Source organism: Crocodylus siamensis, chromosome 4, assembly GCF_052110815.1.
Source record: "Crocodylus siamensis isolate JL-2025a chromosome 4, ASM5211081v1, whole genome shotgun sequence".
NCBI classification, from domain to species: Eukaryota; Metazoa; Chordata; order Crocodylia; family Crocodylidae; genus Crocodylus; species Crocodylus siamensis.
The window spans coordinates 25,947,368-26,069,263 of NC_143398.1; the positions used below are offsets into that span (position 1 = coordinate 25,947,368).

General features: G+C 44.6%; 3 protein-coding genes and 1 non-coding gene across 6 annotated transcripts; 2 read left to right on the forward strand and 2 right to left on the reverse strand.

Moving 5' to 3' along the window:
- Positions 1-22,656: 22,656 nt before the first annotated feature.
- On the reverse strand, positions 22,657-24,150 carry CCDC71L (coiled-coil domain containing 71 like). The gene has a single exon (XM_090046301.1). It carries the CDS (start codon positions 24,069-24,071, stop codon positions 23,466-23,468), a length of 606 nt encoding a protein of 201 aa, XP_089902427.1. The 5' UTR covers positions 24,072-24,150; the 3' UTR covers positions 22,657-23,465.
- A 13,187-nt stretch (positions 24,151-37,337) lies between these two features.
- Positions 37,338-100,710, reverse strand: LOC149865573 (uncharacterized). Of its 2 annotated transcripts, XM_090042026.1 has the most exons (5): positions 99,240-100,710; positions 96,713-96,794; positions 84,370-84,456; positions 80,257-81,033; positions 37,338-38,849 (listed from the first exon to the last, which is right to left on the reverse strand). In XM_090042026.1, the coding sequence occupies exons 4-5, from the start codon at positions 80,682-80,684 to the stop codon at positions 38,756-38,758; spliced, it is 522 nt and encodes a 173-aa protein (XP_089898152.1). In that variant the 5' UTR covers positions 80,685-81,033; positions 84,370-84,456; positions 96,713-96,794; positions 99,240-100,710; the 3' UTR covers positions 37,338-38,755. The 2 variants fall into 2 exon arrangements, with proteins under 2 accessions (XP_089898152.1, XP_089898151.1); XM_090042025.1 differs by lacking the exon at positions 37,338-38,849 and having other exon boundaries at positions 79,614-81,033.
- On the forward strand, positions 54,319-54,391 carry TRNAR-CCU (transfer RNA arginine (anticodon CCU)). Its single transcript has one exon. It is a non-coding gene; the product is annotated as a tRNA-Arg (tRNA).
- PIK3CG (phosphatidylinositol-4,5-bisphosphate 3-kinase catalytic subunit gamma) lies at positions 80,257-120,251 on the forward strand. Of its 2 annotated transcripts, none has more exons than XM_090042024.1 (11): positions 80,257-80,399; positions 91,686-93,701; positions 96,031-96,096; positions 96,213-96,438; positions 102,604-102,707; positions 106,201-106,347; positions 106,940-107,030; positions 111,925-112,055; positions 112,487-112,598; positions 113,445-113,602; positions 118,078-120,251. In XM_090042024.1, exons 2-11 carry the CDS (start codon positions 91,698-91,700, stop codon positions 118,357-118,359), a joined length of 3,321 nt encoding a protein of 1,106 aa, XP_089898150.1. In that variant the 5' UTR covers positions 80,257-80,399; positions 91,686-91,697; the 3' UTR covers positions 118,360-120,251. The 2 variants fall into 2 exon arrangements, with proteins under 2 accessions (XP_089898150.1, XP_089898149.1); XM_090042023.1 differs by lacking the exon at positions 80,257-80,399 and adding an exon at positions 88,771-90,426.
- Positions 120,252-121,896: the final 1,645 nt, after the last annotated feature.

Below are 121,896 nucleotides of genomic sequence, written 5' to 3' on the forward strand. Positions count from 1 at the left end.
AAAAGTGAAGCTATGTCTTTTTATTTTTGTAACCAAGAGTCAGGCACTTAATACTGATTTTAAGTAAACAGGCTTAGGGTTAATGCTACTAATAAACACTTTTTACACTGTATGTTAGGAATCCATTGTCACAGATATGACCCCTTCCTCTATGATTAACTGCAATGTTTCCAACAACATTCAGGGTGTCATCTCAACAGATCTCAAAAGTTAAGCAGGGATAAATCTAGTTAAAACTCTCATCAGGTACACAGTACTATCTCTCTCATCAAGTCTATAGTACTTCCTTTCAAGTACTTTCTATTCTTCTCTCCAAGCATGGGCTGGATCCAGCCCATGAAGCTCTGCATTTGGCCTACAGGTCTTGGACCAGACTATGCACTGCAAGTATCATACAGAGCTGGTCTGGCACATGGGATGGGTTTGGGCCTCCTGCCACCTTAAGAGCAAACAATCTATACCTAGAGCAGCCTGCAGGTGTGGCCAGGGTGGATTACAAGTCAGCTGACCCTGGAGGAGGGCTGGCTAAACAGGCTAAGCCCAGACCTGAGTGGAGCCAGAACTAATGTCTTGGAGGCTGTTGGGGGAACATTATTGGAGCAAGAGAGCTGAAGGTCACTAATGTCAGCACTGAGAGTACAGCTTGCAGCAGTCTGGAGGTTTGGGAAGGAACTAAAGGGTGCAGGAGGTTCCTGGGGAGTCATGGAAGGGTTAGGAGCCCAGAAATTGGGGCTGAAAGTGTGGGACCTAGTGAGGGTTCCAGGAGCCTAGAAAGGGGATAGGTGTATTGAGGAGCCCAGAGCAAGGCCAAGAGTATGGAATGAACATCTAAGAGTGTTTATACCTGCAAGACATGGGGCTCTGTGTAGGGGTGGAATGGAGCCACACAATTAGCCCTTGAGATAGAGACCATACACTCCTTGTGGTCATGTGAGAGATCAGATTGGTAAGCCCTGGGGCAAACTCCTTTAAATAAAAACAATTACAACAGGACGTGGCAGGTGAGAGAACGGGTGACTGCCCAATGAGAACAGCAAGATAAGTGCTCCTGGGAATCCAGGGGCTTCACTGCCACCCTGGAGAGCAACTCTGCCACACCCAGCACTGAGGACTTTGCAAGCAACACAGGAGGTCAGTCCAGGTCACGACCTCTCATGATGCCTGCACCAGACTGGCCCTGTACGCTGGCTCCGAGGCGAGTCCAGATTGGGCCGTGCCAGAACCACCACACAGGGGCCAATCCAGCATGATGCCTGATGCAGCAGGCACTGTGCCGGCCCTATGCATGACACACAGAGTGAGCCCTGGAGTGGGGCTGGTGTATCCTGTGCATAGGGCTGAACAGGCCATACATGCTGCATGTGGCATCCCACCAGACCAGTGCACTGACCAACCCAGTGAACTTCATCTGGCCCACAGGGCTGGATGAATTTAACACCCCAGTCTAAAATATTTTTGTGGCATTACTCTCTTGCCTTGGCCCCTAAATCTAATGATACATCTGAAAGTAGGATTATTGTAACCAGTTCCAACTAATAACCCTCAAAGCATCTCCAGGGCATCACTAAAAAGTTTTTTGCCATATACACCACATAACTACTGCTACTTATTGCATGAAATTGTGTTTTCCAAATGTGTTCAGATAAAGCCACATTCCCCCACCCCAATCTCTTTGAAAAGCATTCATCTAGGATAGTTGAGAAAAGTGCTGAGAAAGTAAAGGACATGTTCCTGGGAATAAAAACGTAAGCAGGGACTTGAGGTGGGACTCATGGCCTTATGCATACTGCTTTTTATATGAGGCTGGTATCAAGAGCATGGATCCATGCTGGAGGGTATATTCTTCTCTCCAACCCAGGAGTGAACCACTTCCTTAGTAAGATGCAAGTTGATACTGCACTTCTTGGAGTTAACTTACCATGCTGATGATGGATAACATTACAATGTCAATTATTCGTGGTCCTTAAAAGTCTTATGACTTTTTGTAGGAGTTGGGCTTCCACCAAGTACTCATGCCACGTTACAATTTTGGATTTAATACATCCTTCTTAACATATTTTCCCCTCCTTTTCCAGCTGGAGGAGATAGCTGTTAAATGTTCTGGAAAAAGAAATTATATTATTTTTCACCCCACAAGTGACTTTACTGCACTGCTAAATGGACTATGTATCTGTCTGCTGAACTTCTGAATAGCTTTAATATTTCTCAGTTTACAAGATTACACTTTAAAAAAATCAGATGGAAAATAATTTCTGATTCATAAAGTTATGAGTGTTAAAACAAACATTTTTCTTAAAAATCTATCTTCTTTAAAAAAAATAAAAATCAATCTTCAAATGGTTGTCAGATATAGAAGACCATGGTATCAATTTACTATTTTTTATTATTTTTTAATGTTGATTTTTCATTTGTTATTTTACTGAACTTTTTAAAATTACAATCTTTATATAAGGGTCTTATTATTTTAATAGGAAGGAAAGTTTCCTATATACATTATTTTAAATGTCTGTATAAGTAAAGGGAAGATTTTTCATAGTGTTAAATCTATCTCATAAAAATGTATAAGAGAGCTATAATTATCTAATAAATACTAAACAGCATTTTTGTAAGAGTACCTAAAAATAAAAAGAGCTAAAGTAAAGAAGTCACAGAAATAGTAGAGAAATCATCATACTAAATGAAATTAAAAATAGAAAAACCAGAGTATCATTCAATGCCAGAAAAAAAGAGCAACTCATCATGGAGATGAACATTCAAACAATTAGTTGATTGAAGTTTGGAAATACTGTCACACCAGCAGAAATAAGACACCCCATGCAGCCCAGCATAAATACTGATTTGAAGCTCTACTCACATCCTGTTTGCCTTATTCACCTCTGAGGCTCAGGAAGGCCTAGGTAAGTCAATTCAGCTCTTGTCTTAGACATGGTAAACTACTGTGTGTCATGAGTCCCAGGGCTACTGCTGAAGTCCAAAGCTGCATGCTCCTTCTTCAGACTGAGAAATCAAGTTGAACCCCAAACTTCTCCTAGTAAGCAAACAAACAAGCAAGCAAACAAAACCAACCCAGGATTTTTCTCACACTTTTCTAAGTCCCTTCACAGCTCTCCAGTCAGGCTTTTGCAATTAATACAAATATAGACTTGGGTCTCAATTTGGGGATAGACCTAGGCCAGTTCCCAGCTGTAGTGAGGCAGTGTCAGCTGGATTACTGCCAATCGCATAGGGCAGGCCACAGCTGAGTCCTTTCCTCCTCTGAGGAGCCAGCATAACAACTCCCCGCTCCCCACCCCGCAATCCATCACACAGGGCAAAGAAATAGCCTGAAATGCAGCAAATGGACTTAACAACTGGGTGAAAGTAAATGAGTAGCGCAAGCTTCAGTACTGACTCTCCCACCATAATGGCAAATTCACACAGACCACAATTTTCAACCATGGTTGCCTGAGCTTCAACAGCAACTACATCTGTATGTACTGAACACCCAAGACTCCCATTGACTAACTTCATACACCAAAGCTCAAAATCATGGTTTGGAGCATTAGCAAAATTCACAGGTATTACCAGACGGGTTGAAACGTGAATGCTTCTGCTATGAAAATACTTGAGAGCAGAAAAATGGACATTCCAGCGGCCAAGTCCTTACCACCGGTGGCTGACAAACCATGGCGGAGATGGTGATGTCTTAACTTACTATAACTTATTTTCATATTATTTTTTAAAATATTTTTGTCCTGATTTCTGTGTGTTTGTGTAGTGTATCTAAAAGTGATTGCATAGTAGCTCAAAATAGTCTTACTCTTGTATATTATGTGTCGTGGGATGTGTGGGGAGGGGGGTGGCTGTGGAAGGATGTGGGTGCAGGGTATGTGGTTGGGGTGGGAAGGGGGAGTCCCTGGCCCCCTAGTCTGGTGGGGCTTGCACCTGAATTCCCAGTCTTGCAGGCAGGGAGGGCTGGAAACAGCTACTGGGCCACCAGCAAAAGCCTGTGCCAGGCAGAGGCTTCTTGTTTCTAGAGCCCCTGGGCTCGGGGCTGGGGCAGGTCAAGTCAGGTTGGGGGTGGTGGCTGCTTATCAACCAGAGTCAAACCTCCTGCAGGGGTGGGCTGGCTTGCAGAGGAGCAGCCCAGGGCCAAGGCTTACAGAGGGGCCCTGGGGGCCAGATGGAATTGCTTGGTGGACCAAATCTGACCCACGGGCTGTATTTTGTCTGCCCCTGAGTTAACTTCTCCCCCACCTCCCCCTTCAGGATGCACATGTTTAACATAGAAGCAGTAAACATTTATCATAAGAAAACATAATAGGAGCACTGAAAATGTGCTAGAGCAAAAGAACATTTTCTCAATGGTTTGTAACCTATAAACTATCCTAAACTTTCCCATGTGACACATCATAACCTGTAGTGCTCTGAGTGCAAAAGACTGGGGGATTTGGGCTCTAAGCAGAGGTGTAGTGATCTCATTGCGCACCCAGGGCAGGGAGGCCACAGGGGTATGCCTACTATCATAGACTGCTCAGATGGCAGTAGCCCCATGGCATGCCAACTACAGGCAAAGGAATCGCACGCTTGGCACCACACGGTATCTGCCATACTACTGCATGACAACATTGAAGTCCGCACGCCCATGCCACACCCCTTGCCCACACTGGCACTGCACAGGGCTGTGACAAACAGGACAGGAAACTGGGAGCCTAACCCAGGAGACATGATGCCATAACTCATGAGGTCACTTGCAGCTCACCTTTGCAGCAAGTTGTGGGATACTTACCTACTCATGTTGGGGATAGTGGGAGGAAGTGGTCTCAGCCTGTGAACTGATTTCTTGGCAGTTCCCCTAATGATATGGTGGGGTTGTGCTGTTCTGTGCAGCTGGTACAGATCTGCTCTTCCTAGTTACCAGGACCAACAGCTGCTGCTTTTTATAGAAACATTGTGTCTTTTTCATGCTTCTGCACAAGCTCTCCTGCCAACAGCTCTGGCAGGTCTCAGAGGCTGTTTTAGGGGCCAGAAAAAATGGAGACAGAAGTTGCTAACTAAGAGCAGTTCAGCAATAGCTATGGGATAGGACAACATAGGCGCTGAAGCATGGTCCAAACAGATGTACTTTTCAATGCCAGATGACTCCTCCTGAGCAGAGCGCCATTTCTAAACCAGGAGCACAAACACACACTGGTGGGGCTACAATATAATGGAAACAAGGAGGGGCAAGGAGTGGGCCCCCTTTCAGAAAGACACATAGACATGGACCTGTATGGACAGACCTTGCCCTGGCACTGAGCAGCAGAACACCCAGCAGAGAGAGCCCAACAACAGTCCAGAAATGCTATTGCTCTGTAGAAACTTGGCAACTCCCAGATTGCAACAGATCTTTGAAAACTCACGTGAGCTTGGAAAAATCTACAGTTGGCACAGCATTCATTGAGGTTTGCAAGGCAATTAATATCATACCATCTCACAGGCATGTCAAAATTGGATATTCTCATGAAATAACTATGGGGCTTAAACAGATGGGCTACCCAAACTGCATTGGCAGAGTGGATGGACACACATGCCAATTCCATACCCACAATTTCAAATGAATTAATAAATATATTGACAAAAGAATAACACTGCATCATTACACAGGTCCTTGTGGACCACAGTGGCAGTCATAGACACTTATTTTATCTCCAGTAAAATCATGCAGCATTTTCCTCAAGTCTGGCCCATTTCAATGTCACAAACCCACCCCAAAAGCAGGAATCATTCTGGAATTCAGTGCACCTCATGCGGAGATATTTGTCCCCAATTTAATTTAGCTAACCTCACATTTAAATCTCTTTCAAATCTAATGATCAGCTATATTGTTTGTACTACTGTTACATACTATGTTGCTCTATATGTACTATCTTTGCAATTTTGCAACAAAACTTAATCAAAAGGTTATAGTCACCCCTCCAGTTAGTGGCTATTTACATGGCAGAAGAACTGTGATACACAGGCCTTAGGAACAGGCTGAAGGGCAGCAGCCGATCTTGGGCTGGGGCAAATGGGGGTGCAGCCAGACCTCCCCGTGGTGTAGTTAGCTCTGATCTCACCGCCTGGTCAGCGTGGGCCCCTGCCTGAGCTCCACGCCAGCAGTGACTTCTACGAGCTCACCAGCTGATCTGCGTCTGCTCCAACCGGAGCCACTTCTTTTGCATGGCTCCAGAGCCCGGGGAGCAAGTGTTGCTGCCCCTTTTATATCCCCTCTTTTCCCTTCCTCTGAATTCAGCTGGGGCGAAGGAGGAAGTGGGAGGGGGGACAGCAGCAGTGTTCACGCCCTGGAGCTGCCTGAAATCAGTCACTCCAACCAAATTAGCTCCTGTTACGTGTTCTTGCAGAACACACAACACCGGCAGAGTCTCCCTATACCTGATGAATGGTGTTTGTGCCCCAAAGCTTGCAAAGAACTTTTTTCCAGCTATTTAGTTGGTCTAATAAAAGATATCACCATCTAAAGAACCAAAGAACCTTGCCTGCCATCACTCCAACCAGGGCTCACACTGATCAGGCAATGAGCACAGAGCTCATTGCCATCATAGACAACAGCACCACATCCACGGCCTTGATTCACCCTCACAGAAGGCAAAACTAGTATGCATCAAGGGCTAATTACATTACAAAGCCAAAAGTAATTGCCACTTCCTGACACATGACAAAAAGGGCTATTGTTGGGATGGGCACCCAAAATACAGGGCCAGGGTATTGATCTGCCTGAAAAGAGAAACATCAGCCTCACAGTAAGAAGTATATTCCAAGGAAATGGACAATTACCTGTGCAAATTCCAGATGTTTCAGGAAGGGAAAAATTTTATGGAAAGTTCTGATACTCTCTAGAAAATTAATAGGACGGTGAAGCTGGTGTGTGGTGGGGGAAGGCATTGAGATGTTCATTTGGAAGAAGTTATCTTTGGATTTTCCCTTGCTTGGGGGAAATCCTGGTCCCCAGCTAGTAGGGCTGGCAGAGACATCAGGAAAGTTGGTTTCTGGAAATACTGACCATACTTTAAAGGACTGTGTGGTAGTCAGGAAAGAGGGGGAGACTCCATCTTTTTTTGTCTGTTTGTTCCACCTCCAGGCTCAATGGTCAGCTTGTTCTTATGCAATTTTTTTCTTCTTTGTAATAAATCCTTTTGCTGTTTTGCTACTTTACTGACCTTTCTGGGGTGGTGTGATCACAGAGCAAGTATTCCAGGTACGTCTCTTCTACAGAGGAGCATAATTTTTGCACAGCTTAATGGGAGACCCCCTGGAGTTGCTAAAGAGGTGGACCACCTGGAGCTGTCCCCTATTGTAGCTGCAGAATCTGATATAAGGGTAGGTTGAGCTGAGGCTTAGGAGACAATGAGTCAGCTGGGGCAAGCCTTAGTATTTCTCAAGACAAGCAGCAGGACATCAGGGAGATGCTCTGGGCTCCAAGGATACCCCACACCTGGGTCTGTAATAGTAACTTTCACACTCAGTGGAAACTTGGCAACCCCTGGGTTGCAACAGATCTTTTGGAAACTCCAGGCAATAACTCTTAATGTACAGTAACAGTAGGAAAACTGCTAACCTTACACTCATCAGTAGGGTGTCTGAGTGAATTTTGACCTTGAAAGAGCCTGCATAATCCCTGTGGCCGATTTGATATCGCTTTTTGCTTATTTGTGTAAGCGCTTAGGACTGGGATTTACACAGTCCGATGTAGTAGTTCGGTTCAGGTTTCAGAACCCAAGTCCAGAGCCAGGACAAACTCAGTCCAGATGCCAAAGCCATGGTCGGGGCAGTGAGTCAGTGGTAGTCAAGACAAAACAAAGTTGTTGAGGTCAAGGTGTAAGAAACAAGTAGTCCCAAGGCACTGAGCCCTGGATCAGAAACAAACCAGACACGAACAGCTGAAAGTCACAGTCAGTGGCTAGCTTGTCAGAAGCTGAACAAAGTTACCTGGAGCATTGGAACAGGGAGCAAGAGCAGGGGCCAGACTCAAGGCAAACTGTAGGGATCAGGGGGTCTACAAGCACACCAGGAGACTGGTGCAGGCAGCTCACTGAAGTCTGCTTGCTTGTTTTGAAGCTGTGTTTGGGTCAGCTTCCTGCTAGCAGTCAATGACTGGGTGATAAAGGCATGAGTCATCCCCAGCTGAAGTAGGACTTGTCACTCTAGCAAGTTGAGAAAAGTTTTAACTACATACTCAGTGAATGGAAAATAGTGGTGGAATGTACCTTTGATCAACTCAAGGCAAGACAGTACTACCTGCTGACTCATTTGGGTTGCAGTCTTTAATACTATACATGAAATTATCACACATCATATGCTTCATATTGTTTGTGAAGTGAAGGGAGTGTACCTTGGGTTGGGTACCCACCAATCATAAAAACATCCTAATTTATGGACAACTGACAGATAAATATCTGTGTCTCAGGTTCTGTTGCAGCCAAGTCAGCAGTGAATGTCATTTGTGCTCGCCTATTCAAGCTGCGTAGCATATGGGTTGCCTGAATAATGAACTTACATAGCATATTTGGTGTATTGAGACCATTCCTTTGTATCCACATGTTATTTTTATACCTACATAAAAAAATAAACATTCATTTCTATTCATTTTGATTGGAATTCATTGAGCTAAAGTGCCTATACCATCTGTTTTAACTAGATGGAAATATGTACAAATAGCATGAAATGCTGCCCCCCTCCTACAGACTGTAAATCATTAGTGTATTTGTTCTCTTTACAGCACATGAGACTGGGTACAGCCTGAAGCTGATGCTGCTGACAGTATGCTGGTCCTTGGCAGATTAGATGGCTCCCTCAGGAATATTTCACGGTGCAGGATTAGATAGAAGTGATTGCAAAGGAGGCAGGGTGCCTGAGGACTGGACTTTCTGACTCAGGACCCTGACCAATCTCAAACATGTCTGTGACACAACATATCTCAATACCAGCAAAAGGGTATTGAAAACTGCTCCTTGTCCTCCTTCCTATGATTCTCTGCAGTCTCTATCCTCTCCTTTTATCACTTTTCCTCAGCCTCCTTGTCCTCAGTCTTTCACTGCTTCCCCATCTGCTTTTTCATCCCCTTGAAGCACTCCTTATGCATCCATGTTATCAAATCATCCTTCCTCTTCTGTCATTTTGTCCTGAAATTCAGAGACCTGTCATGGACCAGACTTTCAGTTGCCAGACCATCTCTTGGCAATTCAAGAATGTCTAATTTGTGCCCGACAGATAGATAAGGGAGGAAAAAATGCAACTTTCACTTCAGATCATTTTATTCTCAGTCTGTCCAGCTGCACCTGAAGAGCAACAACTCTCATTTCAGAAGAATGTCATTTCCTTAGTTTTCTCATCCTGCCACCCAACTTCTGCTGACTGAGAAGAGTTTAAAGATGCTAGGGGCTGGTTAGGAACTGCCTAGAATTGTTACTGAATGAAAAATAATATGCAGTTGGTTAAATACAAATTATGAGCAAAAATCAGGTCAGCATGAACCAAGAGCTTCAGTAGTGTCAGGGTGTTTAAATATGATGGTAGTTTGAGAGGGTAGCAAGTACTTTTAAGCACTCTTTTAGTGTTTATAAACAGAGGTGCACCAACACATTGGTCTGATATCAGATCAGTACCGATATAAAGAAAATTGGCTGCATCGGAAATCAGCCCAATGCCACTCATAAATGCGTATGCGTGCACACAGCCATAGGCAGTGAGAAGCACAGCCCGGCAGCTTGGACAGCTGCATGCAGCTGGTAAGTTTGGTGTGGTGGAAGGGGAGGGGAGGGAGAGAGGGAAGAGGTATGGGGGGGGAGGCAGATCAATGCCCCCCATGGTGAGGGAGGGGGGAGGGGTAGACACTGCCCAGCCAGGGTGGGGCAGGGCATGGGGTGGAGCCCTATTTTGTTTGTTGTCATAGTACAAAGATAAAATTTGGATTTTTTTGTTTTGTTCATTATTATTCACTGAGGAGGGTTTGATGCCAGGTGCCCCACACTGGATACTGCTGGTTTTATATAGGTGTAGCAAACCCGGAGGGCTTGTACATCTGGCATTGCATAGCCCTTGCATATTCACTACACTAATCCAGAGGCAGCAACATTCAATAAAGGCAACTTTCATTGTCTCAAAGTGGGATGAATACCTTGCTATGTGGCACAAAGGGCAGTGCATGCCCTTGAAAATATACACCTTGCTAATGGGAACACCAAAGGTAAGTGCGTGGCTAGCTTTGAATAAAAACAAAGCCTACAGAAGAGCAAAGCTTTCAGAAGTCTTTTCCATAAGAATTACACTTGCAACGGTGATGCCCTTTTAGCCAATAAAATCCAACCAACCAAAAATCCAAATCTAAATGAAGTGGGGGCGGGGGAATCTGTCTAAAACTTACAAGCCCCACCCCAAACAGAGGCTTTTTGGGGCATAGGACTAAAAGGGGTCTCTCAAACCATACATCCCATCCCATGCAAGTGTTTTTCCAAAAATTCTTAAAATCATCTACTCCTTGCCCTACCCCACCACACCTCAGGTACTAAGCAGCTACAAATGCAAAACCAAAGCACACCTTTCAAAACATCTACTGCCTTGAAAGGTGAGACATGGCAGATGCCATGCAATCTACTAGAAATTTTGCTATGACTATCACTGTTACAGGGAAGGTGTTAGAGCAGTGGTTTTCATCCTTTTTACATTTGTGGACCCCTAAAAATTTTGAATGGATGTGCAGAGCCCTTTGAATTGTAAGGGTGAGTACTCACATATTTTTGATGGATCATAGTCACCTTTTGTGGATCCCTAGGGATCTGTGCACCACAGGTTGAATACCACTGTGTTAGGTAATAGGCAGCAGAATAATACCAATGACAGAGAGAGAGAGAGAGAGAGAGTTAAAAGGGCCAGTTGAATGTGTGGCACATACAAAAAAAATCCCAAATCCTCAGGCTACCTCTGTGTATGATGTTGAATAGGAATACTTTATAGCAAAGGCAGCAAAACAGTTGGTTTGAAGGCTCAGAAAGAAATAGTGGGGTTTGGCTATGGGGTAGAGCTGATGAAGGGTATGCCTACTCCGCAACCCAGAGGGATGACTAGCTTGTGTGGACATACCAGAGCTATCTAGCAATAGCAATGTAACTGCCACAGTACAGTATTCAGCTGGGCTTGAGTATTTACCTACGGCCCAAAGCGGGTTTTGCAGCCCATATTAAACCCCACCCTGGTATAGCAATGATCTGATGTATGAACTGCACTCACACTTTCATACTTCAATATGAACATACTTAAAAATACTTGAAGCACATAATTGCCTTCTGTCTTTGAGGACTAGCCACCAGTACTTATGTCTTCTGAAAATGATCATCATCGCTACTGGGAAATAAACCACTTCTTTATGAAGGGCAACCTACAACAGATTGCTCTGTGTTGTACCATGCGTTCATTTCCTTTATACTGCTTTTTGCTGGGGTTCACTTTGTGATACAGCTCTCTTGAAAATACAACTGCACAAGGCCTGCTTAAACTCTATGATGAGTCAAAACAGACTGCTAGGATCGTCAGTGCTGTATATCCACTAGTAGGGTTGGCCAGTCTCAGTTACACAAGATTGTCTAAATTTAAAACATAGTCTACCTCCACCAACAGTACCTGCTTCCTTGCCTGGATCCTCATCTCTTGGGGCTCCTGCTGCCCAGACACCTCTCCCCAGACAGATTCCACTCAGCTGTCTCCAGCCTCAGACTCCTGTTCACCTGCAGTCTCTGGCTTTCCACCAAGCCAACACTTCTCTAACTCAGAGTTGCAAATTCTTATGATTTTATTGGTGAACACTTGGTCTTTGCTCTCTTTCCTACCACACATGGAGGGAGAGGATTAGAACAGAATTTCAGGTTTCATTAAAGAATGAAACAAACATCTAGGCCGCTTGGTTGCAGACAAGATTGAAAACATGAAACCCAATGGCTTGAAAAATAGAAAGCAAGTCAGAAGAACATAAAATGTACTACAGAAATAAAGCAAATCTCATTATTTGGCAGGGGGAGAGTGGGAGCAGGGAGAGGGAAGTGAGATGATTTGTGAGCACTTGAACCTCTTGATCCCCCTGACCGAAAGATTTTATTTGCCTGTGCTCCCAGTATTAAGGGGCTCTCCTAAAGGCTGGATGAATCAACCCCTGCTTAGACAGGTAGATAACTATCATTCTGACTTGGTAGCATTTCATACTCTGTTCAGCCAGAAGAAAAACCTATGCAACATGCAAGGTAGTGGAGAACCAAGCTTTCAGGCTCCATGTTAATCTGCCTCGATGCAAGGGAGAAGTGGCTTGAGGAGTGAATTCTGAAAGCCTTCCCAGATGGCATGGTGATCACACCACGAAGAACACACTTAGGGATTGTCTTAATACGCACATATTTGTTTATGCTGCTGCTACTTTTACCAACTCATTTTGCCACCAGCTCTTTTAGGCAAGCAGCCTTCTGGTATGTGCAAAACCAAGAACAAGGCATGGGGTTTTTTTTAAAAGCCACATGAATAAGTCTGGAAGACAGGGATATTCCTAGTTTTCAACAGTAATACAATAACAAGTCAGTCTAGAATGAAAACTAAAGCATGAGAATTTAAGTAGTCCAATTTTCACTTGGTTTAAAATGAACAGTGCAATTTTCAAAATGTCACAATTATTTTTGAAAAATGAAGTTACCAGAACATTTAGCTTACTGCAAAAGAAGTTACTTTCCAGTAACTGGAGCTTTAGAGAGATGTTGTCAAGCACATACTCTCTGCGGGTGCACAAGCCTACCAGATAAGGTGTCATGAGGGACCTAATCATAAGGTTTCACCCAAACAGCTTGCTGAATTCCACTTCAGGCAGCCAATCCAGCTTTCCAACATTCTTTACCAAGCTTCATTCTACAAGCAGAGTTTTCCTTGTATTTGCTCAATGTGTAAAGGGCTCTGTCATTTTACCTACCTAGGAATCAACTTGTCAGAAAGTCTCCATGGCTATTTGTCTCTTTAGTGGAGAGCTCTGAAAGCATAGTGACAGCATGACAGAGATTAACCAGTGGGATCTTGGGCTGTGTTAACTTTGTTACAAGATCATTAAGATGGAACAACTCTGCATGATCCGAGCACATTCCACTGGAATGTGGACAACCTCCATGGCATCCCTGTGCAATGTTTCCACAGTGACCATCTGCAGAGCAGCCGCTTGGGGTTCTAGAGATGCCTTTCACCAAACACCAGGCCATTCTGGAAGACTCCCAGGCAGGTGCTGCATTTGGTAAGGCAGTCAGTCCTTCAGTTATTTTTCACCTAGGAAGCTCCAAAAGTAATTTCCAGAGATTGGACACTACAGTGGAGTCACAGCCATAGTGAGGATGTGCATATGGACAATGACTTGAAGAAAGAGAAGTAACTTGTTAACTGAAGGTGTTGGAGATATGCTAACTCCACACACTCCTGCTTCAGAGTAGCATGCAGGACATGATTCTGCACTTGAGAGGAAACCAAGCAGGAAGTCCACACTCCTTTCTACCCACAGATGTATGACACAAGGAGGGGCAGGGCTTCTATGCACTGTACGGATACTGCCAAGGTAAAAAGTCTCTAACTGTGTATAGCGCTTGTATATCCCCAGTGAGGGTGAGACTCTGGACAATCACTCAAAGGACCCTTTCTGGGAGACAAAACAAAAGTTGATATTTGTTTGTCATTTTCACAAAAAAAACTTATTAAAAACAAAAAAAGGCAGGTTTTTGCATAGTAGCTTGCTTTAAAAAGCCAATTTCTATTAAAAAAATTCTAAATATTTCAACCAGTTCTACTAAAATTCTGACACTTGAGTGCCTTCATGCAGTCTGCAATGGTGTGTGACCAAGGATGAGTGCTTTTTTAATAAGGAATTTCAGTAATTTGCTTTTTTATTGGTGCCAGGAGTAGGGCACCTGGCAAGCTTTAGTCACCAGCTGTCTCTGATTACCAGAGTACAACTGGCCACTGGTGACCTAGCTACTCCCAGCTGGTCCTGGTTGCCTGCATGGGTATGGCTACTTGGATATAAGCAGTTAACCTCATAATATTCCATAGGCTATTTGACAAGACAGATACTTCTCTATCTATCTTCTAGTCCAGACTCCTGACTTTAGTTTGGGACTTGTCTTTGGACTATACAGGCCCAGCTGTCTACTCTGGGCACACTATTTAATTACTCCATCTTGGTGACCACCCATCTTGGTCCCTTGCATATTTCTGTCTCCTGATCTCATGACTCCCTAGTGTCAAGTTCTAACTGCGCACATCTGATTATCCCCTGGTATCTGGGAGAAGAAAACCTAGAGGTGAAGAGGAAGGTAGTAAGTGTCAGAAAAGCTAAGCTAGCTCAGGAGAATGCAAGTATCAGGAAGTTCTTTAAGATATCCAAGTCTGTGGTCAGTAGGATAAAACTTCACTGGTACAATTTTCTGCAAAGCAGAGCCCGAGTTTCTGGGCATTTGGAAATAATGTGTGTACATCTTCATATGAAAGATCACTTATTTCCTGATAATAAATGAGCAACTAAAAAGAATCATTCAAAAATTAACGTTTTTAAAAAAGGAAAGAGAGAAGCTAATCTCTGCAGCAAAACTTGCTGAACCTCGGGCTTTTATCAAATTTAAAAATAAAATAGATGTCAAAGAGAATGCTGGGGATTAAGACAGTGCAAGTAAAAAGTGATGGAATTGTTTAGAAATATTAACTACCATTATCACCATAACACACAATTTTTCTTCCTCCTGCCATTTTTCTTGGAAGTGTCTAAAAGAGTGATACAGTGCTAATTTTAGAGGACTAGTCAAGCATATTAAAAAAAAAAAAAGGCAAAACCCACAAGCTCCAAATGGGAGCAACAACCACAATTTATAGCATTCAGGACTGAAAAAAGCAGAACTTTCTTGTCTCTGAGATGGTAGTCCTGTTCACAATACTTTTTCTTTGGTTCCAATCCCCAAATGTGTTTTTCTACTCTTCTTTCCCGGACAAACCTATAAAGAAGGCATCCTTCAATTAAATGTTGTTTTTGGATAACTTAACTTCCAAATTACATGGAAGGGAGGAAGAAAGGATAAACTGAAATAAGTACTTGCATTTTATAAGAAAGTACAAACAAGTGGTCATATTCTTACTTACAAGCCCTTTCCACCCCTCTGGTAACATACCATAGAGTGACTGAAAGGTAGAATAAAAGTGACACAAGTAAATAAAAACCTTATTTACCAATTAACCATGAACTATTATCAGGAATGGAAGAAAACAAACCTCCCACACATCTTCAGAGAAGTTGCTGTAGATAGTAAAGTAGCCCCCAGAAATTAGAACTAGAATGTAAGCCAGCTGGTTGTTACCAACCACTAAGCCTTGCAGAGACTTAGATGAATGAGAGGGGGCAAGGGCCTAGATAGTCAAAGAAGGTGAGTTAGTTTTATGGGTGATGGTAGTAAAGGCAGGAGTGTGGATCAGTGTCAGCATATGGAATAGGCTTTTGAAAAGTAAGGTTGTAAATTAGGAAAAGCTTGAGCACACATTAAGAATTATTTTTGTTAAAACATTAGAATTCTTAAAAGGCCAGGTGTCCTATTTCAACTAGGATATAAAGAATACAAAAACTTACGGAGTTTTATCCTAACAAAAGTAAAACACTACTAAAATATTGATACATCTCTCAAAATTCTTTCCTTGTGCTCCCATTCTATGGTGGTGAAGTTATCCCATTTAGTCATTCCTCAGATTTGGATCAGAGGACCTGACCCACACTTTGGACTAGGAGAATGAAATGTTTCAGCAAATACATTGGCATCTTTACTCACCCATTTTCACACTTGTAATGATCACTGGTCTCTGCAGAGCCTTTGTCTGGAAGTAACAAACTAACTTAACAGAGGGACCATCTCCCAATTTCAAAAACACTTCTTAGTTTCCTTAGTAAGGGAGCATCTTTAAATTATAACTTTTATCACTACAACACCCACATCAAGGGTGCTCAAATACAATGCTGAGCTATATCTATCCATTCACTATCTATGCCAACACTAAGCACTTGGTGTTTCACTTGTGTAACAGCTTTTGCTGCTGTTTCCTTCCTTCCCTACATCTACTCCTTTTGACTTTTCAATATAAAGGCTTGATAGTTGATAATAGCCACTTATGTTTGTGGACTGGTAAGTTCTTTGTTTGAGTGAAATCTATTGTCATAAGATCACCCAGTCTTTGTTCTAGCTGGGACTGCTACCTCCATCAACCTCTCATGGAAAAACAAAGAAAGTCAAAGGCACCTTGTGGAGAGAAAATGTTTGCTGGCATAGGTATTTCTCAATTGTATCCCCTTTGAGATTCCTAGAGAGGCTTCAATGACATTAGACAATTTCTATAAGAACTGTGAAACCCTTATTTGCAGAACTACAGTCTAGTGATCTCCTGCTGTAGGGAGGTATTTGGCCTTTAAAGGCGGCTTCTTGCCCAATTAAGTGTTATAATCGGGTAAAAGGACATATACATTATTCGATTTTTTCATTCATAAAAAGTGTCCACCTGCTTGAAAGAAGCATGTGATATACAATCCTTCTTGCCACTATCCACCACTAAAATTAAGACAACAAACACTTTAAATACTAGTAATAGTCAGTGAACACATGTCTACATGACCCAATAAATAAGACCACTGAATCACAGGAGAGAGGTGGTAGCTGGATTCAGAGAAGGCTGAGAATGCAGTAGAAAAGTCCCTTGGGCTTAGGTAGACCTGCTGCCAGCTGTACACAATGTATTAAAATACAGAAACTGAAGCAGTTGTACAGCTCAGGCAACTCATCTCTTCTAATAGACCACTGACTTAGCAATACCTTGCCTCCAATTTCCCAGCTGAACAGAGGGCAGGAGAGGGCAGCCTGCATTCCTGAAGCTGCACTAAGCAAAGAAAAAGAGATTTATTTTAAAAGAAAAGCTTGCTTTCCATCTTTGAAAATATCAAAATTTGGCTTTCATTAATTTTTCTGACTTGGGAATAGAACTGGGATCTTTTTCAAACCTCACTGGACTGCACAGGAAAATATTTGAGTCTTTAACAAAGCTTGATCTTCCAAGTATTTGGCAGGTGTTATGTGTTAAATCACAGCTAAAATCTCATTCCCTTCAGGTTTGTGTGATATCGTAAGATTCTACTCATTCCTTGGAATTCTCCTACAAAGAACAAACAAACTTGATATGTAGACATCTATTTTAAGCATTTGGTTTTACATTATAGAGAACTACTATATTCACCATAGTTAAGGATGAGATGAGCTCCAAAATCCTCATACATATTTATTACCTTTTAAATTTGTGAGCCTCAGGAGAGTATGGTAGTGCAAATTAGAGCCATCGGTTAGCTAGGACACCAGGCAATGGAGGATTCTGAGGTAGGTATCAATCTATCACTCTCTCCCACTGAAGCTGTTCTCTTTTGCATAAAATAATTACATATTCATTGTAGCAGGACTTGGAACACAGGTGTCCCCTAACTACCAGGCTATAGAGAAATTCTCTCTGATGTAATGAATATTTTATTAATTATTCACACAAAACAGAATAACTTTAATAGGCAACACCCACTCCAGCATTCTTTATAGACATGAGGTCACAATCCTGACATGCAAGAGAATCCCGTTCAAGTCCCTGCTCCAATAGGGATTTCAAGCTGGGTCTCCTACATCCCAAGATGGTCCTGACCACTGGCCTTTTGGGGATTCCAGTAAATGGCTCCTGAGTTTTGTGACTGGTGCCTAAAGTTCTTCGTAAAGTCCAGCTGTTCATATCCAAATTTATTTTATTAAAAACCCAAAATTAAATTGTCTGTCAAAATATAGAGAGAAAGAAAATTTGTTCTATTTTGGGTCATGCACAAATACTCCTTCTGTTTCAATTAAATAGCCAAACTGAAGAATGGCTGAGTGCATCCTGAGATACAATGCCCCCAAAATTCTATCAGAAAAAAAAATTGATTGTTTGTAAAGTAAAACTTAAGCTCAAATAGTGGCATTGATTGACCCAATCAATTGCGTGGCATTGATATTACCCAATTGGGTTTGGCCTCAGCTAGAGAACTGACCCATCAGAGAAGTGATATTTTAACTGGTAACACCCGTTTCAGTTCACTATAAAAACTGATGGGTACTTGTGTGATTGTACAGTGAACACAATATGAGAAGAGTTCCAGATCCTGAGATGGGGAGAGCATGACATTGGCAGAACTAGAACGCTAGATTTCAAGAACGCAGATTTCAACCAACTCGACTTAATAGGCATGGTGCTGTGGAAAGAAACTGAAGGATAAAGGTGCCCAGGAGGGTTGGAAGTTTCTAAAGGATGCAGTATTGCAAGCCCAACAAGAAACTGTTCCAACAGGGTGAAAGCACAAAAACAGTAAGAGACCCATGTGGCTGCACAAGGAGTTTCTAGGATGTTTCGAATGAAAAAGGAAAACATACAGGAAATGGAAAAATGGGTTGGTCACCAAGGAAGTATACCAGAAAATACCAAGAACCTGCAGGGATGACATCAGGAAGGCAAAGATAAAGAATGAGCTGTACCTCACAAGGAAGGCTAAAGTCAACAAAAAGAAATTCTATAAGTACGTTGAAAAAGGAGAACCTGGGAAACTACAGACCATTTAGCCTTACCTCAGTACCTGGGAAGTTACTGAAGCATAACCTAAGGAAGTCCATTTGCAAGCACCTGAAGGAGGAAAGATTGATCACAAGCTTGAATTTATTATGAACAAATTGTGTCAAACTCAGTCTTCTTTGACAAAGTAACTACTTGGGTGAATGAAGGGAAGGCAGCGGATACAATATATCTGGACTTCAGGGGCTCTGGACAAGGTCCTGCAGGACTGTCATAAAGAAATTGGTAAACTGGGCTAGACAAAATGACTGTAAGGTGGCTCAGTAGCCACAAGCAAAAGGTAATTGTATCCTATAAATGGATCCATGTTAGAACAGCAAGAGGTTTAGAGTGGAGTCCCACAAGGGGCTGTTCTGGACCTAGTGCTTTTCAGTGTTTATTATTTGGATGCTCGCATAGAAAGTTTCTTGAGGAAGGTTACAGACGACACAAAACTAGGTAGGATTATGAACACATTGGAGGACAGGAGCATAATTCAGAAGGACTGTGACAGATTGGAAGCTAATAAAATTAATGTCAATGCTGACAAATGCAAGGTGCTGCACCTCAGGAAAATAAATGAAAACACAAATACCAAATGGTATCACCCGTCCAGGTGTCTCCCACTACAGGGGGACGGGGAGTCCTGGTAGATCACAGACTTAACCTAAGTCTGCAGTGATGCTGCACAAAAGGCAGTTCGGGGATACATCAATAGAAGCATTAGGCATAAAACATTTAATAGTGATAGTGCCTCTCTACTCAGCACTGGTTAGGCCTCATCTAGAGTATTGTGTGCATTTTGGGGCTCCACATTTTTTTTTTTAAACTACATGGAGAAGTTAGGAAGGGTCCAGAGGCAGCAAACAAAAATGATAAAGGGCTTACAAGGCAAAATCATGAGAAGAGGTTGAAGGAAATAAACGTTCAGACAGGACCTGGAAACAGCAGTCTTCAAATGCTTGAAGACCTGTCATAAAGCAGAGGGAGAACACGTTTTATTTCTTGCTGCAGATAGTAGGATATGGACTAATGGCTTGAAGTTGGAGGAAAATAGTTTTAGATTGGATATCAGGAAGACATCCTTCAGTTAGAAGAGTGAGGTAGTGGACAAGACTGCCTAGGCAAACTGCAGGCTCTCCATCACTGGAGGAGTTCAAGAGGTTGGACAGCCACTGGTCAGGGATGATCTAAGCATAGCTAGGCCTATGTTCTACTATAGGTATTTCCCATGCTTGTAGGCTTTGCTGGTTGCCACATGGGGTGGGGAAGGAATGTTTTCCCTCTCCTGCTGCTGTGTCAGGAAGATTGTTTTAGCTTCCTCAGAAGTATTGGGTATTGGCTACAGCCAAGGCTGGAGACTTTGACTGGGGTGTGCTACTGCTCCTGTTGGGACTTAAAACCAGAGGTTCCTGGCTGGAGGGTCTTGCCTCACCATGCTTGGAGGCAAGAAGGAGTTTTACCCAAGATCAGATTGGCATGGACTATAGTGAATTTTGCCTTCTTAGATCTCATGATCAAATTTTAACAACCAGCAAGTCATTGGCCATCACAGTACCCCCTACTTTACCTATGGCCAGTTAGAGTGTTATGCCTCATGGTTGTGTCACGGTTGACAGTATAGTGTTGCTAAGAGATTAAACTAGAGGTAGGCACTGCAACCTCTGGCACATAAAGAGGTATTTGCTTGGTACATGCCCCTCAGGGCACATGCTTGGTACTTGCCTCTCAGGGCAGATGGCAGGAAAGGGGCTGGGACTTCACTACCACAATGAGCAAGCCCCTTGTGGCTCCTGCACACCAACATCTTACAAGTTGAGATTTCTCTCAACTCCAGGAATCAAAGCCAAATCCTCTGCTTGCAAGACTACTCTGCACTTCATCCTGTGCACAGCTGGGGCTTTGCCCATTTGCTGGAACCGCAGTAGGATTCTTTTCAAAAGCGTGAGCAGGGTACAAAGTATTAAGGAGGGGCAGTACCTTAGGAGCATACCCTAATACTGGGTGTGCACAAGATCTTCTATCAGCCCATTTAGTGACTTGTCCAAGCAACAAAACCCAACATGGAGTGTGTGGAATAAGACTTGTAAAGGAAATAACCAATTACTGTCACAAAAGTGACACTGGAGATGAGACCACAAATCCTCACCATGATAGACTGATCTACAAGCAGTGAGCATAGCAGTACACTTAGTAGCCTGGGCTTGTGTTAGGAACAGGTACGTAAGGCTAAGATCCAAAGAGCGGAAAGCAGGACGTAGGAGAGGTAGGATGATTATATATTGAGCTGAACTTGGTATTTTATACCTCAAAAGATACTGTTTCAAGCTATAATCGCCTGAAGAATAAAAACAGGCTACTCCACACTTGTACAAGTCTGCTTTGCTAAAAACAAAACAAGCCCCACACACGCATACCCCCATCCCCATAAATTTGCTTCTTGTTTACCTCCTGGACCATCGCAGCTATTACACTCCCAACTCTGCTACAGAGACATGAATACAAAAAAGTCATAGTACAGAAGCTTAGTGCCCTTCTCCACAGTATTAAGGCATTGGATGAAGGAAAAAAAACCCACTGTGAGTAAAGAGATTACAGTTCAAGATAATGGGTGAAACTCTAATCCTATTGAAGTCTCAAGTTTTCTACCTCTCTTGTATATTGATATGCTATTTTATGAGGCAACTTTACTAAGAGGAGTCAAGATTTGAAAGTCTGATTTGGGCATTGTTCTTATGCTATAATAAACTAATAAAGATATTTAAATCAGTACATGAGCTACACATCTTAAAGCAGGACTGGTTGAGGGGAAGAGGCCAGACAAGGCCCACAAACCAGCCCCACACAGCCAGGCTGGCCCTGTGCTGGATTTGGCATGCAGAGCTGGGTCCAATGCAGGGCTGGACTGGCCTTGTGGCCACAGACAGCACGCACCCCAGAGTGACCTCATGTGCAGCCCCATGTACAGCCCACAGGCTCTGCTGGCCCAGCCTGCAGGGTGTATTTTTGACATCACTTTCCTTGAAAAGGGAAGAGGGCACAGGTTTCAGAGAGGAATTATATTAAACCATTTGCATCTTAATCCTTCAAAACCAAATTAGGAAAGCATGAAACAATTAATGACATTCTACTACTGTGATCAGCAAGCAGTAAGATTACATTATGTAAACAAGCCTAGTAGTTCTAGGATGTTCAAAGTTTTAGTTTTGAGAAGTATGAGTGTTCCTGTTCCTCTTGTTTAGAGTGATGTGAATCACAGCAACTAAAAAAAATATTAAAGTATTCAGAGAAAGGAAACATATCTACTTTAAGATTAGCACTGTAATAGACAAATTGATCCTTTACATATCAACTCCAATAGGCTTCCAAGGATCTCTCTCAAGAGTGAGCAGTGACACAAGTCTTCCTAGGAAAGACTAAAATGGGTATTTGAAGAATCACTGAATCATACACTTGTTTACCGTATGTGAGGTCATTTACTCTACCAGGATCAAAGCCTTATTCTCAGAGCCAGGGGGACATCATTTAACTGTTACAAAGCCAATGCCTTCTTCCTCTTTTACAGTTAAGGCTCCATATTCCTTTTCCTATGTCAACTTTATAGACCTCACTTGCTTTAGAGGATAAATTCCATAGAAAGGAATTACTTGGAATCCTGTAAAGTTACTACATGCATCTAGGACTATATATTAAATAATAATAAAAAGCTTCATCTCAATGTTTAAGCTGCTAACTTAGAAGAATACCTGCCTCCTCCCAAAACAAACCAACCACAAAAAAAAATAGCCACTTGCACTTTAGGATGACCAAACACAGAGCTCCAGGCAAAACAAGCTTGTAGGCATAGACTAAGCATCTGAGATCACACAATGTTTTACCCTGGGAGAGGAGAGAGAAAAAGAAAAGGAACTGTATCAGTATGAGTTCTAGCAGAAGACAGATAAATGACACCCCTTATTGTTTTATTTAACTATGAAGACACCAGGTGATAAATCAAGCTTCATTGCTGTTTATTTTAAATATTGTACTTCAATCACGTAGCATTTAGGTGTTAGCCACTCTAGCCACCTGCTTCTATAAGCAGCCAAAGTGGCTAGCAGGTCACATTAACCATTTGTTACATGTTCAACAGTTTTCCCCAACTTTGGATGGTTCTTTGCATTTGCTTGTCTTTTTGTTTTTGCTTTTAATGAGAACAGTCTAGAAATCAAGCCTTTTGTCCCTCTACGATCACAGCAAAGGTATCAGAAGGTCCTCAGCAAGCCCATCTCTTTGCAGGCTGTTTCTCTGGGCCCCAGGAGGACCACTGCGTCTCCAACTTCCCTCAAATCAAGCCTGGGTCTGTCCAAAAAGAGAGCCACACACTTTAAGCCGCCTTGGCCGCTCTGTAAAAAGCAAATCCCAGGGTCAGCTATAAAAGAGTAGAAAGGATTGTGGATACAAAACGCATAACAAGTCCATGGCGCCCAGCCAGGCCTCAAAGCTGGGCGAGAAGGTTAAAAAAAAGAAAGGAAGAAAGAAAGAGGTTTTGCACCATCCCCACTACCCCTGGTCCTGCTTCCTGAGGCAACAAACATCCTTGGTCAAAAGCTTCAGCCAGAGGAGCTGGGTCCAGCCGCCCTGAGCACATCCCAGTCCAGCCAGGTGGGCGCTGCCAGTGGCTCCTCGGGTAAGTCCCCGCCAGGCCGCCGCCCCGGGCTCGGGGTGGGGGTGGGGGGGGTGTCTCTAAAGTGCAGCAGGACGCGGCGCAGGCGGGGCCGTGTGAACAGGTGCGCGGAGCTCGTCCCGTCCGGTCCCGGAGCTCAGCACCGCGCCATGGGCAGGCGGCGGAGCCGCACCACGGGCGACAGGTCCACGCGCAGGATGCGCTGCGCCTGTCTCCGCGCCGCCGCCAGGCTCCGCCGGCCCCACACGCTGCCCCGCACGCGGATGCTGCAGGGGAGGGCGGGCGGGCGTGGTGTGGCCGCCGCCCAGATCTCCTCCAGCGAGCGGCCCCCGAAGGCCCCCGCCGCCGCCTCCTCCTCCGCGGCGCGCGGCCTCCTGCGCGGCGGGGCCCGGGCGAGGCGGCGGCGGGCGCGGGGCGGCGGCGGCGCAGGCACCTCGGCGCGGCACGAGGCGTAGCCGTACACGTCCTTGCTGCGCAGGATGACCGGCGAGAACTCGTGCTTGAGGCTGCACAGGAAGTCCCACAGCTCTGAGTCCGAGCGCATGAACTCCGTGGACTTGGGCATGAAGAGCTTGATGGCGTCGCCCAGCGCCTTGATGCCGGCGAACGACACCTGCGAGCGCGAGTACACAACTTTCTCCGCGGCGCCCGACACCCCCGGGGCCGCCGCCGCCGCCTCTCCTCTGCTGCCTTGCGGCTTCCCCCCGGCCGCCGCCGCCGCCGCCTTCCTCCTGCGGGACATGGGGGCGGCCGCTGCGCCTCCTTGCTGCGGAGCGCACTCCAGATCCTGCCGCCGCGGCCAAGATGGAGCTTTAAAATCCCAGGCGGAGGCTGCGCTCGGCTCCGCCCTCCCTCGGCGCCCGCTCGTTGGCCCGTTTGAAACACGTCACCGTCCAGGCCCCGCCCACCGCGGCCGTTTGGAGCCTAGTGGCTTACCCCCGCGTGGGGGCCTGAGGGGAGAGGGGGAAGGGAAGGGAGCGGCCCCCTGCTGGGGGCTCCTGCTCCACCATCGGCCGCCCCCAGCCCATTGTGGTGCCCACGTGTTACCTCATGGCAGCCCTTTGTCCCCAGTGGGAAACTGCCTGGCTAGCACCTGGGTTGCCCTTGACCTGAAGATCATGGTCCCCCCTTTGCTAATCTGTGTGTAAAGATATTCCCCTCCCTCAGAGCTTCACTTGTCCTTGACCTGAAGATAATGGCGCCCCCTCTGCTAACCTGTGTCCAAAGATATTCTCCCTCAGAGCTTCAAGGCCAACTCTGAACTCCCACAAAAGGAGCAGATTCAATATTTGTTGTTTGTCCACTTTTGCCCCCCTTCTGGTGTTGCTTTTTGACCTCCCTGATGCCTGGGGTTCAAACTACGCATTGATGCTAAGGGCAGTCTGCCAAAAACAGTAATTAAAGGGTTAATTGGAAAGAGTAATCCATCGGAGACCCCCCTCCCCCCCAGGTTACAGGTTTCAAATCTTACAGGGGGACTCTTGTCCCTTATGGAGGGGCTCAGCCCCCCAAGTTACCCCCTCATTTGCACCCTGCTTGCAGCCAGAGTCCCCAGCACAAAGCTTGCGGGCAGCCAGTTGCCTGCGTGGTTTCCCAACGCTGTGTGTTACTGCAGAAAATTAAAAAGTGAATGCTGAGATGAACAGGACGACGAAAGCATGGCCCAGGCAGTCAGAAGGAGCCAAGGCTGCCAGGAAGAGAGTCCAGTCACTGCCCCAGCCCCGCTGTGCACTTGGGGGCTGCAGAACCAGCTGCTCATGCCATGTACCTGGGCCAGGTGGGACTGAGGGACCCACCGTGAGGCGGACAAAACCCCTTGGCAGGCCTGATCTGACCTGCAAGCCATATTTTGCCCACCCCTGTGCTAGAGGGACCAGAACTGATACTACTGTGGACTCCTTTTGTGAAAAAAAAAGTTACATGTTTGCCCGCGATAACAGGAGAGTGAACTCAAAGATTTGGAAGATTCTTTTAAGTCTTATGATGGCATCTGCTTAAATTTGTATCTCAAAAAAGCAGATTGGCTACAAAGTCCAAAAATAAAGACCAAGACACTCCTCCAGCTTGTCAAGTCTCACATGAGCCACTCTCCAGAGCCATCAGTTGTCATGGTTCACTGCACCACTCATAATGCATGGTGCCTCTGACATTTTCCAGCACTACAATACTGTTTCTCAGCTATCAAGAAATTCCATGCATCTCTGAGGCAAAGAATTTCAGTAATTTAGAGATTGCTCTTACTAAAATTGAGTAAATAAAAATTTAAAAATTGTTTGGAAAAAAGCAAGGAAATTGTTATGTCCAACATTTACAGAAGTCCTATACCAGGGAACTGACAATTTAAATCATGGAGGTTTTTGTTTCAAATATGAGATATAAGTATCTCAATAACATATACAAGGAAAAATCACTCTTAATAAGATGACACTTTGGTCCCTCCTCCCTTCTAGGTAGATGCACCTTACACCAGCAAAAGGGAAAAAAAGTATGGTTTTGATATAGTTTATGTTCATTCCCCAGATGCAATACCAGCAAAAAAACTTAGCTTTCCAAATACGTGAGCCATCTTCATCAGAGGGCTGTTTCCTTTTTTTGTTTACTTCTCTATTATGTCAGGTAAGACAGTCTCCCTCCTACCTCTTTTTCACTTTCATGCTTGTCTTAAAGCTCCATGACCTAAGAGGGGATGAACCTCCTCAAGTAAAGCACTACAGAGGTAGCCGTAAAGTAATGTCTTGATTACCTCCGAGACCTAGTTTATGAGGCAGAAGTAAGGACTATGTTGTGGTGGTAACACACACCATTGCAGAGAGACAGGCCATTTAGTGCTGAATGAGAGTTTCCACATAGGAATTGAATGAAGTCTAACATCCATTTTAAACAAGTGCACTTGTAAGGGCTTATGTATACAGGGAGACTCAGAAATGTTAATCCAAGTTAGCTAAAGGTGCAAATTTAAAGTGGAATAGTAACTTTACATTAAAGCTCTTTGTAGACACTCATTCAATATAAAAGTGGCCCTAATTCAATTTAGCTTAGTTCACTTTGGAAGTGAAGTAAAATAAATCATATTAAGGTCACTTTGATTCTGAATAACAGTGACCACACAGACTTTAATGCAGTTTAACAAATCCACATGAAAAGTTAATTCAGATTTATTTTCCTGAAAGCCTAGGCACATAAAGAGGTTACTGTGAGGTAACTGCCAGGTTTATTTCTGCTTTTTATCTAATGACTGTCTAAAGATGAATAAATGACCCTGAAAGTAGGGACCAGAATCCAGTACTCTTCTCTTCTGGTGTGCCCTGATCATGAGGCTACAGACCTAGGGTGCCCATACATACATGTGCTCTGACACATTCTAATTAGATTAATCGAGTCTGCTATGCATTCTAATTAGAATGCTCTAGTATTGCTGCAGCATCACATGTGTAAACCCCTGTGCATTGGCAATGCATAGGGGGTGCAAGTGGGTACATGTGCACCCCCTGAGTGTAGCGGTACACCCCCTGTGAAAAGGCACTGCTGACAGTGTTGGCCGTGCCTGCAGGAGGTTGCTGCTCGCCACCCCCCTCTTTGCCCCTGACACTGCCGGTGGCATTTGCAGGCAGTCTGCGATCACCGCTGGCCTCGCTGCTGGTGGTGTCTGCGGGTGGTCACTGACCACTGGTCAGTGCTCACCACCCCCTGCCACCGACAGCACTGCGGTTACCTGCAGCAGCTCCCCACTTGCCTTCGCTACACTCCTACCACTGATAGCACCGCCACCACTTCCAGGAGCTTGCCATGCCTCCCAGCCTCTGGTGGCACACAGTGTTCATGCCCCTGTGGGTTTAAAAATAGCTGCTGGGGCACTTTAACTAAAGCTCATCAAATAAGCTTTAGTTAAAGCATCCTGCAACCATTTTTAAACATGTGGGGGTTTAATACACTGATGGTGTAAAGTTTTAATTAAAGCAGCTCTTCAGGAACCGCTCTAATTAAAACATGCCCCTGCCCCCAGCCCCAAGCACATTTAAGGCAACCTTAGGCTCCTTTTTGCTCACTTTCTCACTCTCACCCCTTCAGTCTTTTACTCTTGACTATCCAGTAGTCCAGCTTCAACAGGAATGGTAGAAAATAATCCAGCATGGATTATTAAAAAATCTAGTAACTTAAGGCAGACTCCTGGGATGTAGGAGTTATAGGTTTGAATCCTCTCAGGCTGAGAGCATAGAATCATGTCCTGGGTGGGTGGTCTGACCACCCACAAACAGCCCACAATTGGTTAACATGCCACCTGCGGGTCCTGGCAACCACCTCTCCCATTACCCTGTGGCAGAGAAAGGCCCAGGCATCTGAACACCACCAGTGCAGCCTATGCAGTGGGGGGACCATGCACCATTGGTGCAGCCCATATAGTGAGGAGCAGGGGGCTATGCACCACCAGGCAGCCTGTGAACTGGGGGCCAGGGAGTGGGGGGCTATGTGTTCCCAGAGTAGTCTGCACAGCAAAGGGTATTCCTGGAGGAGCTGACCCTACAGCCTGCAACTTGCACAGTGTTTAGTCCCCCGATATGCCAAAGCTGGACAACTGTGAAGTAAGCTATTATGCAGGAGATGGGCACTATCACCTGTCAGTTAGAAGCTTCACCTCAGACAAAGGATCGGCAGTCCAGAACCCTAGGTGATCAGAGGAATCCCATGCACTGCCCTAGTTAGGTGTCTAAATTCTAGAAGGGGCAAGAGGTCAGTCATTCCCCTACGTTCAGTTTTCCCAACACCTACTCTTTGACACATTCAGGCTTTCTGAATTGTCTTTTGGAGGTGCCTAACTCTCCTCGTTCTCTGTATGGACACAGATGGCTAACTCTGAATCACCTAGAGGAACACCTAAAGACTTGTCTAAATCAGATGTGGACAATTATTTGAGCCCAAGGGCCACATTGGGAGTTTTGGTGAACTGTCACAGGCCAGGTCAGCACCCCCTTTCCTCACCCGCTGCAAAAATTCACCAAAACTCCCTATGTGGGATGGGGCCCCAAGCAGCAGTGTTTAGGAGTGGGAAAGGCTGGGATCACAGGGTGGGATCACAGGACAGGTTGACAGTGTGGGGCTCTGCCACACCCTGGCCCCATGCTGCCACTGTCCCATGATCCTGACCCCAGACACAGCTCCCCACCCACACACCCTGCCTGCATGACTAGTCCCAGCTAGACTCCATGGAGATTGGCCCCGGATGCAGCATATGGCCAGGCAGGGAGCTGCATCCAGGGCTGGGACTGGGATCTTGGGCCAGTGATAACATGGGGCTGGGGCAGAGCTAGAAGCCACTGCCAGGCCTTGCTGCAGGTCCACAGCACCCACGAGGAGGAGAGGAGGGCTGCAAACCCCACAAAGGAGGCTCTGGAGGCCAAGGAGGCAGGGGCAGGGGACAGCCACATGTCATCACTGAGCCTGTCAAGTGGGGAGAACTTAGGTTTTTAATTTTCCCTCCCCTTGCCCAACCCCTCTCTCAGCCCGTGGTGTGCAGCCTGCAAGCAGGGAAGGGAAGGGGATGGACCCAGCAGCAACTCCACATTGCTTAGGATGGCAGTGGTGTTAGTCCTGCCATGTTCTTGGAAGCAGTGGCCAGGGCCAAGGTAGGCAAGCAGTGCTGGGGTACCCTCATCCAGTGTCAGCCCACAGTTCACCCTGGGATGCCCACACAGCAGCCCCCAACCCCACCAGCTTAGCACGAGTCTTGGCAGCGTGGAGCAGAATGGTACAGAGGCAGTGTCAGGGCTGGATTTGGAGGCTGGTCTTCATGCAGACTGGCCAGGAGCACATGAGCAGAGCAGGATCAGCCACATGCACCATGGCCCAGGCTGCCCCCACACCTGGGCTGGCAGGGCCAAAGGACTCACCATTGGCTGGGAAAAATTGTTCCGTGGGCTGGATCTGGCCCACCAGCCATATTTTGCCCATCCCTGGTCTAAATTGTGGCAGCCATAGGACCATGCCAAGATGTGTCCTAGCACATAGACGATCTAAGCCCACCCCTCCTGCACCCTCAGACATGTTCCAAACCCAGAATTTCACCAGTGAGGCTACTCCAGGCTTATCCCCAGAGACTGATCCAAGCACCCTGGAGACAAAGGGCTCAAACTCAGCCTCAGAGGAACACTGAGGTGCCTCACCAATGAATTCCTATGTTTGAAGTGTGCCTGCAGATGCAAATAGGCAGAGTGGAAAGGGGTGCACTTAGAACCTTTCTTTCCAGGATGTACTGCCGCCAAGAAACAGACAAGCTTTAGGTCCCTCCACTGACCAGACAGGGATCCTAGCATCTCACTTCCTCTATTTGGATCACTCCATGCGGTCCATGGCAACTGATTATTAAGTGTTTCAATGCCTAAGGGTGTGTACAGAAGTCCTCCATGCATGTTTTACAATGCTGAAATTTAGGGAGCTTTTTATAGCATTATACATTTACAGCACTCTTAAACATGACAGAAGTGCAGTGTTTGGTGATGGGGTGTGGGGGGAGGAGGAGAGGGGCTCTGAGCCTCCCTGCACTTTTCAGGCTAGGGAGCAGGGGGTGCTCCACAACCTCTTGGGGCTTCTCCACTGGTCAGAAATTTGACCAGTGTACAGAAGTTATTTAAAGCAGTGTAGATTACTAAAGTGCTGTAAAATACAGCACTTCAAATTCAATACCTCATTCAGCAAGGGTTAATTTAAAGCACTGTGCCCATTTTTAAGTGCTATAAAACCATGCATTTCTGTTAAGTCATGGTAATGAAGTGCTTTAAATGGCAAAAAAACAACTTCTGTACACACCCTAAGTGGCAGAACCTATGTAACCAGTCATACCCAAGGCTCTGAACTGCAGATCAAATTAAACCACCTCCTGTGTCAGAACTCTTACACTAGCAGAATACCCATGTGGAGAATGTATTATCTGTACTAGTCCTAACAGTCTTCCATCAACAATCACACAATGTTTCTATCCTTCCAGCTCTGACTGTTTTGGTCAAATTTAACTCTGCTTTCAAATTAAATGGCAGTTCCCCTCCTTGATCTTTAAAAACTTTGGTGTATTTTGGTTTGGAAATGCCTCTTCCCATTAGCTCACCTTTGTCAGAACATTTGTGATTTCACAGGTATGACTCCACAGATAATTATAGCCAAAACTTCAACTGAGCCTCAGGTTGCTGCATGATCCAGGAAATAAGTCCTCGATTTGTTGAGCTGACAGGCTAAAGGAAATGCAGAAGCATGTGTACCACAGGGAAGAATTCCAGTGCTGAGCAAAGGGGAAGGAACTGCAGTAATCCTATCAAAAAGCAGAAGAATGCTTGCCAAGTCCTACCAACATCTAGCAGGATGCACATCAGAACTGAGCTGGGAGGAAACGTTCACTGATGACATCAATGGTAAACCCCTCCTCAATGCAGAACCCACCATCAGCCAGGCTGGCCTAGAATCAGCAAAGGATAACAATTGTAGCAAAACCCCCAGTTTTTCTTTTCTTTTCTTTTTTTTTTTAAATACATTCCCTCCCTTCCCCAACTATTTCTGACTTTTTCTCTCCCTCTCTATTCCCTATAGATAAGTATGAGTAAGCTAAGACATAGGATAAGCTTTGGCATTTTTGTAGCAAGTTTTTTTTCTTATTTCTCTCCTTCTTTGATCCACTGTTTTATGTTGTATAATAATTATGTTTATATTGATTTTTACTGTGTGCTTACTGTTTTACTGATTTTTACTTTTTTTTAATTGATACTATAATTTAGGCCTACATGTGTAAGTTAGTATAAGTAATATCAAGTTTCCATTTTGAATGTCAAGCCTCCATTTTGTGTCATCTGCCCGGGTGTAACCTATGACTCATGTCTAACCAGTCTCATGTAAATTGGTTCCTGAATGAATGGGGATGAATGAGGGTGCTGGAGATACAATGGTAGCAGGCCTCTACTGAATAATCAACACAATGATTGGACCATCAGCTCAACAACCGGACCATTGCCTTCCATTGACTCACCCAGGAACCAGGGAAAAACAAAGACCCTAAAGAAATCAGCCAACCCACTATTGCAACACAGACACCTGGAACTGCACGTCCTCTCATAGAGTGCACATGCTCAGTACACCCCTTGCCTGGGCATGCCCCTGCCACTAGTGTGATAGAAGGTCTGCCCCTATAACAAGGGGTAGTGAAGGCAGACCCAGTGGGACGCCCTCTCCATCTGGACCAGCACCATGCCATACCATCTATCCACCCAGAGGCCCTGCCGGCAACCCCCTCTGGACAACACCTTGCTGGAGAAGACCCCGACTGGCCATTGAGAATCAACTCACAGCCCAGGATACATAGCTATCACCTACCTTCCTTCCCCAAGCAAAGGACCTGGACTCTGTCCCTACACACCTTGACTCCAATCCCTCCACCAAGCCTTTTTCTCTCCTGTTACCATTGTGTGGATGTGTATGTGAGTGCTTGTGTGTAAGAATCAATAACTTGGTGGGGCTATGTAGTGTGTTGTCTATTTAATAAACCTGTTATTTTGAAACCCCAAGTTGGATTTTTGTCTTATTAACCTCACAACCCTCCTTGATTTCCTGGCTATCTCCCAGCCTCTCAGTTTCCAGCCCCAGTCTCCCAGCTTTCTGCCTCTCTGTTTCCTCGCTGTCTCCTCCTTGCCACTGGGCTTTTTCCCTTGCTTCCACCCCAGCACCAGGTCACCCCGAGTAACCCCAGGTCACATTAAACCTAAGTAACCCCAAGCCCCAGTGACCTCAAGTAACCCTGGGGCCACTTGGCTTTAAGTAACCCCAGCTCCCCTCCAGTCTGCTGGTTCTAATCCTGGCTCTGGCAACTTTCACTCTCTCATCTTAACCCCCGTCCATGTCCCTCCTTCTAGAAATCTTTGACCCTTGTTTCCCCCTCCCATAATCACAAAGCACCCTAGGTATGCCGAGTACCCCAAGCACATGCATACATACTACACCACCCAAGTCAGGAACTCACCTGTGTAGGTGTGTGTGTGAACTGGCGTGTATGTGTGTATATATATATATATATGTCATCGTGTGTATGGTATATGAACTAGTAATATGTGTATTGGAAGTGCAGGTATTGACAATTGATTTTTGTCTAACTTTCGGTGTGTATAGTGTGTAGGTGCTTGAATTGGTGATAGGTGTACATGGGCTTTGACTGGTAATCTTGGATGTGTATGTGCCTGAGTTGGTAGTGTGTGTGTGTATGCACCGTGTGTGTGAGTCTAGTGATTTTTGTGTGTGTATATGTGCAATTGTGTCATACCCTCCCATCTAACAGCATAAATTTTAGATCCTGAGAGTTGACCTGGCCCTACAGAACAATACAATCAGGAAAGTGTACTTTACTGTCCTCATTAATGCGTGTTTTGCCTTCATTTTCTTTATGACCCCTTTCCAGACATGCAAGAAGGGAACACAAGAATTTTGTTTTACGGCAGCCCTGTTCCTTTAAAACCATAATATTTTTTAAAAATTTAAAAAACCTAGAAAACATACTTTATTATCCAAAAATTATTCCCAGACACATGCTTAAGCAGAATTAATTTCTGGTAATAGTTGACAAATAACAGCTGATGAGATAAGCATTTCCAAATACATACTTAACAGAGGCTTTACCCATTCAGAGTAAAAGTTTTAACATAATTTGAAAAACAAAAAAGATAGGTCTTACTTTCAGAGTGGGCGTTTCAGTACATGTTTAAGCAGCCTGCCTTATTTCTGAACTGCTTGGAGCATGCAATCTGGACTGTAAAATTATTAGATCCTGCTTCATTTGGGATCTCAGCTTCTGAATGTGATTCTAACATATCTACACAGGAAAGAACAAACCATTCCATAATAGGGTTCAGACACTACTTACATAAGCTCTGTCTGTTCTTAATATGAAGAGGCATAAGTGTCATCTGAATTTCATCCATTCATCTAAACAGGGTGCAACATTTAAGAGATTTATTAAAATTACTCAGCAGCTTTGTTAATGTCATTGTTCCTGGTTGAAAATGCATGCTAACCTAGTATTTGTCAGTTTAAGGTACCTACTACTAGAATAAAGATACAAGTTTTGAATATGCAAATATGCATGAAATAGTCCTTCAGTTATTCAGTTAATTATGTTAAAAAGCAATGTTCAATTAAAAAGTGTTGGGTTATTATGGAGTTTTATGACATTTTGTTATTTCATTTTATGAATTGTCTATAAAATGTACTTCTTGAGCAGAAAAGAGTTGTTAATTTTAACGGACTAATAAATATTTCTCAATTATTGTAGTCCATAAAGATAAATGATGCTAAACTAGAGGAGTAAGACCCAGTAGACTACTAATTAAAATGACATTGAATTCTACAAAGGAAAAAATTAAGAAGATTTAAAAATGAAATTCCAGCAGATTTAACTAAATTTTCCACAAATTTTATTGCCTCTGGGAATCATCCTTTCTAGAGATATTATAGATGAAAAATTCCTGGGTGTTTTGCAAAAGCATGTGATAATGTTGCATCAAAAGGTGGTAGTGGTGGCCATCATGCAGGTCTAGCCTACTTAAAAATCACAAATCCAGGTACAGATAACTACTCTTTTTTCATGGTAACTGGAAAGAGCAAAGGGGTTGCTTGTTAAACGTGTGCCTAGCTTCACTTAGCATTTGAAGCACTTCAAAGTGCAGATTCACCTTGAAACACTCCAGAACTGGAGGATTTCAGTTGCAGACACCCATATAGTCCCCTCCATGTCCCACAGTTGGAGCATCTTAGAAATTATGGTGGCTGCCTGAAGCCACCAGGCGTCCACCCCATGGTATCAGCAGTAGCCTTTCACTGCTGTAGCAATGGCGGCCAGGTGTAGAGCACTGCAATGCAGTGCTGGCTGCTATACTCCTCTCCCCTGCTCTCCAGTAAGGTTTGGCCCAGGGTATAAACCTTGATAGTTATACTTCTGTACACACCCTCCACCAGACCCAGGAGACCAGACATGGAGAGGTGCACAGGGATTTGGGAGCTGGAGAGCTGGAGCCCCTGTTTTGGCAAGGGAGTTGCAGGGCCTCTGGTCTCCTGGTTCTATGGAGTGGGGAAAGGACAGAAAGGCACTCACTAACACAGGGGCCCCTATGTGAAGGGGAGAGTGGAGCAGTATGGGATGCTTGAGGCCCCAGCTGTCCCCTGTTGCGCCCTGCGAAAATCCATATGTAATCTGAAGTGTTGCATTTTAAAGCACTTCTAAACAGTACCTGTTTTCTTCAGCGTCATTTTTGGAACACTTAGTATTTTTTGAATACCTCTGTGACAGGGTCAGACACAGGCATGGGCAAACCAGGCAGCCACCCAAGCCTGGGACAGAAAGGGGGCCCGAAAATGATATTTTTAAAATTATTATTATCATTATCTCTGGCAAAGGGGGGCCTAATACTAAAAGTTCACCTGGGGCTGCCAGGAATCTAGGTATGGTGCTGCTCAGTAAGTGTGTACATTTCTGTGGCTCATCCTTTTGAAGCACTTTAAAGGCTGTTGAAGCGCTTCAAACTTTGTGCCTGTTCACACTATGAGGTACCTAGAGACAACAGAAGTTATCACATGAGGCTATATGGTAACTCTTAATGCAGGGTTAGCCACATGGGGTAAGAGGTTTCTCTGGAGCTTACTACAGATCCAGGAGCTAACTGATGACTTGGCAAATAGTGTTTGTGTGAGAGGTAGGTTGTGAAGGTACATTATGAATCTCTATAAAGACTGCTGTGTCCCCAGAAAGCTGCATCAACATAGTGAAGCTCTGCCTAGGTATGGAGCTCTAATGTAAGGTAGGATTGGAGACTGAGGGCAAGATTCACAGAGGAGCTGAGACACATAAAATTGGACTTAAGAAGAATTTTGCCACCAAGTTCCAATCAAATGAGTCACAAAACCTATTTACCCTGTGAGGTGCCAAAAACTTCCTAAGGACCTACATTTTCCCAGAAAAAATGACTTAGGCCAGGACTGTCCAACTTTTACTGCCCTAGTGGCTATATGGGCCACACCAAGCAAGCTGCACAGATACTTCTTCCATAGCCGCAGCTGCACCATGCAGACACACGAGCAGGATCCCCAAGTCCAATTGCAATACACACCTGCATGCTCCCCACTATACCATGGGTGTTGACTTGACACATGGCAGATCAAAGCTCGGGATCTCAATATCAGGCTGTTAGGTGGGAGGGCGTGACACAAAATTATACACACACACACAAACTCCACATACAACACTATGGGTTCACACACACATACCCAAACATGCATACACGCACTTCTGTGGCTGTGTTTTGACATTAGGGGGTGCTTGGGGTTACTTGGGGTCACTGTGCCCCAGAGTTACTCAGGGTCATGGTGCCCCAGCATTACTGGGGGTCACTTGCAGCCCAGGCGAAAGTGAGGGAAAAAGCAGGGGCCAGAGACAGCAGAGCGAGTGGTGGAGCCAGGGAAGAAAGCCGTGGCAGCAGCAAGGAGAAGCAGCGGAGACTGGAGGTAAGGGGCAGTGGGACAGGAGCCGGGAGGCAGCCAGGAGCTGGGAGGAATGGGAAGAAGTGTTGAAGGTAAGGGGCGGTGAGGTAGAGCAGAGGCCGGCGGAGAAAGCCAGGGCAGAGGTGAAGCAGAGGTCGGGGGAGAAAGCCGGGAGTGGGAAAGATGGAGGAAAAAGCCAGGAAAGTGGCAGAGACAAGGGAAGAAAGCTAGGACAAAAAGCCAGGGCAGAGGTGAAGCAGAGGGCGGTGGAGGGCAGAGGAGCCGGGGAAGGCAAAAAGCTGGGCGATGGAGTGGTGGAGAAAAGCCGGGAGTCAGAGAGAGAGCAGGGAAAAAGCAGTGATGCAGAGCTATGAGGTAGCCAGGAGACAGTGGCAAAAGATGGGGCCAGGGGAGAAAGCTGGGAGACAGTGGGGGCCGAGGGAGACAGAACAGTGTCAGAGCAAAAGCTGAAGGAAGCCAGGAGGTAACAGGTGAAAGACGGGGCCAGGGGAGACGAAAGCTGGGAGACAGCAGGCAAAACACAGGGCCGGAGGCAGCAGAAAAGTGACAGGGTGGCAGAACCAATGAGCTGGGGGAATAAAGCCAGGTGGCAATGAGGAAAAAGGCAGTGGCTGGGCACAGGAGCCGGGGAAGGGAAAAATCAGGAACTTGAGGTCCAGAGGTCAGGAGGCAGAGTGGGGCCGAAGCCAGGAACTAGAGGTGGTGGAACAGACAAGCTGAGGGAATAAGCTGGGAGGAAGCTGGAGCAGAAGCCAGGAGAGAGAGAAATCCAGGAGGTGGAGATGGGGGGTGGGAGGTAGAGGAGAACGGAGCCGAGGTGAGGGGCGGTGGAACAAGCCGGGGGAAAGAGCAGGGATCAGAGGGCCAGCCGAGGGAGACAGAAGGCAGAGATGGAGGCAGAAATGGAGGTAGCCGGGAAGTGAGGACAGCTAGGGGAGATGGCTGGGGAGGAGAGACAGAAACAGAGGTAGCTGGGAAGTCAGGATACAGCTGGGGGAGATGGCTGGAGGATGGAGGCAAAAACAGAGGTGGAGGAGACAGCTGGGGGATATGGAGCTGGGAGAGATCAGGAAAGCAGTGAGATCAAAGGGGCAGAAGCTGGGAGGCGGAGAGGCAGTGGAGCAGAAGTGAGGGGTGGTGAAAGCCAGGGTTTGTAGGAGAACAGAGCCAGGGTTTGAGTAAGGATGGAGGTCAGAGAGATGGGGGTTTTGGAGGTGGCAGAGAGGGAGCTGAGATGACAGAGAGAGAGAAAGAGAGACAGAATGAAGGTCAGAAGGGACAGACAGCAGAGACAGGAGCAGGGCCAGGAGGTCAGTAAGACAAAACCCAACTCAGGGTTCCAAAATAACAGTTTTATTAAAGAGGCAACACACTACATAGCCCCATAAAGTTATTGGTACACACACACACACACACACACACACACACACACACACACACACACACACACACACACACACACACACACACACACACACACACACACACACACACACAATGGTAGCAGGAGAGGAAAGGTTTAATGGAGGGATTTGAGGTCCAGGTGTGCAGAGACAGAGCTCAGGTCCCTTGTGTGGGGGAAGAAGGTGGGTGATAGCTACCTATCCCAGGTTGAGAGTTGACCCTCGATGGCCAGTCAGGATCTTCTCCAGGAAGGTGTTGTCCAGAGGGGGTCACTGGCAGGGCCTCTGGGTGGATAGGTGGCATGGTGTAGTGCTGGTCCGGATGGAGAGGGACTCTCAAGGAGATCACACTCTACCACCCCTTTTATAGGGGTGGGCTAGCTGTGACTCCAATAGGCCGGACATATCCAGGCAAGGGCCAGTCCTGTTCAGATGAGGACATGCAGTTCCAGGTGTCCTCATTGTCCAGTGTAATACAATGGTAGAGTTTATGGTTTCTATTATGTTCTTTGTTTCTATGTTGCTGGTTTTGTGGAGGGTCTTTTTCTTTCAAATATTGGGTCCTGGGAGTAGGTCTGTGATTTCAGGGAGAGTCAATGCAAGGCGATGGTCTGGTCATTAAGTTGATAGTCCAGTTATTGAGTAGGAGATATTTTTAGGCCTGCTACCATTATGTCTCAAGCACCCTCATTCACTCTCATTTACCCAGAAACCAATTTACATAGGAGGGGCAGGTATGAGTCACAGTTACAACACAGTTACAATAGGGTATGCCTGGGCAGGGTACACAAAATGGAGACTTGACATTGCAAGATGGAAACCTAACATTACAAGATGGAGGCTTGCCATTACTTTGGTTAACTTATAGGAACAAGCCTAAATCATACAATATAAATATAAAACAGTAAAAATCTATACAAACATAATAGGAATATAATATAAAACAGTAAAAATCAATACAAAAATAACAGAACACTATTTATGATGTAAAAATGGACTACAAGAACTTAGCTTATCTATGACTACTTATAACTACTTATAAGAGATAGAGAGGGCAGAGAGAAAGTCAGAAATGGTTGGGGAAGGGAAGGGAATGTATTTTTAAATTTAAAAAAAAAGAAAAACTGGAGGTTTTGCTACATGGCTACACAATTCCCCCTTCCCACGCAGCCCCAATCCCTTCCCACCCCTTGGAGCAGCACCAGACTCACCATCAGTTCTCTAGGATGCTGCACTGCCCTGCCCCCATAAAGCACAGTTGCAGGGGGGAGGAGAAACCTAGAGATTCCAGCTGCTACTGCAGCCTGAGGGATGGAGGGAGCAGCAGCCAGATGAGAGACTGGGGTCACACATTAACTCTTCATGGCTTGCGGGCAGCCTTGATTTAGGCAAGTAATGTTCAGTTCCTGTGTATCCCCAGAGATGTTTGTTCCACTTAAGCCAAACCCCAGCCTCTCATGGACGTGACCTTTCAGGCTGGCCTGGGCATTGAATTCAGCATGCTGCATCACTTTTGTTCCAATGTATGGTCAGTAGTGGTGCTCTTTTGCATAGCTTCCTTGTGGTTAGAGCAGGCCTGAGAGCAGGCACTGGTGAAGAGCCTGAAGAAGAAAGCCACATGGGAAAAAATTTCAGCTCTGGAGAGTGTGAGCTAACTTGAGTGGACAGAGCATTGGCAGGGCGTGCCATGGCCATACTATAGATAAGTCTACAGGTTCCCCATGCCTAAGTCCCTTAATAACTTTGTGAGTCTTGCCCTCACTTTGACTACTAACACCTCTTCTTGGTTTCTCTTTGCCTTCATACTCTTCAGAAATCTGCCCTTACAATTTTCAGCTGTATTGTTTATTTCTTATTCATTGATGTATGGCTTTATATTTACATACTGAAATTACATTTTGTTTCAAGTCCAGAAAGTGTGAATAATGGTTTATATTTATTTTCTGAATTAATTATTCTAGTACCTTATAGTTCTGTAACAGTTAGTTGATACTATCTCTTATTTCCTCACTTAAAATGGGTGTCATGCTCAGCATGACTTACATGATTAAACCATATATATATCATAACTGGTCATTGGTTTGTTGCATTGATAAAAACTATTGCATTTACAAATATCACCTGAAAGTAATCGCATAGGAAATTATTATGATTCTGTTTCCTGAATGACTGGGATTGTAAACTGAATATTTTATGACCTGAGAGACAGAAACTAAATAGCAGTAAATCAGGTTGATTGTCTTTATTTTAATATAGCAGTATCAATTTATGACAGATGAGGTTTTGGTCTTATATGTGAAGTGCATGTATTTGATGATGTTATATCTCCTAAAGTCACAATAACATTTTGCGCAGATTCATCCTCGATGTACCTCTATTGGCCCACTGTTTCCAGATAGTCAACTACCTCATTCAAAAGTCTTTTAAAATTGTTTTTTTAAATAAGGAAATTAAGTAATTTAGCCTATTTCACATAAACAGATGTATAATATCCAGCTAGCAACTGTATTGAACTTATTCCAAAATATAAAGAGATGCCTCCATGCTTGCATAATAAAGACAAGAATTACCAAACAGCTAACAAATCATCCAAATATGATTCTTCCAACTATAAGAGAATTTTCCCTACATGACAACATTTCATTCATTTAATTTAAATTGACTTCATAAAATCTATGTCCATCCCTATGTGGTTGCTCTTATTCTGGTCTGTGTGTAGAATATTTTGGTTTATTTTATACCTTTTTTCAATTTAATTTAAAACATCACAACTATAAAGAAATGAGAGTACTTACCCAGATTTGCCATGGTTTAATTAAACAGATTAAGCTTTCCCCCTAACCATTGCTATTTTCATGAATCTAATCTTAAAACCAGGAGCCTAAAATTAGATTTCCATATTCATCATCTTCAAGAGGAAGCACTGGGTGCTCAGAATTTGCCATTTATGGCTTGGTTTTTCAGATGGCTTTTCAGATTCTCCAATACCTATGCAGCCAGTTGTTCTAAAATATTCAGTCTTCAAAAATTAAGCAAGGAAAGTAACTAAAGATTTGAAAGGTTCAATCTTAGACCCTGTTTTTACATTTTCTATTTAGCTAATTTTTTAATTTCTGGTTATTCTTCTGAATGGCTTGAGTGGGTTATAACAGTTGAACAATGCATTTTATTCTTGAAATTACTAATTATGAGCTCTAAAAACAGTTCACTTTTTCTTCCCTCCCCCCTTCTTGCTCGTCTCTTTTTCTTTCTCTGTCCATCTTCCTCTTGATCCATCTTCTTCCCAATTGCCCCTCCTTGACTGAGAGTTGAATCACCATGAGTTCTCCTATTGCTTCCTGCTACAGTGAGTCAGTGTTTCCAGATGTAGCACTTCCTTTCAATGACTAATGTTTCAATAATCACACACTTTGTGTAGTGTATGTCATTGTAAAAGTATGAGGCTCCTATGGAAAATATGTTGCAGCCAAGCTACCCAGTACCTACTTATCCTCTTTTGCACTCTCCTGGCACACCTTTGATGTTAAAGAAAATCCAAAAGAGAAAGTAAATATCGGGAAGTGGGTCTGTTGGGTCTTACTGCAGCCTAGTTAGCCATTCAGCCTCTTTGCAGGGCTCCTCCATCCCCATCCCCTGCCCTTACCACACCAGATGCTACATGGTGTACAACTTCCTACACAGTCCTATGAGCTCCTGTTGGTTGTCCAATGCCTGTGTCGTGGACAGTCCTCAATAATTGGGTTTAGGTCCTCATGGGTTCCCAATGCTCAATTCTTAGTTTTACTTCCCCTTCTGACCTTGAGGTAAATTCCTTGTCAGATCGCTCTCATGGCTGTCACCCATGGCCATTATTCAGTTAAGTGACTTAATCCCAGCATTATTCCTCATTAACTTCAAAGTACAAACAGCAAACTACAGCCAACCTGTCACACTCCCCCCATACAGATAAGGTGCCCTCTTCCCCACAGCAGTCCATTTGAACTCTGTCCTATTTTGACAGGGCATGACCAACCGATGCCCTGTCAGAGTCATACTGTATCCCAGACTGCTTACAAAGTTTAATAATTCAGTTACAAAATTAAAAGAATAAACACTAGCAGAAAGGCAAAGAAATTAAGACGGGAATAATAAGAGAAATAGAGAAAGCAGAAAGGTTGAAATTTGAAAATTCATGTAAACTTTTGTCTTTAATAGGAAATTGAACCATTGCTGAAAGTGGCTTCTAGATATTGCATGCAATCAGATGGAATTTGAGAATAGATGTAGAATCACTGAAGCAGAGCAATAGCAAAAGTCTGATCCAAACTGCAAAAATTTCGTAGCAGAAAGCTGGCTTGCTTCCAATAGTTAGAATGTGTGAAATGAAAAGACTGAGAGGTGGCTGAGCATAGAAAGCTGGAAGGACTGAAAAGATAAACACAGAGACAATCTGGCTGTAGGGTTTCTTGTGCCATAAACTTACCTAAATGTTTCCCTCTCAAGATTGATTTACAATAGTGATTCTCAACCAGGGTGCCATGGCATTTAAGGGTGTCAAGGGGTGCCATACAATATTGGTTGGGTGTGCAAACACCTACACATGATTTCCAAGATAAACCCTTGTATTTCAACAAGAAATCTATAGTTTTAATTTTTTTTCTGATCTGTTGTGGTCTTTGAGTCCTTTGCAACAGAAAAAGTTCTCTATTATTTTTCCAGTCCCAAAACAAGTGACAACTAAGAGCTGGCATCTTCCAAATGGTGCCTTGAGCCTAAAAGATCGAGAACCACTGATCTACAAGATATATTTTAAGATGACATGGATTGTTCTGTGTTTAAATACACAACTTTGTCAGCCGTGTATTACTTATGGCATATTTTTAGGTAAACTTAATTGACTGTTGTTTATTCAGTGTAGCTCCTGTATAGCCACAGATAGCACTTAATACAATTGTCAATGCAAACTAGTCCTGTAGTGCTTTCTTGCAATGGTTTTTAGGGCTTATCTTCCCATGTACCTACTCTCCATTTGCAAGTAAAGACTATGCCTGAAAGTCATCAACCTCTTCATATTTGCCTGCACAATATGTACATCCTCAATTTCTCCTACTTCCAGCAATATCTCCAATGACTCATTCTGATATTTAGCATTTGATTATTTACCATGTGAGAGGGTCATGTTTGCCCTCTCTGCCTGATTCAATCTCAGGATTTTAGCCTAGGTACAGTCAATGTTCCCTCTAAGGTGTAGCAACCCGTGAGTGTGCTGCTTCAGTCCATGAGCACACTGCTGCAGTCCTGCCTCCCCCTTTTTGGCATGTCAGGGAGAGGTGGGGCCAACTTATTAACTACAGTTGATAAGTTATCTTATCAACTGTAAGATAAGCAGGATTCTGGTCTCATTTTTTCACATTGATACAGAGTTCTTGAATTCCATACACCCTGGTGTTAAATCTGCAGAAATTAACAACTGATTCTGCTGCCACTATGCTCAACCAATTATTTAAAAACCTTGAAATATGCACTCCTGGAAATACTACGAAACTGAATTATTTGGGAGAAAAGAGTCTTGAAATACTAAAATAGATATATATATATAGTTTCAGCACTGGTTCAATATATACTAAACTATATATACAAATTAACATTTTTATATTTCAAGGTTTACACACACACGTGTATATGCGTATGTGTATATATATTAAAATGTACTTCATCTTCTCATTCTTCAGTGTCTTCATTACAAATATCCATATAAGAGTCTAATATAAAAAATAATCATCAAACACTGAATACAATTATATATCCTTGTAAAGAAAGAACCTGACTTTTTCCACTTTAAATTACATCTACACAGTAAATTTTCACCATGTGGACTGATGCTGCCAAATAGCTGCATTGACAGAACAGTCTGTTGCCACAAACCCATCTGAATGCAGAAGGATATAATGTGAAACAGCTCACTGTGGAGCAGCTCACAAGCAGTTGGTGTGTGGAGGGGGATGGGGAGTGGAGCAGTTCCCTGGAGCCAGTGGTGCTTGCGCAGTGCCTGCCTCTGCCCCAGCCCCCATCCCCATCCCTGCCTCGCCTCAGGGAGGAGCTGCTGCCTGCCCTGTACCGCTTTCCCTCCCCGTGGGGATGCTGGCACAGTGAGAAGTGGAGCACAGTCGAGCAGTAACTTACCACTGGTAAGTGTCCTGCGCCAGCCCCAGTGCCTCTGCCATGCGCCGGGTTTCCCGGAAGCCACAGCACAGCTCCTCTTGGGGTGAGTGCGCGGCATTAATAAGTTAGTGCACAGCAAGATGTTTTATTATTGTCACAGAGTCACAGAGGTGCCCCGTGACTCTGCGGCTGATTGGCAGAGCTGCCAATCACCCAGGGAGCTCAGGTGCCTGGTTGCCAGGCCAACCAAGTGAGGCACATGACCGGAAGAGGGCAGGGCCTGGCCTTTATAACCAGCTTAGGCCAGAGCCTGAGACACAGTTCCCTTTTGGCTGCCGCAGGAGCAGGGGCTCTGCCATGGAGCTGAGCGGCCGGGGTTAGTGGCTACTACTTCATCGTGCTAACCGGCTGCAATGATGCAGGGAACAGGATCGCCCTAACTGGAGGTAGGATTGAGAGCCCTGGTGGGGCTTGGAGTCATTAGGCGTGTGGAGCCTTTGCTTATGTTATAGCCAGATGGCTTGAGTGTTTAGTTATAGTTTACATCTGGAGGACCGGGGAGGCTGTAGGGGAGCGAGGAGGCCTCAAGGGGAGCTTCCCCCACAGCTTGGGGGTTCCCAGTGCCCAGTTGGGCATAGTGCCAGGGGCACTATTGTCGGTGTGATAGGGCACCATATTGCGCCGGCGAGGCGCGGGGTGCGGGGTTACAGACCCCGGCCCATAAGGGCGGTGTTTAGCCCCAGAGCGGGGCAGAGACAGAGCGCGAGGCGCAGAGTCAGCCTCGAGAGGGCAAGGCCCCTGGAGCGGGGCAGAGACAGAGCGCGAGAGACGCAGAGTCAGCCCCGGGAGGGTGAGGCCCAAGGCGGGGCAGAGACAGTGCGCGAGGCACGTGGAGTCAGCCCAGAGGGGCAAGGCCCCAGCGGGGCAAGGCCCAGCAAGGTGACCTAGCCAGGCCGGGTTAGCGGCCCAAGGGCATCGAGCCTAGGGGGCGAGAGCGTGCCGGCCCAAGGGCGGCGAGAGCGTGCCGGCCCAAGGGCGGCGAGAGCGTGCCGGCCCAAGGGCGGCGAGAGCGTGCCGGCCCAAGGGCGGCGAGAGCGTGCCGGCCCAAGGGCGGCGAGAGCGTGCCGGCCCAAGGGCGGCGAGAGCGTGCCGGCCCAAGGGCGGCGAGGCTAGGGCGGCGAGAGCGCTCCAAACGGAAGGCCGAGCCGGCGGTGAGCCAGGCGCCGGCTAGAACCCGGCCCAGGGGGCGCCGGTAGTGAGCGGCGCTGGCGGGCCGACCCAGGAGGTGCCAGCAGGTAGCTGGCTGCTAGCAGGACAGGCCCAAGGCGTGGGAACGGGCCAGAGATTGGGGCCCGACCCAAGGAGGCGCCAGGTGGGCGAAGAGCTCGGTGCCCGAGAGTGAGAGCAAGGGCACCCGAGGGGCGAGGGACCATACAAGCGTCCCCCAGAACAGCTGCGAGGCTTGGGGCGTGCTAAGGGGGAGGCTTGGAGGCACGCATTGCCCTTAAGGCAGGACGCTTATCGAATCCCCGTCTGGGAATAGGGACGACTAACAAGACCGTCCATTAGGGAAACTGGCAGCCTCCACATCATATATCTTAACATCAAAGTCGTGGCGGGCGAGATTCTGAGGGTGCTACGTCACCCTAACGTGACGGTAGGCGGCGCTAGGGAGCTCACGGCCGCCCCTAGTTGCTGCTCCCTCACAATTATGAACAGCTGTGCATGCGTGCAGCTTAGAGGGAACCTTGGGTACAGTCCAGGTGAGTGGCCTGTCTACCAGCTTCTTTTCTGTTCTGGGGTAGAGTCAAATGAACATTTATTATTTATATAATGATGAAGAGCTCCACTAGGAGAGACTGAGTCTTAACCCATTGGTTAAGCACTCACCTAGTATGCAGGAGACCCCACATTCAAGTAGTTGGCCTGATACAGACCCTAAACCAGGGTCTCCCTGTGATAGGGAGCCAGAGGCTCCTGTGACTTTGCTGAGAGAGTGTAGCCAGCCAAATGTACTGTGTGGGGATTCTAGCACAAGAGCACAGTCAAAGGGGAAGTCTGTGTGTGTCTGGGGAGCCATGTGACTGGAAGGGGAGTGGCTTAGAGGCATATAAACCCAGGGCCTGAGGCAGGGCAAGTGGTTTGAACCTGTACACTGCAGAGAGTGGAGCTCTGGGAGGAGAGGGGCCTGACTGGCCAAGGAGGAAGGACTCCAGACAGCAGAGAAGCTTCAAGGAAGCTCCTGCACCACTGGGCAATGGAGATAATTATTCTGGGCCTTGTGCTGTAGCTTGTTACCATAGTGGGATGTTGCCCCAGGGTTGGGGGAACATTTTGGGAGTGAATGCTTGTGTTTTTCATTGGTACTGAAGTTGAACCAAAGCTTGTGGCTGTAGGAGAGGAGGAGACCATTCAGAAGAGTGTCTGGAGCACCCCAGGTCCCAAACTCTGCAAAGGCAGGAGGCAAGTAGCATAAGGGGGCTAAGGCCAAGAGGGCCAGGGCCCAATCACAAGTCCTGAGAAACTTGGAGGCCACAAGCGATGCCTGAGGTGAGTGCTGCTATTAGCCAGGGACTGCAGCATGTGGCAGAAGAGACTGAGGGGTCCAGAAGCCTAGAGTCCTTAAATTGTGGACCTTGGGTAGAGGAGCCCAGCCAAAGTAAAGTGGGCCTCAGCACAGACAAGATCTGAAGCAAAATCCCCCTGCCCTGGCAGTCAAGACAACAGAGCCTTTAAAGCATGGCAGGAAGGACCCTGAGAGGCCAGAGGGGGTAAGCAAAGTGGGACCCAGGTGGCTGCTAGAGGGTGACTTGGCTACTCCAGGGCTGAACTTGCTACACTCCCACATCCCAGTTAAATGGCCCAATCACTAGGCTATCAGCTACTCTGAGATAGCTTATGCACTTGTTTTTGGGGGGTTATGTTGGGTTTGTTTGTTGGTTGTTTTTTTGTTTTTGGGTGGAGGGGGTTAAGGAAAAAAATCCTACACGCAATTCAAAAGATTTTGGTTTCATATGACTATGTATCACTGTGCAACAAGAACATTTTTTAATTCTCCAGAACTCTCAGAGGAAAGGAAGATTGTTTGTCACCCAGCTTTAGTTGACACCATGATCTTGGCTGACCTTTGATCTAAGACCAGAACACATAATGATTTTATAGCGGGATTTAAAATGCCAAGCTAATCAAATGATACTCCTTAGAGACAAACAGCTTGTGAACTCACCACTCTAGAGACAAGTACAGGGAGAAAATCAAAGGGGTTTAGGCAGCCTTTTAAAAAAGCCCAGGACAAAAAAAATAGGCCCAAGTGTACCTTTATGGAACCTCAGTTTATGAAGCGGACTGTATTATTAGCAATGTGCTAAGCTCAAGGTCCACAATGCCAAAAAGACCTTAGATTGTCAGAAACAAGGACAAGACAAGACAGATGGTGATACTGGTGAGCTGCAGTACTCTGAACCAGCACCCGGTGGTTCATTTCTTCCTTCCACTCATAAAGTTTTGAATTCTTGCATTTATTTAGATCTAAAACATTCTCCTTGTGATCACACATATTGTGCAGAACACAATGCACGTGATGTATTTAACACTACAGTCCAAACAGGCTAGTAGTCATCACCACCTTGCCTTCAGCTAACTAAAGGTTTATTCTTCTACCATCCTGGCACTGATAAGCATGTTGTTTGAGGTATAGAATGGAGATGGAAGTGAAGGGTTTGCCTTTGGGAATCAGGAAGGAGAAGAGCAAATTGATTTTATACCATATTTTCTTGCAGATACCATGCAGCTTTTCCCCAGAAACAGCTGCTGGAAATTGGAGTGCATGTTATGTGCGAGAAATAGGGTGAAAGCATAAGGGAAATCCATAGCAATCTACAGAACAATGAGCAGGCTTGGCTCCCTACCTGCTGCTACTCAGTCAGCTACTAAAAGAAAAGATCTTTTTTCTTCAATCTGGTTTGTATTGCAGTCTTTACAATAATGCAAGTTATATATTATATTCTGGTGTGTGTTGTATACTAGAAAATAATGTAATTGTGCTCTCAAGCTCTTCATCTTAGGTACTGTCATTGGCCATGTCCTAGGAACACACCTTCTCTATCATTTGCTGTTATAATTGCTCATAAATCTTTGCCGTGACTCTTAATAAGTTGTGATTGGCTATTATCCTTTACCCAGAGGGTAAAGAAGTTCAGGACCACCCAATACATCCACGCAGAAGCATGAGGTATAACTTCTATAATGGACTTGGATATGTGAATTTGCCAGGAGCTGGAGTTACAAAGGAGCAACATTGGATGTCTGCTAGGATTTAAATAGGGAGGTGAGATCTGGTCAGAATAACCCCAGAGAACTAGAAAGCTAAATGGTACCAACAGATTTATCAAAGACATGAGGCAGTGCAGTGAAGAACAGCAGTCCTGCCTGAAACAGCATAGTTAATTCAAAACATGACCTAAAGCAGAGCTCATAATCTTGCACAACATGACTCTGAGCAGGGCGGTCTAGTGATTAGGCTGGAAGAAGAAGGAACAGGAGAAGCACAGGCACAGAAGCACAGCCAGATTGGGTTAGCAGGCTTCTACTTCCTGAGGACCTGTTTGAGAATGGGCATAGGTGCAGCTGGGAGAGACTGATCCTCAGCCAGAAAAATGCCACTTACCATATTTAATATTTATATTATGGGACATGGAAGTTGCAGAGTAAGTGGAAGGAATTTTCAGGTTATGATCAATATAATTGTTAAGGAGAATGTTACATACGATGGGATGGATTTTGTTTCAGTTGAAGGTGGGAGCCATGATACATCCACAGGCTGCCCCTCTGCGAAAACCAAATCATTCCACATGGGACAAAATGTAAACATGAAATTAATGATTCACTTCCACTGATTTTGCTTTCATAGTTAAAAAAAAAAAATCAGGTTTAGCAAATAAGAGTACATATCTCAGTATATATCACACACAACTCTGTCATACTAGGAGATGAGTTATACTGTAGCACATATTAAAATATTGATCCAAGACCAAATGGATTGGAAGTCCTGCTTGCTGTGTGACATGAAAAAGTCATTTGTGGACTGCTGGACCTGTCACTATGCAACATGCTGTTCAGGAAGCAGAGGTAAAAAATCATTTCTGCTGACAGGAAGCCTCTGCACCTCCATTCAGCAATCTTATTGTTCACGCAGATTTCCCTCCACTCCTTTCAGGGAATACTGGAGAATTTTCCATTCAAGAGAACCTCAAGGTGGTCATTAAGAATCCTGGGTAAAGCAAATTCCCTACAGCTGCCTTACTAGCTCACCAGCTCCATTTTTTCTGTACATCTATTCAGTAATCAGGTAACAAAAAATCTCCCTGTATGGCCAGATCCCATTTCTATGGTAGGAAGGGAAATTTGATCTTTCTCCCAATCTAGAATATGGAGCAGGTTTTTAACTTCCAAGACTTCCCAGCCTCAAATGATGCTGAAAACATTGGTCCTTCCTTCCCTCCCATTTTTATGTTCTTGTGGCAAGTTATTTAGAAGAAATTGCAGATTCATTCATTGGAATCTAACAGGCCACACCCACTCTGAGCACTTCTTCTGTGGCCTCAAACTTATGACCTCTGGGTTGTCAACTGTGTACCTTACACCTGCACCACCCTAACCCCCTGGAAACACTGGTAAAAAAAGGTCTCAGGTCTGATTACACTATGTGACTCAAGGAGGTAGCTTCTGTATAGATCAGACAAAAAGATAAAGCAGCATATTGTGCTGTCTTCATCCTGCCCAATATTCATTTCACCACCATCCTACAACCACTGAGTGAAATCAACCTTCTTTTGTCAAGTAAGGTAAGGATGGGATACGCTTTCATGAACCCTGACAATAGAGGGACAGCAGGTTCCTTCAAAAATAACAGTGGGGATGGACATTCCATTGCTATCAGTGTCATTAGGAGGGAATACATTCACTGCTCCTCTAAACGGGTAAATGCCTGATCCTAGCTGTCTGGCATGATGAACTTTCCTTGTGCATCCTACATTGAGGCTGTGGTCTACCAAGCCCTGCAGGATGATGAAGTGGTATCCTTTGTAACTAGGTATTTTCACATGCTATTTTTGGTGGGAAAACTGGATAGATCTCTGCTCTCAAAATATCCTTCTCCTTTGGCAGAAAATTTATCCTGATAATTGGTCCTTTCAGGCAGAAGCAAAAACAGCTCTTCCACTGGTCCTGGATCCATGACTTGGCACGGCAAAAATGCTCACAACCACGGCATGGGCACAGGTGAATGCATGGGCAGGCTCCCAGCAAACCCAAACAGAGTGGGAATTTGCTCCTTCTTCTACAGACAACATCAGGCCCTAGTTTCATCCGTGTTTTCACTCTCATCTGGGGAAGGCAGGATATACAGCACTGCTTCCCTTAGCTCAGGACTACAACCTGGCTGCCTATAAACTACATTTCCCAGAAATCCCTCAGTCCTGAGGCTTTGCATGGACTTCCAGAACAATCTGTTCTTTGAAGTCTGGGACTCAAAGTACCCTCAGCAAACCTGGATACTAACTGCTGGCCAAGACCACTTCTCCTTTCAGTGAACAGGTCCTGTGTTACAGAAGCAGATTCCCAGTGCAATGACACCTGGGAGCGTGCTAGTGCTGATTACAAGAGATTCCATCAACAGGTTTTTAAAAGGCCAGTACACACCGTGCTTTAGTACTTCCTTTTGGAAGTACTAGAGTGCAGTGTAGTAACCACCTGGACTGTGCCTTACGGGCAGCGCACACTTAAATTTCCCTGTTACATCACTGTAGTGGCACGCTATAAGTGGGAAGTGCACCACTATGGTGATTTAGCTACCAATCACGTGTAGGCCTGTGTGATTGCTACATCACCCAAGGATGACATGTAGACACACCCATTGTTACCTATTAAGCTCTTACCAAAATCTAGAATGTTTTAAATTGAGATCTCATGAATTTATTTGCATAAATATTTACCTCTAGTTTTCTGATTTGAATGCAAAACATCTGATTTAATCTACAAATGGTAGTTTTCTTTTCTGTGATAGGAAGCAATATGGCCCTTTCTCCCTAATGTTTAATTCTGTATAATTTGGCAAGGGGTTCTAATGCTATGATTTTTTTGAAGGGAAAATTTAAACTGCCTTCTTTACTTTGAAAATTGTTTGCAAATGGCATTACAATGAGTTAGAGGCCTCATTATATTATTATTTTAAGATAATTCCATTTAACACTTTCAAAGTCCTTTTCACCTGCATTGATAGGCATTGATAGAAGGTTTGAGCTGAATATTGTATTTCTAATTCCCATCTAATATGTCTGCTATGAATCTATGTTTCACAACCTCCTGGCTTCTGGGGATATAATGTAATAGTGCTTGAAGTTGTTCATTTGTTAATAACTTGACTAGCATCTTTTCATCTGAGTTAGATAGCAAAAATTAGCCTGTATACTGTAAAGTGCTTTTCAGTTTTAGCAATTATCATTATTACATCAGCTTGAATAGATGCTGTTTTTTCTTCTCATCAACCTCAGATTAAGTCCAGCAGTTTTTCTTTTACATGTTTTGTAAACTTCTATTGGGAAGCAATCAGGGTCCTGGGTTTTACCATTTTTGATGTCACATGCAGATGCTACTACCATTCATGAAAGACTGTAAAACACCTGATCCAGATGGCATCGCCATTGAAATCTATAAAGTTAGCAACAAGTTCTTGATTAAGCAATTTCAACAATTTTTTTGTTACATTTGGAGTTACAGGAGCTGTCCCATGGAACATTAAAGGGGTGAAATACATCTGCAGTCATTCCAGAGGGATCTCTGTTGGCCCAGCTGGCAAGATCCTCTTTCAAATTTTCCTCAACCAATTGTTCCACCTAGAAAAGAAGCTTCCCAATCATAATGCAGGTTCAGGGCAAACCATAACCATAAGGCATCAGACTCAGTTTGGCAAATCTGGGAAAAGTGCCAAAAGCACAATTTCAGCCTCTAGAGATTTTTTTCCCCCCTCAGTTTGTCAAATGTATTTCGAACAGTGAGCTGACACAAACTTTAGAAACTAATGGAAAAGCTTGGCTGTCCAAGAATATTCTGGTCAGTCTTGAAGCAGCTCCATGATGGTATGTGTGGCAGGATGTAAGCTGGTAGTGTCCAATACAACCTGATTCCCTTGATAAGTGGTGTGAAAATACAGATGCATCTACCTTTACTTGTGCTCTTTTATGCAGCAGTGTTAAGGAAGGTGACCTTTGATCTTCATGTAGGCATTGGTGTTTGCTTCCAGATTCCCTGGTGTTGTTTGACTTCTCCAGACTGCATGCTGGGAATAAGGTTGCAAAACAGATTATACAAGGACTCTTGTATACTGATGACTTTGTACTGGGAGTCCAGCCCAGGAAAGATCATCAGATGTTGGTAGACTATTTTGCTGACTCTGTAATCAACTCTGGACCAACCATCAGTCTGAGAGAAACCAAGTCTATATGTCAACAAACCCGTGAAATAGAGTAGCCTTTCTGTCTCTCTGCCATTGGAACTGAAATGCCAAGTGTCCATGAGATGACTTATCATCATTCAAAACATTTCAAGGGTACCAGTATTGACAGTGTGGCAGACTTACCTGCTTGAGCCCTGGCATATCCCAAGCTTGAGAATTTTCAATGCTGATTGGTGGAGCCCATCCACCACTCGGGGAAGAGTGGGGAGGAACCGGTGCCACCCCTTTCCTGCAGAGCAGGGGTGAGGAGCCCCAGATTGAGTTTGGACCTGCAAAGTGCAGGTCTGCTGGACTTCAAGGGGTAGAGCCCTTTGGGGGTATACAAGAAGCGGCATGAGCCACACAGGGTGGCAATGGCAAGGGACGATGGAGAGGGAAGAGCCTCCACCAGGATCCCTTCTTCACCGCAGTGGTGCACAGACCGGTAAATGGGGCTCAGGCTCTGGGAGCCGCATCAAGGCAGCTCAAGCCTGCATTTCCGGCAGGGGGCTGAATGGAACAGTGTGCAGACCAGCACACAGACAGGCGGCCCTGGGAGCAGCTCAAGGCTGCTAGTGCCCCAAGTGGTTTGCAGTCCAGCACACAGAAAGCCTGCCCTGGGAGCAGCTTGAGGCTGCTCAGGTTAGCCCTGGTGTAAGCCAGATAACTGGAGCCCCGCAGTGTGGCCCGGCCAAAGAACTAAAAGAGCCCCAGAGCCCTGAGCATAGCCTGGGAAAGGGGAGGCCAAGGTGTAAGGCTAGGTAAACCTAGCCAGCGGTGGCTAGTTTCCCCTCACGAGAGCTAGAAGAACCCTCAGTGCCCAAATCAGGGACCAGGGCCAGGAGGAGAGGTCTTGGCATGTTGCAGACAGCGCTGGTGGGGCCTCTGACTGAGTGGAGGGCCCTGAGACCCAGTTGATGGCTCCTCAAAGAAAACTGTAAATTGTTGGTGGAGTCGGGTCCCACAGGGGAGGCATTCCTGAAATAAGGCACCCCCCAGAAGGAAGCCCTGTGCAAAAACTTCCCTCCCAGCTAGACCCACAGGAGGGGAAGCATCCCTTGCTACCTGGGATCCAGGGGTAAAACACGCCTTATATTGTGTAAAACTGTGCCTCGTGTTTTGTATGATTATTATCATAATTATGGATATGTTGTACAATATGTTATGGGATTGGGTTAGTTTTGTATAATGGGTTTCTGGCTTATCATATTGTAAATATTTATCTATATACCTTTGGTGCTGTTAAAAGATATCCTTAAGAATACTTTTGGGAAGTTTTCCTTTGATACCTATTAAGATACTTACATATATATATATATAGGGTAAGAATAATATGTAAATTATAATTCAATAAACTGTAAATAGTTAAGAGCACTGGTGTGGAGTTGACTCAAGGAAAGAGGGACCTGAGCTCAAATCACCGGTGTCCCTCTCACAGTACTGTCGCCTGCCTCATCTATCCCTTCCAGTTGAGGATGGGCACACCCTTGGGTGTTCCTGACTCTCTAGTTCCAGAGAGCTAATACCGCCTTTGGCAGGCTTACAGAGGGAATATGGAGTTAGTATAGGATCAAGCTCTCAACCAAACTAGAGGTGTACAGAGCTGTCATGTTTATCACACTGTTGAATGGGTGTTGAGAGACTTAGAAGTTGCACAAAAGGCATATCTGTCAGCTGGAGCCATTCCAACAAAAGCACTTTCTTACCCAACTCCAGATGAGGTGGTATTACAGCATAACCAGTGACTAAGCCTAGTACACTGGTTGCATGCCTGTCAAGAGATTAGTAACAAAGGCTAGGCTGTGATAAACCAGAAACATGACTTATGTGGATGACACAATTGCCTAAGCAGCTCCTATACAGTGAATTGGAACACAGGAAGAGGAAGTGTGGTTGCCTCAGGAACACCCTAGGAGGATATTTGATTGTGCACAACCTACTAGCTAACTCTTCTGAGTTCTTGCCTGTAAGTTGACAATGATGGAGTACAAAGGTGAAGGAAGGAATAAATCTTTTTGAATGGCATCAATGTGCCCTTGGGCAGGAAAAATGCACAAGATGGTAGATGCGTCATCATTATCTGTAGACCTGCTATATGTTGACTAGCCTTGTGAATAGTAATAGAAAGTAGTTCAGTCCTTCCCGCAGTTATTTGTGCACCCCCTGCACCTTACGTGATTGGAATAACAGAGACTTGGTGAGATAGCTTGTATGACTGGAGTACTGTCATGGATGGATATAAACTGTTCAGGAAAGAGAGCAGAGGAGTTGCTCATTATGTAAAAGAGCTGCATGATTGCTCAGAGGTACAGTATGAAAGCAGAGATAGGCCTGCTGAAAGTCTCTGGGTTAGGGTCAGAGTAGAGAGCAATAAAGGTGATGTTATGGTGGATGTCTGCTATAGACTACAAGATCAGGAGGAGAGAGCTTTCATAGGGGCCCCAGTGGCCCAATGGATAAGGCACTGGCTTCCTAAGCCAGAGATTGTGGGTTCAATTCCCATCTGGGGCAAAGTGATTAATCCTTAGCAAAGATCAATGAGTCAGCAGTGTGCCCTTCTTGCAAAGAAGGCTAATAGTATACTGAGCTGATAGGAGTGCTGCCAACAGATCAAGGAAAGTGATTCTTCAGCTGCATCTGTAGCACTGTGTCTGGTTTTGGGTTCCCTACTACAGCAAGGATGTGGACAAATTGGAGCAACAGAATGGTTAGAGGGATATTCAGTCTGGAGAAAAGAAAATGTGAAGGGGGATTGAATAGCCGCCTTGAACTACCTGAAGGAGGGTTCAAAAGAGGATGGAGCCACTGTTCTCAGTGATGGCAGATGACGGAGCAAGTCTCAAGTTGCAACAAAGGAAGTTTAGGTTAGATATTAGGAAAAACTTTCTTACTAGGAGGGTAGTCAGTCAGTCAGACAGTGTGTGTGTAATTGCCAAGCCATGTGATAGTATCCTCACTGGCTATGTGCAGTTCCTGTAGTCCACCACTGAATATAGTCAGCAGGCAGTCATTGATAATATGCAACATGGTGTGTGTTTGGCCACAGCTACAGCTGTCAGAGGGTAGTAAAGCACTGGAACAGGCTACCCAGAGAGGTGGTGGACTCTCCATCCTTGGAGGTTTTTAAGACCCAGCTAGAAAAAGCCTTGGCTGAGATGATATAGTTGGGTGTGACAGCCCCATGCCCAAGTCATCTGCCCATGGCAGCGTGGACAGCCAGTTCCTACATGAGGTAGTCAGCACCGCGCAAACAGAAGTGTACTCCTGATTGGCCCAGAGCCCTAAGGCAATGGCTTAAAAGTGCACCAGAGGCAGGGAAAGGGGGGATGGCAGCCAGGGGACTGGAAGCAGGTCCAGCCATTCTCACCTCTGCCAGAGCACCCCGGGGGGGAAGCCAGACACTGTCCTCACTGTGGGGGCAGCCAAAGAGCAGTGGGACATGTGCCCCACAGGGGCTAGTCAGCCAGACACACCCCCTATGTGGTAGCTGGGGCACTAGATGCTTCCCTCTTGGTGGGGACTTGTGGGGAAGCCATAAGTACAGTGCCTGCTGGGAGCACTAGAGAGACACTGCCAGCAGGCACCTCAGCAGGCAAAACCGAACTGGGCCCTATCCGCAGTGCAGCAGGGGCCAAGCATGCACCAACCCCCCTGCCTGAGGACCCTACCCAGTGCAGCTGGGAACAGGTACTCAGGGAAAACCTGCCGGAGGAGAGCTCCCTGAAGCAGTACCCAAACTGCACAGGCTTACCAGGAATACCTGCAGACTGGGGAGTTGTCAGCAGGCAGGTGGGAGGGAGCACAGGCTTCATAAGGGCACAAGAGCAGCTACCCTGAGGTGAAGCCAGGCCTGGCCCAGCACCAGCCCAGGAAGGGTCCACCCAGAGAGGGCACATTGCCAAGAGGCCCAGGGGGCCCAATAGCAAGATGACAGGGGCCCATAAGGCATGAAGTAAGTCACACCCCAAGAAGGCAGAGAAGTTCAGGGCAGTGAGGCACCAGTGCCTTGCCTGGCCACCAAGCCAAACCGTTTTGAGTTAATCTTATCTGCTTAGTTGCCCTTCTCCTATGTTCCTGCATCAGCATAAGCAGGGGCCAGACCCATAAGGATCCAAGCCTCAGCATAACCCCATGGGGCAGCCAAAGTGGCAAACACTTATGATGTCCCAATGAGAACAGCAATAATACCTGAGCAGAAAGGGATGGGGTATAGGAAGGAAGGATACCTATAGAAGATGCACCACTATGGTCACACCTCGCCCACAGAGAACCACTGGATCACCTCCAGGTGAGTACAGGGTTATCTTGGAACACCAAGTCTTGGAGGGCAAGAGGGTCAGATGTGATGTGGCCCAGGGGCCCAGGGCAGGCCCATGACATTGAGGCACCAGCACCAGTGTGAGCCTGTCATATTTGCGATAGTCTTGCTTTGAGCAGGGGGTTGAATTTGATGACCTCCTGAGGTACCTGATTTTCTGATTCATGCACCCTAACCTCAGCACTCTCATCCTTGACTACTGAGGACGTGAAGCAGTGATGAAGGCTCTGATGGATTCATAGATGTTAGAGTTGGAAGGGACCTCAGTAGGTCATCGAGTCTGACCCCTGCTCTGGGCAGGAAAGAGTGCTGGGGTCAGACAACCCCAGCTAGGTTCTTGTCCAGTCTCCTCTTAAAGACCCCCAAAGTAGGGGAGTGTACCACCTCCTTTGGAAGCCTAGTCCAGATTCTGGCAACCCTTACTGTGAAGAAGTTCTTTCTAATGTCCAACCTAATCTGCTGTCCATCAATTTGTGGCCATTGTTCCTAGTTACTGCAGGGGGTGCCCTAGTAAATAGAGCATCTCCTATTCCCTGCTGCTCTCCTCTGATGAATTTATAGGCAGCCATAAGATCACCTCTCAGTCTTCTCTTGCGATGGCTGAAGAGATTCAGGTCCCTCAGTCTCTCCTCGTAGGGCCTTGCCTGCAGGCCTCTGACTGTACGAGTGGCCTCCTCTGAACCCTCTCAAGATTCTCTGCATCCCTCTTGAAGTGTGGCACCCAAAACTTGACATAGTACTCCAAATGTAGTCTGACCCATGCCACAGAGGGGAAGCATCACCTTCCTGGATCTGTTCGTCATGCATCTGCTAATGCATGATAAAGTACAGTTAGTTTTGTTGAACACTTCGTCACACTGATGATTCATGTTCATCTTGGAGTCAACTGTGACTCCAAGATCCCTTTCCACTGCTGTGCTGCTGAGAAGGTCCTCCCCCACCCTGTAAGTGTGTTAGTGGGTTTTTTTGCCCAAGTGCAGCACTTTGCACATGTCTTTGTTGAACTACATCCTATTTCATTCTGCCCATTTTTCCAACCTGTCCAGATCTGCCTGATCTGTCCTATCCTCTGGTGTGTTAACTTCGCCCCATAATTTGGTATCATCACAAACTTGGACAGGGGCAGAGGAGATATCATTAGGCGAATGGAGAGTGCAAGAGGATTAACATCACCAAATGGCATGCTGTTCTGGAATCACAGAATAGCAGACCTGGAGCAAGCTCAGCATCATCAGGCACCGTCTCTGACAGTGTCATGCTACTCTGTACTGCCCTTAGACATGCCTATAGAGGATGCTTGGTAATCATCAGGTCATTGTGATGCTTAAATTCCTCTAAGTACAGCTTTTAGGATATGAATGGCAGAAAAGGGAAAGGGACTTGGGTTTTCCAGGCCCAGACTAACCTCTAATCATGGGAGTATCCTTCCCCTTAAGTGGTGCTACCCAATTAAGGACTCCTTGTGCCACAACAGAACTAAAATAAGGTCAGAAAGGAATTCGTTTTTTCTATCGCTGAGAAATTTTAGTGACATAAGCACCCATTTTTTACTTTTCTGCCTGGCCAGCAGGTGTCACTATAAGGCAATGGTCTCACAATGATGTACCAATAATATAATGCTGTAAGTGTATAGCACTATGATAAATGTCTACTTTTCAGTAGACAAGATATAGCAACAAAAAGAACCCTGTCCTTTTCCATTGAGTTTGATCTATAAAGACTAAAATACTCTAAAAGGAAAAGCAAATGAAAAACAAAAGACTGCTTACAACCAAGTAAACTGCATCTACACCTAGAAAAATGTCACAATCCCTACCTGAGTGGGCCCAGCCACCCTTCCTTAGCACTGAGGTGGTACTCCTATGGTGTCTTCCCTTTCTCTGTGAAATGTCCTAGTGTCATGTAAATCATTGCTAATGAGTTTGTTTGTACAGTTGATTTACTTATATTTCACCTAGGCTAGACCCCACCATCAACAGCAATAGGTGCAATAGCAACATCTCAGAGGCTAAGACTCCAAAATTCAAGACTAATCCCTGAGGCTTTGATGCTTATAAATAATAGGCACTCTCAGCATCTACCCTAGGATATGTCCCTGAGTGATGTCACCCTGACATGTGCTGGGAGGGTAATATAGCAGTATGTAGGCAATCTAGGATGTTTTTGGACAGTATTGGGGACAACTTCTTGGTCCAAATGTGGAGTGGCCAACTAGGAGCCATGCTCTTTTTGACCTGCTGCTCACAAACAGGGATGAATTGGTGGGAAATTTAGTAGTGGATGGAAACTTGGGCAGCAGTAACCACAAGATGATAGAATTCAGGACATGAACGACCAGCGCCCCTGGCAGCTGGGGGGACACGGCGATGGGAGCACAGCAGTAGCAAATATATGTTAGTAGCAAGAAGGGGATCAGGGAAAGTGTGGGTCTCTTACTGAATGGCGGAGGCAACCTTGGGACAGAGGATGCGGAAAAGGCTGATGTGCTCAATGCCTTTTTTGCCTCAGTCTTCACATGCAAGGTCAGCTCCCAGACTACTGCACGGGGCAGCACAGTTTGGGAAGATGAGCAGCCCTCAGTGATGAAAGAACAGGTTAGGGAAATAATCCATTTCTAAGCACTTGGAGGACAAAACGGTGATTAGGAACAGTCAGCATGGATTCACTGGGCCAAGTCATGCCTGACCAGCCTGACTGCCTTTTATAACAAGGTGACTGGATCTGTAAATGTGGCAAGACAAGTAAATGTGATGTGCCTTGATTTTTAGTAAGTCTTTTGATACGGTCTCCCATAACATTCAAGAAAAGGAGGAAGGAGGACCCAAGTAACTATAGGTCTGTAAGCTTCACCTTGGTGCTCGGGAAGATCTTGAAGAGAATCATCAAGGAGCACATCAGTGGGGAGCCTGCAGGGGAGATCATGCTCAGGGGCAATCAGCATGGGTTCATCAAAGGCAGGTCCTGCCTGACCGACCTGATTGCCTTTTATGACCAAGTAACTAAGTCCTTGGCTGATGGTGTCGCTTGGACATAGTCTTTCTAGACTTTAAGAAGGCCTTTGACACTGTCTCTCACCCCATCCTCATCAATAAATTAAGCGACTGTAGTATTGATGCCTGCACAGTTGGATGGGTAAAAAATTGTCTGATGGGGCGCAGAGAGTAGTGGTGGACGGGTTGTACTCAACCTGGCGAGATGTGAGCAGTGGGGTACCCCAGGGCTCCGTCCTCAGGCCCGCTGTTTAATATCTTCATCAGTGACTTGGACGAGGGGGTGGAAAGCACGCTGTCCAAGTTTGCTGATGACACTAAGATGTGGGGCGAGGTGGACACACTTGAAGGGAGAGAGAGGCTGCAAATAGATTTAGATAGACTACAAAAGTGGGCAGATGAGAATAGGATGGAGTTCAGCGTAGACAAATGCAGGGTGCTGCACTGTGGGAGAAGGAATCCACAGCACACATACAGGCTGAGGAGTTCCCTTCTTGAAAGCACAGAGGCGGAAAGGGATCTTGGAGTCATTATTGACTCCCAAGATCAACATGAGCTGCCAATGCCAGACCATAGCCAGCAAGGCCAGCCATACCTTGTCATGCATTCAAAGGTGCATCTCAAGCCAGTCCAGAGAGGTGATAACTCCCCCTCTATGAGACTTTGGTCAGGCTGCAGTTGGAGTACTGAATTCATTACTCGGTGCTGCACTTCAAAAGGGATGTGGCCAGCCTGGAGAGGGTTCAGAGGAGGGCCACCCGCTTGGGGAGAGGGCAGCAGGACAGGCCCTACGAGGAGAGACTGAGGGACCTGAACCTGTTCAGCCTCAGCAAAAGGAGGCTGAGGGGGGACCTGGTAGCTGCCTACAAACTCATCAGGGGAGATCAACAACAAATAGGTAGAGCCCTTTTCTCCCCATCACCACCTGGGGTGATGAGGAACAATACTAATAAACTGATGGAGAATAGGTTTAGGTTAGAGATTAGAAGGCAATTTTTTACAGTTAGGGTGACCAAAATCTGGAACCAACCTCCCAGGGAAGTGGTCCTCACCCCTACCTTGGGCAAATTCAAGAGGAGGTTGGATGATCACCTGTCTGGGGTCTTGTGAACCCAGCATTCATTCCTGCCTGTGGCAGGGGGTCAGGCTAGATGATCTGTTCAGGTCCCTCCTGACCCTAGCTACTATGAAACATTCTCAGAGGCAAGCTAAGGAAGTATGGACTATAAGGTGGATAAAAAACTAGCTGGAGCATCGGGCTCAGAGGGTAGTAAACAATGGCTCAATGTTTAGTTGGCAGCTGGTATCCAAAGTGGAGTGCTGCAGGGGCTGGTCCTGGGGTTGGTTTTGTTTGTCTTCATCAGTGACCTGGAAGATGGCACAGAGTGCACCCTCAGCAAGTCTGCAGATGACACCAAGCTGATAGGAGCAGTAGATATGCTGGAGGGTAGGGCTAAGATTCAGAGTGACCTAGAAAAATTGGAGGATTGGGCCAAAAAAAACCTCATGAGGTTCAACAAGGACAAGTGCAAAGTCCTGCACTTAGGACAGAACAATTCCATGCACCGGTACAGGCTCAGGGCTGACTGGGTGGGCAACAACTTCGCAGAAAATGACCTGGGGGTTACAGCAGACAATAGGTGGAAAATGAGCCAGCAGTGTGCCCTTGTTGCCAAGAAGGCTAACAGTATAAATTCATAGATGCTAGGGTCAGAATGGACCTCAACAGATCATTGAGTCTGACCCCCTGCCTAGGCAGGAAAGAGTTCTGGGGTCAGATGACCCCAGCCAGATGTCTATCCAGCCTTCTCTTAACGACTCCAAGGTAAGGGAGAGCACCACCTCCCCTGGAAGCCCATTCCAAATTTTGGCCACCCTTACCATGAAGAAGTTTTATCCTGACATCTAGTCTAAATCTGCTCTGTCAGTTTGTGACCATTGGTCCTTGTTACCCCAAGAGGCACCCTGGTGAACAGAGCATCTCCAATCCCTTATTGTGTCCCACTAATGAATTTGTAGGTGGCCACAAGATCACCTCTCAGCCTTCTTTTGTGGCTGGGCTGCATTGGCAGGAGTGTTGCCAACAGGTCAAGGGAAGTGATTATTCCCCTCTATTCAACACTGGTGAAGCCACATCTGGAGTACTGTGTTCAGTTTTGGGCCCCTCACTACAGAAAGGATGTGGAGATATTGGAGAGAGTCCAGCAGAGGGCAACAGAAGTGGTGAGGGTGCTGGGGCACATGACTTGTGAGGAAAGACTGAGGGAACTGGGCTTATTTAGTCTACAGAAAAGAAGACTGAGAGGGGATTTGATAGCAGCCTTCAACTACCTGAAGGGAGGTTTGAAAGAGGATGGAGCTGGACTGTTCTCAGTTGTGGCAGATGACAGAACAAGGAGCAACGGTCTCAAGTTGCAGCAAGGGAAGTTTAGGTTAGATAGTAGGAAGAAAATTCTCACTAGGAGGGTAATAATACACTGGAACAGGTTGTCCAGAGAGGTCGTGGAATCTCCATCCTTGGCAATTTTCAAGACCTAGCTAGACACAGCCCTGGCTGGGATGATCTAGTTGGGGATGGTCCTGCTTTGAGCAGGGGGTTGGACTAGATGATCTCGTGAGGTCCCTTCCAACCCTAACTTTGTATAATTCTATGTGCTGTGTGTTCAGTCTTTAGAGAGAGGTAGCTAGCCATGGTAGTCTGAAGCTAGGAAGAAGGCAGGACAGGAACAGACATCACCTGATGTTGCATTTGTGTAGCCGTAACAATTTTTATGGCTGCAGATGGCAAACAAATAGACACCCCTACCCTTCATCATGCCACATAAGTGGCATAACAAAAGCTTCTAAGTTGCGCCACTTTATAGCGGTGGATGTTAATTTGCTCCATGGCAGTAGATTGCAGGCAGCCTGGAGTTGCCGACACTTTCCCACCACCTTGGGCAGGTGGACACCCCATGCCTCCATTCTGGGATCTGTCTGATCCCAGGCCTCCATGCTGAGAGACACACTAAGACCCATGCTGACTCATGCCTCATTACCACCATGGTCCCCCTGCTATACCTGTGGCAGGTTAGGATGTTATACCTTGTGGTTGTGTCAGGGTTGACTTGTTAGATTTATTAATAGGTTAGACCAGGGTGGGCAAAATGCGGCCCACCAGGCCATTCTATCCAGATCACAGAGCCCCTAAAAAGTTTAGAAAATTAATATTCATCAGCCCCTGGCTGCCTGTCATGCGGCACTCAATGGCTTGCCAGAACCCAGTAAGTGGCCCTCCGCCCTAAATAATTGCCCACCCCTGGGTGAGACAATGGATTTGTATAGGATGGTTTGGCTAGAGATGATCCTGCCTCTAGAGGACTGGACAACCTCTGAAGGTGCCTTCCGGCCCTATTCTTCTATGATTTTAAGTGAACCTGATATTGAGTGGGGGTAATTACTCACACAAAACTCTCCTTGAAATCAAAGACTTCTCCTTAAAGGGCCAATACCAAGGAATGTGTTATTGCTACTATCTTGGAAAAGGGCAGAAAGCATAACCTAGATGAACAAACAAATGATGCACCACAGGTTAAATCCTGTTTCCATTTGTGCATCTCAGACTGCAAACAGAAGTCACCTTTACATTGCCATAATTTTTATGGTAGCACAAAGCAAAAGCAGATAAATGTCCATGCCCTTTGTCACACCACAAATGCCCAAATGAGTGACCCTGACCAAAGGAAGTATTAATTTGTGGTGGCTGTCAGTTTTAAAGAAGGAGAGCGCAGGCATGTGGCCCAGTGAGATGGCTGCTGACTTGGAAAGGAGGGGGCATTAGGTTCTCATCCAGACCGCCAATGAGGCAGAAACCTTCCCAAGTATTGCTTATCCAGGGACTATTAAATACAAGGTGCAGTGGGCCAGTTCTAAGAGGAGGGCTCGAGAGATGCCTAGGTGATGAAAAGTTTGGCCTGTGGCCTGGTAGACAAAGTATTTACTAGGGTGAGGGGGACCTAGAACCTAGGCTAGTGCCCTGGCCACTAGGCTGCTGAGCCTAACATGGGTGGTCCTCTTCCGCCATCTAACAGCCTCTAGTTGCATTTTGTCTGTAAACCAATTTTTTAGGATTTATTAGGCATATATCAGAGCAATTCTATTTTGCTGTGTAGTTACCTGACTAGAACACAGCCCTGCTGGGCATGCTGAGTACACACGTGTGGGTTTCCAAGGGCAGAGCTGAATGGCAAATTGTATGTAAGTGACAGAAATTTCACTTGCGCAGCTGTACACATGTCACTGAGGTTCAGAAAGCAAAACAGGATTTGTCCCCCCTGGTTCCAGGGCCAACAGATGCGTTTTGGACATTCATTGTTTGTTTCTGATAATGCCTCAACTGTGCAGTGTTCACACACTGCAAGAGTCTGCGTGCTCTGAGGAGACTGCAGTAGAAACAGCTAAGTAACATGCAATGGGTGGGGTAAAGAGATACAACTAATAGATGGACAATTTCACATCAGTTTGTAAGTACTTTATAGATTTTAAAGTATGTTAATGTTTAACTGTATGTAATTTATAAAGTTAGTACTTCAAAGAAGTGATATGGAAACACTTTAAGATTATTATTTCTTCTTATTGGTAAACTCTGGACCCAGATGAGCACCACAATACTGGGGGCCTGTTTAAACACGTGAATTCCTTTCATCTACGCTACTTCTCCTGTCCCCATTTACTTCTTCTTTCAGATGCCCATCCTCACAAAATGATGCAATACTGCATTAGACAACCACAGAACTCATGAGTTCCTCCTCCTCTTCTGATCTTTCTTAAACCTTTGTGTAACAAAGACCCACTTGCATTTCACTATCTGAGCAATAGTATTTTTTCTGCTAAATATATATACACAATGCAACTTTAAAAATCCAGGTAAAATCCAGGTAAAATGTGTTCTGGAGTGTATTAATTAATTTTTTACACAAGATTTTCCAACAGTTTACATTTCAAGTGAAGTATGTAGCTCAGGACAGTAGAGGGGTACAGTATATCACTTGTGCTCCCAAGCTCAGTGTCTTAAAATGCCATATTCTATACAACATCAGGATGGTGACCTTTTTAAAGGTCTGCAGTCAGAGAAGTCTACAGGAGGTTTATCCCCCGAACACTGTGGAACACCTAATGTAATTTCCAGAATCAAAAGCTGGAGACATTTAAAATGAGAAATTTAAACAAATATATGTAAGAGGCTTTCCTGCTCAGAGGGGAGGTAGTCCTGTCAGGAAGAAGAGGGGATAAATATATCTTAAAAAAAAGAGGTGAATACAGGCACTATTCTACTGCTATTAGAGACTACTGCTGCTCCTCTGCCTGCTACTTATTAACAATTGAGTAGCTAAGGCTGAATGGTCTGATCCCACACATGGTCTCTACCAAGTTCCCCACAATGTCATGCCATTAGGCATGTTAAAAGGGACTTTAACTGCCCTATCTGGAGGAATCTCCTTAAAGTGCACCAAGGCAAAGGAAGAATCACAGGCTGCTCACAGTGCCTGTACCACTTTCATGGTCTTTTTGCAGTGACCCCCCCCCCCCCACTGATTGGCTGTAGGGCCCCGGGAGCTCTGCCTCTCACCACTGATTGGTAGAGAGGGCCAGGAGAGCATAATAGGCCAATCAGCAGCAGAGTGAATGGCTGCCATCTTGGCTTCTCCCCTTTATGCTGGTGGCTTCTCCCTCTAGCAGGCTGCGAGGCTGGGCAGCAAGGCTCAAAGGTCCAAGTGACCTCTCACATGTACACCATAATCCAGAAAAATCAACAGTTGCCAAACCAAACCAAACCAATTATACAGGTGTAAATGGGCAATATTTCTCCCTGTCACTAGAACAGATCCATGATATGCAAGCCAAAATAAAATTCAGGTCGCTCCCCATCAGCAGTGGCCTGGATGTGCTACCAAGAAAACAGTTATTTTGTCACCAAAATGACCAGATGATATTAAAAAAAATCATAAAGAGACCACATTTGAACAACACGGCATATTTACATAGTCAATTTTCAGAGCAAAGCTGCCATTGAGAGGGATACTATCAATTGTTTTAGGCCCAAAGTTTGATTTGCCATAAAGTGATTATGCCCAATCGGAAAATGCCACATTCTAAATATTTTTGTAACTACCATTCCAACAAGAAAGCAGAATGTGGCCCATAATTAATTACTTTCTTCTACTTCTGTGAGTAGTCCTACTAAACTGAACTTGACCAATGGGGAACCAGCGGGCACAGGACAAGAAGTAATTAGTTTAAATTGCAACAAGGAAGATTTAGATTAGCTGTTAGAAAGAACTTTCCAGTTATGATGGTGATTTAGCACTGGAACAGGTTGACTAGAAACACTGTGGAGTCTCTGTCACTATGGAAGGTTGTAAGTGTAGATTAGAAAAAACATTTGTCTTAAAGAGGTTCACCCTCTTTAAACTCTCTTGAGCAGGAGTTTGGGATATACCAGGGGTCAGTAACCCAGCATGCATGCCAGAGTATGGCATGTGAGGCCATTTTGCTGGGCATGCTACAGCTGGTCTGGGCTCTGGGCAGCTGCCGCTGGCCACGGAGCCTGAGCTGCTTGCAGCAGGCAGCTGGGAGGCTGAAAGCTCTGCTGCGAGCAGCCCAGGCTCCATGGCAGGCAGCAGGTGCCCAGAGCCCAGGCTAGATGTGACAAGCAGCCAGAAGGCTGCAACTGGTACACTGAGGTCCAGAGCCCCAGGCCAGCTCCCTGGCTGGCAGTAGCTAAATGCACACCTTGGAGTGCATAGCAAGAAAGGAGCCTGGGGCAGTGCAACTCTGGCCCCTTCCTCACCATGGACTGAGGCACATGGGCAGCCACCGCCATGGAGCCTAGCAGGGCTCTGGACTCCAGTGCAGCTGCTTTACAACCTGTGGCGAGTAGCCTGGCCTCCATAGTGGGCAGGAGCCTGCCTAGAGCCCAGGCTGCTTGTAGCAGGCAGCTGCAAGTGGCTGCAACGGGGTCTGGAGCCCCGGCCTGGCTCATTGCCGGCAACAGCTGCATGTGGACCTTGGGGAGCATGGCGGGGAAGGGGCTGAAGCTTCCCTTCCATCTACCCCCGGCATGTCAAATCCAGCTTGCTGGTTTTTGCCACTCAACCCAAAAATGTCTCTGACCCCTAGACTAGACAGTCTCTCCTGAGGTCCCTTCCAGCCCTATGTTTGGTGGGCTTGGACTTACGACCTGTTTACACCACTGCTACCTGTCCTAACACTGATATATATCTAACCCAACACTGGTGTAGCTTATTAGAATCAGCTGAAGAGTCACTCCAAGGAAATATAGGGGTAAGCCTATACTGACGCAAGTTACATTCCGTGTAGGTCCTAGGGTAGCTGTTCGTTCAATGCAAAGAGGCTGTTACTACCTTCCCTTCCAAGCAGCAATAAGGTGCAGTAATAGCAACTACTGTGGCAACTGCACAGGTAAAGCTGGACATCTGTCAATGCCCACTGGCAGATCTAGGATTTTGAAAGGGAGGGTGCAGGTGGTGTGTCACATCATTACACATAACATCACGTATTTTTCTTCGGTTAAAGAGACATTGGAAGCTATACTAGTATGCTAGGGGTCTAGTGCAGAGTTATTCAGTGTAAAATCAAAGCAAAACAAATACAAATTTATTGGAATGTGCACTAATTTGCTAGATTATATATTAAGTTTAAAAAGCACAACAAATTATGCAAAAATAGTCAAAAGATACTATTTCATTAGTCCTGTAGTCATTACAGTTAAGTGTCTTTTATTCAAATTCATAAAACCAAACCTAGCCTTCTTGACAGTGCCTCCAATATTTTACTGTCAGTCATTTCTATACTTGAGTTAAAATGATCACACCTGAGCTAAGGTTTTTAGCTGAAAGAAACAATAGTTTAAAGAGTGGAATATCAAGACCACTGAAAGGGAGAAAGGGTTGTTAACACCTGTGGAGTGAGAAGAGATTGGCAGGAATCAGGAAGATTAGATGTGCCATGAAGTAAATTCCCTCCCTCGCTGCTGACTGAATAGAAATGTCCCTTGTGTTAACACCACTGTTTTCCAGCTAATGTTAAGGGATCACTAAAGCACAATTAACCCTTAAATGGAATGTGAAATACGACTGCAGATAACATAGTGTTTTAAAATAAAAGTTTTACTTAAATGTAAACAACTCAGTGTTTTACAATTCAAGTTTTGGTCAACTTAGTGTCCTAAAATTAAAGTCTAACTAACTTTAGTAGTACAACAAATATTAAATTTAGCAGTTGTTATATTTAGAGAGAGAAAAACATTTAGTACAATAATCTCACCCAATACCAGATGTTACTTTGCTTAACAGAAAAATGGCCACTCAGTTCCTGGAAGCAAAGGGTACGTCGTGGGCTGGGACAGTCCAGACAGGTGTTGAAGGCTAGATTTATGATGCAGATGACTATCTTTTTTTGCTTTCCTCTTTTATACGTTTTTAAAATTTTACTCCTTTGATGAATTTTTGCTTTTGGATTGATCTGTCTGCAGTTAGCATACTGTTCATTTTTTATCCCATCAACCATATTTTTTGTCTAACAGACACCCATTACAAGCGTATTTTTTAATTTGGCCTTTTCCAGTGTTTTACTTTGGGCATTGTTCATTGGTTTTCCTTATTACCGTTCATGAATATATTCAATCCTTTTATTCTTTTGATTAGCTGGTTAGTGCCAAGTTCAGTTAATTGGAGCTGGTAACAAGGCCGCTGCTATGTTAGGTTAAAAGAACTTTTTACAGTGATAAGGAAGAAAAGATATGATATAATAAACACCTATGAGTTTTATAAAAACAATTCAAAGTCAGCAAATAAAAAAATAAAAAGTTAATAAGGACAAAACTTAAGCAATAATTAAATAAGGCTAAATATAAATAATACTATAAGCATGTGAAGCTATAAAGCATTAAACATAACAAACTACCCTAACAATCCCTTCCTTGGTGGCTAGGTTTACCTATGCCATCACTGCATGGAAGTTAATTTGGTAATTAAATTTTGCCCCTGCTGCTCAAGGCCTGTATGGGTTGCAGCCATTAACAGCTTTTTATACAGTGAGGGATTATTTTATTCCAGGCTTGCCTGACATTTTGCTTATTAAAGGAGCTCGTTATGATATAATTCTTGCAGGTGCTGAGCTTGATCGAATTTTCGTTTAAAATATAACTGTTTTTATTTTTTAACACAAAATTATGAATACAAGCAATACCATTTGCACAAAAAGCAAAACAGCAATAGGATGTAACATTAGATTTAAAAATTCCATAGTAGTTGGACTTACTTTAATTAAAGTTTTTCACCAAGAATGTTGTTTAGTGTTCTGGACCTTTTTAAACACTGTAAGTAATTTTTTTTGTTATGTTTGATCTGAACCATGGTTTCTTGATTTTATTTTTAATAGATTGGAGTACAGTGTGTAGATCAGTGTGAGGCAGAACTTGCTGCAAGAGTGGCAAATTCAGTCCCAGCTGCACTGGGGTTATATTCTGATATAGCCATGGTTTAGCTTGGTTAGACTGAACAGTTTACCGGGGCACAAAATACATAAAATTACAGCACTCATGGCAATAACATTTTACAAACACAGCCAATTGTTACGTCCCTGGATGTTGGTGTGAGTATCTCCCGCTCCCTGGGCCAAGCACCCCGACTCATCTGCCATGATGTGATGGAAACATACTTGAAGGAGGGGTTCAGTTGTGTTGCCATGCTGTCCTGGGGACAGTAATACTCATGGGTGTCGGTGCCACTGGTCCTGGGGCTCCGCCTCCCCTGCACCCTAGTCCACTCATCAACCGTGTGGGCTATCATGCCTCTGTTCCTAATTACTGGTTCTGGCTCTTTATGGTCTCTCATTGGGCCTTGGCCCATCAGTCTCAGGGGAGAGTGCAGACTTATGGTTTCAGCTCATCCCTGCTTCTTCGCCCTGCTCCGTCCCTCTGCCAGGCCTGGAACAGCCATGCCCTCCGCAGGGTCAAGGGCGACTGCAGAGACTCAGAGCTCCCAACACTGGGATAGAGCCCTCTGCCGGATGCTCAGCATGGGGAAGCATGTTCTGTCTTCTCCATTCTGATCCCGTCCTACTCTGGTGGGTCAGCACTGTGGGGCACCTGTGCTGGTCGGGATCAACCCCAAAAAGCTAGGTGTCTCACACTACTGGCTTCCCCTATACCTGGCTTCTGGCGGGGTTTTGAAATCTCTCACGGCGGTGGGCGCAGTTGATGTCATCAGCTGGCTGCTGCCCAGCCTGATCGCCAGCGCACCGCTGGCTCGCGCAGCTCCCACCCCAGCTCTGGCTCTCTCCTGGGGGCTGTCTTCAGGAGCACTGGGGTCTGTATCCGAAGCCTCCAACCCCTGTGAGCAGCTCCAGCTGCCACACAATACATAACACAACTAAGCTTGTTTTTTATACCAAGCAAACTTTTTAATGCTTCAGTGGTGGTCCACATTTTTTTTTAACTTGCCATAGATACCTAGGCAATGCTACACCGTTGCTGAGCCAAATTTAACTTTGATTTTAACCAATTTTTAAACATAGAGATCTCAGGTTCAGGAAAGAATTAACTATGCAGGTTTTTGTGGGTTTTTTTTTAAAATAATGGGTTCATGCAGTTTTTTTTACACACATTTTGATATGCTGGTGTTATAAACAGTATTCAAATACAAATGAGATTCTTTTTATAGCCTTAAAAATTTTATTAGCTGTTTGCTAAAAATACACATACATTATTACCTTTTAATAACTGCCATTTTGGTAAATAAAAGGAATTTATAACTTTAAACTTTTATATAAATTACTGCCCTTTGTTTTAAATATCAGAACAACTTTCCAGTCCCAGCTAAACAAAAATGTTCTGGTTTGGGATCCACAAACAAATTTAAATTTTAGGCGGGGTATTGCTAATGATTTTTTACAATATTTAGATGACATTTATATGAATTTAAACTTTTGACAACTTCAATAAATTAAACAAACAAACAACCAAATAAGACAAATAAGACAAAACAGACAAAACATATTTTGTTCTCATAGATTTCATAGACATTAGGGCTGGAAGGGACCTCGGAAGATCATCGAGTCCAGCCCCCCCGCCCAAAGGGCAGGAAGTCAGCTGGGGTCATAGGATCCCAGCAAGATAAGCATCCAATTTGCTCTTGAAAGTGTTCGATGTAGGTGCTTGAACCACCTCCTATGGCAAGCTGTTCCAGACCTTGGGGGCTCGGACAGTAAAGAAATTCTTCCTCATGCCCAGACTGAAACAGTCTCGCAGTAGTTTGTGACCGTTCGACCTCGTCATCCCTTGGGGCGCTCTGGTGAACAGACGTTCCCCCAGATCCTGGTGGTCACCCCTGATAAACTTATAGGTGGCCATCAGATCATCCCTGAGCCTGCGCTTTTCCAGGCTAAAGAGTCCCATGGCTCTCAGCCTGTCATCGTAAGATCTGTTTTCCTGACCTCTGATCATGCGCGTGGCTCTCCTCTGGACTCTCTCAAGCTTCTCCACATCCTTTTTGAATTGTGGAGCCCAAAACTGGACGCAGTACTCCAGCTGCGGCCTCACCAAGGCTGAGTACAAGGGGAGAATGACGTCCCGGGATTTGCTCGAGAAGCATCTATGGATGCACGCCAGCATTTTGGTCGCTGTACTAGCTGCAGCATCGCATTGCAGGCTCATGTTCATCTTGTGGTCAATGATGACCCCCAAGTCTCTTTCTTCTGTAGTGCTAACCAACGTAGCACTCCCGAGCCTATAAGGGTGCTGCAGGTTTTTCCTCCCAAGGTGGAGAACCTTGCATTTATCGGTGTTAAACACCATGAGGTTCTCGTCTGCCCATTTGCTGAGCTTGTCCAGGTCAGCCTGGATCACCCGCCTATCTTCTGGTGTGGATGCTTTGCCCCAAAGTTTGGTGTCATCGGCGAACTTGGCCAGTCCACTCCTGACTCCAGTGTCCACATCGTTAATGAAGACGTTGAACAGTATGGGTCCCAGGACAGGGCCCTGACGGACCCCACTGGTCACAGGGCACCATGATGAGTGACTGCCATCAATCACAACCCTCTCGGTCCGACCACGAAGCCAATTTCCCAGCCAGCGGATCATGGTGGAGCCAAGGCCACAACTGGGCAGTCTGGCCAACAGGTGATCATGGGATACCAGATCAAAAGCTTTTTTGAAGTCAAGATATATGACATCAATCTCTTCTCCCTTGTCCAGGTGATAGGTCACCTGGTCATAGAAGGAAATGAGATTGGTCAAACAAGACCTACCCGCAACAAACCCGTGCTGGCTGTCCCTTAGAATGTTAGCCTGGGCCAGTCCCTCAAGGATGGCCTCCTTAATAAACTTTGCCAAGATCTTCCCCAGGATAGAAGTCAGGCTAATGGGCCTGTAGTTAGCCAGATCCACTCTCCTCCCTTTCTTGAAGATTGGCACCACATTGGCCTTCTTCCAGTCTTCTGGCACTACACCAGAGCGCCAGGAGTTTTCAAAGATCCGTGCCAGGGGCTGGGCTATGACGCTCGCCAGCTCCTTGAGTACCCTGGGGTGCAGATTGTCAGGGCCAGCTGACTTGAAGGTATCCAGCTTCTCAAGGTGTTCCTTCACGAGGTCAGCATTGATGGCGGGTAGGGGATCCCCCTCACCCAGATTTCCCTGTCCCATAGCAGGCATGGGCATCCCGTGTGACTGATGAAAGACTGATGCAAAGTACCTATTTAATAGGTTGGCTTTTTCCTGGGCGTCAGTTGTCAGTTGCCCCATCTGGTTTAGCAGGGGTCCAACATTGCCCTTGCTTTTCCTCCGGCTCCCCACATATCTGAAAAAGGACTTTTTGTTGTCCTTGATGCCTGAAGCTAGTTGGAGTTCAGTTGCAGCCTTGGCTTTCCTGGTTTGGTCCCTGCAGGACCAGACCAGCGCGGAGTAATCCTCTTTGGAGGTGAATCCCGTCCTCATCATCCCTTGGGGCGCTCTGGTGAACAAATGTTCCCCCAGAAACTGGTGGTCACCCTGATAAACTGATAGGTGGTCATCAGATCACCCCTGAGCCTGCGTTTTTCCAGGCTAAAGAGCCCCATGGCTCTCAGCCTGACCTCTGATCATGCGTGTGGCTCTTCTCTGGACTCTCTCAAGCTTCTCCACACCTTTTTGAATTGTGGAGCCCAAAACTGGACACAGTACTCCAGCTGCGGCTTCACCAAGGCTAAGTACAAGGAGAGAATGATGCCCTGGGACTTGCTTGAGAAGCATCTATGGATGCAACCAAGCATTTTGGTCACTTTACTAGCCACAGCATTGCATTGCAGGCTCATGTTCATCTTGTGGTCAATGATGACCCCCAAGTCTCTTTTTTCTGTAGTGCTAACCAGCGTAGCACTGCTGAGCCTATAAGGATGCTGCAGGTTTTTCCTCCCAAAGTGGAGAACCTTGCATGTTTCGGTGTTAAACAACATCAGGTTCTCATCCGCCCATTTGCTGAGCTTGTCCAGGTCAGCCTGGATCGCCCTTCTGTCTTCTGGCGTGGATGCTTTGCCCCAAAGTTTGGTGTCATTGGCGAACTTGGCCAGTCCGCTCCTGACTCCAATGTCCACATCATTAATGAAGATGTTGAACAATATGGGTCCAAGGACAGAGCCTTGGGGGACCCCACTGGTCACAGGGCACCATGACAATTGACTTCCGTCAATTACTACCCTCTGGGTCCGACCACAGTGCCAATTTCCCAGCCAGCAGATCATAGCAGACCCAAGGCCACAATTGGACAGTTTCGCTAAGAGGTGATCATGGGATACCAGATTGAAGGCTTTTTTGAAGTCAAGATATATGACATCAATCTCTTCTCCCTTGTCCAGGTGATAGGTCACTTGGTCGTAGAAGGAAATGAGATTGAGCAAGCAAGACCTACCCGCAACAAACCCGTGCTGGCTATCCCTCAGGATGTTGGAGTCAGCCAGTCCATTAAGAATGGCCTTTTTAATAAACTTTTCTAAGACCTTCCAGTCTTTGGGCACTACACCAGAGCACCAGGAGTTTTCAAAGATCTGTGCTAGAGGCTGGGCGATGATGCTCACCAGCTCCTTGAGTACCCTTGGGTGTAGATTGTCAGGACTGGCTGACTTGAAGGTATCCAGCCTGTCAAGGTGTTCCTTCACAAGGTTAGCATTGATGGAGGGCAGGGAATCACCTTCACCTGGACTTCCCAGTCCCATAGTGGGCATGGGCGTCCCACAGGACTGATGAAAGACCGACACAAAGTACCCATTTAATAGGTTGGCTTTTTCCTGGGTGTCAGTTGTCAGATGTCCCATCTGGTTTAGCAGGGGTCCAGTGTTACCCTTGCTTTTCCTCCGGCTCCCCACGTATCTGAAAAAGGACATTTTATCATCCTTGATAGTCAAAGCTAGTTGGAGTTCAGTTGAAGCCTTGGCTTTCCTGGTTTGCTCCCTGCAGGACCGGACCAGTGCAGAATATTCCTCCTTGGAGGTGAACCCCATCCTCCATCCTTTGTAGGCCTTTCTTTTTAGCCTCAGCAGGTCTGCTAGATCCCTGGAGAGCCAAGGGAGGCTGCTGTGCCCTCTTGCTGCCTTTCCTCTGAGATGGAACAGAATTAGCCTGTGCATTGAGGATCGCTTCCTTGAGGAGCAACCACTCTTCCTGAATTCCCCTCCCCCTGAGGTTGTGGTTCCTTAGCCTCCTGAGCTTGTCAAAGTCAGATTTCCTGAAGTCAACGACTTCAGTGTTGCTGACTGACTTGCCAGCTTTATGGCAGATGATGAAGGTGATCAGCTCGTGGTTGCTGTCACCCAGCTTCCCATCGATCACTAGGTCGCCGATAAGGTAATCCTCAGCATCCAGTACCAGATCAAGTAGCGCTCTACCTCTCGTAGGTAAAGCTCGTAGGTAAAGCATACCTTTTGTAGGCCCATAGACTTCTTGAGGGCCTACAAAAAACTGTATGTTAGGTTTTTTTCCCCCATGAACAAGTAATGTAGAAAAATTCAAATTAAAAACAACATTATATTCTATTCCCTAAGATGAAATGAAACCAGTCAGTCAACAACGCTAGAACAAATATGCTGTGTTCTCATATATGTTGGTACATTAAAATCAAGTTGTTGAATATTTAACATGACTTTATCCCTAATCTCAGTTCCCTTCAAAACAACATAAAAAGTAATTCTTGCTAATGAGGAAACACAAAAGATAATCCTGCATTGCTTGTACCCTCAAACTCCCATTAAAGATCACAACTGTAAGGTCTTAATATTTTTCACAGCTGAAATGTAAAACAAGCAAATCCATTCTGACTGTATTCCACGGGATTATATTAACAATATGATTGCTTCTTCGCATGGCTAATTTTGATTAAACTAGCTTCATTTAAATACTAAATTGGGTTTTTCACCTTCCTTCATTAAGCTGATACTGCTGAATATAGAGTTCCTATATCCATGTGCTAAAATGGACATTTCAAGTTACTGTTAAGATAAATCCTGAGTGATGCAACATACAAAGGTAATTTAATGGGAAAGTGCTAAAATAAGCTTTGTAAATCAGCTATTATAATAATAATTAGAAATAGTTTCCAAACCATATGTACCCAGAAAAACAGTATCCTTCTGACCAGCTAAATCTTGATTACTACATCTGCCCACAAAGAAATAAAGGCATAGGGGGTGGGAGGTTCTGTGTCTGTAGGAGCTGAAATTAGCTGCTGTATAAAATGTGAACATTTTATATATGCTCTTTATAGATCTGGAGGTTGCCTAAAGCAACCTAGACTGTAGGTTTTCATTAATACCTTAGGAGAAAAAATTCTGTACTTTCTCTTCAGCAATTGTAATGGATCAAGTAACTGGTTATTTCACTGCAAATCACATTATGCTGATTGCCTTTATCTATTTTTAAATGTCTAGTCATGTATAATTCTGGCTGAAAACAACAAGAAATGTATAATTTCTTCAGACTGTAAATTATTTCTGCTGTATTTATCATATTATTTTGACAAATGAAAGTTGTTTTAATTCATTATGAGCTAGATCTTGCAACTAGATGTCTATGTACACCCACACATAGTCCCAATAATTTCAAAAAGGCTTCAAATAGCTCCAGTTATGCTCCTGGGAGGATCTAGCCCTTCAAAACTAAAAAGGCTTAGAAACCTAATAGCTATTTTATTTACTTTAAAAATGTTCAGTAATGCATGTGCTGTGCAAAGTTGAGCTTTCATGACAGACATTCCTAATTATACCATTACAACTTGCCTCTTTGTGACAGCCAGCACAAAGTTGATGGTTCTTCAGTTTGCCACAGGAAACTTGCTTGAATATTTTTTCTTTGCTTTCATTTTTGCAAAAAGGGGAACTTGCTTCTGGTAAGAGTTATGCTTTCACTTGACCTCAGTGCAATACATTGTATCCTAATCCTGAAACTAGTTATTTATCAAATGCTTAGTTCCTCAATTACTTTCATGCCCTGATTTGGTAGTCGTAAATGGTGCTTGTACATGCGAGGGGAGTTTAGTTCCCTTGAATTGAAACAGTGGGTTTTTAATTTTGTGAGTTTTTAATTGTGACCCACCATTTCAATGTAGGGGTTTCTGTCACAGTGACAGAACAGTGATGGCCTGCCACCAGCACTCTCCCCCCTCCCCCCCCACAGTGGGCAGGCTCTGCCAGAAGGGCGGGGGGAGAGGAATCTGCCTTTTTTTCCCTTCCGATGGAGCCTGCCTACCTCTCCTGTGGCCAGGGAGTGAGCTGTCAATGGGCCCTGAGCTGTTAGGGGTGGAAGCAGTCTTTCCCTCCATGGTGGCAGTGCCCCCCCAGGCAGCACCTGCCCACTAGCAGTCTGCCCAGGCAGTCCTGGGGGGTGTCGCTGCCAAGGGAGGAACAACTGCCCCCTGCAGATCAGGGCCTGCTGGCAGCTCATCCCTGGCTGCAGGAGAAGCACGCAGGTTCCTCTGCAGTGGGGGTGTGAAATCAGGCCCCTTGCTGCCTTCCCCCCTCAGTGGAGCCTGCCTGCACAAGCTGCTGCCAGGTTACACAGTCCCTGAGCTGTGGGGGGACCCAAAGCTTCCCTCCGTGGCAGCGGTGCTCCCCAGGGCTGCCCAGGCAGGGTGCTGGACAGGTGGGTGCTGCCCCAGGTCGCAGGCAGCACCTGGCCCACTCCAACAGTGCATGGGGTGCTGGAAGCCTGAGCAGGCATGGGGAAGGTCAGGCTTGGCGGGATTCCAGTGCCCCATGCACTGACCCCGCCACCTTGTCTGGCTGCCTGGAACCGGACAGGCTTGTCCCTGGGGCAGTGTGGAAAGGAGGCAGGAGTGTGGTTGGGTGTGCTGGCAGCCAGAGAAGGTGGCAGGGACGGTACCCTGGAAGCCCACCAAGCCCAAGCTTCTGTGAGCCCACCTAGGCTTCCAGTCCCCCATGCACCATCCCCACCATCTTCTCCAGCTGCCAGACATGATGTACACATGCATGATTTTTTTTTTAATTCATAATGGGACAATTTGTCCCAATCAAACTAAAATACGTCAGAGGCGGTCTCAGTTGCCAGGCTCAAATAATTTTTTATACAGAAAAAATTGTACACCTGTACGCGGTGACATCATTACGTTAGACAAATGAAGATATCTCGTTACATTTTGTCACGTGTGAATGGCCCCACCATCACACGTACAGATTATTAATATGTGGAGAATTATAGTTCTTCCACATACTTTGCCTGAAGGAACAGTTCCACAAGCAGGACAGAGGCACCTCACACACTTTGTGCCACATCTGATAAAACAAACGACATAAAATCTCTGATTGGACACCTCACAGTGGATGAAACCACACACTGGACTACTATGTCGAGTGTTAAGTTAACAGTGATATTCTCAACAAAAGCCAGGACTACCATGGCCTCTTCATCAGAATTAAGCCATATAGTTCCCTAAGATCCAACCACAAAATAGGAATCCACTGGACAAAGGAGCTACCGTCATCCTCAACCATGAAGACTACATCAACAGACAACTCTTGGACCCCAACTACAAAAAAGAATTTGTGGAAGACCCCACAGCAGTTTCAGGAAAAAAATACTTCCACTAATCCCATACCCTCCAGCCTCATAAACATTGTATGTGCTCCCAAAGATTCACAAAGAGGACACCCCCAGCAGACTAATCATATTCAACTACAGTACCCTCCATGAAGAACTATCAGGATTCATAGAAACCATCCTGAAACCACTTGTCACTGAAAGAGCAAGTTTTCTACAAGACACAACAGACTTCTCAACAAGATCCAGCACATAAAGCACTTCCCTGAGAAGGCCATACCTGCAACCATGGATGTCATGAACATCGCTACGGTGCCTGCTCCTTTAAAGGCTGAAACTGCTAGGGAGAGAGCCCTAGCTGTCAGTCAGGAACCCCTCAGCTGCAAGTTACCACAGCGGCAGGAAAAAGGGAATTAGCCCGCACCTGCCAGCAGTCAGCTGACCAGAGGAGGCAGGGCCTAGGGCATATATAAACCCCAGGGCTGGGGCCAGAGTGGTAGTTCCCTGTCAGCAGCTAGGTGGGAAGAAGCTCTCTTAGAGGAAGCAGAGTGAAGAGGCTTGATGGCCCACCTCCTGCTTCTGGTAAGATTAGAGGACTTTAGGAGCTCACCGGACCCTGGTCTCCAAGGCATGTTGTGCTGTGATTCATTTAAAGGGACAGAGCACAGCTAGAACTGCTTGCATTATGTTATAGCCCAGGGGCTTGTATTTTGACTTCTGTTTGGAAACCAGTGGATTGGGCTGAGGCTATATGGGAAGGAGGAGGCCTCACTGGGGACCCATGACAGTGTGAGGACCCAGCACCAGTGTGGGCACAGTCTCCAGGGTGCACAGACCCCCAGAACCGAGGAGATGCAGAGAGAGACAGGGCTGTGGAGAGCCCAGTGACTATCAGACGCCAAGTGAAATTAAGGCCTCAATGGGACACTGTGTGAATACCATCTGTGAGGCTTGGGACATGGTAAAGGGGCGGTTGGAGCCACGCATCTAGCCCATAAGGCTGAAGGTGTCCCAAGATATCCATTTTGGAGTGGGACCCAAAAGGGGGTCTGCGGGGTCCATAAGGACTGTGTCCAAACAAACTTGAGGGCAGCCTCTCTATTTATTACAGTTACACCAAGACATGGCAGGCAAGAAAGAGCATGCCCATTGGGCTGAACTGGCATGGTCATGGGGCCCTAGGGGTCCCATGGCCATCCCTGGGGACCCTGTCCTGTGACAATCCCATACCATGAACTGCCTGAAATACCTACAGGAAGACAAACTACACTCAGATTTGCAACTGCAACATCCTGCACAAGTTATCCATTTCATCCTTATCCACAACAACTTAACTTTCAACATCTGGCACTACCTGTGAAGCATAGACACTGCTATGGGCATAAAGATGGTTCCTCTGTATACCATCCTCTTTATGAGTCACTTGGAAGAGTTTTTTAGAAAATTATGCTGCCAAACCTGTACTACATAGATGGCACTTCTGTTATCTGGACTGAACATATGGAGTCATTTACTGACTTCCACTGTAAGTTTTTAACTACCACCCTTCAATCAAATTATTTCTAAAATATTCCTACAGTAATATCAATGTTTTAGATAGAGAAGTCAGGCTGGAAGGGATGTCCACAAGTCATCTAGTCCAGCCCCCTGCCTGAGGCAGGATCATGCCTATCTGAACCACCCTATATAAACCATAATCTAAGCGCCTGGTAAGACTACCATCAACCTGACACAATGCACACCTAACACCCTGACATAAGCAATGTGGGGCAGGGGGGTCATGGAGGGGCATGTGCCCCCCTGAGATTAGCCACCACTGACGCAGGTGCCGGTGTCTGTGGGCAGTCGCTACTCACCACCCCGCTTTGTTGCCAACACCGCCATGGCCACCTGCAGGCAGTTCCTGCTTGGCCCACCCTTGCTGCCGACGTCACTGCAGCCGCCTTTGGGCACCCTCCGCTCACCGCAACCATGCCCCCACTGCCAGCACCACCGCCTGTGGGCTGTCGCCATGCCCCCCCAGTCTCAGGAGGCATGAGTCATTCATGCACCCTAACCTGCCCTGAATAAAGCAGGGAAACTATGGCAGCCAATGTCCTGATTCTGTGAAATGTCGTCATTATGGTGGCAGCCATCTTGTGAGCTAAGCCAACTGAAGTAATGAGACTCAAGATAATACACCTCAGAGGTGTATCATTTTGCACTGCATTTAGGTCCACTCTTCTCCACATACATGGTCAGCTTAACTGTCAGAAAGCTAGTACCTGTGTATGTGCACCCGCTGCCTCAGGCCTGAGGAGGGGCACTGGGGTACCCAAGAGCTTGCCGTACAGTTGGTCTCATAAACTATGTCACCCAATGGCTTTCCTGCATACGTACTGGCCTCTGGCTGCTTTCCCTCTCTGTCCAGGAGGAGAGAGCACTGACCACCTGCACACACTCCCTCAGCCCGACAAAGGGTGTTTGTGGCCGAAAGCTTGTTAAACACTTTTTTCCAATGATTTGAGTTGCTCTAACAAAAAATATCGGATGTACCCAAATGCCAATGTGAGGCATGAAAACCTGGAAGCGTCCCCACGACGAATCGCCCTTGGTGCTGGAATGCCGAAACCAAGGGGCCAGGAGAGGACGGAGGGCAGCTGGGCTGGGGGAGCACAACCTCTCGCCTGAAAGACTCAAGGGGGGCTTCAGAGGGGACAGAAATACCGAGGAGGCTCTCTGGGGACTCCCGCCCCGGATAACACCGTCTCTGCCAGTAGGAGTCTCGTGGCTGTCTTCAGGCCGGGGAGACAGCCGGGAAACACCCATGGGCTTGGGGCACCTCAGCCAGCCGCCCTCGCCCCAGCGCCCCGGGCCCTGAACCGGTTCAGCGGGTTCCCGCGGCCGACGCCGCGCAGGGCGGGCCCCTCGGGGGACTCGCGGGCGCCCCCGCCCGGGGATGTCCCGCGGCCCCGCCCCGCCCCGCCCCGCCGCGCCGAGCTGACCTGACCTGCGCAGGGCTGTCGCGGGCGCCGGCCCGGCCCCTGCTGCGCCGCCGGCCGGGGTGGGGCGGAGCCGAGCGGGCCCGGCCGCAGCGCGGGCAGCACCTGTGCGGGCCGGGTCGGGCCGCGCCGCGCCGCGCCGGGCGGGCTGGTGAGTGGCTGGCTCCGGGTCGGGGCGGCAGGTGCCGGGGCCGGGAGCGCCGCGCCGTATCGCCTGGTCCCCCGGGTTCGGGCCGGGCCGGGCCGGGCCGGGCGACATCATCCCTGAGGTTTTCCCCTGGCTGCGGTCTTCCAAATAACCTGCCACGTTATTTTTCCGTAGGCAAGACAGAGGGTGGGGAAAAGGCTGTGATTTTTCTAGGGGCCACAGCAAGGCCTCCCGGGGCCACCTTGCGTCCAAAAATGCTGAGAGCCAGCGGAGTGGATGTTTGTGCATCAGGGAGCAGACCTGGACACAGGGATGGGTGAACTGGGTCCCAAAAATGGTAATTTTTCCCCCCCGTTGTCTGGTTGTTATTATCGTTGCAAAGCAGGGGTGATGCTGAAAGTTCGCCCAGGGCCACCGGGCGTGTCAGTGCGTCACCATCGGGGAGCGCGGGTTCAGCTCCACAGGAGAGGGGTGGACTGCTGTGATGCATCTGGGCTAAATCCCCCTCAGGGCCTCACTGCAAGTTGTGGGGTGAATTCAGCATGATTAAGTTGTTGGCTGGTGCTGTGCAGATGATCTAGTGAATCAGTGCTGCTCAAACGATGTCTCCGTAGTGTTGTGGGAATGCAGCGAATTTCTAAAGGGAACAGGAGAAGGCAGGGTGGAAAAGAGAAAAGATAAAGGGAGGAAAAAGATGAAAACAATGAACACCTCGATTGTGTTTCATAGGTTGTGGGAGAAACTACTGCAGAGTTGCAGGGATATTCTCCTGCATTTCTTATTGCCCGTAACAGAGTCATAGTGGTGCACATCCACATCAAGAGGAGCAGGTGACCCAGAAAGGTTAAGTACCTTTAGGTTAGATGATCATCATGACTCCCCTGGCCTTAAAATCTATTAGTCAGATCTACCACAGTCTAAAACACGGCATAAGTTTATTTCCTCATTTTACATAATATCCTCTCTGTCCATGTTGTGCATACACGTAATAACGTATACCCCAAAAATAATGGTTAAGGCAGGGCTGTCTAACGGGCAGCACAGGGGCCACATGTGGCCCTCAAAGACTTAGCACGATGCCCAGAGGCTCCCACCCAGCTGCAGTACAAAGGAGTAGGGCAGGCAGGAATAAGAATGGATTGCTGCAGGTTTGTTCCTTTTGAATTTCCTTACTTTCACATTTATGTACAATATTGTAACCTTAACCTTGCCTATGATTATATGTAACCTCAGCTGGACCTTAAACAAGAGTATTTGCCACAACTTATGGAGGCAGCTTCAAGTTTGAGATCATTGCTGAATCTCTCATCACTCGCATCCATTGACTAGAACAGTGGGGACCAACATTTTTGGTAAATGTGCTACAAATTAGCCCCGTACCCTCCTTGACTGCCATTCTAGTCTTTTCCCCCTGACCCATCTGCTGCTCTGCTTTCTGCTCCCACCCTGTCTGCTGCTATGTTCCCTGTCCCTTCCCCACTCACAGGCTGCCTATGCCAGTTGTGGAATGTGTACTGCAGTTTGGCCACCCCTGAACTATAAATTAAAATATAGTTTTCAGAGACTACAAACTTGTTCAGTCATTGTAGCATGTTGATTCAAACTAGAGCCTCTTGATAGGGCACATGAATGTGGTCATGTCTGCTGTATAGTGAAGTTGCTAGCAGGAGAATGTACACATACCAGCTACTTGCTGATGAGAACCAGCGTTCATGTAGTTTATTCAAGAGCTAGTAATTTGCTAATGAGTTTGGAAGAAGAAATGATCCAAGTGTATCATGCAGACTATGTTTGCATATTTATAGCATACAGGATTTGCATAGTTCAGCATAGTAGACAGAGACAAGATGCATGCATTACACCCTTACTTCTGCAAATGTGGGATATAGTTCCTGGTACAGAACACAGGGGATATTAAATTTCTTTATGTACAGTGTGAAATCTAATCTAAGATGCAAATGTAAATTGATGATAATAATAATAGCTACATACTTCTCTGTAGAGAGAGCCTTATCCGTGTATAGAATTCTTTTTTGTTGTAGTTAACGGTGCTGGGGATTTCAGTGAGAGAAAAGAGAGCAACTCTTATTGATACAAGGGTTTTCCATATGCTGGATTACACCAGAACGCATTTCCTACATTGGATCTACTGCATGGGGTCAGCAGCATTCTTAGGCAGAGTGCTAAAAACACACACAACATCAACTTGTAAGATGTTGGTGTGCCAGGGGCACACGGCAGGGGAGCCACGAGTAGGGTTGCCATACATCTGGGTTTCCTCAGACATGTCCTCTTTTTGGGTCTTTGGATCTCCGTCTGGGCAATTTTTTGAAATCTGAACAAATGTCTGGGATTTTGCTCTGCTCCATTAGTGGGAGCAGAGGGAGCATGATTGGAGGCAGGGGTACCATGTGCATCTGTGTGCATATACACACGGCTGGCACGCAAACAGGCAGGTTGGTGGGAGCAGCCTTGGCACCTAGATGCAGATGGGTCTATGAGGGGTTGGAAGGCCAGGGCTTGGGGACTGGGTCTGGGTGGGGGGCAGTGACAGGGATGTGGTGGGGGGGCTGCCAGTGCTGGGGAGTAGCATCTTGGTATCAGGCCTGCAGCGGGACACAGGGGCAGGGGGAGGTGCCTGCCCCTCCAGTGGGGGAAGACAGCAGGGGCAGTGGGGAGTGGGGAGCTGTGCGGCCAGGCTAGTGGCACCAGGGGTCGGTGCCCACGTTCACAGGGACAGGGCACCCAGGAGATGGTGCTGGGGGGGCATGGGGACACGGTCAGGCTGCCTGGCATAGCACAGGAGCCCCAGCCTGGCGCGGGGGGGATGCTACAGGCTTCCCCTCCTCTTTCTTCCCTTCAGCCTGTGCCAGGGCTGGAATGACTCCACTGCCACCTACATGAACTGGAACCACCACAGCTGCCACATTCCAGCCCAGTTGGGACAGGGGCAGCTGGAGACCCCCTTCAGCAGGGCTGGGAGGATCAGGGGGGCCATGGGTCAGAAGTGAGGGGCACTGGCAGGGCTGTGGGTGGGGAGTGGGGGATGCTGGGGCTGTGGGCCAGGAGTGCAAGGCACTGGCAGCTTGGCCTGGGGGCTGTGGGCCGGGAGAGAGGAGCACCAGCTTGGCCCAGAGGGGTGGGGCACTGGCAGGGCCAGGGGTCTTCAGGTCAGGTGTGAGGGGCTGCAGGTTGGGACTGTGGGTTGGGAGTGAGGGGCAGCACCAGGGACAGGGAGCTGCAAGTTGGGAGTGGTGGGCATTGGCAAGGCTAGGGGGCTATGGGTTGGGAGTGAGGTGTCCCCCCAACAGGTGTCCTCTGTTTTTTGGACCTGGAGATATGGTAACCCTAGCCATAAGGGGCCCCAACCTTGTTGCAGCAGCAGAGCCTCAGCCCCTTCCCCACCGTCTGCCCTGAGGCTTGCGTACACCTGCCACCAGCAGTGAGCTGGGCCAAGGCTCTGCGGACCCTAGTGCAGCCACTTGCAGGCTCCCAGCTGCTTGCTACCATCAGTCCAGGCTCTGGGCGGGTCCCTGCTGCCTGCCACAGAGCCCAGGCTGTTCACAGCAGGCAGCAGAGAGGCTACAAACAGCTGCACCAGGTCTGGAGCCCCAGCCCAGCTGGTTGCCAGTGACAGGTGCGCATGTTTCTTGAGGTGGATGGCAGGGAAGGGGCCAGGGCTGCACTGTCACAACAAGTATTGGCCTCCTCACAGCTCCCCTCTCATCCACCCCAAGATATGCATGCCAAGCTAAATGCCTTTGTGTGCCATGCTCTGGCACCGGGGGTTTCCTACCTTTGATCTACCGGTTTAATAGTATCAGTATAACCGGTAAAATTTTCTCAGGGAGGCATAATCTAACATAGCACCTGCTTCGTGCTAAACAGTTTCAGCAGATATCACAAATGTTTCATAGCAGAAATATAAAATCAGTAATGAAAATGCCACCTTGACGTGGAGAAACAACTATACCATTCTAGCGGTTGGAGTGTAGGTAGGACTTAATACTTGTGAGGGTGTGCCACTCAGTCCATTGTAACTTCCATCTGTCTGCTTTTCCTGCAGTAAATGGAGAGAGGTAGTTAGTTGTGTTAGGATGAAGGCAGGGGAGGGTGGGACCTTAGGGACTAACTGGTTCAAAAAATAATATATGTGGCACGGGATGAAGTAGACTGTCAGATTCAAAAGCTTATATCTCTGAACTGTTAATCTCCAAAGCAGTGGTTAGACTCAAGGCATCTCAGAAAATATCAGCTCTTGACTCTGGAAAAATAATAGAGCAGTTTTTATGTTGCAGAGAGTAAGGAAAGACCACAGCAGGCCAGAATTCTTTTGACACTGGATTTGTATTTGAAATCTCTGTGCATCTGCACGAGCCCTGCCAGTGTTTCCCCAGGAGCTGCTATTGTGCCTCCTCTTCTTGTCCCTGGGGAACGCCCATGCCACGTGCTCTTCAGTGTGTGTTAGGTTACCCCAGGTGAGATAGTGGAGGGTGGGGCCAGATACTGTGCTGGCCCCAGCAGCCTTACCTGGGATTGTGGGGGCACTCTGGGAGCGTGCAGCACTCTGCCTTTTCTTTGGCATGGGTTTTTCTGACCCTGGGATCTCACTGAATCAAGAACCTCCCCCACTCCATGCTGCAAAGTAGCAGTGCAGGGAACACTTGCATGTGTGGCACCATAAAGGGTTGGGATGCACCCTCTGAGTTTATTTTGTGAATCAAGTAGATGTTTGCACACCTAACAGTTGTGTGGCATCTTGAAGCACCCTAACTAGGATTTCACAGCACCCCAGCGTGGTTGGGAATCACGGCTTTAAGGTGCCACCCTTCCCTGTCTTCTGAAGTAAGTGAAGTTAATCTGGGAAACTTAACCCTGTTTCATTTGGACATAAAGGCTGTTTGCAGATGTTAAAAAAATCATAAAAACTGTGCTTTACCAGAAGAAGCAGCATGTTACTTTGACATGGTTCTGCAGCCTCTGTATAGATTGGGTGCTTCAGCAGGTCTTTTGGCTCTTTTATCTAATAGCTGATTGAATCAGTTGATGCCCCAGTTGGACCAGGTATCAATTTTTTGCTTCTGAAAAAGACCTGCCTGTTGTACCCAAAGCTTACAGTTAACTTTATTGATAATCTGACTTCATAAGTTTCATTTTTTGATTGAATCAGCTATTAGATAAAAGTGCCTTAACAAGCCCTACAAAAGCACCTGATTTATATAGACATCAAGCAAGCTGAGTCCAAATAAAACACTGTTTTTTCTGGGAATGCACTGGGGTCAGTGCAGGAACATACAGAGTTTTAAGTAAAGCTGGGATTTTATTTTATTTTATTTTTTACACCTGCAAGCAGCAAAAATGGTCTGGTTTAACTTCTGGTTACCAACACATAGCAGCAGGCACACAGAACTGCTCTCTCTCATTCCTTTAAAACAGTATTATTCTTTGTCTATCCTTTGTGCTTCTATAACATTTTTCATCAAATATTCTGACAGCACTTTGTATATGCTAATCGTTAATTAAACCTCCCAGTCCCTTCTGAGATGTAGGTTAGTGTTATGCTTGAATTGGGTAAACCAGGGCACAAAGTTGTTTAGTATCTTGTCAAAATCATTATGGTTGGATTTCATAGGTATTGCCGGATTTTGTAGGTAATGCTGGATTTCACAATTTCTGCAGAATCCATCTGCAAAATCACAAAATGAGTAGCGTCCTACCAATAATTTGGATGCTTAACAAAGTATTAGAACTGTTTGACTATAATATTATGCTGGAAATTCTGAAAAAAGCTACCTCCTTCATGAGCTCCTGGGCATCTCATAGTTCCAGGAGAGCCAGAAATATCTAGAGCAGTGACTGGCAACCAGGGTGCTCCAGATCCTTTGAAGCAGGGGTGGACAAAATGCAGCCTACAGTCTGGATGTGGGCTGGCAGGCCACTTTATCCAGCCTGCGGGGCCCCTAAATAATTTAGAAGATTAATATTTACCTGCCCCTGGCTGTGTGTCATGGAGCCCTTGATAGCTTTCCAAAACTCAGTAAGTGGTCCTCTACCCGAAATAATTGCCTACCCTTGCTTTGAAGGGTGTCACAAGGTGTGGGGAGATAAGCAAGTAAATTGAGCAAATAATCACAGACTCAGGCTTGCCCCTGTCTGGATGATTCCCTACCCCTGCTGTTCAGCCTCTGTGCAAGGAGGTAAACACTGTAATATATAAATTAGTTTTTTGATTTGTTGCCACTCAGTTAATAAAAGTTATGGAGGGGTGCCTTGAGTGCAAAAAATTGAGACTACTGATCTATAGAAACAGTAGTTTCCTAGTATTTTGGTACTATCTATATAAAAGAAACCCAGTCGTCATTAAAAGCAACAGGAAAAACAAGAAGCCTTGGGAAAAGGAGGCTGAGGGGGGACCTGGTGGCTGCCTACAAACTCATTAGGGGAGATTATCAGCAAATAGGAAGAGCCCTATTCTCCCCAGCACCACCTGGGGTGCTGAGGAACAATGGTAATAAGCTGATGGAGAACAGGTTTAGGTTAGAGATGAGAAGGCAATAATTTACAGTTAGGGTGGCCAGAATCTGGAACCAGCTTCCTAGGGAAGTGGTCCTTGCCCCTACATTGGGCAAATTCAAGAGGAGTTTTGGATAATCACCTGTCTGGGGTCTTGTGAACCCAGCATTCATTCCTGCCTGTGGCAGGGGGTCTGTTCAGGTCCCTCCTGACCCTAGCTACTATGAAACTGTGAAGTCATCCACCACTTTTGGAATGCCAAAAAAGATTTACCTTGTTTCTTACATATTGGAACTATGTTGTTCATGCTTTGTTATCCCTGCAGTTACTTAACAGAAAATATGTGAAGTTCAAAGAATTGTTTTCCAAGCTTCTTTGGGTAAATGTGGTATCTTTTATTAGACCAACTGAGTAGATGGAAAAATGTTTTTTGCAAGCTTTTGGGCACAAGCACCCTTCTTCAGGCATTTCTAATAAAAGACATCACACCTATCCAAAGAAGCTTGCCTGCCTATGTTCTTAGACGAGCATGGCTGCAACCAAAAACCCTGCAAAGGATTGTTTTTACATATTTTGGATTTGTCTCGCATCACTACTGTGGATATGTACTGTGGACATGTAAAAAGAATTCACCCTGTGGAGTAAATTAATTTACAGGAAACTTCAATAGTGGTGTTTGATGCTACAGACAAAGATTCTGTAATACAAATCCATGGGGCAAGACAGAGGCTCTATGGCCAGATTTGTATTACTAGTAAGTATTTATATTCTGGCTTATTCCTTACATCCCAGTCATGACTGAGTCCTTGTTGTGGTCACTGTACAAATGAAGAATAGAGACAACTCATGTCTCAAAGGACATCTATCTAAAGGTGAATGAAAGGAACTGGAGAATACAGCAATTGTGCAGGCAGTTAGCATTTATGTCACTATTCCACACATTATAACGTGTCAGGTTGTTAGATTACTAGTGATTATTACTGTCACTGTACTTTGCAAATAAATGAAACTAAGCCACATTTTAAGAGCAGAAGTGTAGATAATGACTGTGGTTTGCATAAGAGAACTTTTTTTCATGCCACTTATAGCCTGATCAGCTGATTAATGGCTACTGGAATTGCTGAGCAGGAAATGGAGTGCATTTGTTTTGAAGGAATTAATATTCAAGCACATCACAATTGTGAAAAAGGTAGGGCATGTTCTTGTTGGCTTTTGCCAGATCTGTGAAGGTACATCCATTCATAATGGTTTCAGGTATATTTAATAATTTCAGAAGAATGGGTCTGTGGTAGATCCTGGAATGTTTAGGTAAAGCATATATGTGTTCACTGGCAGGAAACACATGGCTAATTAGGACCCACACTCTTTTTTCAGATTTTTTTTTTTTATTTTTTGGAGACTACATTATTTTATAGAAATTGTACATTACAATTTCAGAAAAGCATGGTATAACTGTAGTGTCAAGCAGTCAAGGTAGATAATGCTAAAATCAAGGTTGCTCAGGCACATTCCCACCTCATCTTCTCTATTTCTGTTCCTGTCTCCCTTTTGCCCCCACCTTTGAGTAAGGAAGCTTCCTCGTCCTCCTCCTCCTGACAAGACATGAGCAGGCACCAGCCACAAGCAGCAAGAGCAGGGAAAGTTCTGTTCACCTCTGAAGGAGTCTTCAGAGAACTCAGTGACCTGAATCTGATAACCCTCTAATGCAGGGGCAGGCAGTTATTTTGGGCAGAGGGCCACTTACTGAGTTTCGAGGGCAGAGGGCCTCATGACAGGCAGCCCAGGGGAGATTAATATTAATTTTCTAAATTTTGTAGGGGCACCACGGGTCTGATAGAATGGCCTGGTGGGCTGCATTTGGCCCCGGGCCGCATTTTGCCCACCCCTGCTCTAATGCATATGCAAGTGCAGCTTGGTCCATTGGGTAGATTTTTATGGGGATGGCAAGAAGTACTTTTCAATTACAATTTCAAGTCCCTCTCCTAAGGTTGAAAGTAGCTGCCCTCTTTCAAGCCAAAGATTTTAGAAATATTTTAGCATTAGTAAAAGAACACATTTTCCCGTGGACTCATTCTCTGAAATGCCTCAATTATTAGGGGAAAACATCTCCTAGCACAGAAAATTGTGTACATAAGTGTTTAAGGTTGGCAAATAGAAATGCTTCTGAAAGTAGGGTCTTAAAGAGAATTGTGTAGCAATGTTAACTGTAGACAGTGTTGCCAGCTTTTTGTAAGATGCAATCTGAAATGTTCAGTGACTCGCTTTTTCAGAGTTTCTATCTTAGATTAGAAAACAAGATGAAGTTATGAATAAAATGAATCATGCCTACTGTGAATGTTTTTTCACCTCAAGGAAGTGTTAACTTCTGAGCCTCTGTAAGACACTGCAGAACCCAGTATAGATCTTCAGCATTTGCTCCCAGCAGATGGGGAGCTTTATTTTTCTTTTTTAGTAACAATAGTGTCTGAAATGCTACTGTGATTAAGCATGGATATCTAAGAAAACTCTGTACTTGTCTCTGGACAACTTTCATTTGTCTTTCCTGTGCTTGCTTCTCCTCCTCACCATCATCATTTTTCCAGGACATTTTCATCATCATCTGTCTCCTGTTCTCCAGAATAGACAGAACGTTACTGATGAAGTTTATTGTTCAAGAAGATTAGTTATCCCTCCCCCTTTTTTTATTTTTAATGTCTGTTTCTCCAATCCTTCCCTCTCCCTCTCCCTCTTTCCCTCTTGCATTTTATCATTAAGACCAACCTGAAAGATATATATGCATCATAGTTCCTTTAACTCTCAAGTCTGGAATTGCTCTTTGGTCTTTCAGCAGCGTCAAAATTATTGGGCCTTATTTGTGGCATTGCCATTAATAGACATTCAGGTTGGTTCAGTAACCTATTCCTCAGAGGAGAGCAGCCTCACATAGCATCTGCATTGACACAAACATCCAAAACCATAAGCAGTCTAGGGTGAAGGCCCCTAAGGTCTACCAAAGTACAAATAAAAATGAGGGAAGATTGGAGCCTTAATTCTGTTGTGTTTAACTTGATCATGTAAGTAGCTTATCCTTTGTAAGTAGATTTTCAGAAACAGTTTCTTGTTAAATAGAGCATTTCTTCTAGTCAGCTATTTTTATGCTTACTTAATCATCATGATGACCATTAATTTATTTTTATCTAACTCGATCATTTTTAGCATATCCCTTCCACCCATGTGTTTTAAAGTTATGCTTAGGTTTTTGTGGTGAGCGGTACTGTAAATCTATTTCAACTGTTCTAACAGGAAAAGCATTCTGACTTTTTTAAAAATGAGCAATCGTATGTATAATCAACTTGGTTAAAACTTCCTTCCTGGTAAGTGCAGCACTTCCTCTGCATCTGGATATCAAGGCAAGAAAGAAAAGCAGAACAGCTTAAACAAACAAGTTTTTGTATGAATGATTCTTTAAAAAAATAAAGAACTCAAAAATTAAACAAATGAGTCGTCTTCAGTGCCTCAGCATCTACTTTGTAATCAGGTAATATTTCATTGTGTTTTGATAATTATAAAAATGGTGTCTGAGGTTATTTCTTTTCCGGAACATTCAAAATGAATTTGAGCTGGTGTGTCATGCTGTTTCGGTTTAACTGCGTGATATGTTTTAACTTTTTTGGTTCTAATCTTTGCAATCATTAGATTATTGCTTGGTTTGTTTGCCCCCTTCCTTTTCCCTTCAAGCACGTGGGAAGATGCTTTCGTATATAAGATTTCTTTTGGGGAAATGTTGAAATAAAACAACTTAGATTATGATTAGTAAAAGAAAAAATGAAGAGCAAGTTGTTTAAGTGCGTGTAGTTATCTTTGCCTTTCTCTTTGACTTTATATAATAATAATGCTCACTGATTTTAAGAAAACAAATTAACATGGACATTAACACTAAAAGATTTTAAAACAGTTTTAGACATTCTTATTTGATGTGGAACATAGTATACTGCCATCAGGTTAGGAGCATTTTCATCTGTAGCCAACTAGGATTTTTGTATTGCAAATGCTTGGTTTTGAATCATTGGCTGTTATCAGTCTTCCAAAATTCATAATTAAAGGAACAGTTCTTGGGGTGCTAAACTACACATTTAGATGAACATTAACTGATTATAATTTGTTAAGAAATACCTGCCCAACATCTAACAAGGGATTACTGAAAGGTTGGGAGAAGTGAGTGGGGTCAACAGCTTCAATTTCTGGAAGTTTTATGGGTACATTATATTGATTGCTTCCACTGCTGCAATTAACAGATGTTTTCCCCAGAGCTTGGTTAGCATCTTTCTGGCATGTTAGTTCAGCAAAATTTCTTTCAAGTGTTGTCAGAACCAACTTATATTAAATTCTGCACATCCAGACCACAAGAGGTGGAAAAAATCTGCATAAGTCAAATTCAGAAGGGAAGAATGAGTAGGAACAAGTTTCTAATGTTTGTGTTTTCAGTTTGCTGGGAGTTTCAACTGCTTTGTCCCTCTGAGGAGCTGCTTTAGCTGAGTTGGGATTGATAGTCCTGTGTAAGTGCACTATTTTAATTGTTTAAGCATGGCCTTTTATGTTAGGTTTAGAAACAAACACATTGGTGCACACGTGACATCCTGAATAAAAGGTTTATACAGAAACTGGGAATATATAAGGTATATTTTAAGAATTATGATTCTGAAATGTGGTTAAAATTAACACAAAGAATGAATGCCTTTGTAACAGAATGTAGAAAAGTGTAAATGAAAAATGAACAAACTGTTTATGTTTTGCTAGATTTCTTCTGGCATGGAGTTGGGGAATCATGAACAGCCTGTTGTTATGAGAGAGGAAAACAAACGGAGGAGGAGAAGAATGAAGCCTTATTGTACAGCAAATAATTTATCTTCAATGGAACTGATACCCATTGAGTTTGTTCTACCCACAAGCCCTAAACATACTAAAACACCAGAAACAGTGACACTTGAAATTGCAGGCAACTGTACTGTTGAGCAAATGAAAGCACAGATTTGGATGCATGCAATAGAAATGAGCCAAACCTCAGACTTCTGCCATAAATACACCCCAGATCAGTTTATTCTTCAGTATCAAAAGAAAGGACAGTGGTATGAAATTTATGACAAACATCAGGTAATTCAGACATTGGACTGTATACTATATTGGAAAGTGTTACAGAAAAAGGTAGGCAAAATCTATGTTGTTCAGAAGCAGAAACCATCAGAGGAAGTTCAAGAATTTCAGAAGCAGCTGAATGACTTAATAGGATATGATGTTACTGATGTAAGTAACGTGCATGATGATGAACTAGAATTTACACGCCGCAGGCTAGTCACTCCACGAATGATTGAAGTAGCCTGCAGAGATCCAAAATTGTATTCAATGCATCCATGGATTACTTCCAAGCCCCTTCCAGAGTATTTGTTTAAAAAGATTACTAATAATAATATTTTTATAAACATACATAGAGGAACAACTAGCCAGAAAATTAAAGTCTCAATAGATGACACTCCAGATATGATCCTTCAGAGCTTTTTCACAAAAATGGCAAAAAAGAAATCTTTGATGGACATTCCTGAAGATCACAGTGAATTGGACTTTGTTCTCAGGGTTTGTGGCAGAGATGAATATATCACAGGGGAAACGCCAATCAAAGATTTTCACTGTATAAGACAGTGCCTTAAGAATGGGGAAGAAATTCACCTTGTGCTAGACACTCCTCCTGACCCTAGTGAGGATGAGGTTCAGAAAGAAGAGTGGCCGTTGGTGGATGACTGCACAGGAGTTACAGGATATCATGAACAGTTGACAATCGATGGAAAAGATCATGAGAGAGTGTTCACTATATCTTTGTGGGACTGTAATAGAAAATTTAGAGTCAAGATAATTGGCATTGATATTCCAGTGCTACCCAGAAATACTGACATTACTGTATTTGTTGAGGCTAATATTCAGCATGGGCAACAACTCCTTTCCCAACGAAGGACTACATCTAAGCCTTTCACTGAGGAGGTTCTGTGGAATACCTGGCTAGAGTTTGATATTAAAATTAAAGACTTGCCTAAAGGAGCACTACTGAATCTGCAAGTATATTGTGGCAAAACACAGTCATTAGCCACAAAGGCCAGCCTTCAGTCACATGATTCTCCCAGTTCTGACTCTAAATGCAAAACCCAGCTTCTCTACTATGTAAATATTTTGTTGATAGATCACCGTTTCTTGCTACGAAGTGGGGAGTATGTGCTTCATATGTGGAAAATTCCAGGTAAGGGGGAAGAGCAGGGAAGCATCAATGCTGACAAACTTACATCAGCAACTAATCCTGATAAAGAAAACTCAATGGCAGTCTCTATTGTTTTAGACAAATACTGCCACCCAATAGCTTTGCCCAAACATAGGATAACATCTGATACTCAGGGAGATGGGGCAAGAACTGAAATGCCCAACCAACTTCGCAAACAGCTCGAAGAGATCATAGCCACTGACCCACTTAACCCGCTTACTGCTGAGGACAAGGAATTATTATGGCATTTCAGATACGAAAGCATAAAGCACCCCAAGGCATATCCTAAGCTGCTTAGCTCAGTGAAGTGGGGACAGCAAGATTTAGTGGCCAAAACATACCAGTTATTAGCTAAAAAAGAAGCATGGGATCAAAGCACTTTGGATGTTGGACTGACAATGCAGCTTTTGGACTGTAATTTTTCGGATGAAAATGTAAGAGCAATGGCAGTTCAAAAACTCGAGAGTTTAGAAGATGATGATGTTCTCCATTACCTTTTACAACTAGTACAGGTAAGGTGCATTTGCGTGTCTTAACATTAGTCTTCTGGAATATTTGCATTATTGCAGAAACGTTCTAATGCTAATAGTGACCCATTGTTTGAGGTGCTCAGTCATAGTCAAAACAGTGCTAGTGAAAGCCAAATAACATTTTTAATACCACCCTCGTGGATATTCACAGCTTACATTTACAGAAACATTTTACTTCAAACGTCTCACAGTTGCACTACCAAAAATGCAGCTCCCCGATGATAAGAGGGATGACAACACATCCTAAACTGTGCACTTTAACTCTATTCAGACAAGTTCTAGATCAGTGTTTCTCAACCTTTTCAGATTTGAGGCACCCCTGGATAAACTCTAGGCACCCCTCAGGAAATGCCAGCTCTTAGTTTTCACTCAACCCCGTTCCATCTTCCTGACCATGCACTTTGCTCATGCGGGTCCTGGCCGGTCTCCAGGGAGATCCTGCCCACCCACTCTGTGCAGCGGTGGGTGCAGGGTGGAAAGGCAGCGGGGTGGGGCTGGGCAACAGGGCCAAGTCCAGCGGCAAAGACTGGCAGTAGCAGCTGGGAGAAACTGCTGCTGCCAGGAAGTGAGTCTGGCTGCTACACTGCCCCAGCCCTGCTGCTTGCCCAGGCACAGTGGGACCAGCCACCTGTGCCCACACAGCTGGTACACATCACGGGGATGTGCAGGGAGCAGACCATGGCTCTGCCCAGGGCCTGGCCGAGCCCTGCAATGTCACTGTCCCACAATCCCAATCCCAGCCTTGGCCCTGGCCCTGCCCCTACCTGCCCGTGGCCCCATCCCATCCGCTTGTCCTCTTAGGGAGTTTTGGTGATCTGTTGTGGGAGAGGGGGGCAAGAAGGTGCTGACCCAGCCCATTATAGGTCACCAAAACTCCCTAAGTGGCCCTTGGGCCCAAATAATTGCCCACCTCTGGTGCAGGCAGACTTAGAAAATGCCACTGAGTTGTGTGAGAAGCCTTGCTTTACCTGAGCAATTAATTTTTAACACAGTGCCCCAAAGTCTACTTGCCACTTCACAGACTGACTTGGCTCCTATTGAAAAAACAAATCTTTTTTTTTAAATAGAAACTGAAATTTGAAAACAGTCCCTGAACCACCAACAGGTGTTGAAATGCAGTCCAGCTCAGACCACAGCTGGAGGTGAAAAAATAGTGTCTCTATTCAGAGAATTTTATAAACACGGCAAAGAAAATATTTAACAATAAATAACATTGAAATATTCAGACTCTTTATTTTTTTTCTTATATTTTAACTAGGGACCATTTTTGTTTTGTGGGGGAGAGGGGAAGCAAGAACATACATGGCATGAGCCCAACAATAATAAGCCTCACCTGTTTAGTGAGTCATTTCAGGGTGTTTTATGACTACTGTATGTCAGTATAGTGTTTGGCATGAAAACCATGGAATGTATTGAGACGCATAACAGAAACTAACACATCCAGATTCTGCTGGGTTTATTGCTATTAATATTAGTGGTTCAGATTCCTTGTTATCTGAAACTTTAATTTTTTTTATTAAGACAGAATTGTCCAGCTGCTGGCCTGAGGATGCATGTAGTCTGTACAGGGTATATCTGTGGCCTCCGGGCTCCCATTTCCCCCTGTCACACTGGCTGCAGCACCAGATGGGGTTTTCAGGCTTCTCCTCTGTGCCTGCCCCAAGGAGGGTTGGTGTGGCAAAGTGCAGGTTGCAGTGCTTGGGGAGTCTACAGTGCAGGTGGGGAGCCTGTGGCTAGTGAACTGGTGGGAAGAAGGGTGGGGGGCCATGCAAGTGGTGCGGCAGGGAAGGGAGGCAACCCTGGCTCATGCTACTGTGGCCCATACAGTTCATGGCCCCTACTGGTGTGGCCCCCAACCATTTAAAAGTTAGACAGCCCTGGATTATGTGACAAAAATAAAACTTTAGACTCAATTAATAGCTTTGTTGCTGGTTTTGAGGTTCTCTACTATTACCTACTGTCATCAATGTACTGTACTCTATTAGTGTGAGCTCAGACTAGTTGGGTAAGTCTTCATGTTACTTTTGTTAATCATTTGTCAAATTAATAACATCACTTAAAAACAAAAGGCCAGGCCTATTGTAACATGAACAGACCAAATCAAATGCTAACTTATGTTGAGGATTGGGGCTTGTCCTCACCCCCCTGAGCATTTTTTTCTAGAAACCAGCCCTGTGCTTTGGTATCATGTTTCTTCTCATCAGGCTTTGTTCTGTTGATATAATGATTAAACTATAAGAAACTGTAACAAGGTGTTATAAATATTTTAAATTAAAAAAAAACTTTTCTTGCTTTTTTATACTTTCTTTAGGCTGTGAAATTTGAGCCCTATCATGACAGCGCACTGGCCAGATTTCTACTAAAACGAGGTTTGAGAGTAAGTACTTCAAAATAGGACCAGTAAGTAATGTTAAAATTACAGTATCATTAAAATGGGCTGTTTCTTAGGATACTGTCATGTATGTTAATTTTAGCATTTTTCTCCATCTCTAGAACAAAAGAATTGGTCACTTCTTATTTTGGTTTCTAAGAAGTGAGATTGCCCAGTCCATGCACTACCAGCAAAGGTTTGCTGTAATCCTGGAAGCTTACCTGAAGGGCTGTGGAAAAGCCATGCTACATGATTTCATGAAACAGGTTCAAGTAATCGAATTGCTGCATACAGTCACAATGGAGATAAAATCTGTTTCTGCTGAAAAGTATGATGTCACTTCTCAAGGTATTTGTTTATAGGTATTTTTCTGTTTCTTATATTAACTGTCTTTCTATCACATGTGTTAAATCTGTTCAGCAAACTGTTCTGTGTCTTTGTGAAGTCCATGAAGGTTAACTATTGCTATTGCTGTTGGGCATCATAATTACTGTACTATTTTAGTGGCCAGCATGAATGGTTGGTGTCAGTGGAGTCAGTCATACATTCATTTGCAAAAAAAAAAAAGAACAAACAAACATTTACAAATAAAAGTAGAACCCATCTAGAATAGTATGCTTACCAGTTTCCTGTGCTCCTTGTGGCTTTGCAGAACTCAAATGTTGCAAAACTGGGAGATGCAGAAGTACAGTACTCTACAGAGTCTTTGGCAGAATGTTAGAGAAGCAAGAAAAAAACAAATGATACAAGAAATGGAGGTGACACTTGCCACGAGGCATAATCTTAGTTGCACTTTGATCCCTGTTATAAGAAGTCACTAAAGTTTCTGTACCTTACTCTTCTTCTTCTTGATAAATGCAATCTTTGCCTTTCCTATTTTAATATTTAAGTTGTTCGTATATGCTTTTGTAATGGACAAACCATCTGAGCCAGGCATATTGAACAATGTTGAATGAAACGTATTTGTTTTTAAATGACTAGTTCTTGAATTCAGTTTACAGATTTTATAAGGCTGAGGCCTTTATTCAGATCTACAGTACATTTTGCATGTACTATTATGAACATAGTTTTCCCATGATATGGGAAGGAAAGTAGTGAATATATGAGACCTCAGATAAAACATTTTTCAGGAAATCCCATTCTAAATTTGTCTGAAATTGGTGCATGTTCTAACCTACAAGTGTTTAAATAGTTTTTTCACTGTAGTGAGTCAAAGCTTCATTTAAAAATGTATGTAGTTTTATTACTTGGAAAAGGAAAGAAATATCTTTCATTTATTAATATGTCTCCTGCTTTCCAAACAGGTATTTTATTCCTTATCTTTGCTACTATTTAAGGACCAGTTCAGTGTTTTCACTATATTTCTCATGCCTACTCACACCATGGGCTGTCCCACTAATACCTATCTATCTGGTTCTTGAAAATATGTTATTTTGCTTTAACCTTCTCCCTTGGTTTTATGTCACTGCTTGGTTACTCAACAGGAAACATTTCTTAAAAAGTGTCTTTCCTCCTTAACTTCAGGATCTTGCTTTTTTTTCCCCTACCATCTTTACTGATTTAATACTGTCGTCATTTATACTGGATTGCATTAAGTAAGTATGGCCTCAGCAGAGATTCTGGATTCTTGTTCCATTACCCGCACTAGCTTTTATAACCCTTTAGTCCCACAGTGGGTCAACTGTTTTCTCCTTCTTCAACCCACCTTCATCTCTCTTAGCTTTGCCCCACTATCCTTTCCTCCTCCTTTCCCTGTCCTCTGTATTTTAATTACTTTATTCCGTTCTATTTAGTACTCCTGCTCTCTGCAAGTCAATTCATAACATCCGAGGAAACCACAAAAGCCTGTGCCTTTCTGCATGAGTCGGTCTTTACATTGGCACCCTGCCCTGCCTTCTACCTGCTTTTATACACTCAATCTCAATGCATTGAACACTGAACCCTTTCCTTGTCTTACCAGTTTCCAGTTGCTGTCTTCTAACTTTTGCATCTCTCTTCCTGTCTTCTCAGTTTGAATTCAGTCCTCTTTATATCTTCCTTTAATATAGGTGTACAGGACTCCAGGAACAGTCATACCAGCATTTTACAGAATGGTGGCATTTCCCTAATTTTTCTTATAAGTCTTATCATTACATTTGAAAACAGCATTTTTCCCCTTAAAACCACACTGTAAGCTTTTCCTTGGCTTGCTGTCTGTACTCATGCCTGAGTCAGTATTAGATTAATTATTGTTGATTACTGTTCCAAATAAGTATTTGTGCAGTTGTTTCCTCTCTTTTGGTTCCTGTACTGTGTCCTTAAAATAGATCAACCTGGAAATCTCATTATTAATAAGTACTTTCCATTCATGATTTTGATCAGTTCATTCCTAGCCTTTAACATGACCACATACAATAAGATGCCTGTCTTGTGCCTGACTTACTAAAATGAATACAGTCTATGTTGAGAGTACATTTGTCTATTAAATCAGTAAGTTAATTTTAGAAAGCTAAGAGATGGCATAGTTTAATGAAACATTGTTTCTTCTTTTTTTTTTTAAAAAAAAGTGTCTAATTATGGTGTTCGTGTATTAACTCCTTTATACTGCACTCAAACAGATTTCTCAGAATAGATGCATCCCAGAATGTGTCTGTAAATTTTACTTTTTAAAAATGTTAAATTTGACCTGTTTAATACAAAGAGTGCTTTCCAGTATATTGCAGATTTACCATGGTTGCAAGCTGCAACAGAACAATGTGTTGCGTATATTATTAGCCATACCAGTTTACCACGAAGGTTAGAAATCTGGAGGCTTTATGCAAATGCATCATTGACCCAGTTTAAATATATGAATATTCATCACAGTATTTAACTAACCAACAGCATGTATTCTGTTTATCAGAGTTTAAGACTGACAGAGCTATAGTATGGAACAAGCTTTAAGAACATAGGAATTTCTTTGCCTCTTGCAGGCCTTCGCATTTTGCATTTGGCTGGTATCCGTGTAATTGTTGGCTAATAAAGGCTATGCCCCTAGTAGCTTCATGGATTTGCTTTTCTCAAAGGCTAAGTACAGACAATCAAAAAGCTGGAGACTGAATTGATTCAGTTGTTGCAGGTTAGTCTAAGCTGCGCAGATTGAACCAATAAGCAAACGAACAGATACTCACTTTTGATTCAGGAAATGCAGCCGCATGCCTGCAGTGGCTTGAGCCAGAAGCTTAGAAGTGCTAGATCCAGCCACTGCCAAAAGGAAGGGAAGAGAGAAGCCCTCCAAGGCTTTCCTGTCCCTTCCTGCTCCAGAGGAGCGGGTGTGGTCAGGCACCAGCAGGGACTAGCTCACTGGAGGGCACAGGGACCCCATCCCAGGTCTGCCTGGGAGGCGGGGGCAGCGCCTGCCAGCATAGGCAAAGGAAGAAAAAAATTTGAGGGGAGGAGCTGAGCATGCACACACATACGTGCATGCACACACTCCCTCCCAATAGAAAAGTCTGTGGGGAGAGGGGAAAGGGCTGCGGGGGAGGAACGGTGTTGCCTGATGCCATGCCGTGCCAGTCCCGGCTGCCTCCCATTCCTGGCTGCGCTGGCCCCAGCGGCCGTGGCTGCCTCCTGGCCCCGCTGCACTGACCACATCTGCCTTCTGGCCCCCAGCCCCAGCTACCTCCTGGCCCCTGTTGTGTGCTACCCAGAGGGGTCCAGAGCCAGGGGCTGGAGTGGGGCCAGCCTCAGCTTCTTACCTCCATACCTCTCTGCTCCCACTGCTTCAAAAGCGGTGGGTGCTGTCATGTGCATCCCGCCACACGGCAGGCCAGGCAGTGAGGCACATGGCACCATGCCACTTTCAGAGGAGCGGTGGTGAGGCATGGAGGCAAGGGACAGAGCCCAGCTCACAACTGCTGCCTGCTGTTGCCATGTGCACAGATCGGAGAGCCATATGCCCCTCCCCTGTGCCTCCCTGGCACCATGCCGTGCCTCTGGAAGAGCTGCCGGGCTCCAGTTGTCCCACAACCTGGCCCAGCTAGGGTCCTGTTCACTGTGAATGGGGCCCCAGCAGGGCCACATAATGGCACAATCCCCACACTGCAGCAGGGGTGAATGATTTGCCTTAGCCCTAACCCACTGCATCCTGCACTGTGTGGGTCTTGATCTCCTTCCCCCCCCCCGCACCAGCCCAGGTAAAGAAGGAAACATACCCCTGCCTGCTGGGCTGGATGGGATCCTCCCAGCTGTGTGCTGCAGGGTATCCGAGTATGAGTCCCTCCCCGCTTCTGTAACAGGTTAGTCAAAGCTGTGCAGATTGAAGCACTAAGCAAATGAACAGATACTCACTTTTGATTCAGGAAATGCAGCCACATTCCTGCAGTGGCTTGAGCCAGAAGCTTGGAAGTGCTAAAACCAGCCACTGCCAAAGGGAAGGGAAGAGAGAAGCCCAGGTTTCCATGCCCTTTAGCCATACCTGCTGCCCTGTGTTTGGGGGGGCTGAGCCCAGTTAACCCCCCTCCCCTGACTTCCACCACCTATGCCTGCCAGGCTTCTGCCCTTCCTCCCCACCCTCGAAGGGGCTGTGGGAGGGGCAGCCACTTCCAGACTGAGGAGAGGGGTGTGGGAAAAGGTAGTGGCACTGAATTCATAAAAGTTTGAACAAAAACAGTCCTTTCTCTGAAGCGAGTATGTATTAAACACAGAACTTTGCAACCTCAAGCACATGACGGCAATCAAAAACCTTTGCCTAAGCGAAGGTTACAGCCTGGTCAAACACAGTGTTAGCACACACAGCTTAGTGTAACTCACAGTGGAATGTAGTAAATCATAAAGGCAAAAAAAAGCCTTGCATAGGTCTTAGGTGTAGGTAATCCTGAGGTCACAGTGTCTCCTTACAGACAGGTATTCAGATAATCCTTGCTTAGGCATTCCAGTCTCCCATCTTTTGCAGGTTCTGCTTCATAATGTAAATATAGTTCTCTGCTTTTGTTGGTCAGACTAGCTCAAGCTGTCTGGGACCCTCTCCTGTTCCTCCCTCTCCAGCACATACGTGTGATGATTGTGCCAGGTCTTTGTCAACACCTCCCACCTTTCAGTCTGGTGTTGCAGGGCTTGGCACCAGCACACTGAGCTGGGGGAGGGGGTATTAAAGCTCCTCCCAGACCCCAGAAGGGTTTACGTGGGGGGGCAGTCCTTCTCAGGCTGTAGCCCTGTCCTACGTCCCTGCCCCCTCTGCTCCAGGGGGGAAAGGTATGGCAGGGGCTGTCTCCCTCCTCTCTCCTTTCCCCTGCCCCCCCTTTCTGCAGACCCAGCTGCTGTCTCCAGCCAGGTTTCTCACTCCCACCCCCTTGTCAACCAGCCCTCACTGCTCCAGCTACAGAGCACAGGGGTGGGGCCAACCCTGCTCCCTAAAGCAGATAGCACAGCCCAGCCCAGGTCTCCAAAACACGTTGGGATGCTGGGGGACTCTGATTTAACTTGAACCAGGAAGGGGTCTGGGACAGAACTTCCATAAACCAGTTTGACCTCAGTCAGTCAAGTTTGACACTACATTCAACCAGGTTTATCTTAAACCAGTTTTGGCCATTTTGAAACTGGTTGATGTGCACTGAACTTCTGTTCTGTTACAGGTTTAAACCAGTTTCTGATCACTTAGACTGATTTATATGTAACTTCTAGATTTGTCTAACCCAAGTGATTGAGAGAGGGATCTTGTTGCTTCCTGCCCTTGGTTTGAGAACGCTGTGACTTGGGGGGGTGCCTTCATGGCTATTCCTTGCTCTGTAACTTGTGTCTCAAGCTGAGCCTGGCTTCCCATGCAGCCTGGCTATAGCAGGGCAGGGGCAGCTCTGGACTCTCTCAACCCACCTCTGCCTCTGTCCCCAGCTGACCTAGGAAGAGGGGGAACGCAAGGAAAGGGGGATGTGCCGCTGAGCACGGGGTGAAAGGGAGGGGATGCCAAGAGTGGAGAGTGGCAGAGAGCAGGATTCTTACCTGATTCAGAGACTTAAATAGTCTCTGCTGCTCCTGCAGCATGTTTTGCCTGCCCCAGTGTCAGAGCAGAGGTGGAGCCACCCATGCAGTGCCAGTGGCTGCTTCTGCACCCCACTTTCCAAAATCCCATGATCTGCCCATGAGTATAAGTGTATGAACCTTCTTTTGCTTTTACATTTTAAAGATAAGGACAGTTCTCATGTAGTTACCTGACTTCAGGAGTTGGAGCATAAGAAAAACACTTACTATGTGAGATGTCTGGTAATATTCAGGGAGTCAGTGACACTATGACTAGCTCAATACAGCTAGAGGCCTGAGGACTTCAACTCTATAAATCCTTTATGAAGCCTCCTTATCCATAGAGATGCAGCACGGTCAGTCTTCTTGGGTCTCCAGACTGCAGGATCGTATCCGGAAGTCCTAGACTCAAGCAATTCTAAAAGCTGCTAAAAACAGGATCCTTCAAACAAGTCTTGAGATGTAATGGGTCTGATGAGGTGCAACATTTTGCTTCCAATTATTGGACCCAATAACTGTGACTCTTTTTTGTAATTCCAGTTATCACACAACTTAAACAAAAGCTGGAAAAACTGCAGAACAACAAACTTCCAGAAAGCTTCAGAGTACCATATGACCCTGGACTGAGAGCAGGGGCACTAGTGGTAAGTGTATTTGATTCTTTATATATTCTTCATAGTTTGGAAATGTTTTCTCTGCAAATACTTTGATTTACCAATATATCTCTATAACTTTTCCGATGGGATTAGAACATAAGAGTTGCAACAGTGGAGCAGATCAAAAGTCCAAGTAGCCCAGTACTCGGTCTCTCACCCTGGTAAATAACAGGTGCTTTAGGGGAAGAGTACAAGAAACAGGTCATATGTAGTGACCTGTTATATCCTTGCAGTTACATCCCTGACGGTTGCTTAATAGCCCATGGTGGACCAGGTCTCCATAGATTTGTCAAACAGGAAAGGGCTCTAATGGACTTCAAGAGGGAGGACTCCCAAGTTGTAATACAACTGTTTTATCTTATGTGCCACTGCCCCCTGTGACTTGACTTCTGCTGAGATCCTCATCCATGCCTTTAACTCATGTCTCTTTGACTCCTCTATTCCTTCACAAGTCCCAGGATTAGAACTGATAGAAGCAGAAGACCATGTCTTGTGTTGAAAGAAGGCTGTTCACCAGACACTAAACCTCAGATGATTCTGGCTTCCCATTAGCTTCAGGATCTAGGTTGTATTTGGCTTTCTTTTATCTAGAAACCTCTGTAGAACTGCTCCAGTCAGCTTCACTGGTTTTGAGTCTCTAGACCTCTGACTATGTGCCCTTTAAATCTGGTTTGATCTCACCTCTGAACCTCCATATCATTGAGCAGTTGTTATAGAAACTACTTGTTCTGCCTTTCAAAATAATCTTCCTGTATCTTTTTAACGAACTACATTTTTCATATTTAAATCAGCATAAACATTCTTTCCCTCTCCTGCCCTCCCCCTCCAATTTTTCCTGTCGATTATCTTGCTGTTTATTTCTGCAAGTGTATCATTTAATTCTCAAAAGCGTTTGGAGATGGAGTTTGTACAAGTACAGAAAATACTCTTGTTTAGTGTGGAAAGAAGTCATAGATAACAATTTTATTTGCAGGCATTTTATGCTTATTCTTCAAATGCAGTTCAGTCACGGAATCTGTTTTCTGCAAAATGCTTTCTGGTATAAACATGTCCTCCTTCATACTTGATTAATGTAAATGCTGAGTATTGTAAATGCCTAGATAGATGGTAAAATAGTAATTGCTGGAAAAGAAACATGATCACAAGTACGTCTGCCAGCTTAAGAGAATGAAGTGGTAGGATACTGTCAGATCAATTTAGTGGTTGATGAGATGCACAGATACCATATATCAGTCACAGTCACCTTGGTGGCAAGGCAGCTAATTTACCTGGCCTGGCTCTTCCTAGGCTACATCTTCCTTTTGTTTTCTGCACACTACATCTGAAATAATAAAATGTCTTTGGTCACAAATCATAATGATCACTATAGTGAAGTTTGAATTTCATCTTCCAGTCAATGCACTTTCCAGTTTGCTATAAAACCCTTTTAGGCTGAAGTTTTCAGCCAGCTATTAAGCAGGTGGTTTAACACCTAATCATGTAGTCCAGATAATTTAGAATAATTACCTTACATTGAAAGACTTTAAGTTTGAGATGTCCTTTCACTGCTAATGGCTTTAATAAAGGGCTGTGCTTAAACCAGTTTCAAAGATAAGCTTTTGTAAACACATAAAACAGCTCTGCAAAGACTATCACATCCTTTAACTAACTACCAGTATATTGGAAAAACATTAAATAATGGAATTTCCTGAGCCTCAGTGCTGGATTTCTCAGTCTTAAAGTTGAATTGATGGTAGGGGAGATGATTATTTTCACATTTTATATATAATTACATTACCACTGTTGTGCTACCATAATGCTTTATTTAAAAGAGTTGCCCAAGGGAGCCAACTACAATCAAGAGATTAAGGACAAATTTCACACCCTCTGATGTCAACAGGAATTTTGTGGGGGGAGGAGGAGGCTATAAATATACTGATGTTCTGCTGATTGACTAATAATGCTATTGCATGTTTCCATATTTGTCTCCCTATGATTTCAGAAAATCATATTCTTGAGTTGTAAATACAAAGTGATATTTTTTCTAGCCAAGACCACTTTAGCCTGGCTCTTTCCAGCTCACACATTGCCATCAATATTGAAAGTTCTGTAAGTTAAATTAGACTTTTTTGGCAACTGAAATACGCCCCCCCCCCCGCCTCACTCACTCACTCACTTGCACTCTCTCTCTCTCCCTTTTTTGGCAACTGAAATACCACCCCCCCCCACCACACACACCCCCCCTACCTTTTTTGGCAACTGAAATACCCCCCTGCCACACACACACACCCCTACCTTTTTTGGCAACTGAAATACCACCCTGCCACACACGTGCGCGCACACACACACGCACACACCCTACCTTTTTTGGCAACTGAAATACCCCCCTGCCACACACACACACCCCTCCCCCACCTTTTTTGGCAACTGAAATACCACCCTGCCACACACGTGCGCGCGCACACACGCACGCACACACCCTACCTTTTTTGGCAACTGAAATACCCCCCTGCCACGTGCGCGCGCGCGCACACACACCCCCTACCTTTTTTGGCAACTGAAATACCCCCCTGCCACACACACACACACACAGCCCCCTCCCCCACCTTTTTTGGCAACTGAAATACCACCCTGCCACACACGTGCGCGCACACACACACACACACACACCCCCTACCTTTTTTGGCAACTGAAATACCCCCCTGCCACGTGCGCGCGCGCACACACACCCCCCCCCTACCTTTTTTGGCAACTGAAATACCCCCCTGCCACGTGCGCGCGCGCGCACACACACCCCCTACCTTTTTTGGCAACTGAAATACCCCCCTGTCACGTGTGCGCACGCGCGCGCACACACATGCACACACACACACACACCCTACCTTTTTTGGCAACTGAAATACCCCCTGCCACACACACACACCCCCCCCCCTACCTTTTTTGGCAACTGAAATACCCCCTGCCACACACACACACATACACACCCCTATCTTTTTTGGCAACTGAAATACCCCCCTGCCACACACACACACACACACACACACACACACACACACACACACACCCCTTTTTTGGCAACTGAAATACCCCCCTGCCACACACACACACACACACACACACACACACACACACACACCCCTTTTTTGGCAACTGAAATACCCCCCTGCCCCCCACACACACACACACACACACACACACACACACACACACACACACACACACACACACACACACCCCTTTTTTGGCAACTGAAATACTCCCCTGCCACACACACACACACACCCCTTTTTTGGCAACTGAAATACCCCCCTGCCGCACGCACGCACACACGCTGCACCCCTTGAGTGCGTTTCCCAGAGTGTAGCAATTTGAAACTTAATAAACAATTCTGTTGATGATGCCTAAGAAGGAACGGTATTCACAGCTTCTTCTACATTAGCTGTGTTGACTTGATGGTACCTACAGAAGGAAAACGCTCAGTAACAGGTTTATTTTTTTACAGATTGAAAAATGCAAAGTAATGGCATCCAAGAAAAAGCCCCTCTGGCTTGAGTTTAAATGTGCAGATCCCACAGCTTTGTCAAATGAAACTATAGGCATTATCTTCAAACATGGAGATGACCTCCGCCAGGACATGCTTATTTTACAGGTATGATTATTAGACTATTTGTTTTATAATCTAAAAACAATACTTTACTTCTATAACTCTTTTAATACCTTTTTCTTCTTAAACTGTATTGTGGTGGGATACCATAGCCCTAGTTAGAATCAGGCCCTCTTTTGTCTTACTGGTATTTTGTGTTTCCTGATGTGTGCCTTGTGTACTTGGGCTGTGCATTAGGATCTGACACCTTTGGTGCATCCACATGAGGGTATACATGTGTCTTGCAACATCTTAAAGCCAAGGTGCATTGAGATCCTTTCAGGAATTCTCCTGGGTGCCATGCAGTGTTTGGTCTGCAAACTTGATTCATAAGATAAACCCAGAGACATCAAATGAGAATCCACGCTGTTAAAAACATTCTGCCCTATTGTTGTCTTTCTGAGTTCTTTGCAACAGGAAAATTTCTCTCTTTTTCTGTACTTCAAAAACAAGTGAAACTAAGCTAGAATTTTCCAGGGAGTGCATTGCATATGAGGGAGGGTGCCTTGAATCTAGAAAGATGGGGAACCACTGGGCTATAAAGTGATACAAAAGCAATGATGATTAAAAACTGTGAACATAACATTTTTATGATTAGATTCTACGAATCATGGAGTCCATTTGGGAAGCAGAATCCTTGGACCTGTGTTTGCTACCATATGGATGCATTTCTACTGGAAACAAAATAGGTATGGTGCATTTGATGAGTAAAAATTATTCCAGAGTATGTAAGGATTATATTTTATGTGTGTGTGATGGCTCCAGGGTCAGTTGGACCTCTGAATCCTTTCCCAAGCCCGCTGTGTGCACCCCTTTTGAAAGACAGGCCCAGTGTTTGCATTTCTGAGTGCTCTTATCATGTACAGTAAAATCCCTGTTATCTGGCATTCTACAAGCTAGAATACTCTATAAACTGGAATTTCTGACCAGCTGGGGGAGACAAGGAAAGCTTGTACACTGTGGCAGCCACCGCCACCCACCACCCTGTGCTGTCACTGCTCTGTGAGCGGCCACAGCCACCTCTTCCCCCCCACTCCGTTATCTGCCTCAGATACATTTTACATAACCAGCACCCAACATTCCCTACTCATGCCAGATAATAGGGATTTTACTGTAGTTAGGCTGTGTCCACAGTCTACCAACATGTAGGCTGTGCCCACACTTTTACCAACCATGTTTCTTCCTTTGGTCTAATTAGATCTGGCTCCTGTTCTAGATTTCCCTTTGGGAAACTATAACGGGTATGAAAAAGCAGTGAAATCAGTCAGTTTCTTCAAAATAAAATAATGTTTTATTCTTAGAAATGGAGCAGTCAGAGGCATGGTTTACAATAACAAAAGGGATCTCATGCATGGCATTTGCCCAATATTTTTCATGTTTCTCGAGAAGGGCCTCACTTATCCCAGGACCCCCAGCTCCTCCTGGGACTACATCCATCAGTCTATACATTGCCTTTCCCTGCCCCTTTAAATCCAAAATTCCATTTTTCTCTATGCCTACCTGCTGCCTTACCAGGTTTAAGCTGAGAGGATTCTGCGTCTATCTTGGACAAAGATAAAATTTCAAAGGCTTTGTTGCCAGTGAGAGGTAGTTAGCTGTGTTAGTCCCAAGTCAGGCAGGAAGCAGGGTAGATTTGCACCTTGTGGGGCACATCTGCATGTGCAGTTAATGTGCCTGAATTTTTTATGCAGAAAATTCAGGTTCATGCTCCTGGGCATGCATCTGAACATGTGCCTGAACATGGACTGAATAGTGGGAACTGTCCTGCCCTGCTCTGCTCCCTGCAGCAGCCAGGTCTAACGGCATATGGGGAGTCAGTTCTGATCTCCTTGGGGTTGGGGGAGCTGTCCTGGCTCTGGGGGCAGCTGCCTGCCAGCCCCTATTACCGTTAGGTGTGGGGAACTCTTCCAGCTGCAGGACAGCTGTCTCCCAGCCACATGGAGATCAGGACTCATCCTGACCTCTGCAGGGTGGGGAACTGCCCCACTTGCAGAGCAGCTGCCTCTAAGCCATGTGGAGATTGGGACCTGTCCCAGTCTCCGTGGGGCGTGGAGAACTGTCCCAGCTGCAGGGCAGCTGCCTCCCAGCTGTGTGGTGGACAGAGCCATTGTGATCTACATATGGCAGGGAGGCAGCTGCCTTTCTGCCAGAACAGTTCTCACTGTCCCACAGAGATCGGGGCTTAGCCAGGCAGCAATGGCCCTCTGCTGCCTGGGCTGACTGAGAGCAAATTGCTCCACGTCAGGGTCTAAATTGCAGTCTGGCACATTAATGTGTCATTTTTCTAGTACAGTATAACCTCATAAATCCTGCATGCTTGGGACCAGGCACCTGCTGGAAACTTGAAAATTCTCAATTTTTGAAACTCGAGTGGCGACTGGTCGTGGAGCGTGGGGTAGCAGTGGCCGCATGTGGAGCGGGGTGGTGGATGGTGGTGGCACCCATCGTGTGCAAGCTTCCCCCTCTGTGTCTGGAGGGCCAGGAGGAATGGCAGCTGGTCCCGGAGAGTGACGGCACAGGGTGGTGGATGATGGCAGCAGCTGCCACGTGTAAGCTTCCACCTCTGCATTCAGTAGTAGTGTATTTTTAAAGAGTTCTGGATTTTTGATATCTGAATTTATTAGGTTATACGATACCTGTATGTACTGGTACTAGTAGACAACACATTAGCCTAATTTAAAGCACAGTAACGCTGTGCCTAACACATTAGCCTATTTTAAAGCACAGTAATGCTTTAAAGAAAGTGACGCTTTATTGTGCATTAGATTAGCTTAATGCACAGTACAGTGATTCGTATAGACACACACATAGAGTAACTAAATTGGAGATGCATAGCATAAGCTTTTGTGAGCAGTAGCTTACTGCTGTGAAGGGACCCTGCCATAGGGACCCTTCACAGCATCTGATGAAGTAAGATGCTGCTCATGAAAGTTTATGCTATGCTACTCTGATTTAGTTAATCTGTAAGGTGCGATTCTACCCTGTCTTCTGCCTGTCTTTGTTGCCAGTACCATTAAGCTTTAAGGACTGCCTGAGGTATTATCTGCCCTTAAAATGTTATTGGCATAGCTATGTTATTGAGCTAACCAACAGAACCAGGCCAAGAGAAAGCCTAGTATAGAGACAATATTCAGACAGGAATTTTTTTTAGCATTAGTGTATTCTGCTTAGGGAGCTGGTTTAACATGATGTTAGAATAATTCTTTTTAGTAGTATATGGTACGTCTCCGCTAGAGGGTGTTGCTGGCATAGCTATATATCCATACAGCTATACTGATGAACCTTTTGAGTGCAGTCAGGGCCTAAAGCCACTGATTTCCTGCAGACCTGTAAAAACAGCTAGCACTGAGTTGCATGGATTGCATCCACATAGCAGGCTGCACAGTAGCAATCAAATGGGCAGATATCTTCAAAATTGTATCCACTTGTTATTTTTCCCTTCCTTTCCTCCCGCTGCAACAGGAATGGTTTTATAGGTAGGAGGATATGATTACCAGTAAATTTAAGAATTCTCTGGAAAGCTTTTCTGTAAAATATGAGGGATATGACTAGATTCAGTTGCAGTAGAAAGGCTTTAGCAATGTTCATTTTAGGTTACATGCATAAGTCATTCATGACATCATGGTTTCCAAGCAACATAGCAATTTTCAAGTCATGCTGATAAAACACAGGGTGGTGTGACAAAGGGGTTTCCCTTTCTTGGTATAGCTAGATACCATGTTTTAAAGAGAGAGAAAATAGTGTTACATTTCTATCAAAATGACAAAGGAAATTTTAAATTGACTTGTGAGTGAAATTGTTAGTATGATGCATGTATTTTACCATTATTGTCAATATGAAATGTTTTGAAATTTTATTCTCTCTCATTAGAGGCAATATATTAGAAAATGTAATCCTGCTAGAAAAGTCAATGCTGAATTTGCATATAAATTTATGTTTAAACAATCCAATTATATCAAAATACCTGGGGAAAATATCTGCCAGTTTATACAAGGCCCTTGAGTTTAGCTTATAAACCATATTGTTCTCTCTTCTTTTATGGGTTCTTAATAACCTTCCTTTTTTAATTTCAAAGAAACGTATTGTCTTGTAATTCATAGCTTTAAGGGGATTTTCTGTCTTATGGCAGATCTAAGAATTTAGCATCTCTTCAGCACCACAAAAAGGGGCGTGACTGATCAGATAAAAGCCTCTGCTCAATATATTGAAAGAAGTCTCTGTTTTAAGTATTAACCTTCAATGCGTGGCTCTTTGTACTGGTTTGGTATCTCATGGAGCTGACATATTCTTCAGAAACATTCATGTGTGGGTTTCCCCAAAGCCCATTCTTCTCTCCTATTTTATTTAAATATGTATGAAGTTACAGGGAATGTTTGTAAGCAGCACAGATTAATAATGTTCCAGCAGTATGGAGACAAAACCCACTTCTAAATTTCCTTAATGTCAAACTGAAACAAGTATTTTCTTGATTTCTCAACACCTGGCTGAAATCATCACCAGGATGGAGAGCAGTTGCCTGGGGAGAGCCAGAGGAGAGAGGAGCAGGAGCAGAGAAAAAGAATTATATATATAAGGGCTTAGTCCATCTGGCTGTGCATCTGTCCATAATGCTCTTGGGGGACGTGGCTCCAGCCAGTGCTGCATGCGGGGCGAATTGCCCAGCAAAGATGATGGTGGGGATGGAGCGCTGCCATGGCGGAGGGACAGAGCACCACTGGCCTTGTCACACCTCCTCCCCCACACACACACCGACCCTGGTCTTTGGAGGCAGCAGGGGTGCAGGGTGATGGCAGCACAGTGCTGGCCTCCTGCCCCCCACCCCCATCCCCACTGTCATTCTTGATGGGCAGTTCACCAGTTCTCTATATAACTGGGCTGAGATGCTGGGACCCAGGGGAGTTTAGTTACAAACCTTGGCAGTTACAAATATTGCACATGCAATATGAAATAGCCTTTAACCTCGCTTTTCCAAAATAATGTTATTTACAGGGGGAGGGAAGAGCACACAGAGCAAAAGAATTTCCTGCCTAGAGAAGGAATTATCAGGGAGCACGGGAGAGGAAAAACCTGATGTTTTATCCTTCTCAGGGCCTCAGGTGCTATGGTTACCTATGTAGTGTACGAGCTTGGATGGCTAGAAATTTGCCTGTCTTGGGCATAACAGACAGGATACTGGCAATAGACAAATGCTCTATGCTGCGAGGCACTTGAAGCAGTGCAGGGAGCACAGCACTAGAGCCATCAGTTTTCATCCCAGGATTGGGAAGAGGAGAAATAACCCCAGAGTTGTGTAAGACAAGGGAAGAGGCAGGAAGAGTATCAAATACTAGCACAGATTCCAGTTTACGGAGCAATTTCCTAATACTACAGTTGCAGCCATTTGTGGTGTGGAGTTGCATTAATACATAAAGACTGAGTTATGAAATGGCAACAGCTTAATGCAAATACCTCAAGAGAATATAAGAGCTTCATGCAACCTTGTAGCTCATTAAAAAGTATGCAAGTAGCATTGGTTTAAATATGTAACTATACAGCTCTATTTTATTAAAGTACTTTAAGAGATGACATTTTTGTCTGTTGTAGGAATGATTGAAATTGTGAAGGATGCTACAACAATTGCTAAAATTCAGCAAAGTACAGTTGGCAACACAGGTGCATTTAAGGATGAAATACTAAACCAGTGGCTTAAAGAAAGATGTGTTATTGAAGAAAAGGTGAGTTTTTTACTCTTCCAGCTGGCACCAAAGTGACTTTTAAATAGGGTGTGTGCTCCTGAGCCACTTAGGAGCCTAGCATTGGTTTGCTTACTGAGTTTGGTCAAGTCCCTGGAGCTCTTGGCCCAGTGTTCAGCTCTGTGAAATGGGATAACAGTATATAGCTACTTCATGTGTATATTGTGTTAGGAGCAGAGCCTAAGAGGAATGCAGTGCAGGATCCTGTTCTTAATCTTTATTATTGAAAGAAGAACTGTAATACATGGGCTTTTCTTACTATTTTTTCATTGTTATATGTTAACAAAATGGACAGTGACCCCTGATGGGCTGAACCAAAAATAAAGATAACCGTTTACGGGAATTACTGAAGGGGTGTTTAAATCTTAAGCACTAAAAAGTTTAACCTCCTTAAAACTTGCATTACATACTAGTTTCAGGCAGCAGTGGAAAGATTTGTTTATTCTTGTGCTGGTTACTGCGTGGCAACCTTTGTACTTGGAATAGGAGACAGACACAATGACAACATTATGATTACAGAATCAGGTAAGTTTTTAGTTTTGTTTTGTTTTTTAAGAGATATACTGGTATTTACTGGTCTGTTCTATTAGAGGCATGTTTTAACTGATATTATGCATTACCTTCACCAACACGAGCAGAATTGTTTGACAGCTCAAGTCCATCTGTAACCTACAGATTGTAAATCATTTGAGTTTTGAGAACTTCCATAATGGAGATGCATTTAACAATACGAGTTTGTAACAAGCTTATAGAATCTCATGGAGACCTGGATTTTTTTCATCAATAAAAACTAGAAGTAAAACCAAATCTGTGACAAGTTTTGCACCCTATTCTGCCTTTGGGCACAGGAATACAAGTCTAATGAAGCTCAGCGGGGATTGGGTCTGAGGAAAAATTGAGTAGTTAATTAAATGTCTTGGCTTTCAGCAGACAGATACTTCTATATCTTTATCAGAAGTCCTATTGAATTAGTGCACATAGTGTATCCTTGCTATAGAAACATGTAAGTTGGTTTATTAAAAAAAATCCAGAAGGTGTTTAGTCCTACTGTATTCCATTGGGATTTTGTTTAAGGGTATATAGTGTAGACATAAGTTTTTACAAAGTAACTTGTGATATTTATATTATAAGATGCAATGGTTCTGCTTGCTTATTAAAGGATGCCAAAGATAAGTTCAGTCAATAATATTTTACTGAGAGGACCTGCTGATTGAATAAAAAAAAACAAAACATGTCTGCTCTTGCATACTGGGGCTAGCATATAGTAAAGTAAACCCAAATTAATTTATAGACAATGGTGTTGTGAATGCTAATAGTCAGTACTGCTTGGTTGTTATTTCCCTAGGCTAATCTTGAATTCTTTTTATAAAGGCAATCTTTTTCACATTGACTTCGGCCATATTCTTGGGAATTACAAAAGTTTCCTTGGAATTAATAAGGAAAGAGTCCCTTTTGTGTTGACGCCAGATTTTCTGTTTGTCATGGGCAGTTCTGGAAAGAAAACAAGTCAGCATTTCCATAAATTTCAGGTAAGAATCAATCTTTTGATGTAAATCAGTTGTTTTAAGCAAAGTTTTATCTATTAATGGTGCCATAGTCTTCAACATCCAGGAGTCCTTAGAACTCTGATAATAGAAATTTGCTGAAATATAATAGTCTAGCTTATTTTAGGCATAGCTGAGTGCTGAAATTTCTTATCCAGTTACAGGAACTAGAATTCCAAAGCATGTAAAAGGTTTTTGGCATTCCTTACTGTGCAGGAAAATTGAATGAGCAGCCTTGCTTTTCTTGACTGGGATTGCCCAATGGAGGCTGGGCATTCTTCAAATACTTGGGCCAGTCCTGGGCTGCATACCTGCTTACCAGGTTCGAAGTAGCTTCTTCTGAATAGGAATTTATTGTTCTATGGTAGTTTTGTGACATGAAGTCATTGAAGACTGAGTTCTACAAACTGCTGCCACTGTTAGGCTTTTTAAAGTAGCTAAGTATATCTTGATATAGGATTTTTTAGGAATAAACCCATACAGTCCTCCATTCTGAATCCAAAACAGCTCCAACACTGAAGCAATATCACTGTTTTAAGCAATGCAGAATTCCAAGTGACGCACAGATCTACCTTCACTGTAACGTGGCTGAACACGTTTAAAAGCAAGTACTAGAAAGCCTGAGCCATCACGTTTTCACTCCAGTTGTATGTATGGCTGAGTGATTTTTGTTTCAGTATATCTTCCAGTAAGCTGAACCTTCCTATAACTGCAGTGAAATACTGGCATTAAGTACAGGCTTGAGTAGACTTGAGATTTATGTAACCAGTGTAAATGCTGCCACACCAGTGTAAAGCAGTGGCATCTACACAATTTGCTGCCTGCTTAGCTACCCACTGGACCAGTTCCCAGACCTCATTGATGGACCGAGCCAGTGTGTACCAGCAACTGGACAATATCCCCTAAGGGCTGCTAATAACGATGTGCAGATCAACATAAATTCTGGTGTGGGCCTTCAGCCCACAGTCTTTAAGCCTAGAAATTAAATTACTGCTAACTAATTCAGATAAACATTTTGAGCTTTAAGGCCACCGGTCCAATTTTTACTAGTAGTCATAACCAAATAAAAGGTACAAGTTAAGTTTATAGTTTCTTGATGTACAATCACATTCATATGAATGTGTCAAGTATGTATCTTTTTGACATGAGAGAGATGGATAAAGACTGATTAAAGTTTAACTGCAGTGTGCAGTTCTGCAGTATTATAGTCTGTCTCTAAATTGCTACTTTGGCAATGCTTATTTAAATGGGTTGTCTGTTTTAAATCAATAAAAAGAAAATTAAAATGCATTTCATGTGCCAAGAAAGCATCACATAAGATCTTTTCCTCTAGTAAGCTATATTCTTAGGCGGTTTTTTTTTTTTTAAAGAAAAGACAGTAACTTTTCATTTTCAGTGAGCAAGATACATCTTGGCCCTTTGTAAATAAGCGTGTTATTCATTGTGACTGCTGACTGTCTTCTCAAATATTAATACAGAAGTCTTATTATTGATCCTTATTGTTAACTTTTAACATTCTCTCTTACTAATTTGATGTTCAGCCACTCATAGTATGTTATTCTTCAGATAAATTTTTGCTTTTAAATGATCTGGTGTTTGTTCCTATTTAAAATAGTTGGAAGAGACAAAAATCAGGCATTTAAAAAAAACCCTAGTCACAGGTCATATTGCAAACTTAGAAGCAGTTAATCAGTAAAACACATAGTTACCTATTCTTCTTAAATTATCAATGGCATGGCAAAGCTCCTGATATATTTTGGTGATCATTCTGTCAGAGCTTAGCCTAATCTTTACTTTCCCTCCATGCCCCGCCCCCCCCCCGTATTTAGTGGAATTTCAGGTGCTAAAAGATATTAATTGTGTTTTGAAGCCTTTTTTTGCTGAAAGCTTTATTGATACACTGTGCCTTTACCACAAAGGTGCATTTCAGGACATCCAGGCTGGAACTGAGAAGAATATTTTATTGCTCATAGAGGTGAATTTTCTGGTTGCCTTGCGTACTTCTTAGAGTTCCTTCATTGTTCTTTATCTCCAGTGTGGTAACAGTAATGGTACTATCTGCATTTTCCCTGTTCTGTAGCTTTTTGGCTGGGATCATGTAACACCTTTCCAGAAATATGGGGACTTCTTTAATATAGAATTTCAGAAGCTAAGATAACAGCCTCTGTGAATCAGAGAGCTGTTCCTCCTTTAATTTTTGAAAACCCTGCAAATGTCCACTTCCGGTTCTATTTCAAATTCCTATGGTCTGCAGCTTTTTGTCTGCCAAAGTGTTGCTTTTTACTTCACTTACATTTTTCCTTTGCAATACCGCCATTGCCTTTTGGCTTTATTTTTATTTTGATTACTAATCATCAGGATGGATTTGATTTAAATCAGTTTAAATTATAATTTAAATCATGGGTTCTCAATCCGCGGGCCGCAGCCCAGTACCAGGCTGTGGCAGTTTGGCTGCCGGTCCACAGCATGGTTAGTTGCCAGACGGGAAGTGGCTGCGGACTGACAAACCGTGGCCCCCCAGAGCCAGGTGGAGTGGCCATGGCCCCTTTTGCAAGGCCCGTGGCAGCACAGAGTTTGGCCCACCCCCCTGTCCAGGGGTGGGGGTATCCTTACCCATCTTCCGGCTGGCAATTCCGGCTGTGGTCGGCTCTGACTGCTGGGCTGCGGTTTACCGGGCTACAGCCACTTCCGACTGTAGGTCCTTTTATGGTCATTTTCTGTGGCAATGTTTTTCATACCTTTGATTACATACATGTGCTGTTGACTTCACCTGTCTCTGCCCCTCCTGCAAAATAGAAATCTGTTTCCCTAGTGAGCATCTGTTCAAAACTCTGTTCAGTTCACCTACAAACAGTTAATTTTACAAATTATTGCAGAACCTTAAAACCTGAATATCCTTTGAGAGACCAAGCTTGAGGTCTTATGAAGCCACTGTTGCATTTTTCCTCTCTTCTTGACACCAGCTGTGCCTAGTCTCCCTGGAAACAACTTTTTTTAATATGACTATGTATGTCATTTTCTCTCATCTCCTTGAATAAGCTAATTAGCTTTCAGCTTTTGTGACATTTTCTCATTCAAAGTTAATATAAAGAAGTAGAAAATCCTCCTTTCTGATGTTAAGGAAATATACTTGTGCCTACAAGGTTAAGCTTAAATTTTTATTTTTTTTATTTTTTTTTATTTTTTATTTTTTGTTACAAGCTAACTCAGCTCTGGTCAACATAACCCATGGTTCAACAGATAAGTTTGAGTGTAGTTTATTTGTTAAAGTGGAATATATTTCTGTCACTGGGGAATAAGAATTAAACCTGATTAAAAATGAACTTTGTGGCAGGGTTTTGATGGTACTTTGTGGAAAGCTACCTGGAACTATTTGTATTACTGAATGTTTTTTAAGGTATTTAAAATTTATTCATTTAAAATGTGCATAATGTCTGATCTTAAAGAGAATCTAAACGGTTGGCGATTCACTTATTTGGATTTTTTTTTAATAACTGCAGCTTTCTTAGGGAGTGCCTTATCTTTCCATTACTGAAATGTATTCTTTAGCTTAACTCTAGCATAATGATATTTTGCTTATAGGAAAGCTTCACTGTGTTGGTTCATTCAAATAGTTTTCAAAAGGGGTATTTCTAAAAATAAATGTGGTATAAATGTAGTGTAAAATAATTGGATTCAGTGTATGCATTTATTCCTTTCCATTAAATAATCTTTTCAGAAGTATTGTAAATTCTCTGGCCTAAAGGAATCGTTTGTCCTTCTAAAGCTTCTAAAAGAAGTGCAAACGGAGCTTATAGACAAGTGGTAAAGCAGTTATCAAAATATGAACATTTTTTCCTCTGTTGACTTCAGTATGACAGTAGAATATAGGAATCCAACATTCCTTCAGTAAAAGAGGTGCAAAAGCGCTTGATACTCTAGCTGGTGAAAATAATAGCTATCTATCAGCTGGATAAACCTTCTTCAGAAGCTTGATCCTGAAAAATGTTCTCCATTAAACAAGTAATCATCTTTGTAAAGTTTACAGGTAAATAAAAAATAAACAAACTGCCCCCAAAGGTGCTTCTCTTCATTTTAAGAGAGGTGATGAATCATCTCTGCTTCTTTAGTTAGTGGCATTTATTATACATTAGGGAAATTAAACATGAACTTTTTTGCGAGGTAGAAGTTTTATGTTTCATTTTTTTCTACAGGATTGTTACAAAAGGACCTTCAGATTTTACAATACCTCCCCAATTTACACCCCCAAGTCTGCAAGTGTGTGAAGTAGTGCTGAACCAGCAGATAGGGAGATTAGCTAAGTATTTCTGCTAAAATGAACCCTAGTATCTCAGGCTTATTTTAAGAATTAGGTATATTGATTTGGTGCTGAATAATTCAAATTTGAGCAAGCTGTTACAAATGAGCTTTCTTTCAGCCTGTTCAGTCAATAAAAGAGAAACTTTCTTCCTTTTTTCTAGGATGTTTGTGTGAAGGCTTATCTAGCTCTTCGACATCACACCAACCTGCTGATCATTCTGTTCTCCATGATGCTAATGACTGGAATGCCCCAATTAACCAGCAAGGAAGATATTGAATATATCCGAGATGCACTGACAGTAGGTAAAAGTGAGGAAGATGCTAAAAAGTATTTCCTTGATCAGATTGAGGTTTGCAGAGATAAAGGCTGGACTGTACAATTTAACTGGTTTCTGCATCTTGTGCTTGGAATCAAACAAGGAGTAGAGAAGCATTCTGCCTAACACTTTCTTTAAAGTCATTCAAGATATATGAATAGGAAATAAACAGTCTGTTTCCTTATTTGTAGTTTTCTAATAACAGAGCTGTTAAAATTGATGTTTAATTTGCTAACAGTTTAAATGGGCTCTCCTAAAAACTGCAAATTGGTTTAACCTAAGCTTCAAGAATGCCTGTTGTCTTATTGCAGAAGTGTGTGTGTGTGTGTGTGTGTGTGTGTGTGTATGCACACACATATAAGTATATAATTCATGCTGGAGTTGTGACAGTGTAGCACCCTGCGTTCTGTCATGTAGCTGCTTTGCTAATGTGACCTGCAATTTTCCCATTTGCCTTTATAATAACTTCAGTTACAGGTGAAGAAGGGGCTGGGGCAAGATGATAGCCTGGTAACTGAAGTGTGACCTCTGGGGGTTTTTTTTCTTCTCCTTAATTACTTATGTTTGTCAGGCCCATCAAGAGAAGGAAGATTATTTTTCAAGTACATGATTACATAAGTGCAGCCCTGTAGGATGTTTATTTCCTCCTTGGGAGAATTTATTACCCAGGTTTCTTCACCCTCATTCATCTCCTTTACCTTTAACTCCACTTGCCTTCTGACTCTTTTTCAAACTTAAAGTTGCTCAACAGAAGATGACACTCCCTCTACTATCTAGGGAAAGCTATGCATTATGGTTGTCTTAGCATCCTGAACCATGAAGGGCAGGGCTGGGTCGACACTTCTTCAGAAAATCTTTGTTTTCAAGTTCCTGAGTTTGCTTCTATAATTTTTTTAAGTTTAAATGTTTCAACTTGGTGTTCTTTTAAATGCCTTATTCTTAATGGGGAACATCCACCATATTATATGGCAGATGGATGCTTCTATTATTTTGTGGTTAAATTACTAAAAGTCTGCCTGTACGGTGAAAGCTTTACTAAAACAAGGTAATGAATGGTACTTCCTCATTCTAAAAATGAAATTCTTATCTGAGAACAGTTCATGTTTCACCAAATGTTGGAGAAGTCCAAAGGTTATTTATTCAGTGATGTATTTTGGGGTAAAACCTATTAGGAACTAAATATCATCGTTGAAATTATGTATATTTTGTTATTTATGGTGTTTATTTTTTAAAACTTTTCAAACAATTGTTTATTCAAAAGTTATTTATAAAAGAAATGAAATTCCTCATTTTTAGTTTAGCAGTATATTTAAATGAAATCTAAAGAGAGAAGAAAATATAACAGGCAAGTGCTGGGTCACTTTTAACTTTCTCTTTAGTAGGAAATCTGAAAATTATTGAGCCTTTTAACACACACAGAAAAGCAAAATATTGCATGAATTTTGCCTGGACTTCAGTGATTGCAGTGGTCTCCCTGCTGATTTGATTGACTTGCCAAAGAGAGAAATTGGCTTACATTATTGATTATTAGCACTTTTGCCTGTATAATTCCTTCTTTTGTTCCATTTTTACAGAGTCTGAATCAGCATTGGTCAAGTGAATTGCTATGTTTTATTATTATTTGCATCAGTCATTTCACTGATCAGATTTTAACTGCTGCGAGTGAGCGTGCTCTTGAAGGATTTGTAATACATGTACTGTAATTGGTGTCTCAGTTATGAGACATATATAGCCCATCTATTTTTTTAAATGTAGGTGCTTAATTAGTAGTTCTGCACAGAGATATTTTGATGTATATGGTAAACTTTAATAAGGAAATGTTAAAAGCTTAAATGTTATGAAATCAATTTTTGTTCTGCTGCAGTACCCCATACAAGACGGGTTTAAAATCCATGCTGAGGTGTGAAATGTGAGAGTATTGTAATATGATGTTCCTGGATTTGTTCTTTGTAGTTTTGAAATTAATTGTCAAGTTGTATACATTTGATGATAAATCATGAATAAAAGGATTTCTTTTTCCAAAATAGACATGATTTATTTCTTATTTCTCCAGTAATTCAGAAAGCATGTCATTTTGTAAAATAATGCCATTCAAAGCCCTGCCCAAAGAAAATTTTTTGTTCTATATAGATGAACTCACTAGAATTAGTGGTGGTAGTTTGAGAAATTTTAAATTTAAGAATTAAAAAATCCATAGCGTTAAGATTCTAGTTTTATGATTGGGTAGCCTAGAGGACAAACTCTTACTTTCTAGTGAAATTTCATAAACCTGTCCTGTTTTATAAAAGATTTAAATGGTGCTACGATATTAAAAACAATCTATTTTTTAATATTAACAAACTGAAAGAGAAATATCTGATATCACTACAATTTTACCAGGTCAATGGCATTTATAAATAAACCTCTTTATGCAGGCAAAGGTCTATATAAATCTATTCCAGGAAGTAGTTCATAGTTTTAGTATTAAAATGAAAGCATTTTTATTAGAGCATAATAAGAGGACAAAAAACACCCAGACTAATTAAAGAAATATACAATGTATCAACAGCATTGTAGGCTAGATCTGAGTAAAAGAATTCCCTAAAACATAGAAAATCTACTTAGAGCAGGGCTTGACAAGTTTTTGCCACTGCGGGCTGCTGTTTGCAACCCAGCTCCGGCCATGAGCCACAAATAGCCTCACCCTCCAGTGATTAGCAGATGCTGCAGAGACAATAGATAAACCAAGACAGATGGTAGGATACTGGGGATACCTCTGCTGCTCTGGCCACAGAGTGCTGCTGTTTCTCTGAGCCAGTTCACAGTTTGATAAACTCTTCACAGACCAGATCCAATTCACAGACCTTAGTTTGTTGATCTGATTTAGACTACCCAGACATGATGATGGTAAATGGGTGCACATCTGTATTATGCAGAAAAGACCTATTATTCCTATCTAGGATTCTCCCACGTAATGGAGTTGGTGTCAATGGGACTAGTTAACTCTTGCCGGATCAGGCCTATTACTTGTATTAAGCATCATGTACAATACAATATATGCTGTTTGCAATGTTTCCATGTTGTATGAATTTTCAGACAATTACTTCCCACATCTTGAAAGCCATGATCCTTTCATCTAAATGTATGTTTGAGACTTAGTGGCTCGTAAAGAAGGAAAATCCAACTGTTGGGCTCATTGTGCAATAGTAGCCACATCTACACAAGATGCTGATTGTTCAGTAGCCCATTGGCAACACATAGGGGGGTACATGCGAATGCACATACACCCCCTGAAAGAAGTGCTGTTGACACTACCAGTGGCGCCTGGGCAGTAGCCACTTGCCACACACCCCTGCCACCCACACCTCCTGCGGCGTCTGCGGGTGGTCGCCAATAGCTGCTGGCTGAATGGTTGCTGACCACCTGTCATAGATTTCATAGACATTAGGGGCTGGAAGGGACCTCATGAGATCATTGGGTCCAGCCCCCCCCACCATAGGCATGAAGTCAGGTGGGATCAAGTAACCCCAGCAAAAAATATATCCACCTGTTTTTTGAAAGAGTCCAGAGTAGGTGCTTGCACCACTTCTGGGGGGAGTTTGTTCCACACCCTGGACACGCATCATAAAGAACTTTTTTCTTATGTTTAGTCTAAATCAGTCTTCCTGGAGTTTATGGCTGTTA

Bases quoted from the DNA above. Each gene is read 5' to 3' on its own strand.
- CCDC71L (XM_090046301.1), bottom strand. From the start codon at position 24,071: ATGTCCCGCAGGAGGAAGGCGGCGGCGGCGGCGGCCGGGGGGAAGCCG.
- PIK3CG (XM_090042024.1), top strand. From the start codon at position 91,698: ATGGAGTTGGGGAATCATGAACAGCCTGTTGTTATGAGAGAGGAAAAC. The intron at 96,097-96,212 runs GTAAGTACTTCA...CTCCATCTCTAG, and splicing joins TACTAAAACGAGGTTTGAGA to AACAAAAGAATTGGTCACTT. The intron at 96,439-102,603 runs GTATTTGTTTAT...TTGTAATTCCAG, and splicing joins GTATGATGTCACTTCTCAAG to TTATCACACAACTTAAACAA.
- LOC149865573 (XM_090042025.1), bottom strand. From the start codon at position 80,684: ATGCACAAACATCCACTCCGCTGGCTCTCAGCATTTTTGGACGCAAGG.